General features: G+C 48.0%; 2 protein-coding genes and 2 long non-coding RNA genes across 4 annotated transcripts; 2 read left to right on the forward strand and 2 right to left on the reverse strand.

The window, feature by feature from the left end:
- Positions 1-323: 323 nt before the first annotated feature.
- LOC135915728 (uncharacterized) lies at positions 324-28,338 on the forward strand. The gene is made up of 3 exons (XM_070529521.1): positions 324-1,012; positions 25,200-25,519; positions 28,312-28,338. Exons 1-3 carry the CDS (start codon positions 355-357, stop codon positions 28,336-28,338), a joined length of 1,005 nt encoding a protein of 334 aa, XP_070385622.1. The 5' UTR covers positions 324-354.
- Positions 28,339-53,919: 25,581 nt separating this feature from the next.
- Positions 53,920-59,350, reverse strand: LOC135915762 (uncharacterized). Its single transcript, XR_010568735.2, has 4 exons — positions 59,172-59,350; positions 56,737-56,858; positions 56,558-56,653; positions 53,920-54,111 (listed from the first exon to the last, which is right to left on the reverse strand). It is a non-coding gene; the product is annotated as an uncharacterized lncRNA (long non-coding RNA).
- Positions 59,351-65,397: 6,047 nt separating this feature from the next.
- LOC139052426 (uncharacterized) lies at positions 65,398-67,224 on the forward strand. The gene is made up of 5 exons (XM_070529522.1): positions 65,398-65,681; positions 65,741-65,840; positions 66,198-66,270; positions 66,349-66,405; positions 66,550-67,224. The coding sequence occupies exons 1-5, from the start codon at positions 65,398-65,400 to the stop codon at positions 66,738-66,740; spliced, it is 705 nt and encodes a 234-aa protein (XP_070385623.1). The 3' UTR covers positions 66,741-67,224.
- An 11,574-nt stretch (positions 67,225-78,798) lies between these two features.
- Positions 78,799-79,947, reverse strand: LOC139052356 (uncharacterized). Its single transcript, XR_011509849.1, has 3 exons — positions 79,838-79,947; positions 79,121-79,256; positions 78,799-79,056 (listed from the first exon to the last, which is right to left on the reverse strand). It is a non-coding gene; the product is annotated as an uncharacterized lncRNA (long non-coding RNA).
- Positions 79,948-144,179: the final 64,232 nt, after the last annotated feature.

Consider the following 144,179-nt stretch of genomic DNA (forward strand, 5'->3'; position numbering starts at 1 on the left):
TGACGTCACATAGCGATATATATATATGTACGCCGGCACTGAATAAACTGATTCCATTCCCGGTTTGGCTGCGTGATGACGTTATAACAACTGGCGACGAGGGTCTTGCATACCCACGTAAGCGACGGCCTTGGTCCTGCACGGGTGGACAGGCACGAACGGAAGCAAGCGAGCGGAGTTTTCGTCCAGCTTCAAGGCGCTGCACGTGCTCCCGGAGTACGGCACCGCCCACCGAACACCCCTGCGGAGGAAGTACTCGGCCACAAGGAACGACAACGGGGCTTGGAGCTGGCAGCACGTCCAAGCAAGGAAATGCCAAACTGATGAGTAACGGATATATGTACTGCTGTCGAAATGCCGCCACTGGGAAAGATGTCCGAGTTCGACCCGAAAACGCAAAACTTCGAGTCGTACTTAGAGCGTTTTGAACATTTCTTAACGGCTAATGATATCGCCGACGCAAAGCGCCTTCCCGTCTTTTTGACAGTCATAGGACCAGAGGCTTACGAAGTACTGAGAAGTCTTGTTGTGCCGGCAGCCCCGGGAGAAAAGTCGTACGCAGAAGTTAAACGCCTCCTGAAGGAGCACTACAGCCCCAGGAGTTCCGTAATAGCAGAACGATGCAAGTTCAATCGGCGCGTACAACAGGAGGGCGAAAGCGTGGAGGGGTTCATCGTGGAACTTAAACATTTAGTCAGAAAATGTGACTACGGTGACTTTTTGCAAGACGCCCTCCGAGATAGGCTGGTTGCTGGCATACGGAACGAAGAGACCCAGCGTGCCCTGTTTGCTGAACGAGAGCTGACATTTGATGGCGCTTGCAAAATCGCCCTGGATAGAGAACTAGCGGCGCGAGACACTGAACAACTGCGGTCAAGAGAACGACAGGCACCCGTGCTAGTCGTGAAAAGCCGACCACACCAGCATAAGAGACCAGCTAATCCTAAGCATGTCGAAGCCCGCAAGAACGAAAAATGCGCAAGATGCGGCAGGGGACACTCATCGGAAGAATGTTGGTACAAGAATTTTATTTGTCGCAAGTGTTCAGCTGTAGGTCATTTGAAAAGCATGTGCTCAGTTGCTAGAGCGAAGCCAAAAAACATGCATGCGCTCGAGTGTTCTGACGAGGACTCGGAGCAGGAACTGTACCATGTCATTAACGCCAACCAATCATCTTATGAAGTGAGTGTGGAAATTGAAGGGCATACAGTGAATATGCCAATTGACACGAGAGCAGCTGTCACAATTGTCCCGGAGCAAGTGTACCTGTCCGAATTTCCACACGTAAAATGTGAACCTTGCAAAATGTCTCTTCGCACGTATACTGGGGAGCAAATACAGCTAAAAGGGCAGTGTGACGTGGTGGTTAAGTACAACTATAAATGCATGACTCTACCAGTCATTGTTGTAAAAAACAACGGAAGGAAGTCGCCTGTACTAATGGGGCGAAATTGGTTAGAACGTTTGAAGCTTGACTGGCTAGAAATTGGCCAGATTGCAGTTGAAGACAGAGTCGCGGTGCTAAAACAGAAGTACCCTTCCGTGTTTTCTAAAAAGCTGGGGACAATACAAAACTTTGAAGCAAAGATTGTTATGAAACCGGGTACAGTTCCTGTATTTTGCCGCGCTAGACCAGTTCCGTTTGCGTTGCAGGAAAAAGTTGAGCGGCAGCTGCGAGAACACGTGGAAACGGGCATGCTGCGTCCTGTAAAGGCGCGCTCACACTAGCGGGAAAGCGCGCAACGCAGAACGTTTCCCGCACGCCGCTTCCCGCACAAACCGGTTTTTCTCCCGCAGACAGGCTGCTCTGCCGTCCCGCAGAGCGATGGGTCGGGTACCTATTTTTGCCGTGCCGCTGACGAGAACAGCCAATGGGGGCCGACCGTGAACCGTGACGTCGGTCCCTGTTCAGTGACCCCGTCGGCGGAGGCAGGAGGCTGCGCGCGTGCTGCGGGACACTCGGTTGTTGCTCGGCGCGCTGTCCTGTGTGTTCCTGCCTCGTTAGGGTCCTCCCTCAACGCCTCCTCTCTCTACATCCCAAGAACCGCAGCGAGAAAACGCGCGCAGTGTGATCGTCATTCCGAGCAGCTGCGACGCAGCGGCGTCGTTTACGCTGTGCCGCTGCGGGAAGTCTCCCGCTAGTGTGAGCGCGCCTTAATGCGGAGTGACTGGGCTACCCCACTTGTCACAGTTGTGAAGGAAAACGGCAGTGTCCGGTTATGCGGGGATTACAAGACTACAGTAAACCCTTCTCTCAAAACAGATCATTACCCCCTACCCAGACCGGAGGACTTGTACACTGCCTTAGCAGGAGGAAAGGTGTTCAGTGTACTAGACCTTTCTTCGGCGTACCAGCAGCTGCCACTCACTCCGGAGTCACGACCATTTTTGACAGTAAACACTAGTCTTGGGTTGTTGGAATTTCAGCGCCTTCCTTACGGGGTGGCAAGTGCACCCGCTATCTTTCAGGCAATGATGGACGAGGTACTTCATGGCATACCACATGTAGGCTGTTATATTGACGACGTTATCGTCACAGGGACAGATATCGGCGACTGCCAGGAGACACTAGAACGTGTCTTGCAACGCCTGAGTGGATACAACATCACGCTTAACCTGGATAAATGCAGTTTTTTCCGAAAATCGGTTACATATTTGGGTCACACAGTGACTGAGCAAGGCATTGGGCCCTAAAACCTACAACTACGTTCGCGCCTTCCTCTCTGGCCGCGCTGCCTCCTTGCACATTGATCAGCTCAGCACACCCCCTTATACACTCGGTGAGTTTGGAACCCCTCAAGGCGTGGTCCTTTCCCCCCTTCTATTTAGCATTGCTCTCATCCCCTTAGCCCAGAAGCTCAATCTCATCCCACACCTAAAACATACTCTGTACGCTGATGATATTACCACATGGACCACTCATGGCTCTCACGGGGAAATTGAGGAAACTCTACAATTAGCAGCCGATACCATCTCCGCTCAGGTATCATCTATCGGACTCGAGTTTTCGCCCTCTAAGTCCGCGCTCCTCCTAATTAGACCAAAATCTACCGCTAACTCACTCATCCAAATCACTTTACAAAGATCCCTTATCCCCCTCACTCCCACCCTGCGCATCCTTGGCCTATACCTGCAGGATTCCGGACGCAATGACGATACCCTTAAAACACTCAAGGCCTCCACGCAATTAGTGTTGCAGCTTCTACGCCACGTATCTTCCCTGCACAAGGGTTTAGACGAAACAGACAACATGAAAGTTGTACATGCTTTTACGCTTACCTGCATTCTGTACGCCACTCCATATGTCAAGCTGAACCGCACGAAAACCGAGCACGTGAACGCCATGATCCGGCCTTGCAACTAAGGCAGCCCTAAACCTACCCCGCAGTACTAGCACAGCCAAACTCCTTGCACTAGGCGTGCAAAACACGCTTCCTGAACTAGTTGAGGCGCACCTTCAGACTCAGTACTTAAGACTTGCCGCGAGCGCCACTGGCCGCCATATCCTCGCCTCCCTTCGCATCAATATACCCGCTAATCAGTCAACCCTTATAGCCATTCCTCTACATTCATACACCCCTTGTAGTGAAACCCCTTCCTCGAGACGTCCATCCCTAGTATCACATCTCTCGCCGCATAGCTCGCGCAAATGCCCTCCAAAGTACTACGGACAAGTCGAGAAAGCCATTTGGGTAGACGCCGCATGTACAACGCATGAAGCTGTAGGAGTTGCGTACAACCCAACCCTACCCCGACCCCTAATTCCCCATCTTCCTTCGGGCTCTACATCTGCCATCGCCTTAGCCCTTGCCCTTTCGGATGCTGAATACTTCTTAAGCGATTCAAAGACTGCTTTGTCCAACTTTGCCAGCGGCAGGGTTCACACCCTTGCCTGGAACTTGTTGAACACCCCCACCCAGAATTTACCATGCATGGGAGAGCTCCGGTGGGTGCCTGCTCACTCTGGAAACCCCGAAAACGAGGCTGCCGATAAATTGGCCCGAGGTTTGATTTTCCGGGGTCAGGACAGCCTCGATCTGGGTTTCTCGAGGGAGCGGGCGCACAGCTTTGCGGAGCTCACGCAAGTATCCCGTTTGGACCGTCGGACTTGATTGATTGATTGATTGATTCTTTATTGGTTTATCACATATTGTAACTTACTCTCCTCCCCAGCCCTCCCTGGCCTACTCCCAACAGATCCTCTGGAGATGCCTCCAGACCCGCTCTCTCCCATCCCCTCAGCTGCTATCCCACTACTGTGGCATCTCCTCCTACTTGCTGCCTATGCGGCAACCTTCACGTCACGCTCTCCCAAATCCTTTTTGGCTGCCCTGCTGATCCTTCCCCGCAGGGACAGCCCGCTATCTCAAGCTGGGAGGACTGGGAGGTCCTGCTCTCGTCTACGTACCCGACATCGCAGCTTACTGCGGTGGATCGGGCTGCCGACGTCATGAACAAAAGAGACATGAACGTCTTGACGTAGTGTGGGACCGTGCGGTGGCCCAGGGACCCAGAGGAGTCCAAACTCACTTGCTGCAAATAAAGCTTTTCTGTCTGTCTGTGTCAGGGCCTGTCCTCGGTTTTTCCTTTTTCCATGGCCGAAAGCGATTTCAGGAACCTAAAATGCATCATGAACGCCATATTTTTTCACACCTCCTATTCAACGTTATTATTTTTCAATGTTAATTTCCGGTTGTGGCGTTTAAATCGCAACCCCCATGGCAAAAGAAACAAATCTTCAAGGCCTCACTTTTATATGCTGAAAATGGCCATAATGTCCATGGCGTGCTTTTGGCTTCTACCTCGGAGGAAAGGGGAAAAATCCGAGGACACCTAAGCACTTTTTGTGAGTTGTGAATGCGAAAGCAATAATCTCCAATTGAACGCATCTGAGCGCTCCTTCGAGTTTTGCGCTGCGGGTAATGTTTTCGAGTCTTGCTGCGAGGTATGTTATCGAGTTCTGGGATGAAATTGGTGCTGTTTTGTGTGTGTGTTTATAATGGGTCGAGCTTTACATGCGCGAAGTGCTGCTTGCGAGTCAGTACATATGTGGATAGATGTCATTCCCAGGATTGGGTTGTGCTTTCTTCTCATATACGGTGGCTCGGTAGGTGGCCTATAGGGAGGGATAATAATCGTCATCTGTCCGGCTTAGTTGTGTTCCCTTTTTCGAAATATCCGCGCTCGCTACTTGCCTCTCAAGATAATGATGCTATATGTGACGCTGTTGATAATAACGCGCTAGACATTCGTGAGCTGGAACTACCGGGCTCGCTCCTTAACGCTCGCAGCCTTAAGGAAAGACATGCAAGATAGATGACGATTGTTGTTAGCGGACAAGACAAGCCCCAAAGGGCGCAAACTTACTCTAGTGTTGCAATTTTATGCACTCTATACGATCCTCGCTACCTCAGCCTTGCTTTCGCGACGCTGCATAATATAAAGGCGAGGTGGCCGGCCCAGGGCGCAGCTCTATCGCGCTCGGGGACATTTATTTTTTTCCATAACGCGGCTTTTCCTTATTTGGTCATGCCGTCGACCTCCTGGGCAGAGATCGCTGTCTTACAGTTTCGATTTGCCTCCTGTGGTGCTTCGCATGGAGGAAAGAAAGGAACTGAAGGGGGAGAATTAATAAAGTTACGCTGCCAGCCTTCGCTTTTTCCCTCTCTATAGAAGTCGGCGAACTTAGCGCAGTGTGCTTGGTTAAAGTGCTATCGGTTTTAATTGACGCACACTTGTTGGCTTGCTTTGCCAACCACTCGGCGCACATTTACTGCCGATATGCCTGTGCAACTTGGGGTTGTTTAATCGTTTTCGTTGCAATGTGCGAGTGCAACAGGGCCATGTAGCTGTCACACCCATTGTCTTTTTGGAAGAGCGTGCAGTGAGCGCGGCGGCAGAAGACACTATAAATGCCTATTATAACATGATCACAAAGTTCGGCTAAGTTTAATCCCGTGACGTTTCCTTCTAGTTTTTACCTTCCTCCATACGTACTTGGCAAGTTCGCATTCGCCACCAACCTAACGCTACACCGGTATTTCAATGTCTTTACGATCAATTTCTACTCTTATCCGAGTTGCCGGACGCGTTCATCGACGAACGCCTCCTGCTATCACGCGAGAGGTCTGCAGGGATTCACAAGGTTCATGGAGAGTTGGGCAAATGGCACCGGGGCGTTTCATCCAATCGTCGTCCAATCCAGGTAGCACCGGTGCGATTTGCCGCCATTAGATGGTGTGGTGGAGCGCTCGAGGGCCCTCCTCTTCTCCAGCACGCCCCTGTGGTGGATGGAGGAGAGGAGGACGGCGGGCCACCTTTCACAGGATGCAACCACTTATATTACATGTTACCGCTCCAGATGCGCTGGTTAACGGCTCTGTGTATTCTCTACGGAATCGCACAAGGAGACAGCAAACGCTACCTAAATATACTACTGCAACAAATCTTCGCCTTCAAGCGCGTCAGTCCTTTAAATGGACACTGAGAAGTTACGTCAGCTGTATTAATAAATTACTCTTCTGCAATACCAAAATATCCACGGTCACCATGAGAGGAGGCTTGACAAGCCAGAAAAGATTCGAAACAAAAGACGGGTACGCGGGGACGCCACAGTCACGTTCCCGCACCAGTCACAGCGATGCCACGAATTTTGACGGGGTGTGCTATGGCCTAGTTAAATTGTTATCGGTAAATATACTGGTAAATATTGACTACATTGTATTCTAAAAAAGCCAAAGGCTGAATTACTTAGCAGACTAAGTTCAGCGAAAGACTGAACTTGACAAGTTCTGAGAACATTGACTGGACCACAACGGCCCGAATATAGAAAATATGCTTTGAAATCAATGATGTCACACTGACGTACTGGCGATGAGGTTTCAGCGCGAAATTAAAAAAAAAGAACTTTGACCTTCATTATAACGCAACTAGTGTCCTGAATTGAGTCATTTTACTAATGTAATATTATTAAGTGTCTCTTTTTAGTGTCCTTTCGATAAAACATATAGCGTTCGCCTATTATTTCGCTACCCTATACCACACTTTAGTCTGTCTCTCTGGCCCAGATACGATGACCACGTAAAAAAGCTGAGAAAATCTAACCCCTACGAGGACTGTAATAATAATGATGATGATCATCATCATGATTTATATTGGTATTCCATTGACAAAAAAAAAATAGAAAAAAATCACCGCCCCTTCAAGCTCGTGAAGATGGTCGAACAGCGAAGCTGTGTTACCCCGACTGTTACACCATGCAAGTCAAACTTCACAAGAAGTCTCTATTGTAAATCTTTTGTTTACCCATTCTTTCACCTCATTTTCTCTTCTGCGTGCTTCGCGTGATGAGCATCCTTTAGGAGCGTTGCCGTTGAAACTCGGCATCTCTGGCGCGCAGCTCGGGGTCGGCCCTACGACGACGAGCCCGTTCACGAGCCAACTCTCGCTGACGCTCGCGGCAGGCAGCTTCTTACTCAGTATACGAACTACTCGTGCTCTTCCCATAGTTGTAGCTGGGATGGAATGCGCGGAACCACTAATCCAAAGCTCCGTACATTGGGCGCAATGTTGCTTGCGTTCGATGTCTCTAGTTTGCTCGGTGGCGTGGTTCAAGATTCAAAATTAAATTGCTTCGAAATTAAATCTGTCCGTCACGTGAGACATTCATTGCTCATACCCCCTTAAGCAATGGCGCATACCCCCGTAAACGCGGCCTCCCTATTACGACGACAGAAGAGAAGTCAAATTCTACGCTGGAACGACGAGCGGCAACGGAGCCAGCTGTAGAAGACGGCGAACGCGGGAGCAGTGGCACGAGCGCGTTCACGCGGTAGCGTTGAGGGGCGCCAAGGAGGTTTTATGAAAAATTCTGGAGTGGCGACTCCCGCAGATTCTTATCAGCAGAAGTTAGTATGCTCGCGAGCGGTCCTATCGGCCCTCTGGTTGCCTTCAATTTCAGTGGATCGAAGAACATGGAGAAAGATCGACTCCCGCTTTCAACATCGATTTTGACCCGTTAATCAGAGTGTATCCTTGGTTCGATTACATCAATCGACGCTTAGCATCTAGAGGATCACGGCGACACCAGGATTTCTACGGTGGGTCGACTATTCGCATCTTAAGAGACTTTGACCCGCCACCATCGCCGCCGCGCTAGGCCAGGTGCTGCCTGAGTGTGGCGATTGGAGGCGAGTCAGACATGCAAGTCATGATGGAAGGGGAGGAACTACCTCCCGACGAGTGCACCGAAGAGTACGGATGGCAGGCAGCAGTTTCTAGGCGAATTTCGACCAGATCCGCTGTTAGCGGCAATTCAGCCGGAGCTAGGCCTCATATGGCTACGTCGCCTAGAACATACGAGAACGGCTGTCGAGTCAAGAACAGGGTCGCCAGGGCGTCCCGAATGCCATACTTGCCGAAAGATCACTTTAAAATCATACTCCGACCACGCGGCGGCCTCAATATTAGCAAGATTGGCTCCACCAAAATAGGTAAAACCATAGTAGAAGCAGCTGGTCTAAGCTCGGACCACATTGCATCAGACACCATATGCCCGAACTTCAGCCAAAACATAATTGTGGCGCGCGAGTACGCCTCAACGAGAGAATGCTGAGAAATACGTGAGAATAAGGTCAATTAACCTGGATGGATGCAGCTTCGAGATCAATGCATATGAGGCTGCACCTCACAACACGTGCAATGTAGTGACAGAGTCCTTCCATGTTTGGAGGGACTCTTGGTAGTGATAAGGAACATTGACTTAGCAGATGGCCCGACGGAGCTGGAGAAGAACATAGTAAACTCAAGAAACCCTTTGGCTCTCGCCGTTAAAAGAATAAAGAATACCGGTACGGTGATCATCGCCTTTGATAGACACAAGGTTCAGAATTTCGTCAGATACGGCCCGGTCCTTGTAAGGTGCTCACTATACAGGAAACAAGTCGACGTATGCTACGCTTGCGGTCGGCTCGGTCTCAGAGCTGACGTGTGCCCGTCTCCGCAAGAGAGAATATGCCGAGGCTGTGGTGCAGTGAATCCGTCTGACAAACATCAGTGCCAACCCAGGTGTGAACTGTGTGGTGGCTCACAGCCAACGGCTGACAAAATGTGTAAGCAGCGCTATACAACTCCATACGTGGTCAGAAAACGGAGAAACGAAAGAGCACTAGCAACCAACGTCAACAAGGACAATAACGACCCGCAGCCAAGATCAAGGTCCCGCGGCAGGTCCAGGTCCCACAGTCACTCGCGCTCCAGGGGAAGAAGCGTGTCCAGATCCCGACCCAGATCCAGATCCCAATACAGGGCGCCATCCGGATCAAGAGATCGGAGTCAACAGGCTGCATCGAAACCCGGGGAAGGAAGCAAAGGATCCACGTGGGCCGACAAAGTCAAGGGAACGGCCATAGCGGACAAGACGCCTCCTCACCGGGACACCAATAAAACAAGACTTGTCTGGGCCGACGACGCGCGTACCGATCCGGTAAGTGCCATGCTTTGTGACCCACCCCCAGAGCAAAGCAGAGATCGTGAAATAGAAAGACTCAAGAAAGAGAATGCAGAACTAAAGGAAATGAATCAGAACATGATTAGAGAGATGACGGCAATAAGGAAACTCTTAAGCGAGGCTAAACAAGCAGAAAACAAAGATAGCACTAATACACGCAAGGAAGCCCCAGTCCCCACGCCTGCTGGTGAGGGACCCATGTCAGCCAAGCGTAGGGCTGTTGAAAGTAAGCTCAAGAACACTGAAACACAGATGGAGGAAGTCAAACAAGCGCTGGCGTCTTTCAAAGACAACATGCAGATGCTTATGGACAGTGTCTCACAGTTGACAATGAATGTAGGCCAAATACAAACGGCACTGAATGACCCTAAGGAGGGACTGAAGGCTTTTGGCGAAAGAATCAAAACCCTGGAAATGATGACTATGTCAATGGACGTAAGGGAATAATGCGGGTCGTCAATCCTCAGAGCTGCACTAACTCCCCAGGTGAGGGAGATGAATATGCAATATGGCTCACAATAAGAAGGAATTTCGAATGAGGCAGTGGAATTGCGGGGGGTACAATAACAAACGTAACGTCATCCAGCAATACCTTAGGTCACTTCAGTCTAAACCGGATATTATCGCACTTCAAAAGACAGGATATGGATGTGTCACACTCACTGGATACAGAGCCATAGAGTTTCAAACCTTCGGTAGGGGCCTGTACGTGCTTGTAAATAAGCAGCTTACACACATCTCACATGACTTAGGCATCGTAGACAAAAACCTAGAGTACCTAATGGTTGAGGTTGTAGTACCAACTCCACAGAAAAATCAAAGGAACAATAGCTTATTCGTACTCAACATCTACAACAATCCGAAACACCAGAAACAATACTTCAAGGGATTATTCGAAAAGGCTACTAATCTAGCTGGAAGTAGACCTTTGATTATATTAGGAGACTTCAATGCAGCCCACGAGCTATGGGGCTACGTTACGACGAATGCCAAGGGCAGGAATATGTGGAATCACGCGGATGAGCTAGACCTGGTCTTAATCACGGATAAGGCACATCCTACAAGGGTTGGCAATTCTGCATGCAGAGACACCGCACCTGACCTTACGGTCATTAAGAACACAGATCATGTTTCATGGACTAACACAAACATGAATTTTGGCAGCGATCATTACGGAATAGAAGTCAAACTGGAAGTAGAGAAAGGCCGAACTCGAGAATTCGAGGTCGTAGATTGGGACCTTTTTCATAAGTTAAGAGCCCAAAGCGGAAAAGAAACCACCAAACTCAATCTCAGAGACTGGTGTGAGGGCATCAGAAGGGACATTAAAACAGCGTCCAAAAGAATTGTTACAGACACTAATGTAGAGGCAATGGACTCGAAACTTGCCCACTTAATAGAAGCCAAGGAAGCCATAACCCTAAGGTGGCGGGCCCAAAGACTAAATCGTAGGCTGAGAAAAAAAATCGCAGAACTTAAACAAATCGAAGAATACTGTAACACCCTCTGCCAGCAACAGTGGGACGAGTTTTGTGAGTCAATCGATGGAAAAATAAGGAACGGCAAGGCGTGGAAATTGATCAAGCACCTGCTGGATGAAAAAGGCACTAAATCCTACCAGAGAGACAGCCTTGCCCGAGCTATACACATAGCCCTTAAGGATCAGCCCATCGAAACAGTAACCAAACAACCAAATGACAAATACCTACCAGTTAGAAATGAGCAGGACCAGCCACTTCCATCCGAATACAGGGGAGCCACTCAACCTGAACTCGACCAACCCTTCACCACATCCGAAATCCGGAGGGTGTTAAGTGAACTAAATCGAAAGCCAGCCCCCGGTCCTGATGGAGTAACAAACAGATCACTTAGCAATCTCGATGAGCCGTCAATTGAATCGCTGCCGACTTCATCAATGAAGCATGGATCTCAGGCGAAGTGCCAGAAGAATGGAAAACTTCACAAGTTATACTAATACCTAAACCGGGTAAACCTCCAAGCTTGGACAACTTAAGGCCAATATCACTTACATCATGCGTGGTGAAGGTCGCTGAACACGCAATCCTTTACAGGCTAAAGGACCACTTAGAGGACAATAATATATACACCCACAACATGCTGGGTTTTAGGTCCGCACTTTCTACGCAGGATGCCATGAAGCAAATTAAACGCCACATACTCGACGGATATTCTAGAAATACTAAGGCCATACTGGGATTAGACTTGGAAAAAGCGTTCGACAGCATCAAGCATGAGTACATCCTCAAAACAATAGAAGACATTGGGCCCGGGTTGAGGATGTTTAAATACATCAAATCCTTTCTCGAAGCACGCACGGCGAAGATAAAGGTCGGAGACACATACTCGGAAGTGGTTCAGCTCGGAGATCGAAGAACCCCCTAAGGATCGGTGATCTCTGCTGTCTTTTTCAACCTGTGCATGATTGGTCTGTCCAAAAAACTGAGCAACATTAAGGGCATTGACCATACCATTTATGCTGATGATCTCACTGTGTGGTGTGCTGGTGGCAGTGAAGGGCAGATACAGGACGCATTGACTGAAGCGATCAAGACGGTGGAAGAATACCTGAGACCCACTGGACTCAGGTGCTCCCGACATAAATCGGAGTTGCTACTTTATAGACGTGAAAAAGGGGGCAGGCGTAAGGGCTGGAAACCTCTACCGGAACGCAATATACACCTACATACAGAAAATGGTGCCAATATACCCAGAGTCAACGTGATCAGGGTACTAGGCTTTTTCATTGATGCAAACGGTGGAAACCATACAGAGGTCAAGAAAATCGTCCTTAAAACGGATAACGCGTGCAGGATGATCAGACGCCTGGCAGGAAGACACAAGGGCATGAAAGAAGGTATAACCTCATCAGGTTAATCAACTCTTTCGTGCTCTGTCATATTTCATACGCCGCTGCCATGTACAACTGGACGCAGGTTCAACTCAAGAAACTTGACTCAGCGATGAAGAAAGTTGTTAAAAGCGCATTGGGGCTCCCAATGCGAACCAGCACTGCAAAGTTGCTCAAGTTAGGATTACACAACTCGACCATGGGGATCGTGGAGGCTCAAGAAACTTCACAAATAGTGAGACTATCTACAACCAGCACGGGAAGATCAATCCTGAACAAGATCATGATCAACCCTATTACGAATCCAGCGCAGTACACTAAAGTTAATCAAGAATTCGCAGACAACATAATTGTCGCACCGCTACCCAGTAATATGCAACCAAAACATAACATGAACAGGAGAGTTGCACGAGCCAGGGCGTTAATCAAGAAAATGGATAAAGGGTGCAGAGGAGCCTGCTTTGTTGATTCCGCTACCTACAACGATCGAACTAAGTTCGCGGCGGCAGTAGTGGATCATCAGGGCAATTGCACCAACTGCGCCACGGTCTACACTAGCAAACCAGAAGTCGCTGAACAAGTTGCCATTGCATTGGCACTAACAGACGATAGATTTACAGAAATTTATAGCGACTCGAAAACAGCTATTAGAGCTTTCAATAGGGGAAAATTTGCCCCACAGGCTGCGAAAATAATTAACAAAAGGCAAACAAATGTTACACGTTACATTTATTGGTTCCCGGCGCACCTTGGTTCACTTGATGGTATTCCTGTCAATCCAAATGAATCGGCCAACAGCATCGCCCGCGACCTTACAGACCGGGCCGCTTTTACATATGGTTTTGATTCTGCTGGATTGGAGAACTTACAGAGAGATACGCTCATTACATACAATGAAATTACAAAACATTACTACATGGGAAGTAGGGAGTTTCCACCCCCTCACTATAGACTAAACAGAGCACAAGCAGTTACACTTAGGCAATTACAAACAGAGTCTTATTATTCACCTGCACAAATAAAGGAATGGTATGACATTGCTGACATGAATATTATATGCGAAGCGTGCAAAAAGGAGATATGCACACTTGAACATATGCTCTGGGAGTGTGGGTCGCTCGGCCCTGGCATTTCCCGGAATCGGTTCTTAGGAATGATCAGATCTCCAGATCATATCCCTCAAGTCCTGGCTGTCCAGTACGCCCGTGATAGGGCTAGGAGGCTTGACCTCCCGGTCCCAACGTGGGACTAGCCAGGCAGGTGGCAATGCCTTTTACAGGACAAGAATAAAGTTTTTTTCCTCCTCCTCCTTCTCCTCAATTTCAGTGTGTCCCGGTATCCAGAAAATGTGTCTAATTGGTCTTTCGTGTTGGCCAGCGCGTAGAAAGATTTGGAGCGCCTTTTGGCGAATGAAGACTCCGAGGACTTCGTGATGGTGATCCCGACGTACTCCGAAATACTAAATTATCATAGAGGAACGAGGGTCAAATATTCCCCGCCCCATAACATGCTTAATCAACAAGAGGCAATTTGCTGGCGGAAGCTGCAAAAGGAACCTTCCCAAATCTACACATACTAAGCAAAATGTTTCCAAACCAATACACGGACATATGCCCATGTTGTGGCACAAAACCCGCCCTTTATCCTATCACGTGGGAATGCAGCAAAAACAAAACATTCTACAATATAGAAAGTCCGAGTGCGGAGCAGTGGGAGAGTGTGCTCTCCAGCGGCAACCGATGCCTCCGACGTGGGCTGGTACGCCATGCCCGACGAGCAGCCACGCTCAGTGGTGCCTTGGAATAGGGGCGCCAACCCTGCAGGACGGGAGCAACCATCGACAAGGAGAAGATGGAAGTACTCGGTCTGACCGCTGAATGACTGTAAATTAGAGCAATAAAGTGTAGCCTGTCCTTTCCTATCCTACCAGCAGAGGTGAAGCCAGCGCTTTCCCTTACTTCATCGTTAAAATCGTGCTGAACTAGGCGGAGAATCGTGGCAGTGCAGCTGCTCTTGCTCTGTTATAATAAATTCTGGAGTGACTGAAAAATAAAAGCTTGTTGTTTCGGGCTGGAATGTTGCCACTCGCTTAGTCGTCACATCGCGATCTCCCATAAGAAGTTGTGAAGACGTTCAATTTTCATCCTAAAACGAGTGACACAGGCAGACACATCAAGAATCATCTGCATGGCAAAATTGGCCGTTTCAAAACCGCTGAAAGCGAAAAGAAAACGCTTCCTCTATTCCGCCACATCATAACGTTAATCGATTCCCTTAGTAAGATGGCGGCGGCCGGCTTCAATTTCAGGGCACCATCTCCACACCAGTATTATTTTTTTAAACCCCCTTGAGCGGCGCCAACGAGCCAGCTATTGAAGAAGACGACGCTCGAGCCATATCTGATGATGATAGTTCTAACGAAGTGCGACAACGACGGCATAGGGTCCGCATAAGCAGCTTCGGTGTAAAAAAACACCTGGCCTGTTAGAGCTAATCAGCTACTACATCATTGCATGCAGTGTAGTATTTTGAAGTATTTAGAAAAGGCCCTTAACGTTTTCTCTCTACATCAAAGCATCCGTCTCTATATTGTACCTATGCCTGTAACGAACCCGCCTCTAACAATCGCCACCCTGCGGTTTCTCCACCCATTCTCTAAACGTCTCTTGCTTATCTCGACTGCTGACCAGTTAATGCTTCCATCCGCTTTGAATGCCAGTGCTTCTGGGAGCAGGACGTTCCCCGCGGTCCTTTCTGGGTGAGTTCTCCACATTGCATTACATTACGATGTGCAGAGTCGTCTTCGGACTTTTGCTGCAGCAGGCACATGCCTAATCCTGTTACCAGTATTTGCCTCGCGGTGTGATTTCTCCTCAATCAGCCAGCTCGCCTCAAATATCAAGACACTGCCTTTTGTTTTTATCATACAGATTTACACTACTGATTTCTGTTTTGTCGTATTAGTAAATCTCCATGGACTTGTTTATTAACATCCTCTGAATCCAATTTACCGTCTATGTTCCTCTCACTTTCTTCCGATCACGCCGGCTTGTCTAGATACACTTTCAATTGCAGTTCGCGCTTAAATTTGCAGTTCTCTCTAGTTGGCGACGGCGTCGAGAGCTTTTCGGAGCCAAGTGAGTCTTGAAACTGGATGACGCTGTCGTGTCGTTCAGCCCATCTCGTCCCACAAAGCCATTTAAGTTGGTCGCCAAGTGCGTTTTCCATTAGAATATTTCGTTTCTGCGACGCGGTGAGGGAGGAAATTATCTCCTTCATAATCTCTGCTGCGTTCATGACGGCTTGAACGCGCGGTGACTTAGATAAAGGGCCCAACTCAAGGGCTTCAAGGAGGAAAGTGGTGCCTAAATCGACCGCTGGGAAGACGACTTCATATTCTAATGAAACATGCTCCATAGTTTCCCTAGCTTTACCGCAGCAAGCAGTTACTCTCAAGTAGTTACTCATGACAGGTTTCTTTTCCATTGCCGCCACCCATGACATTATTTCGGCCTCTCTGACTTATCGCTTGACGTTCTTTGTTGCATTGTTGCCCACCCTACAGGCCGCATACTTGCTGGTAAACTTGCTGGTTCTTTTCCTCAACGTGTACCATGAATCAATTTCTTTCCTGTACAAATACCTCCACACTCTCCCAGCCCATTTACTTTCTTCCACATTCCTCAGTCGTTATTCATAATCAATTTTACTGCAAGCTTCCCTCACTTCAAAACTAGTCCAGCCTATATCACCCTGCACAGCTTCATTTGTAGTCTTCCCGTGAGCGCCCAATACGAGGCGTCCCTCTGACCTTTGGTTCCCATCGAATCCTGATTTTACCCCCGTTTTAAAGCAAACAACCGCATTTCCGAAAGTAAGTCCTGGAACCATTACACCTTTACACATACCTCGAAGCACCTCGTACCTATTGTATATTATACCCATAGCGCTCTGTGCTTCATTATGGCTGCATTTCTCTTCCCCTTCACTGTTATTGTTTTTTCCTGTGGTTCGATATATATATTATCTTCGTTTACCCATATACCAAGGTATTTATATTCTGTTACCCGAGGTATTTCTTGGCCCTGTATCGCCACTGTCTGTTCACTGTTTTCATTGAATACCATAACACCTGATTTTCTAACACTAAATTTCAAACCTAAATTGTTGCCTTCCTATCCACAGATATTAGCCAGATGTTGCAAATCACTTTGCTTGTTAGCTAGTAACACAATGTCGTCCGCATAAAATAAACCCGGAGGCTGCTGCTCTACTACTGTACCCTGTACTGTAGTAACTGTAAACTGTACTGTTTGTATGAGAGATTAAACCCGATATTACTTCCTTCTAGCGCCCTTTCCATCCTCACCATGTACATCATAAACAGCAGCGGGGATAAAGAGCACCCCTGCCTCAGTCCCTTGTTGATATGAACTTTCTCCTCGCTCCTCATCCCTTCTCATTCAACGCGAACGGTATTTTCTAGGTAAATGTCTCTCAAAAGCTGTAGACAATCGTCGCCTAGGCCTTCCCCTACCACAATATCCACACATTGTTACGGTCTACGTTGTCATACGCCCCTGTAATGTCTAAAAAAGCTACATATAACGGTCTGCTGTCTACTTTTGATATTTCAATACACTGAGTAAGAACAAATAAGTTACCACGAAAGCGCCTACCTGTTCAGAAGCCATTCTGAAGTTCTCCCAAAATGCCATTATTCTCTGCCTATGCTTGCAGCTTTAATTTGATTGCCTGCATTGCTAGCCTGTATATTATCGATGTAATGGTCAACGGCCTATACGAGTGAATTCTTTCTTCCCCTTACCTGTAAAATTAAATTAATTCTACTTTGTCGCCAACTGTCTGGTATTCGTGCATCTTTTAAAGTTCTTCCACTGCTTTCAGCAGAGCTTCCTTACTTTTTGGTCCTAGTTCATTAGTCAGCCTAACGGGAACCTCGTCTAGCCCTGTGGCTGTGCGCTTAGGAATTTTCTCTTCTGCGGTGGTATGCGGAGGTAGAGTTACTGTATATGCTACCAAAGGTAGCATTTGCTAGCATATACGGTAACTCTATGCGGAGGTAAAGCCCCTTAAACTTTGTAAAGTAGTGACACTCTCCTCCTCCGCTTTCACTCCTCCTCGTTTCTCCTCTCTTTCACGCTCCCTCCTCGACCGTGGCGCCGCCTACACTGCTCGAGCGTAGCAACGGCGCCAACATGCACTTTTTTCATTTCAAATTTCAACCATTTCAAATTTCAACCACCTAGATCTAAGTACCGCAGGTGTTTTCACATTTCGCCCCCATCGAAATGCGGCCGCCTTGGCCGGGATTCGATCCCGTGACCTCGTACTCAGCAGCCCAACATCATAGCCACTGAGCAACCACGGCGGGTGAACGTCGTCATTATAGAAATAACTAAGCCTGAATAATAACTAACAAAATCACGTTTATTTACCTAAGCTAAAGTTTCACTTGAGTGCACTTCTTTCCTAAACCGCTGCGACTCAGGTAAGATTCATTCATGCTATGGGGGGAGTGGGGAGCCAGGGCTCCGTATTGCAAAAAAGTACGCAGAACTGGAGTTGTCAAAGTGTGCGTAAGCCTACCCCCAAATTTAAGTTGCCCACCCCCAAATTTCAACTTGACCCACTACCAAATTTGAGTTGGCCCACGCTCAAGCTTCAAATTGGCCCACCTCCAAATTTCTTCAAATTCCAAGTTGGCCCACCCCCAAAATTTCAAGTTGTACCACCCCCAAATTTTTAGCTGGCCCATCCCAAAACTTAAATTGGCCCATCCCAAAATTTACGTTGGCCCATCCCCAAATTTCAACTTGGCCCACTACCAGATTTAGGTTGGCCCACCCTCACATTTCAAGTTGTACCACCCTAAATTTTTAGCTGGCCCATCCCGAAACTTTAATTGGCCCACCCCAAAATTTATGTTGGCCCACCCCCAAATTTCAACTTGGCCCACTACCAGATTCAAGTTGGCCCACCTCCAAATTTATCCAAATCTCTATGATCCACCCCCAAATTTGAAGTTGACTCATGGCGCATCTCGAAATTTAAATTGGCATACTTCCAAATTTATGCTGGCCTACGCCCAAATTTCAAGTTGGCCCGCCCCTACTATAGGCTTCCCCATGCATTTTCTCTGGACCCTATGTGTCGCTATTGTTATTCTCTCTAATAGTTTTTTTTTCAATTGTTCCTCATCGCTTATAAAGCTACCAACTATCTACATTTACACTATTATAATGATTAAATGTAACGTCGCCTATTACGTATTTTGGGCAGATATAAGGCATTACCCTTTTCGCCACGTGGCGGACAGATCTTGCTGCGGTACTCGCCAAAGAATGCTAACGCATTAAAATGCGCTGGGTGTGCCTATTAACTTGCGGGCATATGTTGGTCATTCCACGTTTCCAATGTGCTAGCGTACCGAGTGCGGTTTGCTAGCAGCAGACGCTACGTTGCAGGCCCCGCCGGTTGCACATCCACCTGGCATGGGCGGCAGTACACAGCCGCTTGCCTATCATCGTGTCTGCTTAGTCTGGCCGCCTACAGATGGCTCTACATTCCCCTTGCTGTCTAGGGTGCCTCGATGCCAGCGCCATAGAGTTAGTAGAACAACTCTAGAGGAAAAGCTGCACTCTACACACTTAGAAAAATTTACACCCTTTGGGGCGTATCTTGTCCCACAACAATAATCGTCATCTGTCTTGCCCGCGTTTCCTTTCTTTAATGCTGCGAGCCCGGTACTTCCCAGTCACGAATGGCATGCGCGTTATCAGTGTGACGCAGCATTCTCGACAGGAAAGTAGCGAGCGCCGAGTTTCAAGAAAGGAAACGCAAGCAAGGCGGATGACGATTATTGTTGTGGGACAAATATACACCCCAAAGGGTGCAACCCTTTTAAGAGTGTAAGAACAGTTTACACCCTTTGGCTTGCCCCTTCTGCCACACAAAAATAATCGTCATCTGCCTTGATGCGTTTCCTTTCTTTATCGCTGCGAGCCCGGAACTTTCCAATAACGAACGGCACGCGCGTTATCAGCATAGAACAGTTTACACCCTTTGGAGTGCCTCTTCTGATAACGCGCGTGCCGTTCGTCACTGGAAAGTTCCGGGCTTGCAGCGATAAAGAAAGGAAACGCATCAAGGCAGATGACGATTATTGTTGTGTGGCAGAAGGGGCAAGCCAAGGGGTGTAAACTGTTCTTACACTCTTAGAAAAATTTACACTCTTTGGGGCGTATCTTGTCCCACAATAATAATCGTCATCCGTGCTGCCCGCGTTTCCTTTCTTTAACGCTGCGAGCCCGGTACTCTCCAGTCACGAACGGCATGCGCCTTATCAGTGTGACGCAGCATTCTCGACAGAAAAGTAGCGAGCGCCGAGTTTTCAGGAAAGGAAACGCAAGCAAGGCAGATGACGATTATTGTTGTGGGACAAATATACACCCCAAAGGGTGCAAAAGAGTGTAGAGTGTGGGCCGGAAAAGTGGGAACCGCTAGGGCGCCGCCCTGTTGCTACTGGTCAATGTGGCCAGTGCAATTACTATTGGAAGGGCTGAAAACAAGTACAGGTCACCTTATGCTTTGTCATCTAAAAACGCATACCTGATGGCTTTATGAAGGTGGTGCTTTAATATTAAGTTAACAGAAAGCGATCGCTAAGTCCGTGACTTATGTAAACCACGATGTACGCATTCATGCAATAAAGGATGACGCGAATTTCGGTTTCGAATCTGTTTTTTGGATGCGTAGTAGTTTCGTACAGTTTAGATTTGACATGCGATCGCGCGTCGACATCGGACGCTATGGTGCACTCGTGCCTTATGTGCCACCGAAGCCCCGAAGTGCTCTGGCATATATACCTTCAAATGTAAGTAAAGGAATGTATCTCCTTGTTGAGAATATCACGCGAGTAGGCAGCTCTTGTGGTGCATCACAATCGTTTGAGAAGCGTCACAGTAGAGCATTTTTCTACATGCGGAGCGGTGTTTTAATTTGCAGGTTTCCCTTCAGTAGGAAATTGCTGGACAGGCGGACCAGCGCACTGGAATTGTACTGGCGAAGCCACAAGCAACTCAAAGAATCTGTTTAATTGTTGCACTTCGAACAATCATGCTTCTACAAGGGCCACAGCAGAAAAACAGCCTGATGCCGAGTATTTCGATCTGTGCCTACAAGTAATCAAGAGGCGAGTGCCTAATGCGGACGAAATCGAGTGCATCGAGACTTAAACGACAGAATGCTTAGCTAGTTGGTAAGGATTCATTATGCAAAATAGAGGTGAGGCATGCAGACAGGACACAAAAGTAGAGAAGTGGGTGGCGCTCGTGTTGTTTGCTTGTATATACTCTACTCTTGTGTCCTGTCTGCACGCCTCACATCCGTTTTGCATAACGAGTGCATCAACCCACATATTAATAGCGTAGGCGTTCTATTAACTGTGGAATATTTTCAACACTTCCTTGCATGCCATTTCATGTGCAATATCTTTTCTGGTCACAAATTTGTGCAGCGAATCTATTTGCATGATCGACTCCGGGCCTGTGGGACCGTTCACTTGCACTTGATGCTGAGTCTTTTAGATGTATCCATAAACTGCAGATATGCACATCAGATCCCTGCGAGCATTTTCAAAATTCAAATATTTTAGGCAACAGGCACATATGCAATACTGACATAATCTCAAATACCGCTAAGCAGCTGGGACACATCTTTGTTGACCATACTCGCAGGTAAAATAGGTAGATCATGTGGACAGCTCCAGCTCATTTTCCTTAAATCAGTGATGATGATGATATGTGGTTTTTAATGGCGCAAGGGCCAGTTATGGCCAAAGAGCGCCATGACAAATGGTAATTTAAAGGATTTATTCTGAATGGCGTGGACAGTGAATTTATTATGGTAGGTGTGACATGGCTGTATAAGGGCCTAAAAACTTTCGCTGTAAATGACGTAAATATATAGCTATTAAAATATTGACACTAATTAGTTATGGACGTGGACGATGGCAGTTGTGTTTCGATAAAAAAAGATACGAAAACGAAACAACAGTTACACTAGATTATCAAGACGGCCCTCGAATACAAGGGCTGGTAATCACGAGTTAAAATTTCCTGGCCAAATTATTTTCAGAACGTCGGTTTCGGCTAAGAAATCTAAGACTATTTGCAGTTTAAAAAGCGGTTCATGACTAAGAAAAAATGCAGGGTGAAGTGGTATATTTTCCCGATATGCAGAAGGGAAATACTTTTTCCTCTCTGTTTCTATTGCAGGGCATTGGCTAAGAACATGGAGCACTGTCAAGCTATCGCCGCACCTCCTACAAATAGGACAATCCCCGCCAGTCAAGAGGTAGGAGTGAGTACTTAAGTGTGTCCTATTCTTAATCGGCAAAGAAGTACTTCTTTGTACCGTGCTGCTTTCTCACTTATCCAATTCCTTAGTTTTGGTTTTATGATGTGTAACTTATTCAGTGTTTGTGTATCCCACTCTGCTTGCCAATGATTCCCCAATTTATGGCGCAGAAAGGGCTTTAGGTCTGTGGAAGGAATGGGGATATTTCGATCTGTGTCGCTAAAACTCACTGACGTAGCGTTTTCGTCAGCAGCTACGTTGCCTTTTATACCTTTATGGCCAGATACCCTGCATAGAATAATCGCTTGGTTGCACATATATGCGGAGCACAAGCTATACAGCTCATTCAAAATGGGATTCTTATGTTTTCGTAAGCTAATTAGGGCTCCCACGACACTTAATGAGTCTGTGAAGGCAATAGCCTTAGCGATATTTGTGAGCCGTATGTGTTGAATGGCCTTAAGAATGGCGTATGGTCCGCTGTAAAGATACTGGTGTGTGGGTTTAGTGGTCCAGATGTTGAAAGTGAGGGTCCCAGAGCTGCGTAAGCAACACCAGTTGGAGACTTCGAAGCATCTGTGTAAAATTCATCACATGAGTACTTTTCCTTGAGTTCCAGAAAATGCGAATATGTGTATGCCTCCGGGGCGCGTTTCGATATTTCTAAGAAAGAGATGTCACATTGGATAGTCTGCCACCCCGAAGGCGGTGGAAGCCGTGTAGGAGCCATTAGGACAATGTGTAGAAGAGGGACCCCTGTTTTTTCTGAGAGTGCTTCCAACCAGAGGGACAGAGGAGGCCTAGTGGTCGGGCGATTACTAAACAGCCTAGCATTGGACAAGTCGCATATAGTGGAATGACAAGGGTGTTTAACATCTGAGTTAACTTTTAGGGCGTAGGAGAAAGTTAAATATGTCCTTTGGTAGTGCAGTGACCATTCGTTTGATTCGACGTAGAGGCTTTGCACAGGGCTAGTCCTAAAGGCGCCTGTAGCACGGCGGATACCTAAGTGGTGAATAGGATCTAGCATTTTCAGAGCACTAGGTCCGGCAGAATTATAGACTATTCCTCCGTAGTCAAGGCCTGTTAATATTAGACTTTTGTACAGCTTTAAAAGGCACCGCCTGTCGCTTCCCCAAGATGTACGTGCCTTGAGCTTCAGCAGGTTTATAGACTTGAGACACTTTGATTTCAGATACTTCAGGTGTGGTAAAAAAGTCAGCTTACTGTCTAAAAGAATTCCTAAAAATTTGTGTTCATGGCTCACAGAGAGCCGTTCTCCATTTAGATCTATTGCGGGGTCCACCAGTATGGCTCTCTTAGAAAACAGGACGCATGTACTTTTTTGTAGGTTTAGCTTGAAACCGTTTGGTCCGCCCACTTAGATAATTTATTTATGCAAAGCTATACTTGTCGCTCGCAGGTACTTAGGTTACATGATTTGAAACCTCTCTGGATGTCATCCACATATACAGAATAAAACATAGTATGTGGTATGGCAGTCTGCATCGAGTTCATTTTGACAATAAAAAGAGTGCAGCTCAGCACACCACCTTGTGGAACACCAGCCTCTTGCGTAAATGGACGAGACAGAACGTTACCAACTCTAACACAGAACGTCCTATTGGAGAGGTAACTCTGAATCACGTTCAGCAAGTTGCCTCGAACTCCCATTTCAGACAGGTAATGGAGGATTCCAAAGCGCCAGGTTGTGTCGTATGCCTTTTCCATATCTAAAAATACTGACAGGAAGAACTGTTTGTGGACAAAGGCATCACGCATATTTGTCTCGATGCGGACAAGGTGATCTGTTGTGGATCTACCCTCCCTAAATCCGCACTGAAAGGGATTGAGTATCTTGTTGCTTTCAAGAAAATGGATGAGGCGACGGTTAATCATCTCAAATAATTCGCATAGACAACTAGTCAGAGCTATAGGCCTATAACTGTTGGGTGAGGAAGGGTCCTTGCCCTTGTTGAGAATAGGGATTACGATTGCTTCTTTCCAGACAGAAGGAATGTAGCCGGCAGAGAACGTGGAATTGAAGAGTGACAGTAGTGTTTTTTGGGTTTCAGGGTGTAAGTGTCTGATCATCTCATACATTATTCTGTCACTTCCTGGAGCGGACTTGTTGCAACAGATCATCTGTGTAAAGAGATGTACTGGAAATGTGCTCGAAATGTGCTCTTAGGCAATCTGCCTGATCCTGAAGGGTGTCTCCTTGTGCATTTAATAAAGGTAAGGGATGAGTTTCGCGGCCTTTTATTTTGTTAACCCTGTTCCAGGCTTTTCGTTCGTCTGTATATCAATTGATGCTGCTTATGCAGTTTTTCCAACTATCCCGTTTAGCGCGGCGGCGCGTTCTTCTCCTTTGGACTCGATCGCCTTGAAATTAATTAGATTCTCTGTGGTTGGTGAGTTACGGAGGAGATTCCAAGCCTTGTTTTGATTTTTCCTGGCTTCCCTACACTCCTCATTCCACCATGGAATACGTCGTTTTGAGGGCGACCCTTTTGTTTGGGTGATACATACTGATGCAGCATCAATAATCAACGCTGTTATGTATGCTACTGCGTCGTCTAGGCTAAGTTCACAGATATCATTCCAGGGCAGCTGCGTTAGTTCACGAAACTTCGTCCAGTCGGCTGAATCAACTTTCCATCAAGGAACATGTGCAGGACACTCACTTTGTTTTTTAAGGTTTAAGACGATGGGGAAGTGATCACTGCCATATGGGTTATTAATGACATCCCACTGGAGATATGACACAATTGTACCAGACGCTATGCTTACGTCTATCGAAGAAAATGTTTTATGTGTAGAGCTGTAAAATGCTGGCTTTTTCTTGTTGAGTAAGCAGGAACTGGAAGTGAATAGGATGTTTTCTATAAGCCGTCCTCTCGCATCACAGCGTGAGTCGCCCCACAGTGTGCTATGCGCGTTTAGATCACCGGTGACTATGTAAGGGTGACGGAGCTCATCAATAAAGCTTTGAAATGTTGTGTTACAGAGTTGATAACTTGGGGAGATGTATACAGACGTGATGGTAACTAGTTTATTGAATAGAATTGCTTCGATAGCAACTACCTGAAGAGGACTTTAGAGTTGCAGTTGCCGACAAGCAACGCCTCTGTCGACTATTATTGCTACCCCGCCGGACGATGCAACAGCATCATCTCGGTCTTTCCGGAAAATAGCGTATTGCCGAAGAAAGTTTGTTTGCGTAGATTTAAGATGTGTCTCCTGAACACACAGCACCTTTGGACTGTATTTGTGTAAGAGTTCTTTGATATCATCGAGGTTGCCGATCAAAACTCTCACGTTCCAGTGCAATATTTGTGTATCCATATTGTTTCTGTTTATGTGCTGTGTGTCAAGAGGAGCCAGTTGGCTTATGGAGCCTTTCCAGGCCCCGTGATCCGGGTTTTGTCTTTCTTGGAGCGGTCACCGATGTGCGCCGCTCCCGAGGCGCTGTATGCGCCGCCTGGTTTGTGGTTGTGTCCATCGACTCCTGGGAGCCGCTGGACTTCCGCTCACTAGAGCGGGGTGTTTTCAGGGTAGGCCTTGCCTCGAAAAGAAGAGCCTTGGGGGCCACCAACCCAGAGGTCGATGGGCCCTCCTTTAGAGACGGTGCAGCAGCGCTCGCTACTGTCGCCTGGGGGGCTGAAGACACTGCCGTGGCCACACTCTTTGTGGGCCGGCCTGATGCCCCAGTCTACTGCGGTGCTGCCCCCCTACGCGCCGCACCAGCATACCCTGCGGTATGGAGAAAAGAAATACGCTTTCGTGCTTCTTGAAAAGAAATGTTCTCCTTGATCTTTAATGTGATGATTTCCTTTTCCTTCTTCCAAGAAGGACATGACCGAGAGTATGCAGGGTGCTCACCCTCGCAGTTTGCGCAGCGGTGTGCCTTGGTACAATTATCGGCAGGGTGTTCGTTTGAAGCGCACTTTGCACATGTGGTACGGCCCCGGCAGCTCTGAGAGCCGTGACCAAATCGCTGGCACTTAAAGCAGCGGCGCGGGTTCGGAATGTAGGGTCTTAGTTTTATTTTCATATAGCCTGTTTCAATATGCTCTGGTAAAGTGCTTGTGCAGAATGTCAAAATTAGGTGTTTAGTGGGGATCTCTTTGTCATCCCGCCTGATCTTTATTCTTTGGACATTTGTCATGTGCTGTTCCTTCCAGCCTTCAAACAGCTCGGTTTCGCTCAAATAAAGGAGATCTTGTTCAGATACGACTCCGCGTGGCTGTTCAAAGAACGATGCGTATCAATTGAGACCGGGGTACTATTAATTCCAACAAGTCCAGATAGATTCTCGTACTGTTTCTTGTCACTAACTTCGAGCAACAGATCACCGCTGGCCATTTTCGTGACCTTGTAGCAGGGACCTAGTTTCTCAGTCAGAGACTTTGCGACAACAAATGGTGATAGGGTTCTTGCTGTTTTATCAGGGTTTCCACAACTTAAGACGTGGTACTTTGGGTAAATTTCTTTGGTCTGGCCAAAACGTTTCAGGGAGTCATCGGTGCGCCCTCTCTTGGAAAGAGGGCGATCAGGGAGTCGGGGGAATGATGAAAGAGCCATCAAAATTAATATCACTTCGGTAGCTATGCCAGCCGCACACCACCGAGCCCAACAAGGGGACGCTACGAAACCCAAAAGCTACGAAGACTGGATAACTACACCAGGTTAACCCTCGCCACCTGGAAGTCTGGAAGTAAGAAGCGAAGAGAAGACAGGAAAGATTGAAAGTGAGAGAGAGCGACGAAGATGGAAGAGAAGGACAGGAAAAGGTGACTGCCGATTTCCTCCAGGTGGGTCAGCCTGGAGGTGCCGTCTATGTGAAGCCGAGGCCGAAGAGGTGTGTTGCCTCCGCCGGGGGGCCTTAAAGGTCCAAACACGCAGCATCGGCTCAACCGCCAGGATCCCTTTTTCCCCAGACAGGGCTAAGCGGCGCACGGCTACACGCGGGAGAGTCCAACCCTCGTGTGCTCAGGTACGTGGTGTCGCAACACACCAAACGCCTGCTGACGCAGATGCCCCTGCGGATCCTTAAATCAGTGTGTACAAGGGGTATGCAAAAATAATTTTTTTCTCGCGCACCGATTATTTTGCTGTATAAGCAAGAGAACCCATCACGTTAGTGTAAGGTATCTTGTGCATCACACTAATATGTGTTTTAATTTACCAAGTGAGATGAGTTACTTTTATGGCTCATTCAGTCATATCACACTGCAAGCTGCATTCATCAACCTTCAATTGGATTTTGCGAATGTTTAATGAAGCATGTTTCCCTTTTATGCAGATTTGCAATGGCAAGCCCTTCCGTGTGTTCCAAGGGTAAAATTTAAGCTCTAAATGAACGAAGACATTTCTAGTCAGAAACAAGCAAAAATGGTGAATGCAGAGTCAGAACCCCAAGGTACAGAAATCATGAGAAGTGTCGAATGATTTTAACGAAAGAGTCGTATTTGAAAATGCAAAACTCTTTAGTGGAGGTCAAGCAAGTCAATATAGGTAGAATACTCTGCAAAATTATGCGAGTCAGGGGATGTCAAACAATGGGTCAGGAAATGCGTTGTTTTTCTGCAAAACAAAAGCTGATTGCCATTACATAAGTCACTTTAGCATCATGAGACTGCTGCTTGATAAATTCAGAAATAAACCAAAAAAACAAGACACCCAAAATAAAAAAAACAATTTAATGATGCTCTCTCCACACTGGGATAAATAAAAACAAACACATCACATCTAATTTGGACATATCAGACGCCTTGTGAAACACTAAAGGAAAAATTCAGTTTCGAGCTATGGCACTTGCCGCATAGATGTGGGGGGCCTTGCACTAATAGTGGTAGTTACCACTGCATTTAGAAATTGAAAGCATTCATGCAGACAAGGATGATTCTTTAGATTTTTGGCTACCACTTCAAATGCCTCCACCAAGTGTTACAATGCTGCACGCAGCCATACTAAGGATCTCGCAGCAACACCTGCAGGGAAAAAGCAGAAGCAGTCAAAGTGCTGGTGTGTACTGGACACTATGTTTAAAAACTTTTAGGCAAGAAGAGTGCAAGAAGCAGACATAACAACTGTATTTATTTCCATAATTGCCCATTTGAATGGCCCTTTCTTTTTGCTTGGACAATGCCTACGCCTAGCCACAGCAGCTCCCTCATACAGACTCCGCAAGCCAAGAGGCCGTGGAGGCAAATGCAGGTAAGAGGCAAGAAGCAATAGGACTGGTATCGACATCCATCTAATTTCTTGCTTTTACTTTCGTTTAGGCAGCCAGCACACCTCGAACAGCCACCTTGACTGCGGGTGTGTCACCCTAGTCGCCAAGGAAACATTTGAAGGAAAGCGACAGGGAATGTGGTCAGCCACTTCTCCATGTAAACAATACTCTTTCTCTCGGATGACTCCTATGCCTCGCCAAGCCAGCACACTTGTGCACAAAGATGCCGCGGAGGCACGTGCAGGTCAGAGGCAAGAAGCAGTGGCACTGGTGTCGACATTCACCCAATTTCTTTTTCTTACACTGATGCAGCCAGCACACCTGGAACAGCCACCTTGACTGCGGGCGTGTCAGTAGATTCCTGTTGTACATATACTCATAATAAACTTCAGTAAACTTGAACTTGATAATAAACTCGAAGGCAAATGGGACATTGATGCATTGCTTTTTTAAGATTTATTGCACACATACAATATATGTTATACTTTGCAGTCATAAAAACAGAGCGTATTTTGAAGCTTCCCCCTATATATTGCACAAATTACGTATGTGCTGTGTGGCCCTCAATGCAGTTCTTGTTGTAGCAGCTGCTTTGTCTGTGTATCGCACATTGGCTTAAGCTCGTGATATCCACATACTTCTCTCACATATACAAAATAAAGTTCTATGTAGTCCTCAGTGTTAGAACAAAAATGAAAGTAAACAATCCGATCGTGGAATTGTGTTTACTACAGTGATTCCTATGACAGTTACTGACAAGTTGACAACTTGAACTGGTCAATCCGTCCATAACCTCCTCTATTTTTCAAAAATAAAGGAGGCTATGATCTGTCATGACAAGGAATTGTATGTATACATAAAAAAGGGGGTATGTGTGTGTGTTTGTAGCGGGGGGTGTAGGATCAAGGCGGTAAGAAAAAATGTACCAATACCGTCCTCTAGACCCGTTCCGTTAAGATACCGTAACAAAGCCCGTATTATGCATAAAGTTCATACAACCAACTGGTATTGCTACACACGCCAGGCGACGCGAGCTACATTTGCCATGACGCATTCGCGACTGCACCGGATGCCCTCCATATTATTATCGTTAATCGTGCTCACTGCACCGAGGCAAAAGAAAGACTATGGGTGCAGGTGCCTTTAGGGTATCTCAACCTTGGGAGGCACTGCTGCGCGTGCCAGGGGAGCTGTCCGTGCGAACACTCCCTGGCACACACCTGCCTCGGCGGCCCCAACCTACGTACCGTTTTGCTTCGAGCTTTGATCCCCCCACTGTCCCTTGGGTGCCCTGGAGTTCCTGCGCCGCCTGCTTTATTATAATCTCAGGTGCTCTCCTGAGACTTCCGTTTGTCGGTCACATGTGCCCTACAGCTGGATCAGTACTTATAATAATAAAAAAAAACTATCTATCGTCTCGACGGTAGATCGCGAAAGCGGCTTTTGCAACATACTGCGCCCGTGTGAAGAGAATTACGGAACGCCAACGAGGAATCTGACCACAGCTTCGAGCTCGTAACCTCGTTGAGTGACACTCCTGCAACAGGCGTGACCGCTGAAAACCGCATACCACCGGAAACTTCAACAGGATCATCCCTCGGTTGCATAACTGCCACCTGTACGGCCAACATGGACCACACCCACACCGTCCCGCAACATAGAATAAAGAACCAACTTATAAAGCCCAAACACACGGCTGCACGCACACATCAGGACACTACAAGCGAGACGCCATGCTACTACGCTGCTACGGTTGCCGGATTACAACTGACTACTGTCACCAAGTCTAGCAAGCGTCTCAGGAGCTAGCAACCTCGGCGCGTAGCAACATGGCGGCGCTCTTGCGGTTCCCGATTTCAATGCATGGGCCCTATGGGTAGCTTGTCCTCTAGATTCAGTATTGGCCTCGAGCTCTACCACTGGAAAAGCTGGCGCCACCGTCGGCGTGACGTGCTAGGAGGGATCACGTGGACATAGCGGCCGCGTCGGCTGCTTCGGGCGCGCCGAAGCGAGCTGAAAACGAGTTTAAATTCCCTCGTACGCTGCGGTCCTCATTTAGTGGCGAAATTTTCCCCCTCCGAGTGTCTCCTTTACAACGCTTGAAAGCACTAAAATAGGTAGTGGCTGCCTTTGAAGACGCGCAACATGGTAGGCTACTGCTCGGTGCCGCAGGGCCGGATGCACGTGACGGAGGCCGGTGTCAGCCTTATTCACACGTAGCCGCAGGACAAGAAGCTGCGTAAAGCTTGGCTCGCGAAACATAAAACCGGTAAACAGTCATCGGCTACAACTCGGGTATGCAGCAAGCACAGACGCGAGGAAGATTTCTGCTACGGCGCCCGGTCTGCGATGTTCTGAAAACGCGCACTGAGACGCTCGCCCGAGTCCGCTGCCCGACTAATGTCATGACGGTTTGGTCTGTGAACTTGTCGATGCTATAGATACTGGCAAGTTCAGTGGAGTGGAAAGGCAGCGGTAAGAAGGACATTTAAAAAAAGCATGGCATATGGCCATGTTTCTGTTATGAATTAATGCACTGGATTACAAAAAAGGAGCAGTGGGAAATGGCACGCTGAGAACACCGATAAACATACAGTGCGACGCAACTCGAGAAATAGTATTGAAAGGTCAAGGAATTTAGAAGAAAAAAAAAGATTGAATCGTCGCGACGTCACATCACAGTCCCCGTAGGCGTCGAAGTCTCTACAATGAAATTACTTTTGAACAGCTCTGATAGCGCCCACGCAACAATGATTGCTTGTATACTGTCAGATGCTCATATTCTGCGGCCTAAAGCTCATGGCACGGTGCGAAAACGCGCGCGCGGAGAAAGCGACACAGTGCGCGGACAAGCATGCAGACGCGCAGGCGGTCGTTGCGAATCTGCGCGATCGATGCATTGAGGCTTCGTTCTATTACACTCCATTTAGTTATACAAACACTATAAGAAAAAATTTCACATAGTCTGCTCCCAGCGTTTACCTACCTTTCACGCAAGAAGCGGTTTGGGGAGACTCCATCGCGGCGACCGAGCGCAGTGGCGTTCACTGTACGTATTCGGTAAAGAGATAGCGTCTGTAAACGATTGTGTGCTTTCAGTTTGCCCAAGAATATTATTTAGACAGTAAGAAACTTCTCTCGTTTCGAAAGTACTTACAGAAATGTCTGGGAGAGCTCGCGCGTGGTGTTTTCAGTCAGCGCTGAGAGCAAAACCTATGAGGAGCGCCCCACGTGATCCCTCATACTACGCCAGCGAGGCGCTTCCGATAGATGGCGACTCCGTAACTCCTCGCTGCCAATAGAAACTCAATGGCCAGCGCGGCCGTTCAGGGTGGAGACAACCTCAACGGCGCCGCCATATTGACACGTGTACTTATCTTTATCGGGCGACCACGTTTGGCCGCCTAACAAATGTTATCGTGCAGCGCAGGACGCGCCTGCATGTAAAATAAGTTTCTGGAATGTTATCGATGGTTCCGTCCACTGTCTTTCACCGCAACTTGTGTAATCTGATTGCATGTATGCGCGACGCGAATAGTGTAGAACTTTGTGGAAGACACGTGGGTCCCATCGGTTAATCTGGAACATTCGACGGCTGATCTATAAGAGCCGACGCGCTTGACCCGCTGATCAGATTTTCGACGATCCCCGACTGTGTTCGCCGCTATCGTTGTGCTTTAAGTGTAGCCTGTTTTGTGGGCACAGGTTCGCCCAATAAAAGCTAGTTTTGTCGTTCACAGTACTGCTACTGTGTTCCTTAACGTCACTACCACGTGACAATATTGAAGCACACGGGATCGGCTGGGCTAGCGTTCGTAACGGCGCCGTTCTTGCTCTAGGCGCGCTTGGAGTGCTTTGATTTGAACAATCTTTTTATCAATATTGGACTGTGCATCTTTTTACTCATAATAGCCATTTTAACATCCGAGGGTGGAAGACGTAATTGTACGAATTAATTTTAGGGCCCCGAGTGGTCGAGGTTGAACAATTAGTGTGCTGTCAGTTGGCTATCATTTTAAAGAGGCTATCATTTTAAAGGTCCGTTGCCCAGGAGGTGCTAACACTCCGTGCGAGTGCAATAACTTGTTTTTTTCTTTTTCTACGTAGTTTTTGGTTTTTCAATTCCTGCGCTTTGATAACAGCCGCGCGTCAGCAGCCGCTCGCGCGCGGCGGTTGGTTTCGCTTCTGTCGCGCGAGCTGTTTCCGTTTGGTTTACTCGCAAAGACAACCTGTCTGCTTTTTAATCTTTCAAAGTGTAACTGCGAGTTCCTCGCCTGTTTATTGTCCACAGAAGTGCAATTACATCTGTTTACAGGCTGGTGCTGGTACATACAAACGATGCCGCGTATACCAACGTTGCCACTGCGCCTGCGTTTTGTTTCACGAGGCCCACGAAAACTGATTGCACCTCATTGGCGGTAGGATAAAGCACTACTGCAAGTTTTCCACTCGTTTCATTTTTCTGACAGGCGCACAACCACCGAGCGTTCTTGCGTGCGCTCGTATGCAGACTTCGCTTGCGCTCTGGACATGCACACCGGTTGTTCTGCTACGATTCCTCCGTTTGTGAAGCGCATTTCTGCATATATTTTTCATTGTATTTATTTTATTCATTCCCATCTGTACTCATTTATAAACCATGCTTGTACAACTACACAAAAAGGGTGAATTTGAGGTCATTAAATAACTGCAGTAACTCTTTTCTAACAGTTTTAAATCCGAAATAAAAGTAACAGACTTTGAAAATTTATGCTTTGTGAAAAAGACTCGACCAGAAAAGGTTTAGTAAAAAGCTGCAGTTTTGAAGATGCCTGCGCATGCAATTACTATCTTGCCTGCAAATCTGGGTGCTGATGGGCTAGGCTGTTGAAAATACCTGCTCCCTAAAGGTTGAGCGTCATTAGTGCTGCAGAAAAATATGTAACCTAGCTTGTCAACCTCACCCCTTACAGACAGCAAAGGCAACAAACCAAAAAAACAGTGCAAATTATTTATTTAATGTAAAGTGCAGTCGACCATGAAAAAATGCAAACTACAATACAAGTAGGCAAGACAGTGGGACAGATAAGTGGGGTATGTACAGTGGAGTATAACCTTAAAAGGAAAGCATAAAAGCAAAGCATGAAAAAAAGATGCAAATCTCCAAATAAGCGAGCAAGACATAGGGGCAAAAAGTTGCTACGTGCACTGTTGTTACCTTCGCAACAAGCATGAAAACAAAGCATGAAGAAAGATGCAAACTACAAAATAAGCCAGCAAGTCAGTGGTAAAAAAGCAGCTATTTACGGAGTGGTGTAAGATTTAAAGCAAGGTACTCTACGGCAAGTTCACGCCAGCCACAGTCTTGCTGCCATAACCGTCGTCTGAATCATCAGGTTCGTTCAGCCAGCGGAGGTAGATACGCAGTCGCATGACAACAAAACGGCACATCAGTTTTCTCATAACGCTTGGGTGGTCAGCGCATTCACTGGGTGGCAGAGAAACTGATCGCTCAATAAGGCTCGTCAATGTATTGATTGGGTGATCCAAATGACAAATATCATTTTCCTGTGAAAATTTCTTAAAGACACGTTCACAGGAAGAAACAAAGCGCAGTACCGTATGGCTTACATACACCAAATTTCAAGAACCTTCATTGTACTCCTTGAGCTGCACAAGAGCATGCTCATCAGAAGCCTCATCAGCAATCAGGGTCTCAGTACAGGTGGAGCATGGTTTTTTAGTAGTTATAAAAGACTTCACTAAATACCCTGCAAAGTGAGCAATGATGTCATTTTCTACAATAGACAATGGCTCGCCCTCTGTGCATTTATCATCGTACGAGGGTTCTTGAAATTGTTTCTGCGCTTTTTGAATCTCTGCATAGAAGAAATCCACTAAGTAGTTGCTGTCATCAGCTTCATAACCAGAGTTCTTAGGTACCTTCAGGATCTGGCTAACTGACACAATTCTGAGCGCATTTTTGACATCATATGCACTGGGCACGAGAGAAATCATCCGGATGACCGAAAACAAGTTCTCCAGGCAATCTTGGGACAATCGTCTTGTCAAGAAGAATGCGTAGCCACATTTCTTTAGCAAAAATTCATGCAGTTGAAGCACTACAGCAGTGGACATTAGCACCCCTGCCTGGCATGGCTTCCGGACCTTTTTGATGCCAATGCCTAAGCTCCCAATGACTTCAACAGCGAGTTTCAGGGTTGCAATAGCCTCTTCATATTTGCTTTCATTTGATAAGCTCAGAGCAACAACAGGGTGCCGTGCAGTCATGATTGTGTACCACTTGAAAATTACTTCACAAAATCAGGCTGTTGTTTCAGCCTCGGGTGGCAGCTTCATGCGCTCTACAAAGTACCTTATAGCTGCAGGTGCTTCCCGGAATAACTGAACAGCTACCCCTACCTTCATCTTTGTGAAGTGGCCGTTGGAAATGTGCACGGTACTCAGGTTAGGTGCCACCTTCAGTTGTTCTGAGTCCATCTTTAGGACTGCTTCTATGTACTGAATCGACACATCACTGCTGCCTAAATTGTACTTTGCCACTATTTCTTCACTATGTTTCATGGGATCTTTTCGCACGAGGTGCCCTCTAATATTTTTTTAGTACATTTGAAGGATCCGGCACGAAAACAATGACATAGAATTGTCACATGGGTGGGGAACAGTTCATCTAGTGGCAGAGTAGCGGGAGCTTGACAGGTTTAAGCTCCGCCACATCGCACGGTTGGAGCTCCCCATGTCACATGTCACGCACAGCACACGCAAAGAAATGTCTGCACAAAGTTTGATTAAATGGAAGACAAAGTCTCTCAGCTTCTCTCCATTGACAAAAGCACCTGTGCAGTTATAAACAAACACCTGCTTCCAGCGGGTGTTTAGGCCCCCAACCATAAAGACGAGTACATGGTTGGCTGCTCGGTCGGTTTCAGGGAGCGTCACCTTGCCAAGGAAGCCGTCACCACTGCGGTCTAGCTCGACACCCTTGCGAATCTCCACTTCATCAAGAAACATGACGCAGTCTTTTTCAATGTTTGACATTGCGGCCACTTTCACTTTCATCATATTTACTATATCAATCAAAACGCCGGGCTTAAATGACAGGGGCTGTAGTCTTCTGCAAAGTGTTCTTCGTGAGGGAAGAGGATTGCCCTGTTCTAAATGTAAGTCGTAGCCTGCAAAGCCACAAGCAAATTTGAGTTGCAGCGCTTTCTTTATGGTTTCTGCACTCCATGCACTACCTTTCCGGCTCTTTCTCTTCACAGCAGCCTTCTGGTTTTCTTTCAAGAAGTCCAGAATTTTGGTCAGCGCTGAGAGATATTTTTCTAACCGCTTTGCTTTCCTGGCAGCAGCCTTCAACTTCTTTTTTGATGTCGACAAGTTTTCATGCAAATCAGTGTTTTTCTTTTTCGCATCTTGCAGAGCCTTTCGTAGCTCACATACAGAGAGCGAGGAAATATCTTCATTGCTCTCATGCTCGACTGCATTTTCTTCGAAAGAAGAGGTACTATCTCGACTCAGTTCTGCGGAGTCTTCTTGGTTAGCGTCTGTAGCAACTGTTGAGGAGGAGTTGGTGCCTTCCTCGCCAGCAGGTCCACATTCGACAGCCCGTCTCATAGGGAGTTTCCTTCGCTTAGGTTGAGCTGAATTAATAATAACAATAAAGAAAGACACGTGTCAATGCTTATTAAAATAACTGCAAATCGCGGAAATAATACGCTCCACTACAATTATTACTCACGTCTAAAGTCGAACAGCGTGGGCAGAACTGTGGACTTTAGCAGGCGGCGTCCATCCTGTCGATTTCTCTCAAACTGGTCCTCTTCAAAGTGGAGCTAAAAAAATAAATAAAACACCAAATGTGATTATTCACATTTGTTTGGACTGATACAAAAATACTTGTAAAAAATAACCATTTATTTAAGGTGCTTAACAGAAAATGTTCATAAAAATGTTGCTGTATTACCGAACCTCGCACGTTTCCAAACAACGCGCAGGCTACGACGGACGCCGAGCCAGAAAGCTCAGAAAAAATTTGACCCATAATGTGCGTTAGCTGCACGTTTACATGAGTACATCCTGCTTAAGTATTTAGCTCCGTCACAGAATAGTAACCACGATAGGGAATGAACATGCAGCGATAAGGTCTGCTTACGAACAGCGTAGTGCAAGTATGCCCGCAATCATAACATCGGCTACGTCGCTTTCGAATAGCTCGATGCAATTATATACCAATAAAAAAAATCCTCTATGCACTTTGACATGAGAGCCGCAATAATCTACTGAGATCTCAAAGAAAACCGCAAGGCTTCGAGTGGCACCAGCACAATAGCCGCACTCTCCAGACAAAGCAGTGTGTGCCTTCAGTAGCAAATAACGAGCACTTAACTTTTGGTTCGTCTATTTTCGCTCAACGTAAAAGTAACTCTGCTGTCTAAATAACAGCGACGCGAAGTTTGCAAAAGAGACGCCAGTGCTTCCTGTGAAAATATAAAACAGGTGTGCGATGTCACGATTTTTTGCTAGTGTTAAATATACCGCGAATAAAAATCGCCCTCGTCCGACTCTATAATCAGGGCACTACTCGCGTCGAAAAGCTAAGTTCAAAACGAAAAATGCGCTCGCGCCCGTGCATATGCGCGTACCTATACGCTGCCTATGCAGCAGCGGCGTACACGCGTTTGCTTTAATTGCAAAATACGGATCGATAAGACTTAACTGTTTTGCAACTCACCTCGCAGATATATGAGCTGTCAGTTGCGTTCCACCGATCCCGCTTTACTTGAGCTCCCCATTTCTTTCTTCGCTCCGAGTCCCGAGGGACGCGAAAACAACGCAGGCCTTTACGTGTTGACCCGGAGCACATTGGCACACAACAACCCGTCATGATGGCTCAGTGGACTTGATAAGCTTGTCAGTCATGCAGTCGAACACTGTCAAACAAGTTGAACCACCAGCGAGTGCCTCGAACAACGCAAGCTCAGCTGTTAGTACCGATCAACTGCGACCACTCTGACCGCCCGCCGTGTTTAAAAATGGCGTCGCAGCGAGAAAGAGGCGGCGTGGGGGTGGTCAAAGGATGGCACCACCCTTAACTTGCTGCCTGTTGCTGGCGTTCTAAGCAGTCTGCGCAGAGCACAGGACACCAGTGATGCCAACCCTAGGGATTTATCCCTAGATCTAGAGATTTTTTCTTTGCTTTAGGGATCTAGCGTCTTTTTCTGAAATCTAGGGATTTTAAGAGTCCGTATAATGGTTACTTTAAGCGGCCTCAAGGCAGACGTATCTGATTATATTGCTTTCTAAACACAAAATACTATGAAAAATGCTATATCATGAGAAGCCAACAATCACTGACACCAAGGACAACATAGTGGAATTACTTGTGCTTAACAAATGTAGTGAAGAAACGATAAATTAATGGAAGTTAAAGTGGATGAAAAAACAACTTGACGCAGGTGGGAACCGAACCCACAACCTTCGCATTTCGCGTGCGATGCTCTACCAATTGAGCTACCGCGGCGCTGTTTCCCCATCCACTTTCTTGGGTATGTATGTGTACTAGTAGAACCCTGGGACTGTTAGCCAGCGCCATCATCACAGACCTTGGCAGCGGACGTGGAACGTCCTTGTTGCCGCAGGCGTCACGAGAACGTGGTCTTTTTGGGTGAAGGCAACTGGTCAATAAACCCACATATGCTACCTGAAGGCATCAATGTTGCCGGATTCGTTGATGCTCTACAACTAGCAACATTAAATTTTGGGGGATGTCAGTTTCTCGTGATGTCATTTCTTAGTCGCTCCAACTACTGTTTGACAATCTTTGATTGAGACTTTGATAAATAAAAAACTGTGCGGTGAGGGACGCCATTTCACCGCTTCTGAGTGTTCTATTTGAGGTGAGAAGGGGACTTTAACGAAGTCCAACATGTTCGTTTTTCTATGCGCATCATAAAAGGACTGTTAATGTTGTCTGAATAAAATACCTTGATGTGATGACGGGGCTTAGCAGACAATGTCCAACTCTTTCAACTTGGGACCATTCTTTTGTTAAAGGGCTGCATGGGTTCTTTGCGCGTGAAGATGAGCCTGCTGAAGGAGCAGCTCGAAAGGCGGTGCGGTGAAACGGGAGTCATCTGCTCGAAGTTCACTTCAGATACAGAGGGAGTCATCTGAGTGTCGTTGCTGACTCCCCCTCTATCTGGTGGTGCCATCTGTCGACCCTCTATGCATAATAACTCTACAAAAAATTAAGAAAAAAGCTACAGATGCGGCTAATACACATTTATTTATCTCTGATAAAATGTATAACAAATGGAACAAAGAGTGAACTGCGCTGAGACTTTGTTAAAGCTGAAATTGCCACATTAACAAGTAAACAAAGAAAATCTAGGGTTTTTTTCTTTAATCTAGGGATTTCTGGGGGTTCATTTTAGGGATAAAACGTTGACCTGAGTTGGCATCACTGCAGGACACGCACTCGAGTGTTCCCTTTCATAAAGGACCACCCTGTACGCAGTGCGGGATTAGATTTATAGCTGGGACGTGTGGTATATATACATAGAATGTTTCATCGAGTATGATGTTATACGTGTCTGGCTCGTGCACCCACTGAACAAGTGCAGCAAGAACCTCGTCTCCACAGCACCTGATCAGTTCATTCTGGGCTGCATTGCTGATGTACACTCGCCCACAAAATATTGCGGGGTGCGCGAGCGCGTGGCCAAGCGACCGTTCTCGCGGTAAACTCTTGGTGTCGAGACCGATGCCTGCGCGCATGCGCGCCCCTCCGTGACTGCAAGGGTGCCTGTTTCCGCGCTTCTTCCTTGCGCGTCGGCGATATCCGAGTGCATTCGCAAGGTGCCCCTCTTGCGATATGCGTCGTGGCGGCTTCGACGGGCAGAACTTCGTTTATACAACGAAAATCAATTGTTCATTTTCGTCTTGCCTGTCTCCTTCTATAGAGCGCGTTTTCTGCCACGCTCTTCTGCGGGAGAACGCCCCGTTAGTAAAAAGAAACAACGAAGATTGGCCACTAAAAGGTGCAGCGCAGAAAAAATAAAATGAGTTGTTGCGCTCGCCACCGGGCCGGCCCTATGCGTCAGCGCTCGTGATTCGACAAAAAGCGGCCGCAGTGGCGCGCGCATGCTCACGCTTCTAAACACGCTTCACATAGTTTCGCCCGTCGAAGCCTAAAGTCCCTTGATAATTTGAAAGTACCGCCACTTCTTGAACTCTGCCGCCGCCGCGCGACCTCCTCGCCTCCTCCTCGCCCTTTGCGTGTCCCCCCCGCGGCAACCAGTTTTGCCCCCGTTTTTCTGCACGACGATTGGTCTCCCTGCCGTTGCCCTTGGAAACGCGCGGATCTTGAGTTTTGCTTGTGTTTTTCTTTTTCGTTCGCGCCATTTTCCTCCTGAGCACGGCTGGCTGGGTGCTTTAGCTCGGCGTAGCGAACGTTGTGCGCAGTGTTTCTGGTCTATGTGCTAGCGCTATGCCGGGCTGTTGCGCATATAACTGCAGCAAGAAGCCTGAAGATGGTTATGCCGTTTTTATGATACCACAACAAAAGCGTAACGGCTTGCGTAGGAAGCAGTGGCTGCATGACATTGGCCGAAGCAACTTTGTTCTGACAAAGAACAGCGTTGTTTGCGAGCTGAGGAGTCTTTCTTATAGCTCGTAGCAAAGCATCCCGTTATGCTGCATTTTTTTATAATTCTTCCGGCCTGCTCACCAGCGTTTTTGTTGCGGTTGTCCTCAGTATGCTTAATATTCTGGGGTGGCTCCATAACTTCGCACGTCGCTAACTGTTGTTATTCAGTCGGAAGCGCAGTATTATTGATTCTGCTTTGCGCCCTGAAAAAATTAGTGGCAATTAAGTATCCCCGTAGTATTGTAGATGATGAGCGTTCACTAGTAAAAATTGAGCTTTTTTTTAAGTTTTAAGGCGAAAGCCTTTAGATCTTTGTTTCAAGGTCGCGGTCTAAACTGGAAGTATCACGTGACCCAAGGAAAGCCAGAGGGGACCCAAAGCATGTCCACCCCTGTATGAGAGAATGATTACCCAAGTTAATTAATGAATCATTAGTGGCTGACATAAGGTGGATTAGGGAGGATTAAGGTTGATTAGAGTGTATTAAAGAAGATTAAGGTGGATTAGAGTGCATTACGAAGGATTAAGATGCATGAATAAAGATTTAGGTGCTTGGAGGAGAATTAAGGCGGATTATGGTGGATTAAGGTGAAGTGTTGATGAAAGGGTATTAAGACCGATTGGGGTGGATTAGGGTGCATGAACAACAATCCAATCACTAATCAATCATTACTTTGGTAATAATTAATCATCTCTTATACGCGGCTGCACATGCTTTGCTTCGCTTCCAGCCTTTCTTCGGTCACGTGATATTTTCTGTAGCTCACAACGGGACCTTGAAACAGAGGTCTAAGGCTTTCGCTTAATAAGCCACGCACAAAGGGATGTGTCACAAGCAATACTAGGCCAGACGCACGAAGTAAAGCATCTGATCATGTGGCAGAAAAATTGTCTGGAGTATAGAACTCGCCTCAAAGCTCCCTTTAAATCAGTATACCCCGTTCATACGGCTTTAAGAAAAAACCAGCCTCCTCATAAACGTTGCCTCCAGCATTATCGATGCTGTTATTAGCATTTCTCAAAATTTTCAACCCCACTGGGGCGCGCAACTGGCCCAAAATAACACGCCTCCATAGAATCCTGCGGCCCGTCCGCGGGAGCCCAGGAGGAATAGCGTGCCGTGCGCAGCCGGCGGGCGAGGAGAATCGAGGAGGAAAGCGCCGTGAGGAGGAGAGTGTCGCTACTTTCAAATTATCAAGGGGTTTTATCGAAGGTAGTGACTACAGTGACGGGGCCCGGCACTTTAACATTTGTACTACAGTGACGGGGCCCGGTACTTTAACATATGCACTACAGTGACGGGGCCCGGCACTCTAACATATACACTACAGTGACGGGGCCCGGTACTTTAACATATACACTACAGTGACGGGGCCCGGCGCTTTAACCTCAGCCCTGCAGTCAACACTGTAGCGACGTCAATGGCCGCACTTCTTTCAAACATTCTATGCAAACAACTTCGAGCACTTCATGGCAGGCAGTGAACTTTATTAAGGTCCTGAGGAGCGACTCCGAAACCCCCTGAGGGGGCCGCCGCGAGCCGTTCCGACGTTGGGACGGGCAGGCCGTGCCTGACCGCCTCCTCCCACTCTTCTTCCGTGGTGAGATGACCGTGGTCCCGTAACGAGGGACACCGCCAGAGCATGTGTTCTAAAGTTCAGAATGGATCTCCGCAATCCGGACACCTGCCTCGCACGGACGCGGCGTTAGGTTGCCCCTGTGATCCACCATGGCCGCCGCGAACCGGTCGGACGAACCGTATTGGGCGACGTCAACGAACGCGACCGATCGTGGATCGTCGGCGACGGATCCGAGAAGTGCGGCCGCTCGGGCCCGGCGTGTGCCTACATTGCGTTGCGGGTGCACGTTGCGCGGGAACGGCGAGACCGTGACGGCCTCCCGCGACCACGCGTCGAGCACGCACCGCCTTTCCCTGACGGGTTAAAGTCCAGCGCCTCCAGGATCCGCCATCCCGCAGGCGAGGAAGCGAGCCTGACAACCTGGACTAACTTCTGTGACCCAACTTCATCGAAGGTGTTGTGGACCCCCAGCTGCATGAGCTTCTCGGTGCTGGCGCCTATGGGGATGCCGAGCACTTCACGGACCGCGGTATTTTATTCCAGTACTGTCCACAACACCACGTGAATTTCACGATGTCAGCAACTTCCGTGCAGTAATGGAATACATTGATTGCACACATACGGATCGAACGACTGCAATGGGTACTTGTCCACGAATGTACAATCTTTTGCGTATGCACTGTAACACCTATGATGATTATAATAAAGAAAGAAAGTTCACTCTAATGGAAGGGGAACGGTAAACACGTTAAAAAAGGCGCGGCACATGTTCCTGCTTGTGTAGCACCAGATAATGAATATTCTACTGAATTAAGAAAAAGAAGCAGCGGGTAATTGCTCGCTTAGAAGACCGATAAACATGCAGTTCGATGAAATTTGAGAAATAATGATATTGAAGCTTCCAAGACTTTAGAAGAAAAGAAAATTAAGACTGAATCATCGCGACGGAACATATCACAAGTCGCTATAGGCGTCGAAGACCCTAGCTATAACGAAATTATTTTTGAAGAGCTCCGATAGTGTCCATGCAACAATGGTTGCTTGCGTACTGTCAAATGCTCATATGCTACGGCATAAAGCTCACGGCACGGTGCGAAAACGTGCTCGGAGCGAAAGCGAAACATTGCGCGAGGACATGCATGCAGACGCGAAGTCGGTCACCGCGAACCCGTGCGATCGCTGCATTGCAGCTTCATTCTGTTATGCTACATTTAGTTACACAGACAGCTATCCCACTATAAGAACATATTTCACATAGTTTTCTCAGCGATTGCTTACGTTTCACGCAAACCGGTTCGGTGGAATCGATTGCGGCGACCGCTCGCAGTGTCCCAGCTTACTGTATGTAGTAGGCAAAGAGATAGCGTTTGTAAACCATGGTTACAGTTATGCATGGTAGGGACGCGCCTGCCACTTATAATGAACTTCTTAAACACTTCTATCTCTCGTGGCGACAATACCCTCCTCCTCACCCCAAGCTCACTAGGCCTCAGGCACTGACATTCAGACTGTTGCAGACAGAAACCTATCCCAACCTGTTCACGTTACATGCGATATATCCGGAGATTTACACTGATGACGCGTGCCCTGCTTGCGGGGATAGATCAACACTTTCGCACATGCTCTGGGGATGTATCTCTATAGCAAGCCCTGACCGCAGCTCAGCTAGGAGGGAGGCGGCCCTCCGCAACCCACTCCTGGCTGAGCAACGTTGGGCTGTCCAGCAGGCCCACGATGCGGCTCGCAGGCTAGGCCTGTCGGTCCCGACGTGGGAGCGGCCCGCGACGTGCTAATACGCGTTCTGCAGGACTGTAAAATAAAAGTTACTCAATCAATCAATCAATGTAAACCATTCTGTGCTTTCTGTTTGTCCAACATGATTATGTTAAAGGTAAAATACTGCCATTTCGAGAGTACTTGCAAAATTGTTCAGGAGGGCTGCCGCGTAGTATGTTTATTTAACCTTTATTTAACGCCGACGCATGTGAGGCGCTTCCGACAGATGGCGACTCCGTAAGTCGTCCTCGCCCCCAATACCGACATCTTTATAGTGACGGCCCCGTAGGTGTAGTGTTGTTAAAGCGACGGGCCCCGTCACCGTAGTGTGGATGTTAAAGTACCGGGCCCCGTCACTGTAGTGCAGATGTTAAAGTACCGGGCCCCGTCACTGTAGTGCAGATGTTAAAGTGCCGGGCCCCGTCACTGTAGTCACTACCTTTATCGAAGCCTTCACAAGAGGGGCACCTCGCGGCTACATTCGGATATCGCCGGCGCGCAAGGAGGAAGCGCGGAAACATGCACGCCTGCAGTCTCGGAGGGACGCGCATGCGTGCAGCCGTCGGTCTCGACACCAGGGGTGCCCCGCTAGAAGGGGAGGAGGGCCGTTTCGCCACGCGCTCGCGCACCCCGCAATATTTTGTGGGCGAGTGTACGTCGATCGGGATGATGTACTCACAAGGTGCTTCTTGAGCTCAGTGTCTCCGCTTACACTAGAAAGCGCAGAATCTCACGGACATTGCCCTGATTTGAAGACAATGACGCCTCATTTGACTGCTCAAGAAGTGTTCCTCCGTCTTGGTGTCCAGGAAATGGTATATCTTCGCCCCCTAGAAAAATTATTGGAAACAGGCGCAGTTTCGGTCGTCGTTCAATTGATGTAGGCGCTGAATACAGATTTGGTCGGCCACATCTGTTTAACACAGACACATGCGAGGAACTACTTCCCGGCATGCATTTTTTTGTGTTACTTAATTGTTTGCTTCATATAGGCACGTGTACTTGTTTATCTTTTTTGGGTGAGCGCTCTTCCCCGTCGAACAAATATATCGCTCAGCGCGGGACGCGCCTGCATGTATCAGAAGTTTCTGGAATGTTATCGACGGTTCTATCCGCTGTCTGTTGTCACCGAACCTTGAGTAATCTGATTGCATGTATGCGCGACGTGAATGGTGTAGAACTTTCTGGAATACACGCGGGCACCAGCGATCCCTCTGGAACGTTCGATGACTCGTGTATAAAAGCCGACGCACTTGACTGAGATTTCGATGATCGCCGACCGTGTTCGCCGCTATCGCTGTGCTTCGAGTGTAACTTGCTTTTGTGGGCGCAAGTTCGCCCAATAAAAGTAAGTTTCGTCATTCACAGTATTACTACTGTGTTCTTTATCGTCACTACTACGTGGCATCTGGTGGAGGTGCTTTGTGTTCATGTACCGGACGACCCTACAAAGCCGTGACCCAAGCCCGAACGCGGAAGACAACACCAATGTCGCCGAGAACTAGCGAGGTAGCCGCAGGCTGAGAGATCTGCCCCCGGAGCACGCACTTTTGCCTGAGACTACCAGAAAGATCGTCGCCAAGTCGACGCCAATGGCAGCCCTAGCGTCCCCCACCCTGCTGCAACATCCCGACAGCCCAAGGAGCTACCGATCTTCCGTGGATTATCGACTGAAGATCCAGAAAACTGGCTGGAGACTTACGAATGAATCGCCACATTCAACACCGGGAACCCCGACAACAAAGGGAAATATTTAGCGCGCACATTTGACAAGGACAAGTGAAGGGGGACATACGAGCGCTCGTGTGGTCCCCTTCACTGTGACCTTGTCAATTGTGAGCGCTAAATATTTCACTATGAATTCGTACCAACTCGCCCAACTATCAGTCCTGCTCCGACAACAAGCTGCGGCAGTGTATACTTCGCCTTATAAGACGCCACCAGAACGTGGTTTTAGAACCGAGAATCGACGCTAACAACATGGGACCTGTTCCGCAATGGCTTCTTGCGGACCTTTACGAGTGTCGTGCGCAAGGAAAAGGCCGAAACTTAGCTAGAAGCCTGAGTGCAACTGTCTAATGAGACCATCGCGATCTTCACGGAGCAGATGAGCCGTCTATTCCACCACGTCTACCCGGAAATGTCCGAGGAGAAGAAAGTCCGCCTACTCATGCGTAGTGTGAAGGAGGAACTTTTCTCCGGAATGATACAAAGCGCACCGAAGACCGTCGACGAGTTTCTTCGCGAGGCCACCAGCATCGAGAAGACGCTGGAAATGCGGAACCGGCAATTCAACCGCCGCACGAACTCAACAAACTACGCCGGAGTTCAATCACTGGCCACCGACGACCTGCGCGATACCAGAGCGGTCGTGCGGGAGGAGCTTCAGAAGCTGTTCCCTTCACCACAGCCTCAAGAGGCTTCGATTGCTTACGTCGTACGCGAGGATCTCCAACAATCACTCGTAGTCAGGCACGTACCCAGGATTTTTTTTCGGGGGGGGCCCACCACCTTCATCATCATCATCATCATCATCATCATCATGTTTTATGTCCATTGCAGGACGAAGGCCTCTCTCTGCGATCTCCATTTACCACTGTCCTGCGCCAACCGATTCCAACTAGCGCCCGCGAATTTCCTAATTTCATCGCTCCACTTAGTGTTTTGTCGTCCTCGATTGCGTTTTCCTTCTCTTGGTACCCATTCTGTAACCCTAATGGTCCAACGGTTATCTAACCGGCGCATTACATGACCTGCCCAGCTGCATTTTGTCCTCTTGATGTCAATTAGAATATCGCCTATACCCGTTCGCTCTCTGATCCAAACCGCTCTCTTTCTCTCTCTTAACGTTATGCCTAGCAATCTTCGTTCGATCGCTCTTTGCGCGGTCCTTAACTCATTCTCAAGTCTCTGCCCCATATGTCAGCACTGGCAAAATGCACTGATTGCACACCTTACTTTTCAATAATAATGGTAAGCTTCCAGTCAGGAGCTGGCAATGTTTGCCATATGCGATCCAACCTATTTTTATTCTTCTGTGAATTTCCTTCTCATGATCAGGGTTCCCTGTGATTAATTGACCTAGGTAAACGTACTCCTTCACAGTCTCTAGTGGCCGACTGGCGATCCTGATCTCTTGTTCCTTTGCCCGGCTATTTATCATTATCGTCATCTTCTGCATATTAATATTCAACCCCACTCTTACACTCTCTCTGTTGAGGTCTCCAATCATTTGTTGTAACTCGTCTGCATTGTTGTTGAATAGAACAATGTCATCGGCAAACCGAAGGTTGCTGAGATATTTGCCGTCGATCTTTACTCCTAAGCCTTCCCAGTTTAATAGCTTGAATTCTTCTAAGCACGCAGTGAATAGCTTTGGAGAAATTGTGTCTCCCTGTCTGACCCATTTCCCTATAGGTATCTCCCTGCTTTTCTTGTGTAGAATTAAGGTAGCTGTAGAACCTCTGTATATATTCTTACGCGAAGGACGAGCCAGTAAGACGAGAAACTATTCACAGATTATATTTACAACAACGGTTGCAGCGCTGACCAGTTAGATTCACAGCGCGAGCCCAGTTCGTTCTTCCTCCTCTTTTCTGGAGTGATGGCGCCCACGCACCTCGTTCAAACAAACAAATACCACACGCATGTAGCAATATTTTTCAAGCTTTTTACGTAAGCGTTCTGTAGTCCTTGATTACGTAGTGCCTCTATGGCTGCTGGTATCTCTACTGAGTCAAATGCATTTTCGTGATCTATATAAGCACATAGAGAGGCTTATTTTACTCTGCAGATTTCGCGATAACCTGATTGATGACATGGATGTGATACATTGTAAGGTATCTCTTCCTGAAGCCAGCCTGTTCCCTTGGTTGACAAAATCCAGAGTTGCTCTTATTCTATTGGAGATTATTTTGGTAAATATCTTATATAATACTGGGAGCAAGCTAATGGTCCTATAATTTCTCAATTCTTTAACGTCTCCTTTTTTGTGGATTAGTATAATGTCTGCATTCTTCCAGTTTTCTGGGACCCTTGCAGTCGATATACACTTCGTATAAAGAGCCGCCAGTTTTCCAAGCATTATGCCTCCTCCATCTTTGATTAAATGGACTGTTATTCCACCCGCTCTCCATCGTTCCATGTCTTGCAGCGCCCTTCTGACCTCATCGCTAGTTATAGGAGAGTTTCTGTATCCTGTTCATTACTGTTTCTAAGTGAGGTATCGTGACTCCTCTCGGTGCTGTATACAGGTCAGCTTAGAATTTTTCCGCTGCTTTTACTGTATCTTCGAGATTGCTTATGATATTATCCCTCTTATCTTTTAGTGCATACATCATGGTTTGTCCTATGCCAGGTTTCTTTTTTACTGATTTCAGGCTGCGTTCATTTCTTTACGGCTTCTTCAGTCTTTCACATGTTATAGTTTCGAATATCAGTTATTTTCGCCTTGTGGATCAGTTTTGACAGTTCCGCGAATTGCGTAACGCTGTGCGGCCGCCAGTCCCATACAACCGCGTAGAGCGCAGGACTCTGCGATTCTAAACGTACTGCGCTCACCGAGAAAGGTTAGAAAAACACCCACATAAGCACAGCAGAGAAGTGGCTACGTGAGGCGGTTTGACCGATAACTGTAGAAGCGTCATTCAAAGCAAGTAATTATTCTCCACTTCCGGCGGCGTTTTCTCTACTTCCTTTTTAAATAAAAACATGTTGATCCATAAATATTTTCATAAACAACGGTTAACATTTTTATTATTCGCTTGTGCTTGCAGTTTGGTTGTTGCGTTGGCTCTCTCCCTTTGTAGATCGCTTAATTTCTCAACTCCTTGCGATTTTTGTTTCCGGTTTCCAATTTTGCACAAAAAGTGCTATAGAATCAGGGAAAACAGACGAGGTGACTGGCGACAGCCATCTTGCTTATGGGTTTAAGGGTTATTGCAGGGTTTCATGATGGACGCTCTTTCACATCATATTATTTCCCACCTTATCTAACCCATATCACGTGTATATGGTTCCGGGCATCTGCCAGTGTCGCGGCGAGCCGTAACTCAAGGAAATAAGGAAGCAAAGAGAAAAGTTAAACGCAATTGGTGTTTTCTCCGGCCGCAACTCGTTCTATGAGAGTACAGACCAGCTGAGTAACAGCCGCATCCCTCTCCTGGTCCCAGGATCAGCCTAAACAAAGAAGGTTGAACTAACAAAAGCAACAGCTATGCGCGTGACGGTTGAATAGATGGTGACAATCGAGCGCATCTCGAGTTAATCGCGCGGGTGCGGAATCTATGAGAAAACTGTCCTTCACATTACAAGAGATGCCGATAACTACCGCCATCTAAAAGGAGTGAAAAAGGCAGCATAAGGCTGACCGATGAACAGCTGCCAAGTCTCAACATTAATCTGGCGGCGCTTTAGGAATGTGTGAGGTGGCGTAGGTGGGGAGGGGGGGGGGTATGCCACTTGATTTCGGGGGGGGGGGGGCGGGCCCCCCTGGGCCCCCCCCCCCCCCTGGGTACGTGCCTGCTCGGAGTACCTCAATCGCCGCAGCCTCAGCCGCAAGCGATAACGTACGCCGCCGTGTCCTGTCGCCAGATTCCCCCTCCGCGCCCGCGCCAGGGCGCCATGACGCCGCGATTCCGTCGCCAGACGCCGCCGCCTCGCCCGCCTGTCGGCCAGCGAAACCCCCCGAGGAAGACAGACATTTGACGCATCGCCGACCACCGTCCGCTCTGCTATCACTGCGGAGAAGCCGGCCACATCTACCGCTGCGGTCGTTACCGCGAGATGGGACTGCGAAGGTTCGCCGTGAACGCACCGCGCCCTCAGATAGGTTAACGCCCTCGTGATATCGCCGACTATCTCGCTGCCACACAGTGAAGCCCTAGACGACGGTCCCGTTCGCCGTCACCTGGCCGCTACCTGTAGCCGCAACGCCTTTCATACACTGATCCAGCCCGGGGCCGGTTCATCATCCCATATCCGGAAAACTAAATGCAGCAACCGATGGAGGTGCGATTGCTGTTCGTCGAACTGACGAAGATCCTCCGCCGCCGAAGACACTATCTCGACGACATAACAACGACACGCCGCCATCCCGACGAAACCTGGAAGCAAAGAATACGCCGACGAAAGATGACCTGACGACGCCACGTACCAGCCACAGGTCAACGCGATGCAGCCGTGATCGGACGCCAAGACGTAACTGCAACGCAAGACAAAGAACCACTGACCTCGACGTGCTTCTCGGCGGCACGCAGTCACCGCTTTAGTGGACACAGGAGCCGACTAGTCCGTCATCAGTGGATTGTTCGCCGCCAAGCTGAAGAAAGTCAAGACTGCATGGGAAGGCCCTCAAATTCGGACTGCTGGAGGACACCTAATAACGCCGACTGGAATGTGCACGGAAATAATTACCGTTCATAACCAGACCTACCCTGCCACCTTTGTTATCCTCCGACGGTGTTCACGAGACGCCATTCTCGGCATGAACTTCCTGAACCAACACGGCGCAATCATCGACCTGAAGTCAAAGTCGATAACGCTGAGTAATACTTGTTGGGGGGCTAGTTGGTGCATGTTTCCAGAAGAGGGTTATAGCGCCATTTTCTTGCAGGAACTCTCTTGATGTTGTGAAATTTTTGAATGACAATAAGTCTTCAGGTTCTATGTTTTCCATTGACGTTGTTGACCTGTTCTATTCTATCCCACAGACTGAGTTGTTAGCCGCTGCACAGTCGTGCATTGAAAAGAATGGGGCGATTTCCTTCCAGAACTCTGCCGGTGTTTCTGTTGCGAATTTCTTAGCATTGTTAGAGTATCACTTGTCTTGCACGGTGGTATTATTTGAAGAACAGCTGTTTGTTCAGAAAAAAGGAATTTGCATTGGTTCATGCGTCGCTCCAATGCTATGTAACAACTTTCTCGCGCAGTTGGACAGGTCACTGGCGGATACTTTCGACGAAGCCAAAGTGCTGAAAACATTTAGGTATGTTGACGATTTTTTAATTATATTAAAGAAACAGGTTTCCTCATCTTACCCACAAATAGTAGAAGAAGTTTTATCTGGTTTTAAACTACTTGGAAAAGGTTTAGACTTCACCCATGAGCTTGCCCAAGGCAACAGATTGCAGTTTTTAGACATTGACATCACCCTTAATGACCAAAGCTTTTGCTGGATGTATCGCCCTCGCGCACAAAAAGAACTAATGCCCTATGATTCATCCCATTCAAAGACAGTAAAGCACGCCATTGCTCAGATGTTGCCTGGAAGTGTCGCTGAAGAAATTTTGTTGCCATAAGGCAGAGGAAAGCTTCAACACCCAGATTCAGAAGTTGGAAAAAGCAGGCTTTCCAATCTCGATCTTAACCGGAGTAGCGGAAGCCTTGCTGCGAAAATTGAAAAAAGAAAGTACAAAGAAGGGCGACCAAGATGACGTCCCCAAAAGCAAAAGTAGACCGGTTGTCATCCCGTACACCCATAAGGTAGCGCACAATTTGAAGCATGTAGCGACAAAATATAAGGTTCCTGTGGTTTTTTCCGCCCCAAAGAAACTGGCTGGCTTGTGCGTTAAAATTGATCCCAAGGTAAACAAAACTGACTGTAGAAAGAGACATGCAGCCCCGCTTGTGAAATGTGCCGTGTGTGTCGTATATCAGATACCTCTCACATGTGGAAAGAAGTACATCGGACAAACCGGCCGTTGTATTAATGACCGATTAGCGGAACATAATCGCGGTTTAAAAAATGGCACTGGTTCTCATCTGCCGCATCATCGTAAAGCCTGCGGAGAAGAAAGGAAGATTAAGTGTGTGGCAAGGCTGAAAGAAGCAAAGGTTTTAAACAGAAGTAAGGACCAGACAGCCCGTGAACTGTTGGAGGCTATATACTATATTGAAAGAAACTGTAGCGATTGCGTTAGCGCCCCATCTATCGCCATTTATAAGAATGAAACCGCTTTTTTAGATACACGGGCATGAGATACGTGTGTACCTGACCTATCTTTTTCCGCTTTTTGTAAAAACCTCGTGCGCATGTGTGGTTCTTGCTACCCATCTTTGTTTGTCCTTATATTCATTCGCATACGCGGTGAATAAACAGTTGGAAGTTGCGCCTGTCCCGTCTCGCTTGCTGTGTGTTGTGTTTTTTCGGCGCTATAACCCTTTTCGATAACGCTGCCGGAAGATCGAGCAATCTTGCAGGAGAGCTCTCGTAGTTACCACGCCTTAAGTGTGTTCGAAGATTAAGTCTGGATCCAGCCCCGCTCCAGCATTGTCATTTTCGTCGGTGCCAAAACACCTGCAGACGAAGAAGGCGTCATCGAGGGTAACTAACGTCTACTACTCGATCATGAAATTTGCACCGCAAGAGGGATCGCTCGACTGCACGGACTGAAAGCGAAAGTGACGCTGACAAACTTCCTCCATGAGTTCAAGCACATCAACAAGGGCACGACGATCGCATACATCGAGGAAATTCTAGAAACCAGCAGTGCGTTTGTCCTCTCGGATTCTGCCGCCTCTACCCCGACGACCGTAGTTCCCGAACCAGACTTAGACATAAATCGAAGTCTCCCCCTGAGTAAACAGCACATGTCCAGGAACTCTGGACATTCTCCTTCGGAACTTCACAGCAATGCACAAGTGTAACTGAATGGGAAATTTTTTTTTTCAAAATGATATTTCAGAATATCGGCCGCGCGTCAAAAAGTTTCAACTGACTGCAACAAGAGGGTAGTCCCTTCCAACTACGTGTGCATTCTAGCACTTAGTCGGAACATTGGTGGTGCCTTAAAGCAGTTAAAGCAGGACGGAGAGGGGCGGTGAAGTCCCACGACAGGAGGAAATCGTTGTGCACCCTTCCGGTAGAGGGCGCATTGACTTGAAGAAGCGCCAAATTTAAACCATAAAGCGATTTATCACAGTTGGCATTGAGATGGTAATGGTAGTAGGAGTGTTGTGAAGTCTGTTAGCACGCGCAGTTTTTTGACAGGCAGCCGAGATTGTAGAGTGGTTATGCGTGTGCATGTCTTTAGCGTGCCTGGGTATGGTTGTATGCGCGTGTGCGCTCTGTGCATGTGAGTGCGTGCGTGCGCCTCCGTATTTGCGTTTGCATGCGCGCGAGTTCGTGTGTAAGCGTTCGCGGCGTATGTGCGTGCCTGCGTGCGCAAGTGCGCTTGCTTGCGCTGCGTGCGTGAGCGCGTGTGAATGTGTACGCATGCCAACGTGTGTTTTCGAGTTTCAGCATGCAATATTGCGAACAAATGTGTGTGTGCTTGTGTGCGCATGGATGTCTGCGCGTGTGTATTGTGTGTGGGTGCGCTCGCGCGTACGACGGATAAAGTACGTGCGCATGAGGGAGAGTGTGTTTGTGTGCAAGGGAGAAAGAGTGTGCGTGTGCGAGGGAAAGAGAGAGAGCGTGTATGTTTGTGCGTGCGAGAGAGAGTGTCTGTGTGCTAGTGCCTTCAATTTGCATATGCATGCACGCGAGTGCATGTATGCGTGTGTGAGCGTTCGCAGCGTGTCTGCATGCCTGCATCTGCGCGTGCGTGAGCGTGTGCACGCGTGTTAGTGAATGTGTGTGTTCGCTTGTGTGCCTGCGGTGCATACATGGCGGCGTGCGAATGTGCACGTGGTCGACCGTGCGTGTTCGTGTTTCAGCATGCATGCCTGCGGACAAAAGTGTGTATGTTTGTGTGTGCATGGATACATGTGCGTGCGATGGAAAGAGTGTGTGCGTGCGTGTGAGGAAGAGAGTGTGTACCAGGCGAGGGAAAGAGAGTACGTGTGTGGGTGCGTGCGAGGGTGTTTGTGTGTTCGCGAGTGTGAGCGAACGTTTTCCTGCATAGACCTACTCTTGGAAACAAACGCGATGTGGAGACCATTGAAACCCATATTTAAATCCACGAGAAAAGAACGAATGACTCTGTATTTCTAGCATTATCTCTTTCTGAATGCGAAACCGATCAAAAAAATGGCTGTGGCTTAGCTAAGGTTAAGCCCAGGATGCGAAGCATACTGGCCTTTATTTTAGTTGTTTAACCACTGTTTAGCCTGGTTAACTGCTGTTGCTTGGCTATATTTGGTTCGGCTAGACGAAGAAACAACTCATGCAGGCGAGCGCACGAGCTGAGACCCGGCTATGTAGCTACGCGGCCGCAAGCGAGCGCATGAGTTGAGCCTCCGAATGGGAGCGCGGGGAGGCGTTCCAGACAACCGGACTGGCCCCTGCGAGAGACGCGCGCCCATCATTGCGCCGGGGAGGCGTTCCTGACAACACGCCACGCTTCTGCTGGAGACGCGCGCCCATTGGCGTGCCGAGGAGGCGTTTTGCAGCTGTTATGACGTCATATGGTAGCTACGCGGCCGTCGGCGGCGCAGCAAGGAAGAGCGCGGTTGTGCGGCTAGTATGCTTCGCATAAAAAGAAAGCGCCTGTGACATCAGTATTGCCATCCTTGGCTGGCACGGCCCCGTAAGAACCTGCCATGCGGTTCACCTTCATTATCTTGCTTCCGTCGGCGACAGCGCAATGTCTTGAGGGCAATGACGCGCTAAATCTGCCTATCATTCAATCGTGTATCGTTTCTCTGACCAAGCAAGCTTTTGGCAGCGCACGTTCATTGCTACATTGACATCTCAACTTTAAAAAGCTTGCCTTCAGAGAAACAATGTGAATAAAAATCGACAGTCGTCTGGCCGCAAAGAACATGCTCATGGAGCCGTATCATTCATGACGATATCTCAAAAGGCTGGAAGCGATCTTACACGATCTTTTTCCGCATCAGTTACGCTTAATTGGAAAATATTTGTTCTTAGCTCCTACATGAACATGTGTTATAAACATATTTCGCTAAACTACACAATCTTGAAGACAGACTCCAAACTACTCATTTGATTTAGCCACCTCAGTCAGTCAAGAACTTTATTGAAGTCCTGAGGAGTTTCAAGCCGTTGGAGATTCCACGGGGGGAACTCCTCCGGCAGAAACCGTAGGCGACGCCCAAGTAGGGACGGGAACGTGGTGACGCTCCCCCAGTTCTTGGAGCCTCTGGACGGCCTTGAGTTGGAGTTTGAGATCCGGGCTTTTGAGGGCTTCTTCCCATTCTGGCCACCTAAGATATTTATTTCAAAACATGACATACATTCGTGAATTACCCACACAACTGCTCAACTTGCTCCGTACCCGGAGGTTACCCTCTGAACACTCGATTAAAAACAATAATGTCAGGAAGATTCACATTCACATATTATTCAAAATTTGGTGCCATTAAGAAAGACCACCTGCATATTCACAGTGCAGTAGGCTTCTGATAAAGCAGGTTCGAATCCTTGGACAGGTTTTCTTGACGCAATTCAAGTTCATGAACTTGCAACGCATGTGCCCAACCGTGCACCTCTTTCTTTACAGTGCATTTTCCTACATTGTACAAGAAACGTCTCAGCACCAAGGTACATCACAAAAGGTGTGTGGGAGAATTATTTGCTCTCCCTAATAAAGTTCTGAGCCTTCGTGGCACCGAGCTTCGTTTCTTGGTGTCATCAGGAAGGAAATGAGCACATACCTAGTGACCCAAGTAGGCAGACTACTTCCGCCACTGGGTCGGCATAAGATGACAGACATACAGACGGACGGACGGACGGACGGATGGACAGACAGACAGACAGACAGACAGACAGACAGACAGACAGACAGACAGACAGACAGACAGACAGACAGACAGACGGACGGACGGACGGACGGACAGACAGACAGACAGACAGACAGACAGACAGACAGACAGACAGACAGACGGACGGACGGACGGACGGACGGACGGACGGACGGACGGACGGACGGACGGACGGACAGACGGACGGACGGACGGACGGACGGACGGACGGACGGACGGACGGACAGACAGACAGACAGACAGACAGACAGACAGACAGACAGACAGACAGACAGACAGACAGACAGACAGACAGACAGACAGACAGACAGACGGACGGACGGACGGACGGACGGACGGAAGGACAGGAAATGGCTGAAGTATAGGCAAATAATGCTATGTATTTACCCTAAGAACAACTGTCTAGGGGAAAACATTGGATAATTTTTTTTCGTAATTCGTAACAGATGGGACAGTGCGGACCCGGTCAGATCTGGGTTGGGACGGAAAATACGAAATTTTTGGATGTGCGCTTTGAGGCAAATAGATCGATTGTCTAAGGTGAATTATAATAAATCCTTCGGTTGTACGAGCAAAAACCATGATATAATTATGAGGCACGTCGTAGTCGCGGGCTCCCGATTAATTTTGACCACCTGGGCGTTGTTTAAACTTTCACACAATGCACGGTACGCTAGCGTTCTTGCATTTAGTCGCCGTGGAAATGCGGCCACCACGGCTGGCATTTCAACCCACACCCTCTGGCTTAGCAGCGCAACGCCAAAGTCACTGCTTTAGGGTGGCTAGAACTGGGAGGCGTGAAAACTGCCCTCTCCAAGCTTGTCGGGATGCGCGATCCCGTCAAAGTGGCACTGTCGTTGGGGCCGGGTGGGGGGGGGGGGGGGCTGTTCGACTCGAAAACAGTGAATTAGTGTCTGACTTATCTTGCATGAGTAATTGACAAATCGCGCAACAGAAGGTCCCCGGAGTTATGCGTGATGACGACATCCTGCCACTAGCGGGGAATGCATGTGATTTAGACACTTGCGAATATTTGTGCCAATGTCGCGACAAACCCAGGCTTTGAGTTTAGCACACAGAAATCAGGAATTATGATCTTTAATGAAAATAGGAATAAATACAACGGCAAACAACACTGCCTTCGTTCTGTCTAGGTACGTTGCATTTCATTGTTTTAATGCTTGGCACAAGTTACGTGGGACACCTTGTATATACGCATGGGTATTTACATTGTTTGACTATGGGTATAACTTGATGTTCAATTGACACCATGCAATTATCCGTTTTTTTATTAAAGATCATAATTCCCGCTTTATCTGCGTTGCCACAAACATACACAGAGTCCACGTGAGAAAGAGGGTGATTACGGAGATGAAGAGGCGCTATTTTCTGCAGCCATAAAGGAATGAATAAATGAATGAATTCATATATGAAGGAAATGGAGTACCGAGTACCGGGAGAAGCACGTCTTAGCACATTGCGAAAGGGGCGAAGGACATCAAGTGAAAAAATGAGAAGCGTCCTGGTGGCAGGCGAAGTCCCAAATAAAGGTCTAAGAATACAAGAAGGCGTTGGTGAAACCAGTTGAATTCCAGCAAACGATTGCAGTCATCACTTGTCCTAAGTACTAATAGATGCTCAAGGTCACAAAGACCAAGTGTGCTTCTCGAAAACGACTGCAGACTGTACACGAACGCTTGCGACTGTTAGCGGTCATTGCTCTTGGAGTTCGCCCACTCTGGCTATGCCTTCACTATTTATTTTTGGCCTATATCTTTCCCTAGTTTTTCCTTGAGTCGGTATCAGCATGCAAAGCAGTAACTCAAAGGAATCGTTTTGAAGTGGGCCGACTTTTAAATATGCTAAGGATATTTTTTGTTGAATTTACCTTTTCTGCCGTCCGGTGAAACCTGAATAGTAAGCAATAAAATCTTCTTTTCTCTTGAGACATCCTGCTAATATCCAAGTTCCTCTATCTTGCAATCTGTTAGAGGAAAAATTAGGCTGTGATTGATAAAATATTGTGTTAGAAGAGGCAAGCGGAGCAAAAGTCTATAGTGTATTTACCCGTATTCACTCAATGAAAATGTAGCATGTCTTTACTGTCACAAAGGAGTGAGAGTGAAGAACAAAGACAGTTCCAAAATTGTGAGTCGCGAATCTAACTCCATATTTCGTGCACTTGTCCTCTGAAAAAGAAGTAACGCTCAAAGCACAACGATAGCGACGCGCACTGTTTCGCTTTTACAGCGAAGCTGCATATGGCTGGAGTTTCGTGCATTTTTGTTCTCCGCAAACAAAAACTAACATCAAATGGCTCATACATCCGTAAGCACTCCCGTACCCACTCCCGCACCGGCGAGGGAGCGAACGGCGACCGACAGCGTTCGCGTCAAAGACAGCGTAACGTCAAGCAGCAAGTCATCAGGAACAGTAAAATGCCACTACTCCCACGAAGTGATTTCAAGGTCGTGATACGACCAAGAGGAGGCCTCGACGTTGCCGCCACCGGAACCGTGCTCCTCGCATCGGCCATTTACCGGGCGGCCAACGTACCGGGACAAGAACCAGGGGAGGACACGGTGTGCACCAACAACCGCCAAAACATCATAGTCCTGAGTACACCTCACGCTACTTACGCCGCTAAGTTCAGACAATTAGAAGCCATCACCATCGGTGATCGCCGCCACGAGGTCAGTGCCTATGAGACGGCCCCCGACTACATGGTGAAGGGAATCATCAGGGGAATCCCGTTGGAGGAGGACGCCAAGTCCGTTCACACCAACATCGTCCACGCCCGCAACCCCGACGCCCTGGCAGCCAAACGGCTCAGTAATACCAAGACGGTCATAGTGGCCTTTCAAGGACCGCGAGTGCCCTCCTACGTCAGGTACGGCGGCGCCCTCCTTCGCTGCGCCCTGTATCGCAAGCAAATCGACATGTGTCACGGCTGCGGGAGACTCGGTCATCGCATGGACGTGTGCCCCAATCCTCAGGACAAAGTGTGCCGTGGTTGTGACGCCCTCAACCCAGGCCCCGACCACCAGTGCTCCCCACGTTGCAAGCTGTGTGGGGGAACACACATGACGGCGGATCGCAACTGCCGCGCAAGGTACAAGACCCCCTACGTCGTGATAAAGAGGCAATCGGAACGACACAGGGCCGCCGAGGAAGCGGAGGCGGCCGCCAAAGCCACCAGCCCCGCCGGCAAGCCGCGCTCGAGATCCAGGACCCGCAGCCGAGGCCGCTCCCGGTCCCGGAGCCGCACCCCAAACCCACGGCAGCAGCAGCAACGCCAGTCTCGCAGCCGCACCCCCAGAAGGACCTCAACAAGAGACACCGAAACCACCGAGAAGGTGAGCTGGGCAGATGTGGTCACGGGAAAACGAGCACCAACCGCAAAGGCTGGCGACAAAGCACCCGCTAAAACAGAGAGGGAGGTAACTAAATTAACACAGGCGATACAAGCGCTGCAGAAGCAAATAGAACGCATGTAGAAACAGATTCGCGCAAAAGACGACCTCATACAACAACTCCAGCATGCAGTGAAGAGCGGTACCGATACAGAGGCCATGCATGAAACTCAAGAACAACCCATAGACGACGACGAAGTCGTATACCCCGACACTAAACGCAGACCCACTCCCTCACAGACCACTCAGGCCATGCAGGGAACAGAAGAGGAACCCATAGAGGACAACGAGGTCGAGTTCCCCGATACCAAAACGAAGACCCACTCCCACCCTTACAGAGGCAACACGACCCAAGCGCACGCGCGCAGCGACACGCGACGCGCGAATAGATGCACTCGAGGCTCGCTTCAGCAATCTCGAGGAAACTATCATCGCGTCCATCACGCGTACCATCCAGCGGAGCCTGGAGAGTGTTCACCTCAGACTGTCGAGATTAGAAGCCGCAAACAGCACGATCGTACCGTCGCACAGGGAAGCGGCGCAACACATGTAACAAGATATAAACATGGCCCGACACTCATCGAAACAAAAACACACGATATGGCAGTGGAACTGCAGAAGTTACGAAAACAAACGAGCGCACTTACAACAATACCTGAAAACGATCTCCGAACGCCCAGACGTCATCATACTCCAGGAAACGAATGGTCCCGCCAAACTCGCGGGCTACCAGTCTATAACAGGCAAGGCGGAGAAACCAAACGTCACCACACTGGTCAAGCGAGCGCACCCAGCTATCGAACACGACACCAAAATCAGAGACATCGAAAACGTTCTCGTAGAATTAATTCCACCACGCAAGACCCGCAACAGCATCTTCGTGCTCAACGTCTACAGCAGTCCCAGATGCCGCCAGCACCGCTTCCATGTCCTCTTCAAACGGGCAATCGACATCGCCAAGGCGCAACAGCTGTTCATTGGGGGGACTTTAACGTGGCGCACATGGCGTGGGGTTACCAGCACGATCACCCCAAAGGCACCCATCTATGGGCAACGGCGCAATACGCCGGACTCGAGCTAGTCACCTACCCCGCGGCACCAACAAGGCAGGGCAACAGCGTAAGCACTGACACGACGCCGGACCTTACTTTCACGTGCAACACACGCAAAGTCACTTGGACAAACACCATGCAAGACTTAGGGAGCGATCACTACATTATTTCCATAGAAGCAGAAGATGGTCCGCAGGAACACAATACCGGTCGTCAAATGAAGATCACCAACTGGAATCGGCTACGCAAATATCGTGATGAGAAACAGATGGAAGACATCAAAGATATAGAACAATGGACCGACCAACTGCGGTGGGATATCGAGCGCATGACGCAAACGATCCCGTCGACAGCTGGGCTCGAGACAATAGACTCCCGGTTGCTGCACATGTGGGAAGCCAAAACTCACCTGCAGCACCGATGGAAACAACAGAGACACAATAGGAGACTGCGTAAACGGATAGCACAGCTCAACAAAGAAATAGAAAAGCACGCGCTTAACCTGCAACATCAACAATGGGAAGAGAAATGCGCAGAGATGGATGGTCAACTCACCACGCGTTGCACGTAGCAGATACTGCGGTACCTGATCGATCCCGCCAACACCAAGACCACACACATGCAAGGCATATACAAAAGCATACACGCTTACGGGGGAACGGAAGAACAATTCCTACGGGATGCGGAACGCCTTTACATATCCCAAACGCCACCGTAAATATATCCAGACTACTCAGGAGAAAGCAACGCCACCCTAGACGAGGAATTCTCCGCTGCCGAAATCCAGGCGGCCCTCGTAAAGCTGAACACCAAGTCGGCCCCTGGACCCGATCGAATACCCAATAGGGCACTACGCAATCTCGATTACGGGTCGATCGAGAAACTAACAAAATACGTTAACGAGTGTTGGGCGCACGGCAAGCTACCCCGGCAATGGAAAGAAGCAAATATCACACTGATACCGAAACCCGGCAAGAAATTACAGCTGGAGAACCTGCGCCCCATCTCCCTCACGTCCTGCGTGGGCAAGTTAATGGAGCACGCGTTTCTCAATAGACTCACGGATTACCTCGAGGACAACGACTTATTTCCACACACCATGATTGGGTTCACAAGACATCTCTCCACGCAAGACGCCCTTCTGCAACTAAAACACCAAATCATAGACAATCCGGGGCGTTCGATGAGAGCCATCCTCGGGCTGGACCTGAAGAGGGCCTTCGATAACGTTCGCCACGATGCCATATTGCGACAAATAGACAAGCTAAATCTCGGCCTGCGCACGTACAACTACGTCCGAGACTTCCTCACGGGAAGAACCGCTCGCATGCGAGTGGGGCAACTACATTCAGAGCAAATCAACATCGGCAGCTCGGGCACCCCGCAGGGCTCGGTGATTTCGCCAATGCTCTTCAACCTCGTCCTGCTGGGGTTGCCCGACCGATTGTTTCAAATCGAAGGACTGCATCACACGCTATACGCGGATGATATTACGATCTGGACGACAACGGGCAGCGACGGAGCGATCGAGCAACGTTTACAACAGGCCACCAAATGCGTAGAAAACTACTTCGTGGGCACGGGACTCGCCTGCTCGGCCGAAAAATCCGAACTGCTGCTATATAGACCAGTCAGAAAGGGGCGCCCACCTAAATGCTACATCCCCCTGGAAAAGCAAAAGATCCAATTAACGGCATCAAATGGCCTACCCATCCCGATAGTAGAGAAAATCCGGGTACTAGGAATGATGATAGAGCATAAGGGTGGCAATGGCGAAACACTTCGCAAGATAACGGCGGAGGCCACCAGCACGATGCAGCTCATTCGACGCATCGCCAACAAACACGCGGGCATGCGCGAAGGCAGCGTCATCCGACTCATCCAAGCCTTCGTCATTTCCCAGATAAGGTACACGGCAGCGTTTCACAACTGGACGGTTGCGGAAAAAAACAAGCTCAACGCGCTCATACGCAAGGCATACAAATGTGCTTTGGGACTTGCGCCTGGAGTTAGCACCACCAAGCTCTTAGAACTAGGCCTACACAATACGCTCGAAGAACTCGTGGAGGCGCAACAAGTGTCCCAACTTGAACGCCTATCCAAGACCCGCCCGGGCAGACACGTACTTGAAAATCTCGGCATCACATACCACTCGCAACACGGCGTCAAAGTAGACATTCCAAGACCCATACGCGAGCAACTATACGTACCCCCATTGCCTCTCAACATGCACCCCCAACACCACATGGGGAGGCCTAAAGCCAGGGCACAACAATGAACAAAAGTTACTCGTACAGCCTCCCGTACTACCACTGTACGAAGCACGAAATGCAACAAGCGGACGCAATCCTGAGGAAAGCCCTCAAGACGGCGCTCCACCTACCGCAGTCAACATCGACCGACAAACTCCTGGCCCTGGGGCTACATAACAGTCTCGAGGAGCTCCAAGAAGCGCAGATAATCGCGCAAATGCAAAGACTAAAGCTATCGGCCATAGGCAGAAGACTCCTGAGCAGATACGGCGGTGAAGCTACGATAAAGGAGACACAAAGCACGGAGACGATGCCGGACGAATAGAGAAACGCCATCAAAGTAGCACCGATACCCAGCAATATGGACCCGAACCTACACATGGCACGAAGACAAGCAAGAGCAGAGTATGTACAAAGAACACTGGCAACTAGACACGACACAGTGTACGTAGACGCCGCTACCTACACTCAGGACAGGAACCACAAGAAAAGCAAATTCGCAACGGTGATCAACTCGGACCTAAAAGAAATCACCACCGCATCAATTCGGAACTGTATGGTAGTTGAGGTCGAAGAGGCAGCCGTGGCTCTAGCGGCAGCGGAGGGCTACCGATCCAACAGGTCCTTAACCATACTCACAGATTCACAAGCAGCATGCCGCAACTACCTAAACGGCAGAATCAGCCACAGCGCGCTCCGCATCCTCCGCTCAAGTGGCAAAACCGTCAACAACCAGGCCAAACACACGATAGTTTGGGTGCCGGGACATACCGACATTACGGGAAATCAGGAGGCCGATAGGATAGCTCGAGGTTCCCCGCTGAGGAACCCGAGCCGGTAGCCCAAAGCTATTCAGAGATACTAAACTACTACAAAGGCATCAGACGAAAATACCCGCCCCCTCACAAAGAACTAAACAGGGAAGACGCGGTAGCATGGCGACAGCTACAAACGGGAATATTCCCGTGCCTAAACATGCTAAGCAAGATCTACCCCACGCAGTACAAGAGCAAGTGCCCATGGTGTGGAGACAAACCAGCCCTATACCATACCACTTGGGCTTGCCAGAAAACAGAAGGGCTAGCCATAATAAAAAACCCGAGTGCGGAACAGTGGGAGAGGATGCTATCCAGCGACATCCTGAAAGTCCAACAAGGACTAGTAAGGCGTGCACGCAGGGCAGCTACCCTCAGCGGAGCCCTGGACTAGGGGAACCGACCCTGGAGAGAAGATGGAAGACTCCATCTGATGCCGCAAAAATCACTGCAAAATAGAGCAAATACACGTTTTCATCATCATCATCATCAATAAAGTTTCCAGTTGGCAGTACAGCGCTCGTCCTGTTGTGCGTGTTTTAGATTGTTGTCTTCGTCTTCAAATTTTTCTCAAGTCAGTGCTGTGTCAGCCTTGCTTTCGTGCCCCGTCAGCGCGCGCCGTTTCGCTCTAGATGACCGCATAGCAACAATTAGCCCAGCAGTAAACTGTCTTAAACATACAGGTCGTTTGAATATGTAATTGAAAGAGAAATTTCACTAACCTCTTGCACAAACTACCGCCTGCCCAACTCACCCTTCTCTCCGCGTAGCATGGAACCGTGAAAGAAACGACCCGGTTGATGCCTTCACAGGCACGACTCGAACCACGGCAACAACGAGCAACAGCCGCCGTTGTACGGCAAGCCCTATAGGGCGGGGATCGTGCGGCATGGACACAAATAATAAGGAACGAAGTGGAGATCATGCGGGGCAAAGCACCTTGTTCTCTTTGCATGGCGCTTAGCGCTGCATGCTTGACCGACGTATAGTCTTACATTTGCTTATGAAATTTGCAACAAGATTAGAGAAACCACGTTTCGCAGGTTCTGGGACACTGAAGTGAAACGCTTAAATTTATACTGGAACAAGTATTTCTCTATCTTCATTAATGATTACTGGAGCAGAAAAGTAAGGCCCCATGTTCTGACTTTCGCGCGGAAACTGCAGCGCCGGTAAGTCAGCGTGACGTTTTTATGTTTTTTTTTCGTTCATATTTCGGCCACTGTGGCACAGTAAAAGTGCGATGTCGCATCGCCGACGACGGCGTCGTAAATGTTCTCGAAACTAGCCAAGTTCAGCCAATTTTTAGAGACAATTACGTAGGTCAATTTCACATGTCGCAATCTGAGAAGTGAAGCTTTAAACAACTGTCATGAATCTGATTACGTTCTGCACAGCGTTTCGCCCCACAGCGATTACCCGCACACTAGTGAAGACGGCAAGATGTGGATGCCCCCACCACGTGACCGCGCAGTATATTGTCTCCGGGATTGGCCCCCTTTGCTACGACACTGTATCCAGGATCGGCGCGCCGACAAGAACGGGCCGATCCTTTATATAGTGCAACAGTAAAGTGCACTTCACTCGCCGAAAGACTGACCAAGCCCAAACGCGAGGAAGGAAAGTATATTAAAGGACTTGTGCTCTTGTAACAATGAGGATATCTAGTTTGTTTATTAATACTGGCCAGCATCAGAGACAGTCTACGCAGCCAGCTAAGGAGACAGCACCGAACCGAAGTAATGGAACGCATCTCGAAGCGTCTCGAACCGCCTGGAAGACGTCACTGCGACGCGGCGCCACCTCGCGCACACATCAAAAAGCTAAAAAAAATACACGTATTTTCTCTGTTCGGTAACTCTGCGCGCGCGAACGTACGAGAAACATAACGTAGCTTGCGTTAAGGAAAGCGTGACTACGTTTTCTTCTGCGCAGACGACTCTCCCTTCGAGATTCCGAGCGTCCTGCTCGGCTATGCACGCAACCTGCATGGTTTCCGACTTGGATGCTGTCTTTGCGGAGCTGTCTTCGTCCGAATTGGAACGAGACTTAAAAGGGCCGCTGTCTACTCTGCCCTCTAGGGCGAGTATTAAAGCACGGCGTCGGGTATCAGGCCCTAGAAGGCCTGATGCCTTTTATCAAGGCCCTATAGAAAACAAGGGTGGCAGCAGCCTGTAAAGGTACGTATAGAGATGCTAGCGCTATCTTGCGTGCAAGCTATATATACTCGCCGAGAGGCACCTAGCAACCACGGTTAGGAAGTCCGGGATGGTTCGCAAAGAAGGCTAATCGCTTTAGCATTAACGAGGCCGAATGCCGGCACTGTCAAAATCCGTGATGTCACGGCGGCTGGAGCGGCAACTTCAAGGCGACCACTGCCTCTTTCCCGGCTTCCTGCTCTCGCGGTGAGAGTAGCTGGTTTCTTTTTTTTTGCTTTCTTTAGTGTTTTGTAGAGGCGTAATTCGCACAAATAGCTGAAATTATTGTTCTCTTTAGTGTCTCTTCTAGCTCGTGTTTGTCGGAAAATTGCGCATTGAAGCCCGTTTGCATCAACCGCGCTCTGAATATGACGTAATATAAGAAAATCAGGAGCCAAGGGTGATGTTTATTACAGTATTGGCCTTGAGCTCCACCACTGAAAAAGCTGGCGCCACCGTCGGCGCGACGTGCTATTGCCGCAGAGAGCTCTCCAGATGCCAGTTACGAGCACTCTCGTGAGGTACCTTTCCAAGCGTCTCATCGCTGAAACCCATTACTCGTCGCATCGCCATTAGCGGCGCGATCTTGTACGCGTTCCAAAATAGAACGGACCGCCTCCGTTTGAAACGTCACGAAATAGGCGGTTCGCAGTGTTCGCGAGAACGAGAGGAAGCAAACAGCCAATGAGCGAAGTGGAAGCCTGCGTCACGCTTTTGACGTCTGCTTGGGGACCGTATAATATATTGAGAAGCGTTTGCAACATGTTGAGAAATATTTTGCTATTATGAGTGAGTAGCAAAATGTGTTGGTGTTGCTTTTCAAAGTTTCAATTTGGAATGCAAAACGACTGAAACAAAATATTGCGGTTAATGCCTTCAAATGGCGCTAGGTGGTGTCGCAGTTTTGCGAAACGTTTAGTGATGGCGCTAGCTACCACCCCGTTTCAAGCACACGGCGCGAATTTTGAAGCGGTTGGTTCAGTCGTTCAGTTGAAGCCATGGCGCTTAACGTTGAAGCACCGGCGAAGGGGCTGCGCGTGTCGGAGGCTCAGAAGGAGACAGTGGTCGCCTTCATGCAAGAGCATCCCCAGCTGGCCATAAGATCCAGCGAGCTGGGGCCACGCTTCACTGCTGGCGACCGCCGACGGCTGTGGCAGGAGCTAGCCGACCAGCTCAACGCGCATGGCCCCGTCGTTAAAACCACGGAGCAGTGGCAAGAGTGGTGGCGGAAGCAGGTCTTCGAGGCCCGCCGCAACGCTGCCGCACTTGCCCAAGAACAAAGGTGAGTGACCGTCCAATGGCCTGGGCGATTTGTCCTTCGACATTGGCGTGTATTTTCAGAAGCACTGGAGGGGGGCGGCTACACGGCTTCTATGGCAGGATACTGCAGCTGACAGGGACGGTCCGCCTCCACGGCGTGACCGACCTCCCCTACCAAGAGGTAAGCACACTGCCGCCGTAATATCATGGGTTCCTGAATGGTGCCGATTTAGAGTTTGTCATTATCTGTAAGTGCTACCGTTAGCAGAACGCGACACCGTTGGTGAACAGGAAAATAGCGTAGGAGAGAATGGAAAAGCAGGTAGGTTAATGAACTAGAATCCCAGTTGGCTGCGTTTTCGGGAAAAGGGGGGTTAAGTGATTAACACAGAATTAAAATGACTTCACGGAAGTGCACGAGGACGGTAACACATGGGATCATTAAGCACTCAATAATTGCACAATATTTTCGCAAATTAGTACGAAAACTTGTAACATAGGCATTGTAACGAATAGCCACGCTTATGACATTTTCCAGCAGGCTGACGTCCCCGCCTACTCCATGGAAGTCGTCCTCGAAGACGAGGCTGCGGGCGTGAGCCCAGTGACACGTAAGCATCAGAGTAACGAGTGTTTTAATTATCGCCGTGTCTGTGCAGTTCGTAAACATTAATGTATTTACTCTACAGCGGCAGAGGATCCACCGCGCGGCGCGGCGCCTGCCGAAAGGGTGGCCGCTGCACCTGGTAAGTTATTGATCCTCAAGTTGTTAAATAAAATGAGCTCTTGTATTTTATTGAACTAGCCCAATAAGCCATAACGTGGCCATAGCCACTTTTATTCGTACCATAAAATGCAGTGCAACTGTAGAAAATGCTGTATGCTTTCAGTGTTGCAGCACCCTGTTCGGCCACCACGTCGACAGCGACCGCGACGGGTGGACACCTTGATTACGATGTCGTCGCAGTGCGCCCGCAGCCTGGAACAGGGCGACGAGGTGCTGCAGGTTCGTAGGCCCTTTGGTGTCATTTTACATGAAGGACATAAATATTCTTTATGCTTTGTTATAAGTAAATCATGAATCTGAAAAACAAATCAGCTTGGGATGTAAACAAGAAATATGCGTTGTATAGAGGGCTCGGTAACGTGTCTTGCCACCGATCAACCGCCGGACAAAAGGTTGGTTAGCCCTGAAAAGGGCTGTTTGGTGGTGAGAGATGCATTAGAGTAGATGACGGAAGAGTAGGTCCAGCAGGTCTTTGTCTGTCCAAACGAAGAGGGCATAGCTTGTACGCGATGCTTGACACTGCCAAAGGATGCCATCAGGCCAGTGGCTCTTCAGCAGAGAGGGAATCGTTGTGCACGTTGCAATTCTTCACAACAGCAGCTTGCAGCCGTGAGCTGGTTGCGAGTAATTAGCAACTGATGCGAACAGTTCCACCATGATTATTCATTCCAGGTGCTGCGCAGAATTGAGGCCTCCACAACCCGCCGCGCTGTCGCGGCAGAGCGGACGGCAGCAGCCCAGGAGGGGATCCTGCAGGAGGTGCGCGCCATAGCGCAGAACATCGCTGAGCACCTGCAGCAACCGAGAAATTAATTTATTTTATCTTTTTTATATTTATTTATATATTTTTATCATTTTATTCATTTGTTTCACCAGTTCCGTTTGTTTTATTTATTGTTTGAGTTTCCTTTGAGCAATAGAGGAGGATTTTTTGGTTGAGAGGTGCAATGCGCGCACCCATTTTTGTTCTGTTGTTTGAGTTTCCTATGAGTAATAGGAGGATGTTTTGGTTGAGAGGTGCAATGTGCGCACCCATTTTTGTTCTGTTGTTTGAGTTTCCTATGAGTAATAGGAGGATTTTTTGGTTGAGAGGTGCAATGCGCGCACCCATTTTTGTTCTGTTGTTTGAGTTTCCTATGAGTAATAGGAGGATTTTTTGGTTGAGAGGTGCAATGCGCGCACCCATTTTTGTTCTGTTGTTTGAGTTTCCTATGAGTAATAGGAGGATTTTTTGGTTGAGAGGTGCAATGCGCGCACCCATTTTTGTTCTGTTGTTTGAGTTTCCTATGAGTAATAGGAGGATTTTTTGGTTGAGAGGTGCAATGCGCGCACCCATTTTTGTTCTGTTGTTTGAGTTTCCTATGAGTAATAGGAGGATTTTTTTGGTTGAGAGGTGCAATGCGCGCACCCATTTTTGTTCTGTTGTTTGAGTTTCCTATGAGTAATAGGAGGATTTTTTGGTTGAGAGGTGCAATGCGCGCACCCATTTTTGTTCTGTTGTTTGAGTTTCCTATGAGTAATAGGAGGATTTTTTGGTTGAGAGGTGCAATGCGCGCACCCATTTTTGTTCTGTTGTTTGAGTTTCCTATGAGTAATAGGAGGATTTTTTGGTTGAGAGGTGCAATGCGCGCACCCATTTTTGTTCTGTTGTTTGAGTTTCGTATGAGTAATAGGAGGATTTTTTGGTTGAGAGGTGCACTGCGCGCACCCATTTTTGTTCTGTTGTTTGAGTTTCCTATGAGTAATAGGAGGATTTTTTGGTTGAGAGGTGCAATGCGCGCACCCATTTTTGTTCTGTTGTTTGAGTTTCCTATGAGTAATAGGAGGATTTTTTGGTTGAGAGGTGCAATGCGCGCACCCATTTTTGTTCTGTTGTTTGAGTTTCCTATGAGTAATAGGAGGATTTTTTGGTTGAGAGGTGCAATGCGCGCACCCATTTTTGTTCTGTTGTTTGAGTTTCCTATGAGTAATAGGAGGATTTTTTTGGTTCAGAGGTGCAATGTGCGCACCCATTTTTGTTCTGTTGTTTGAGTTTCCTATGAGTAATAGGACGATTTTTTGGTTGAGAGGTGCAATGCGCGCACCCATTTTTGTTCTGTTGTTTGAGTTTCCTATGAGTAATAGGAGGATTTTTTGGTTGAGAGGTGCAATGCGCGCACCCATTTTTGTTCTGTTGTTTGAGTTTCCTATGAGTAATAGGAGGATTTTTTGGTTGAGAGGTGCAATGCGCGCACCCATTTTTGTTCTGTTGTTTGAGTTTCCTTTGAGTACTAGAGGAGGATTTTTTGGTTGAGAGGTGCAATGCGCGCACCCATTTTTGTTCTGTTGTTTGAGTTTCCTATGAGTAATAGGAGGATTTTTTGGTTGAGAGGTGCAATGTGCGCACCCATTTTTGTTCTGTTGTTTGAGTTTCCTATGAGTAATAGGAGGATTTTTTGGTTGAGAGGTGCAATGCGCGCACCCATTTTTGTTCTGTTGTTTGAGTTTCCTATGAGTAATAGGAGGATTTTTTGGTTGAGAGGTGCAATGCGCGCACCCATTTTTGTTCTGTTGTTTGAGTTTCCTATGAGTAATAGGAGGATTTTTTGGTTGAGAGGTGCAATGCGCGCACCCATTTTTGTTCTGTTGTTTGAGTTTCCTATGAGTAATAGGAGGATTTTTTGGTTGAGAGCTGCAATGTGCGCACCCATTTTTGTTCTGTTGTTTGAGTTTCCTATGAGTAATAGGAGGATTTTTTGGTTGAGAGGTGCAATGCGCGCACCCATTTTTGTTCTGTTGTTAGAGTTTCCTATGAATAATAGGAGGATTTTTTGGTTGAGAGGTGCAATGCGCGCACCCATTTTTGTTCTGTTGTTTGAGTTTCCTATGAGTAATAGGAGGATTTTTTGGTTGAGAGGTGCAATGCGCGCACCCATTTTTGTTCTGTTGTTTGAGTTTCCTATGAGTAATAGGAGGATTTTTTGGTTGAGAGGTGCAATGCGCGCACCCATTTTTGTTCTGTTGTTTGAGTTTCCTATGAGTAATAGGAGGATTTTTTGGTTGAGAGGTGCAATGCGCGCACCCATTTTTGTTCTGTTGTTTGAGTTTCCTATGAGTAATAGGAGGATTTTTTGGTTGAGAGGTGCAATGCGCGCACCCATTTTTGTTCTGTTGTTTGAGTTTCCTATGAGTAATAGGAGGATTTTTTGGTTGAGAGGTGCAATGCGCGCACCCATTTTTGTTCTGTTGTTTGAGTTTCCTATGAGTAATAGGAGGATTTTTTGGTTGAGAGGTGCAATGCGCGCACCCATTTTTGTTCTGTTGTTTGAGTTTCCTATGAGTAATAGGAGGATTTTTTTGGTTGAGAGGTGCAATGTGCGCACCCATTTTTGTTCTGTTGTTTGAGTTTTCTATGAGTAATAGGAGGATTTTTTGGTTGAGAGGTGCAATGCGCGCACCCATTTTTGTTCTGTTGTTTGAGTTTCCTATGAGTAATAGGAGGATTTTTTGGTTGAGAGGTGCAATGCGCGCACCCATTTTTGTTCTGTTGTTTGAGTTTCCTATGAGTAATAGGAGGATTTTTTGGTTGAGAGGTGCAATGCGCGCACCCATTTTTGTTCTGTTGTTTGAGTTTCCTTTGAGTACTAGAGGAGGATTTTTTGGTTAAGAGGTGCAATGCGCGCACCCATTTTTGTTCTGTTGTTTGAGTTTCCTATGAGTAATAGGAGGATTTTTTGGTTGAGAGGTGCAATGTGCGCACCCATTTTTGTTCTGTTGTTTGAGTTTCCTATGAGTAATAGGAGGATTTTTTGGTTGAGAGGTGCAATGCGCGCACCCATTTTTGTTCTGTTGTTTGAGTTTCCTATGAGTAATAGGAGGATTTTTTGGTTGAGAGGTGCAATGCGCGCACCCATTTTTGTTCTGTTGTTTGAGTTTCCTATGAGTAATAGGAGGATTTTTTGGTTGAGAGGTGCAATGCGCGCACCCATTTTTGTTCTGTTGTTTGAGTTTCCTTTGAGTACTAGAGGAGGATTTTTTGGTTGAGAGGTGCAATGCGTGCACCCATTTTTGTTCTGTTGTTTGAGTTTCCTTTGAGTAATAGGAGGATTTTTTGGTTGAGAGGTGCAATGCGCGCACCCATTTTTGTTCTGTTGTTTGAGTTTCCTATGAGTAATAGGAGGATTTTTTGGTTGAGAGGTGCAATGCGCGCACCCATTTTTGTTCTGTTGTTTGAGTTTCCTATGAGTAATAGGAGGATTTTTTGGTTGAGAGGTGCAATGCGCGCACCCATTTTTGTTCTGTTGTTTGAGTTTCCTTTGAGTACTAGAGGAGGATTTTTTGGTTGAGAGGTGCAATGCGTGCACCCATTTTTGTTCTGTTGTTTGAGTTTCCTTTGAGTAATAGGAGGATTTTTTGGTTGAGAGGTGCAATGCGCGCACCCATTTTTGTTCTGTTGTTTGAGTTTCCTATGAGTAATAGGAGGATTTTTTGGTTGAGAGGTGCAATGCGCGCACCCATTTTTGTTCTGTTGTTTGAGTTTCCTATGAGTAATAGGAGGATTTTTTGGTTGAGAGGTGCAATGCGCGCACCCATTTTTGTTCTGTTGTTTGAGTTTCCTATGAGTAATAGGAGGATTTTTTGGTTGAGAGGTGCAATGCGCGCACCCATTTTTGTTCTGTTGTTTGAGTTTCCTATGAGTAATAGGAGGATTTTTTTGGTTGAGAGGTGCAATGTGCGCACCCATTTTTGTTCTGTTGTTTGAGTTTTCTATGAGTAATAGGAGGATTTTTTGGTTGAGAGGTGCAATGCGCGCACCCATTTTTGTTCTGTTGTTTGAGTTTCCTATGAGTAATAGGAGGATTTTTTGGTTGAGAGGTGCAATGCGCGCACCCATTTTTGTTCTGTTGTTTGAGTTTCCTATGAGTAATAGGAGGATTTTTTGGTTGAGAGGTGCAATGCGCGCACCCATTTTTGTTCTGTTGTTTGAGTTTCCTTTGAGTACTAGAGGAGGATTTTTTGGTTAAGAGGTGCAATGCGCGCACCCATTTTTGTTCTGTTGTTTGAGTTTCCTATGAGTAATAGGAGGATTTTTTGGTTGAGAGGTGCAATGTGCGCACCCATTTTTGTTCTGTTGTTTGAGTTTCCTATGAGTAATAGGAGGATTTTTTGGTTGAGAGGTGCAATGCGCGCACCCATTTTTGTTCTGTTGTTTGAGTTTCCTATGAGTAATAGGAGGATTTTTTGGTTGAGAGGTGCAATGCGCGCACCCATTTTTGTTCTGTTGTTTGAGTTTCCTATGAGTAATAGGAGGATTTTTTGGTTGAGAGGTGCAATGCGCGCACCCATTTTTGTTCTGTTGTTTGAGTTTCCTATGAGTAATAGGAGGATTTTTTGGTTGAGAGCTGCAATGTGCGCACCCATTTTTGTTCTGTTGTTTGAGTTTCCTATGAGTAATAGGAGGATTTTTTGGTTGAGAGGTGCAATGCGCGCACCCATTTTTGTTCTGTTGTTAGAGTTTCCTATGAGTAATAGGAGGATTTTTTGGTTGAGAGGTGCAATGCGCGCACCCATTTTTGTTCTGTTGTTTGAGTTTCCTATGAGTAATAGGAGGATTTTTTGGTTGAGAGGTGCAATGCGCGCACCCATTTTTGTTCTGTTGTTTGAGTTTCCTATGAGTAATAGGAGGATTTTTTGGTTGAGAGGTGCAATGCGCGCACCCATTTTTGTTCTGTTGTTTGAGTTTCCTATGAGTAATAGGAGGATTTTTTGGTTGAGAGGTGCAATGTGCGCACCCATTTTTGTTCTGTTGTTTGAGTTTCCGATGAGTAATAGGAGGATTTTTTGGTTGAGAGGTGCAATGCGCGCACCCATTTTTGTTCTGTTGTTTGAGTTTCCTATGAGTAATAGGAGGATTTTTTGGTTGAGAGGTGCAATGCGCGCACCCATTCTTGTTCTGTTGTTTGAGTTTCCTATGAGTAATAGGAGGATTTTTTGGTTGAGAGCTGCAATGTGCGCACCCATTTTTGTTCTGTTGTTTGAGTTTCCTATGAGTAATAGGAGGATTTTTTGGTTGAGAGGTGCAATGCGCGCACCCATTTTTGTTCTGTTGTTAGAGTTTCCTATGAGTAATAGGAGGATTTTTTGGTTGAGAGGTGCAATGCGCGCACCCATTTTTGTTCTGTTGTTAGAGTTTCCTATGAGTAATAGGAGGATTTTTTGGTTGAGAGGTGCAATGCGCGCACCCATTTTTGTTCTGTTGTTTGAGTTTCCTATGAGTAATAGGAGGATTTTTTGGTTGAGAGGTGCAATGTGCGCACCCATTTTTGTTCTGTTGTTTGAGTTTCCTATGAGTAATAGGAGGATTTTTTGGTTGAGAGGTGCAATGCGCGCACCCATTTTTGTTCTGTTGTTTGAGTTTCCTATGAGTAATAGGAGGATTTTTTGGTTGAGAGGTGCAATGCGCGCACCCATTTTTGTTCTGTTGTTTGAGTTTCCTATGAGTAATAGGAGGATTTTTTGGTTGAGAGGTGCAATGCGCGCACCCATTTTTGTTCTGTTGTTTGAGTTTCCTATGAGTAATAGGAGGATTTTTTGGTTGAGAGGTGCAATGCGCGCACCCATTTTTGTTCTGTTGTTTGAGTTTCCTATGAGTAATAGGAGGATTTTTTGGTTGAGAGGTGCAATGTGCGCACCCATTTTTGTTCTGTTGTTAGAGTTTCCTATGAGTAATAGGAGGATTTCTTGGTTGAGAGGTGCAATGCGCGCACCCATTTTTGTTCTGTTGTTTGAGTTTCCTATGAGTAATAGGAGGATTTTTTGGTTGAGAGGTGCAATGCGCGCACCCATTTTTGTTCTGTTGTTTGAGTTTCCTATGAGTAATAGGAGGATTTTTTGGTTGAGAGGTGCAATGCGCGCACCCATTTTTGTTCTGTTGTTTGAGTTTCCTTTGAGTACTAGAGGAGGATTTTTTGGTTTAGAGGTGCAATGCGTGCACCCATTTTTGTTCTGTTGTTTGAGTTTCCTTTGAGTAATAGGAGGATTTTTTGGTTGAGAGGTGCAATGCGCGCACCCATTTTTGTTCTGTTGTTTGAGTTTCCTATGAGTAATAGGAGGATTTTTTGGTTGAGAGGTGCAATGCGCGCACCCATTTTTGTTCTGTTGTTTGAGTTTCCTATGAGTAATAGGAGGATTTTTTGGTTGAGAGGTGCAATGCGCGCACCCATTTTTGTTCTGTTGTTTGAGTTTCCTATGAGTAATAGGAGGATTTTTTGGTTGAGAGGTGCAATGCGCGCACCCATTTTTGTTCTGTTGTTTGAGTTTCCTTTGAGTACTAGAGGAGGATTTTTTGGTTGAGAGGTGCAATGCGTGCACCCATTTTTGTTCTGTTGTTTGAGTTTCCTTTGAGTAATAGGAGGATTTTTTGGTTGAGAGGTGCAATGCGCGCACCCATTTTTGTTCTGTTGTTTGAGTTTCCTTTGAGTACTAGAGGAGGATTTTTTGGTTGAGAGGTGCAATGCGCGCACCCATTTTTGTTCTGTTGTTTGAGTTTCCTATGAGTAATAGGAGGATTTTTTTGTTGAGAGGTGCAATGCGCGCACCCATTTTTGCTCTGTTGTTTGAGTTTCCTATGAGTAATAGGAGGATTTTTTGGTTGAGAGGTGCAATGCGCGCACCCATTTTTGTTCTGTTGTTTGAGTTTCCTATGAGTAATAGGAGGATTTTTTGGTTGAGCGGTGCAATGCGCGCACCCATTTTTGTTCTGTTGTTTGAGTTTCCTATGAGTAATAGGAGGATTTTTTGGTTGAGAGGTGCAATGCGCGCACCCATTTTTGTTCTGTTGTTTGAGTTTCCTATGAGTAATAGGAGGATTTTTTGGTTGAGAGGTGCAATGCGCGCACCCATTTTTGTTCTGTTGTTTGAGTTTCCTTTGAGTACTAGAGGAGGATTTTTTGGTTGAGAGGTGCAATGCGTGCACCCATTTTTGTTCTGTTGTTTGAGTTTCCTTTGAGTAATAGGAGGATTTTTTGGTTGAGAGGTGCAATGCGCGCACCCATTTTTGTTCTGTTGTTTGAGTTTCCTATGAGTAATAGGAGGATTTTTTGGTTGAGAGGTGCAATGCGCGCACCCATTTTTGTTCTGTTGTTTGAGTTTCCTATGAGTAATAGGAGGATTTTTTGGTTGAGAGGTGCAATGCGCGCACCCATTTTTGTTCTGTTGTTTGAGTTTCCTTTGAGTACTAGAGGAGGATTTTTTGGTTGAGAGGTGCAATGCGCGCACCCATTTTTGTTCTGTTGTTTGAGTTTCCTTTGAGTACTAGAGGAGGATTTTTTGGTTGAGAGGTGCACTGCGCGCACCCATTTTTGTTCTGTTGTTTGAGTTTCCTATGAGTAATAGGAGGATTTTTTGGTTGAGAGGTGCAATGCGCGCACCCATTTTTGTTCTGTTGTTTGAGTTTCCTATGAGTAATAGGAGGATTTTTTGGTTGAGAGGTGCAATGCGCGCACCCATTTTTGTTCTGTTGTTTGAGTTTCCTTTGAGTACTAGAGGAGGATTTTTTGGTTGAGAGGTGCAATGCGTGCACCCATTTTTGTTCTGTTGTTTGAGTTTCCTTTGAGTAATAGGAGGATTTTTTGGTTGAGAGGTGCAATGCGCGCACCCATTTTTGTTCTGTTGTTTGAGTTTCCTATGAGTAATAGGAGGATTTTTTGGTTGAGAGGTGCAATGCGCGCACCCATTTTTGTTCTGTTGTTTGAGTTTCCTTTGAGTACTAGAGGAGGATTTTTTGGTTGAGAGGTGCAATGCGTGCACCCATTTTTGTTCTGTTGTTTGAGTTTCCTTTGAGTAATAGGAGGATTTTTTGGTTGAGAGGTGCAATGCGCGCACCCATTTTTGTTCTGTTGTTTGAGTTTCCTTTGAGTAATAGGAGGATTTTTTGGTTGAGAGGTGCAATGCGCGCACCCATTTTTGTTCTGTTGTTTGAGTTTCCTATGAGTAATAGGAGGATTTTTTGGTTGAGAGGTGCAATGCGCGCACCCATTTTTGTTCTGTTGTTTGAGTTTCCTTTGAGTACTAGAGGAGGATTTTTTGGTTGAGAGGTGCAATGCGTGCACCCATTTTTGTTCTGTTGTTTGAGTTTCCTTTGAGTACTAGAGGAGGATTTTTTGGTTGAGAGGTGCAATGCGTGCACCCATTTTTGTTCTGTTGTTTGAGTTTCCTTTGAGTAATAGGAGGATTTTTTGGTTGAGAGGTGCAATGCGCGCACCCATTTTTGTTCTGTTGTATTTGCCTCTTTCTATTTATGCTTATCCAGCTGCAATGCCAGCGTGCTTTTTTTATTTACACATTTCGAAGGCGCCTAGTCATTCACACTGGAATCGTTACAAATAGTTGTCGATTTCTGTGTATGGGTTTTGTACTGCGATATTTATATTGCATCACTGTGTTGTAGCTTACTGCACTCATTATGAAGCGTTACCGCATAGTGTTTGCACTGTGATATTTTCATTTCGGCACAGTGAGGCTAAGGTGCAACGACTACAATGTCGTCTTTTTTTCAGAGCACCAAACTAGTCACTCTTTAAGTTGCATAGTTTCACAAATGAAAATGACCATCATCATTGCACCACACCAGTGATTGGTTTCCTCTAGTCTTGGTTCCAAGGGAGTCATTGCAAGAATAACGTTCACGCGTGACACTTTCTGGGTGCTGTGAGATTGTAGAGCCAATTATTCATGTTTTATGTAACATGTCTCATCAGAGCTGGCAAGTGCACTCACCTTTTTACAATTATGATTCACCTGTTGTTTAGCATTGCACTACAATTGCTGCCGAGAAATGAATGCTTCTAGTCAGTGACTCATAACACTGACAAGGGAATGGACATACCTGGGATAGTCATACTTTCTTGCAAAGTCACGTAAATGTAACTGCAAGTTTTACATGCCGTGGTGAAAACGAATTGTGTGATGCTGATGTTGCAATGTTGTCACATGCTTTGCTGCCTGAAGCATGTTGTACTACAAGGTTTGTGATGTACTTGTCATCATAGTGTGATAAAGTTGACCTATCTATGTTTTGCGCTTTTACGTTAATTTACATCTACCCATTTGGACATGAGGTGACGAGTGTAATGCTGTCACTACACTCGGCGTTACATTTTGTTTGTGTTTGAATCCTCATGCATAACGCGTTACTTGCTTGCCTCGCCTGCGTATTCATGCTTGCACAGAAGTTTTGATACACCTAGCACAAGAGATGGCTAGCAAGCATATTTCCTCACTCCTACCAGCGTACATGTACCTGAGCGTCAAAATGCACAGGATGCGGCGGTTGCGTTCATTCTGATATGTTTTATGAACATTTTTCGCACCTTTTGCTGATGGTGACCATGAGTACAGAGTGCCAATCATATGTATTGCTTCCATCAAGTCTGTCATGACTATGATGGGTCAAGGGATGTTTTTATTTCATATTTCATGTGATATTTAAAGAAAAGGCTGCACTTTCACGTTGCTACCGTGTTTCATGTTCCACTAGGAAAAAAGTACTTTGTGATGTGCATATTGCATAAGAGAATGCTAGCTTGGGAGCAGCAGCGAATGCAGTTCTTCACAGATGAAGGGGCATGAAGCATTGCCTTACGACTGCTTCGCGAGTACTACTGTTAATAAGTGGCAGCCTTGGAGACTTGCATAGTGACGAGGGTACAATTGTTTCCACGGCTGTGGCATTCTATTTAAAGGATTCTTTGTATAAGTGTACTTCATCATCATCCTGCTTACACCCACTGCAGGGCAAAGGCCTGTCCCATACTTCTCCAACTACCCCGGTCATGTAGTCCCTGCAAACTTCTTAATCTCATCCGCCCACTTAACTTTCTGCCACCCTCTGCTTTGCTTCCCTTCCCTTGGAATCCATTCCGTAACTCTTAATGACCATCGGTTATATTCCCTCCTCATTACGTGTCCTGCCCATTTGTTTTTCTTGATTTCAACTAAGATATCATTAACTCGTGATTGTTCCCTCACCCAATTAGCTCTTTTCTTATCCCTTAACGTTACACCCATCATTCTTCTTTCCATAGCTCGTTGCGTCGTCCTCAATTTAAGTAGAACCCTTTTCGTAAGCCTCCAGGTTTCTGCCCCGTACGTGAGTACTGGTAAGACACAGCTGTTATAAACTTTTGTCTTAAGGGATAATGGCAACCTGCTGTTCATGATCTGAGAATGCCTGCCAAACGCGCCCCAGCCCATTCTAATTCTTCTGATTATTTCAGTCTCGTGACCTGGATCCGCAGTCACTACCTGTCCTAAGTAGATGTATTGCCTTACCACTTCCAGTGCCTCACTACCAATCGTAAACTGCTGTTCTCTTCCGAAACTGTTAAACATTACTTTAGTTTTCTGCAGATTAATTTTTAGATCCACCTTTCTGCTTTGCCTCTCCAGGTCAGTGAGCATGCGTTGCAGCTGCTCCCCTGAGTTACTAAGCAAGGCAATATCATCATCGAATCGCAAGTTACTAAGGTATTCTCCATTAACTCTTATCCCCAATGCTTCCCAATCCAGGTCTCTGAATACCTCCTGTAAACACGCTGTGAATAGCATTGGAGATATCGTATCTCCCTGCCTGACACCTTTCTTTATTGGGATTTTGTTGCTTGCTTTATGGAGGACTACGGTGGCTGTGGAGCCGCTATAGATATCTTTCAGTATTTTTACATATGGCTCGTCTACACCCTGATTCCGCAATGCCTCCATGACTGCTGAGGTTTCGACTGAATCAAACGCTTTCTCATAAGCAATGAAACCCATATATAAAGGTTGGTTATATTCCGCACATTTTTCTATCACCTGATTGATAGTGTGAATATGGTCTATTGTTGAGTAGCCTTTGCGGAATCCTGCTTGGTCCTTTGGTTGACGGAAGTTTAAAATGTTCCTGATTCTATTTGCAATTACCTTAGTAAATACTTTGTAGGCAACGGACAGTAAGTTGATCGGTCTATAATTTTTCACGTCTTTGGCGAAACGAAGTGTACTTCGTTTGTGTTTAAATTATCATAATCTGTCGGATGTGTAGATTGGGAACATTGACCATCCGTATGGAGGTGCACTTGTTGTGTATACAAATTTTTTAATGTATTTTCCGCTGTACAAACACAGCCCTGTGATAGCCTAAGGGCACTGCACTTTGTATAAATAAATTATATTATGAAAACTCACCATTCCTGTGTCCTTCAGAAAAGGTTGACAACGGCGCTGCGCTGCTCCCTTCCTCTGAGGAACACGTCGCGTGGTGCCAGCACCTGGATGTCTCCTGGCTCCTCTGGCTTCTCAGGTGGTGGCACTTCCCCACCATAATCGTCCAATGTCCAGTCGCCCGCGTCCAAGGCAATGTTATGGAGAGCAACGCATGCATAAATGATTCGCGCTGCTCTATCGGGGCTGTATAGCAGTGTCCGAAAGCGCTGCAAGCAGCGGAACTTGCTTTTCAACACCCCGATACATCTCTCCACAACATTGCGCATGGATGCGTGCTCCTGGTTGTAGTGGCCTTCAGAGGTGGTGCCGGCATGGCTGCCAGGTACTGGAACAAGCAGCCATGGCTCGAGAGGATATCCTGAGTCTCCTGTTACAGAAAGGGACAGTTGAGTGCTCTGCCCTAGTTAGGGGTACGCATTACGAATACTAACCAAGCAGATACTCGCCAGGCTGCAGTTGTGCGGCTAGGCGTGCACGCAGTGGATTATGCTGCCACACCCAAGAGTCATGGCATGAACCAGGGAACCGGGGGTCCACAACAAGGATGCGAAGTTCCGCGTTGCAAACCTGCAATGGGGAGCAATACAAAATACCGCTGCAGATATGCTCGAAATCCGTTTTGTCGTTGATATGCACAAAAGAATACACGTACGCTGGTACAAGTAGCAGACTGTTTCAGCCATAGGCATGCACAGGGTCTTGCCATTGGGGGGGGGGGGGGGGGCAATGCGCCCTCCCTTGTGTGGACGCCTATGGTTCGCACTAATTATAGCTAAATGAAAACTCGAGGCCCGATATTGCGCAAGAACCCCCATACGAGCCAAAGACAGCCCATGCAATGGTTGTAAGTACTTGCGTGTTCAAAATGCTTCCATCGTGTCTTCCCTACAGTGTATCCATTTCTGCTACGACTGCTGCCAAACTAAAACAATTTTGGAACGGCAGACTGATTATGCACAACACATGGCACTCACCATTAATCCCGACATGTGGGATTTCAACGAGCTCGTAAACAGTTCCCCGCATGTCCTCTTTTAATCGTTACATTACTTGTTATGCCAGCTTGGGCATTGAACTGAACAAGTGCAACTATGGGCGAGTAAAAACGGCGACAACAGTTTGAAGTAAAACATTCCAACGGTACTTACGACCATGACGTTTAGGGCGTAATAACCCTTTCTCGACATGAAGCTCGCCGTGTCGGCCGGGCTGAGTCCCTCTGGCTTCATGATGGCGATCAACGTGCCGTCGACGCACGCCTGGGATGGCGCCGCGTCGCGCGAACGCCGCCTTAGCCTCATCCTTGGCAGGCGGTGCGAAGGGAAAGTCCACCAACTTTCTCCGGGCAGACACGGAAATGATGGCCTCCGTCACCTCGTGAATGGTGCTGCTCACTGCCGACTGTGCCATGCCTACGTGTTCCTCGCGACCAACGCTCCTCCGGAAGCTTCCGGTGGCGAAGAATCGCAGCGCGCACAACACCTTCCTTTCTGTGGAAAGGCCACTCGCTCGCTGGCATCCAATGATGGGATCAAGCTCGTCGCACAAGCTACGCGCTGTTCGTTTGGACAGACGAAAATACTGCCGGAACTCTTCTTCCGTCAACTCTTCAAATGCATCGTCTACCTCGGGTCGTCGTTTCTGCGCGACTGCAGCAGCCGCACAGGCGACACGAAAAGGCACGCCAGAGAAAAACGCCATGTTCTCCAACTGTTGGGAGCGCGGAATCGGATTGAACCGGATACAAAAGATGCTAACTGTCCCAAGAGTTTACGTTTTAATCCGATCCAAGCCGTTTGGTAGCCGTTTTAATCCGTTCTATCGCTCCGGACGGACTCTCCGTCCGTTCCGTGGCGTTCGTCCGTTAGCAGACGACACGGAATAATTATGAGCAGCAAAACGTCACGGCTCACGTGACAATTGACGTCATGGCATTCGTCGCGGTTCAAATTGACCAATCGTGTGCGGCTCGATGGAACGGACCGCCTCCGTTCTGTTTTGGAACGCGTACAAGATCGCACCATAGAAGAGCGCCAGCAACGTCTCGCGCATGGCGATACAGCGCGCGTCTCCCGTGCACGCGCTCACGGCAGCGCCCGAGTCTGCCGTCCAATGAGAAGCCACGGCGTGGCTCTTGGCCTTCGGGGCGCGTGAAAAGTGCGTTCGGCGAAGACACGCGGTCGACTGTGGAATAGGCTGCTGTTAACTCTTCTTTTAAAGTGTGTGAATGTTTAATATTGACTTTCCGGGCACAAGTTCGTCCACAATAAACCAGTGTGTTTAGTGTGCTTCATTGAAGAGTGCTACACTATTAGGGATCACGTGGACACAGCGGCCGCGGCGGCTGCTTCGGGAGCGCCAAAGCGAGCTGAAAATGAGAGTTTAAATTCCCTCGTACGCTGCGGTCCTCATTTAGTAGCGAGATTTTCCCGCTTCGAGTGTCTCCTTTACACGGCTTGAAAGCACTACAATAGGTAGTGGCTGCCTTTTAAGGCGCGCAACATGGTAGGCTACTGCTCGGTGCCGCAGTGTCGGACGTACGCAACGGAGCCCGGTGTCAGCCTTATTCACACGTAGCCGCAGGACAAGCAGCTGCGTGAAGCTTGGCTCGCGAAACATAAAACCGGCAAACAGTCATTGGCTACAACTCGGGTATGCAGCAAGCATGCGCGCAGACGCGAGGAAGATTTCAGCTACGGCGCCGGGTATGCGATGTTCAGAAAACGCGCACTGAGACGCTCGCCCGAGTCCGCTGCCCGACTAATGTCATGACGGTTTGGTCTATGAACTTGACGATGCCATATTTATTGGCACGTTCACTGGAATGGAAAGGGAGCGCTAAGAAGCACATTATAAAAAAGAAGCATGGCATATGGTCATGTTTGTGTTATGAATTAATGCACTGGATTACAAAAAAAGAAGCAGCGGGAAATCGCACGCTGAGAACACCGATAAACATACAGAGCGGCGCAACTCGAGAAATAATATTGAAACGTACAAGACTTTAGAAGAAAAAAAAAAGATTGAATCGTCGCGACGGCACATCACAGTCCCCGTAGGCGTCGAAGCCTCTACAATGAAATTGTTTTTGAACAGCTCTGATCACGCCCACGCAACAATGGTTGCTTGTATACTGTCAAATGCTCATATTCTGCGGCCTAAAGCTCATGGCACGGTGCGAAAACGCACACGCGGCGAAAGCGAAAGAATGCGCGGACAAGCATGCAGACGCGTAGTCGGTCGCTGCGAATCTGTGCGGTCGCTGCATTGAGGCTTCATTATATTACGCTCCATTTAGTTATACAAACACTATAAGAACATATTTCACATAGTTTGCTCTTAGCGCTTACCTACCTTTCACGCAAGAAGACGGCTCGGGAGACTCCATCGCGGCGACCGCACGCAGTAGCGTTCACTGTACGTCTTCGGTAAAGAGCTAGCGTCTGTAAACGATTCTGTGCTTTCACTCTGCCCAAGATTATTATTTAGACAGTAAAAGAAAAACTTCTCTCATTTCGAAAGTACTTACAGAAATGCCCGGGAGAGCTCGCGCGTGGTGTTGTCAGTGAGCGCTGACAGCAAAACCTATGAGGGGCGCGCCGCGTGATCCCTCATCCTACGCCAGCGAGGCGCTTCCGAAAGATGGCGACTCCGTAACTCCTCGCCGCCAATAATGCTAAGCCGCACGATGTCTTCGGTTTCATCATGTCGTCATAGTTATGCAAATCACTCGGCACCCAGCACTCTTGTCTTTTTCTAGTACGAATATATTTTTTTTTAAGAATCGCTCAAGCAATTTGGCTTAATCGTGTGAAGCGCCAGAAGTGACGAGTATTTGTACGAGAAATAGCAATGTTCAGGTAGCTGATTAAAAAATGTTCAGCAATTAACTTTTTAATTGCTCACTAGATTTAGGGCGCATTTGTGATGAAACATCTTTGTTAGAAATTGCATAAAAAAGAAAGAAAAAGAAAATGAGAAAATAATTTTACGCATTACGTAGGGATGTGGGTAGAAACGGTCAAGCTAAGTGCAAGTCATTAGACGCAATAAAAATGATCTAGGCGTTGAACAGACACAAAAAAGACTGATTTTATACAATATCTTGTAGTGTTACAAGCGCAAGTAAACTCAAAACACGACGGAGACGATCAGTTCCCCGTCAGAACATAAGTTTAACAATGTAATCGGATGAAATAGGTAAACAACCTACAAAAATACATAGATGAAACAGAAGAAATATTATACAATACTAAGCAGATCAAAACACTGTTAAGCATTCAGACGTATGTAGGTTACACAATCAAGGGTTCGACGAAAGTTCGCCTGGCAGACCAGATGAACTTTCCCATGGAATGTCCAAGTCTGATAAATTATCCGACGTTTCGGAACCGCGTACGGGTTCCTTGTTCACCGAGTTGGACAGGAAATCGTCACTTAGGTAGCCAGTACGGGACGTAGCGAGCGTACGTAAATGGCAGGTATAGCCCCTGCTGTCTGCTTATGGTGCGTATACGCTTATGGTGGCAGCCTTTATCAGCAAACGCATGGAACGGCGATGGCAGCGTCACTATCGGTTACCACGGCCGATCTAGTAATGGAAACCTTGAAAGAAAAGGTGCTGGCCACATTCAATCCGGCATTTAGTTTTATTTTTTTTTATCGCTACGTCGATGACCGCTTTTGTGTTTTGAAGAAGCAGGCCATCCCACGTTTCCTGGACTGCCTGAACGCACGGAGTGCACACATATGTACAGTTCACCGTTGAACACGAGAGGGCCAGCTTGCTACTTTCCCGGATGTACTGGTTCGGCGAGATGCGGGCGCTCTCACTTTCTCGGTTTACAGAAAGCCTACGCACACGGGTAGTTAGCTCAGGTTTAGTTCTTGCCATCCTGTCGGCCACAAGACGCCCGTAGTGTCGTCCTTGATAACACGCGCTGTACGCGTCTGCTCAGGTGGCGATGCATCGAAAAAGAAAGGAATTACGAACAGTCCACCAGGAGGTAAACCGCAACGGCTACCCTAGCCGTTTCATATATGCAGGACCGAGAAGCGGATATTACAGCTGTTGCGGCTAGGGTGACGTTCAGGGAATGGAATCCACCAAGCCCATCGACTACGACGTCAAGTTGTAGAACATGAAGGAAAAAGGGTTTATTTCGCTCAGTTACACGGCTCCAGTTACGGAAGCTCATTTCATGCAGGAGCAAGTTAAAGGTCCAAGTTCACATCAAGACCCTCTGTCCTCACTCTCGAAAAGCCCCTGCTTTTAATACCGTCGTCTTGCCTAGGCAAGTCGACTAGGCAATCTGAAGACTGTCCAGCAGCAAATCACACTCCTCGACTCAGTTACGATACCACGCCCATGCACTCAACAACTCGCATTAACTCCGCCCCCGAAGAGACTGGGTTGGAATAGGTGGCAAGAAAGCAACCTGTGAATCTCAGGTCGTCGACGTTGTTCCCCTCCTTCTCATCCTTCGCTCAGGCTGCCAGGTAAAGGGTGGGGCGAGGGCTGTTTGTGGGACCCGTCAAGAGTTGTTGTCCGTGCTGAGTTGACCTCTGAAGAGGCGCTGGTGGACGGGTGGTCGTTTGACTCGTGGTAAACGTCTAATGAGCTGATTCCCAAATCGTCGCCGTTGTTTCGCTCCTTTTCATCCTTCCCTAAGGCTGCCAGGTAAAGGGTGGGGTGAGGGACTTTTGTGGCACCCGTCAAAAGTTATTGTCCACGCTGCGTTAACCTCTGGATAGGCGCTGATGGACGGGTGGTGGTTTGACTCGTGGTAAACGTCTCATTATTATAATCGTCATCAGCCTGGTCACACCCACTGCAGGGCAAAGGCCTCTCCCATACTTCTCCACTACCCCGGTAATGTACTAATTGCGGCCATGTTGTCCCTGCAAACTTCTTAATCTCATCCGCCCACCTCCCTTTCTGCCGCCGCCTACTACGCTTCCCTTCCCTTGGAATCCAGTCCGTAACCTTTAATGATCGTCGGTTATCTTCCCTCCTCATTACATGTCCTGCTCATGCCCATTTCTTTTTCTTGATTTGAACTAAGATGTCATTAGCTTGCGTTTTTGCCTCACCCAATCTGCTCTTTTCTTATCCCTTAACGTTACACCTATCTTTCTTCTTTCTATAGCTCGTTGCGTCGTCCTCAATTTAAGTAAAAACCTTTTCGTAAGCCTCCAGGTTTTCCCCCATACGTGAGTACTGGTAAGACACAGCTGTTAGAAACTTTTCTCTTGCAACCTGCTGTTCATGATCTGAGAATGCCTGCCAAACGCACCCCAGCCCATTCTTAGTCTTCTGATTATTTCAGTCTCATGATCCGGATCCGTGGTCACTACCTGCCCTAAGTAGATGTATTCCCTTACCACTTCCAGTGCCTCGCTACCTATCGTAAACTGCTGTTCTCTTCCGAGACTGTTAAACATTACTTTAGTTTTGTGCAGATTAATTTTTAGACCCACCCTTCCGCTTTGCCTCTCCAGGTCAGTGAGCATGCATTGAAATTGGTCCCCTGAGTTACTAAGCAAGGCAATATCGCCAGCGAATCGCAAATTACTAAGGTATTCTCCATTAACGCTTATCCTCAATTCTTCCCAATCCAGGTCTCGGAATACCTCCTGTAAACACGCTGTGGATAGCATTGAAGAGATCGTATCTCCCTGCCTGACGCCTTTCTTTATTGAGATTTTGTTGCTTTCTTTATGGAGGACTACGGTGGTTGTGGAGCCGCTATAGATATCTTTCAGTATCTTTACATACGGCTCGTCTACACCCTGATTCCGTAATGCCTCCATGACTGCTGATGTTTCGACTGAATCAAACACTTTCTTGTAATCTAATTAACTGACTCCCAAATCGTCGTCGTTGTTCCCCTCCTTCTCATCCTTCGCTCAGGCTGCCAGGTAAAGGATGGGGTGAGGGCCGTTTGTGGGACCCGTCAAGAATTCTTGTCCATGCTGCGTTAACTTCTGAATAGGCGCTGATGAACGGGTGGTGGTTTGACTTGTAGTAAACGTCTAATTAACTGACTCCCAAATCGTCGTCGTTGTTGCCCTCCTTCACATCCTTCGCTCAGCCTGCCAGGTAAAGGGTGGGGTGGGGGCCATTTGTGGGACCCGTCAAGAGTTGTTCACGCCGCGTTAATCTCTGGATAATCGCTGGTGGACGGGTGGTGGTTTGATTCGTGGTAAACGTTCAATTAACGCCTTTGTGGTGTTGAGACGTAACACAGCCAAGCTCACAGGGCAACAGGACAATCTGCACGCGCAGCCATCCCTTGCGTCCAAGGTATCAGCAAGGCATTGTCGTGCGTGTTTTCGAAATACGACTTGCGCTTTGCCCATATCCCGACCAGCAAGCTCCATAACCAGCTAATGAATCAGACAGGACCACAGATGTGTCACCGCAAGGGTGTAATCACAAGATTGACTCGGGCACTGCCACTGATGTCACCGAAGAAATGAAGGTGCCATCCCGGCGACTGCTAGAATCGCTAATCAATCAATCAACGCCAGTTACGATGAACCGGACAGCATGGACTATACCTGCCATTTACGCCCGCTCTTTACGTCACGCACAGGCTACGTAAGTGACGACGATTTCCTGTCCAACTCGGTGATCAAGGAACCCGCACGCGGTTCTGAAACGTCGTATAACTCATCAGACTTGGACAGCGACCGTGATTCTCTTCCTATGTAGGTTATAACACGTTGTACACTCTACATAAGGAGGTTAGCAGTGCTGCGCGAAATTATTATACTGAACGGGAAACAGTCCTTGAAGGTAGAGGAGGCAAATTTTGATAAGCGTTAGTCCTGGCAAATATAGATTTTACTCTATGAGCGTGGTCTGCGCGGGTCAAGATGTGGGGAGCGGGCAGAGCTCGAGAGCGAGGAACATTGCTATGGTAAAAACTATGGAAGAACGACAACCATGTTAATTTCCAACGCATGTCAAGAGATGGGAGATTGAGCAATTTCTTTAAAAGGGCCCCTTGCCAGGTCTGGCCGTTTTGAGCTGACAAGCGCAGAGCATACAATGCGCGATAACGATCGTATCTGCAAAGTATTACATCGCTACGCGCCGCGGAAAAACTTAAATTTCACACCGAACGCCGTTTTTCCTTCTCCTAGCGGCAGCTGCGCTCCAAGCAGGAGGATGACGTACTCGTGTGCCTGCGCCTACGTACTGGTGTCCGCAGTGTGACGTCGCTCGTGGTGAAACGTGACTTCAATAGTTATTCAAGACATCTGTTATCTGTGCGATCTGTTGCTTGAATTGACGTTTAGAGAAATAATAAAACGCATAAACGGAATGTCTGCGTGTTTTTTTTACTTCGCACCGAATCAAGAGGGATGTACTTCCGCTTCGTCTGCTTGTTACCACGGTCGTGTGGTCACGCGCGCAGGTACCGAAACTACGCCATTTTCTACCGTGTTCCAGCGCGTGATCATACTCTGCGGTCCGCTTGTTCTGCATCAGTATTCGTGTAGCACTGAATTATACCGCTAGTCATGTTTCCTCGTGCACAACGCGCAAAATCGTGCGCTGGGCGAACGAGACAACAGCTCGCGCGCGACGCCGCAGCGGAAGTGCGTAGCGCCGAAAAAAAAGCGAGGAGAAAAAAAAATGAAAGCGAGGCCTGTGACGTATGCGTCACGCGATCCTCGAGGTCCGGCATGGAAGAACGCAGGGAAGGAATTACGCTTGCGAAGGCTAGACGGAGCGAGTGGAGAGAGAGCGTCTTGCTTGGCAGTGGAGCCCGCCTGCTGAAATCATGGGTTCGCGGCAGTGAAATATTTATATATCGGCTATTAATGAGCCGATTTGAAATATTTTTGCAGCAGAACGCTCGCTAGAGGACACGTAACAACTTCCAGCATATGACCGAAATCTGCTATGGGGCCTGGTAAGGAGCCCTTTAATGCTGACGCATTTTGATAGAGTATATGAAGATACGATGAACCGCACGGTCATATTTTGGACTGATCCGAGTAGATTCGAAAGATTAGAGTGACGGGGGTGCCAAATTATGGACGGATATTATAAAGAGGGCCTGATAAGAGACCTGTATGTGTGAAGTCTGGTATCTGTGTTCCCAAGATGTAAGCGCCGTTTGAGATAACCAAGTTTTAAATGCGAAGCATTTCATGGCGAACATTTGCCAATTTCTATCTATCTATCTATCTATCTATCTATCTATCTATCTATCTATCTATCTATCTATCTATCTATCTATCTATCTATCTATCTATCTATCTATCTATCTATCTATCTATCTATCTATCTATCTATCTATCTATCTATCTATCTATCTATCTATCTATCTATCTATCTATCTATCTATCTATCTATCTATCTATCTATCTATCTATCTATCTAGCCGCCTGCGTCTTGTGCTCTCGTGGTCGTGTCGTTAACTTGGTATGTATTAAAATTGGCATAGTATGACAAATATAAATGACAAATATAAATTATCGGCCATGACATGAATACTACGACATGTGCGTCATGCCTGTGGCATGTCATATCATGTGACATATGAAATGTGTGCCAGAGTAGCCTACAGACGCAACACTAATTTTAAGGATATTCTTGTACATGCCAATCTAAGGACAAAGACGAAGTTGGGAACCGGTCCCTGCGGCCGCACCAGGTGCTTTAGATGCAAACATATCAATCTACTACTACAGTAAAATATACAGCGTTGAATTACTCTCAGAAGGTAACTTCGAGTTTAACCTGCACACCAAGTAACGTAGTCTACTATCTAGAATGCGCCGCTTGTAACAAACAATACATAGTGGAGACTGGACAACAAATCCGTACAAGACTGAACGTTCACCACGCAGATACAAAACACAATTTACCTAAAGCAGTAGCCAGCCACTTCAATGAACACGGTCATACATTCGACAAAGCAAGGTTTTATATACTACAAACGAATTTCCGTTCACCTCGCGAAAGGAAATATACGGAATCATACGTCATACACAAGTTTAAATGCGTACACACGACGGGAATTAATTTGGCACGCGGCAACTTGTAATCTTTAAACTCAGTAACTTAAATCTGAAATTCTCATACCATCAACCAAGGTACAAAACACATTGTGCCACCAGCTAACCTTAATTCTCCGTTAAGCTCACGTATCCCCCCATTTCCAATTTTTTCCTGCCTACTACTCAATTTAATACACTATTTCATGCTTTTACGTTTATATCAACTGCACGGCCCCTTTTCTCATGTACTCTTGCCCCCGCCCGCTTCTACTCATGTCACCCTCCTATTTGTTATTCCGGTTTCGGTCCTGCCCCCCCACCCCTTTTCGTCTGTTTTTTATTATATATCTTTTGAAACACCCTCACTAACGCATTCCAAAGCCCTAGACGCCAGAATATTCTTTTTTGGCGCCTCAGCCACACAGGGTATCGCCATTTCTGTATACCACTGTAACGACACCTACGTTGAGCTACTGGGGCTAACGTTCCTTGAAAGACCAAGCCCCTGCCTTCCAGCTACCCCACGCATTGTACCCCCGACTCCTTGTCGCCATCTTAACTAAATGTGGGCATTGTAGCTTAAATTGGAGATAAACAGAACACCCAAGTAGCTGACTGAAGATACTGAGTCGATAGCAATACCATATATTTGATACTGGTCAAAGGCAAGTCGAGTAATAGAAAGGTATTCGAGTAATAGAAACGAATTTTAAGTGTCCAGTTCTGGCTATGTTAATTTCCGTCTGCCATGTGGGGCACCATTCAATTAATTTTGCTAATTAAGATAACAGCACAGTGACGACGGCAGGATAACTTATTTCGTTATACAAGGCAGAGTCAGCCGCAAAGAGACGTATTTGAGAAGTAACATTAGTTGCGATGCCATTGATGTAAATGAAAAATCTTAGTGGACTGAGCACGGACGCTTGAACTCCTAAGTGACGCGAGTGCGGTTAGAAAAGCAGTTGTCCAAATGCTTGTAGTTAGATGCCGTTAATGTTATTAAACAATGGATGTTTTATGAAAGAGTTCATAAAGCTCGCTTTCAACATGAGCCATTTCTTGCAGACCTCGTCGTAGGTGAGCCGAGAAGAAGCATGGTGGCTTTTCGATTTTCGGAGTTCTGGCAGCCCGCCGGTTCCGATCCTGATAGGAAATCGCATGGGCAAGAATAAAAAACAACAACCAGAAGCTTCCCGAAGCTGCAAAATAGAACGCCGGGACAGGCGGCCGCGGAATAGACGTAAACACGCTACCGGCATCGTTGACCGGCACGACAGCGGGCGCGCGCGCTCGGCGCAGTCGGCCTATTTATGCATTGCCAGCTTAGAAGTAAACGTTTGCCGAATTGCTGAAGCGGAATTCTCAAGCGATCGCCATCGGTTATACGATCACTTTCGCCAGATTTAGAGCGACCCGGCACAAGACGCGCACAGGGCCAACCTCACTCTTTGCACAGCGCAGCAAGCAACCTCCGATGCGCCCGATTCCAAGACGCGAAATCACGCGTAAGTGATCGTATCCCTGAAAGTGATCGCTCGAGGTGACACCTGCTTGAAGCGATCACGTTGCCCACCGGCGTCGATGACTTGGCGTTAAGGCTGTTTCACATGCTGCGACTGCAACGACGAAAATCGGTGCTGTCGCACGCGTCGCAATGCGGTTTTTAGAGGGCTCAGTTCACATGATTGCGATTTCAACAATGCGACTGGTGCGACGTCCAGGGTTGCTTACTGCCAGGTTTCGTGGCACACGCTGCATAATTATTTTATTGTAGTGAATAAAACGTTTACACTATAATATTATTGACTTATCTTGATTAGAAGCAAATAATATGTATACTTGTACTAATTTAAAAACGTTAGTTAGGAGTTGTCTTGGAGTGCGCGACGGCGTTTTCTGTAGTTCAGTGTGACATCGCGCACGTAAACAGCTGTTCGCAGGTGGTTCAGCGATTCTTTCTTCTATGGTTCAGCGCTGTGTGTTGTCTTATCTACCTTCTAGGACCGTTTCGTTCTGCCTGCGCTACAACAATCTACAGGATGACCTATCGACAAGTTCATATAGCTACCCTCACCGCATATGAAGTATTCGGAATTCGGCTGCCACGAAGTTGTCGTGTCAGCCAATGCCTCCTCGGCATTGTGTCAGCCCAACAAGATCCTCGCGCTACCCGTGCTCGGCGTCAGCTTCTGGAGAAATGATGCGTGTGGTGCGAAATGATGCGCATATGTGGTGCCTGCTCCTAGCCATATTCTTACGCCAAACGCAACAAGAAGCACCAACCCAAACGCCCGCATGTGCCCCTGAACGAAGCCTCAAACGATGTGCGTGATTACGACGTGGAATGAAAATTGTGTTGTGAAATTCAACCTTAGCGCTAGCCTGGTTCGTACATCGCCGTGCTTGCGCTGCGAATATATATGTGGGAGCCCTCTCTAAATATTTCTAAAGGTGCGAAAGCCGACGCATCAAATGTTTCGAGCAGTTACCGTCACTTTTGTAGAAGCCTGTACGTTGTAACATAGCATTCTAAAAGACACGCTTCTCGTCCACTTTGTTGTCCCGTGTCTCGCGCTGGTAGTATTGGCCTCGAGCTCCACCACTGGAAAAGCTGGCGCCACCGTCGGCGTGACGTGCTAGGAGGGATCACGTGGACATAGCGGCCGCGTCGGCTGCTTCGGGCGCGCCGAAGCGAGCTGAAAACGAGTTTAAATTCCCTCGTACGCTGCGGTCCTCATTTAGTGGCGAAATTTTCCCGCTTCGAGTGTCTCCTTTACAACGCTTGAAAGCACTAAAATAGGTAGTGGCTGCCTTTGAAGGCGCGCAACATGGTAGGCCACTGCTCGGTGCCGCAGGGCCGGACGCACGTAACGGAGGCCGGTGTCAGCCTTATTCACACGTAGCCGCAGGACAAGAAGCTGCGTGAAGCTTGGCTCGCGAAACGTAAAACCGGCAAACAGTCATCGGCTAGATACAGCTCGATACAACTCGGGTATGCAACTCGGGTATAGATACAACTCGGGTATGCAGCAAGCACAGACGCGAGGAAGATTTCTGCTACGGCGCCCGGTCTGCGATGTTCTGAAAACGCGCACTGAGACGCTCGCCCGAGTCCGCTGCCCGACTAATGTCATGACGGTTTGGTCTATGAACTTGTCGATGCTATAGATACTGGCAAGTTCAGTGGAGTGGAAAGGCAGCGGTAATAAGCACGCTTAAAAAAAAGCATGGCATATGGTCATGTTTGTGTTATGAATTAATGCACTGGATTACAAAAAAGGAGCAGCGGGAAATTGCACGCTGAGAACACCGATAAACATACAGTGCGACGCAACTCGAGAAATAATATTGAACGATCAAAGAATTTAGAAAAAAAAGATTGAATCGTCGCGACGGCATATCACAGCCTACGGCGCCTACGGGGAGTAGGCGTCGAAGTCTCTACAATGAAATTATTTTTGAACAGCTCTGATAGCGCCCATGCAACAATGATTGTTTGTATACTGTCAAATGCTCATATTCTGCGGCCTAAAGCTCATGACACGGTGCGAAAACGCGCGCGCGGAGAAAGCGGCACAGTGCGCGGACAAGCATGCAGACGCGCAGTCGGTCGCTGCGAATCTGCGCGATCGCTGCATTGAGGCTTCGTTCTATTACACTCCATTTAGTTATACAAACACTATAAGAACATATTTCACATAGTTTGCTCCCAGCGTTTACCTACCTTTCACGAAAGAAGCGGGTTGGGGAGACTCCATCGCTGCGACCGCGCGCAGTGGCGTTCACTGTACGTATTCGGTAAATTTCTATAAACGATTGTGTGCTTTCAGTTTGCCCAAGATTATTATTTAGACAGTGCGAAACTTCTCTCGTTTCGAAAGTACTTACAAAAATGTCTGGGAGAGCTCGCGCGTGGTGTTTTCAGTGAGCGCTGACAGCAAAACCCATAAGGAGCGCGCCACGTGATCCCTCATACTACGCCAGCGAGGCGCTTCCGATAGATGGCGACTCCGTAACTCCTCGCCGCCAATACTCGGAACTTCTAACAAGAAGACCATATCAATACGCGCTATTCATAATGCAGGATCGTAGGCCCACGGCAGGCGCACTTGCCGTAGAATTTTTGTTTTCTGCTCAGCCTCGCACGCCTCTCACGGTTAGCCTGTTTTGTGGAAATAAATATTATTACTCTAATAATAATGCTATTAGATATTATGGTTTCTTCCCTGTAATTTATAGCAATCATTCAGGTTTCTTAAGCTAGTCATGCATTTAACCTGTATTAGATCAACATTGTTACGACATGCTTATGGGAGTCATTTCAAACTAGATTGCCCAGCAAGAGAAAGTACAAATGCAAGCCTCAAGATTTATTCCAATTTGGTATTCCTAAACAGATTATATTGGCACAATTTTATGCCTGCTTGCATTTCCTGCAATTCAATGTTCAGAGCTGGAAAAACTTACTCCTTTTCTTGCTGTCGAAAGGCTGCTTCAATGCCGATAGCAAGCTATAATTATTCATTTCGAAAGTGTTAAGCAATGACTATATGTCTAAGCTTATCAATGCGTTTTTGTTCCACGAACACAATTAGGTTTTCTCTCTCCCTCTCATTGACAGCCATGGAATGAAACCGTTCACTTTCATAAGTATCAGGATGCAAACATTCTGGAGTTTGTCCTGAGCATTTGTCTGCATCCTATAGTGTGCATGTTTGTATCAAGTTCTGGTGTTACAATCGCAGTGATCTACACATATTGTTATGTTGCAACAAACAAATTTATTTCACTTTGTTTTCAAATCTACAATGTGGCCATGCAGTAACGACTGCATTAATAAGCAAAAAAGAAAACTGCAGATTCAGTGTACGTTTTGGAATCTGCGAAGTGAAGTTCTTGTGAAGAGGTCAATTAAATGCTGTTAAAGTAACTGCGATATATACAATTTGTCTTATTTTCAACAATCCAACATGTCATCTTTTGCAAGGTTTGCTTATGCACCGCATAGGTCACAACCTTAATGACATGTAATCTTTATGCATTACACTGTTCACAAACCATACCGAAATGCAAACGGCAGTTAATGTAGATGCACGCTGCGAGACGTCAACGCAGTGACGTTTTTTGAGCAAGGAATGGTGCAAGGTGTATGCAGATGAATGAAGGATGTGCTTATGTACTTATTTATTTATATACCTCGCAGGCTGCAAGGTTGGAGTATTATGCAAGCGGGAATAAAAAAGTTGTTACAAAAGGAAGAAGGGCACAACAATAAGAAAAAAACCAGCAAAAAAAGCAATACCAATACATTGCACCAACTAGCCCAACGTGTTTTACTGGCACAACATTATACAATACTTAACAAACAATAACAGAAAAAGTTACTGCCCATGCACCCTGTACAGACGGTAAACCAACGAAGCTGAAATGCGTAGCCCCGGTGTTTATCACTGGGTTAATTCCAATGGTTTATTCAAGTCTTTCTATATTATTGGTTATATCTGTGTTTCTTAATGAGGTTATGCACATGTTTGGCTTGGGTTTATCACATTGTTTATTTGGAATGCCACACATTGCACTTTGCAAGATCACCATCATGGAAAGTGCAATGAGTGGTTCATTGTGTTAATCCAGAGGGTCCATCAAAGTCTTTCTGAATTATGTTACGCACTTGTGTTTTGTAATGCATTAATCATAATGTTTATGACTGAGTTATGCATTGTAGTTACGAAGTGACACACCGCGGCTGCACATTTCATTTAATTAAATGCAGGGACACATTTTCGAACCTATTGGGAAGTCGGAGAGAGACTGCTGCACGCGCGCTCTGCTGCTAGAGAGAAACGACGTCACTATCGGTCTAGCCAATGGCCCACCACACCTTTGTGACAATGACAATGATAATGATAATAATGACATCGTGATCTTGTCTTAACCCCATCCCCCTCTGTGTTCCTTCCCTGCAAAAATACGCAGATAAATGTATGTTTGAAATGCATAAGCATTTCTATGTCTACCCAACAAGAAATGTCTCCGCCTATAATGCAAGACGAATGCAATGGCTCACACCCCCTTAAACAATGGCTCATACCCCTACACTAGGGTTCTCGGGATCGGACCATGAGTGTTTCGCCTAGGCATATACAGTTTCACTGTAAAAAGAATGAACACCTTTCTGCTAGAGACCAAGACAATCATGAGGTATATTAACAAATGAAAGTTTATTGAACATGCCGAGTAAATGCTGGTCGACAAGCAATTAATCGAATTTACACAAAAAGCAGAAGCAAGGTCTGATGCGTGTCCATACAGATCCCAACAGGAAACGCATCCATCTCTGAAAGTGTAACAGCGGCCATGCTGACACAAGATTCTCCCAGTGTATTTGCATCTACATCATCCATAATTTCTCTAGGCAGCCGATCTCCACAGAATGCTAGCTTCTTCCTCTACAATGCACTCTCCACATCTGAGCGTGCATTGCAGAGGAAGAAGCTAGCATTCTGTGCAGATGGGCTGCCTAGAGAAATTACGGAAGCTGTGCCCCTAAAAATGCTGGGTTAATCTTGTCACCACGGCCTCCGTTAGGAATGGATGCATTTCCTGTCAGGAAACGCACATTAATTTTTGCTTCTCCTATTTGTGTATGTTCAGTCTATTGCTTGTCAACGAGCATTTACTCGGTGTGTACATTAAACTTTTGGTTGTTAGATCTCGGTTTTCTTGTTTGTTCTATGTGTTCTCTGGTGCCATTTGTAGCCAAGCTATTCGTTTTCTTTAGACTGCAACAAGTCACTTTAATGGCCCTCATGATACCTTAGAAAATCTTTTATTTGGCCAATGTAGCAAGAATGCACAGTGTGAAGCAGTAAGAACAGGGTGCGCTAACTTCTAATTAAAAGGTTTATTGTGAAAATGCAGTTTTCTATAAAGGTTACCACACAGTAGTACAGCAATAAAACCTGATAAAGACTAGTGCTTGATGAAACGAAACATAAAAGCAGGAAAGGGAGAAAATATATATATATATATATATATATATATATATATATATATATATATATATATATATATATATATATATATATATATATATAAATATATATATATATATATATATACAAATCCAGGGAAGAAAAAGCATTGCGATCACCAAGTGTGCATGTGGCTACCTTCCAGGAAACTCATTTTTCCCCAATGGCATGGAACTGGAAGAATGTGCTTGTATAAGCAAGCTGTCAGTCTGTCTATTGGAATAACAACAATGTTTCTTGAAAGGTGCTGGCATTCAGGATGGGCAATTGTAATGATTTTTTCCTCACTTGGAATTTTTCTCTATTTTCTTTCTGTAGCATTTTTATTTATGTTTGGCCGTATTTTCTTTCTGTAGCATTTGTATTTATGTTTGGCTGCATCAAGCACCAATTTTTAACTATCCTTCAAAGATGTCTTTCTTTTTCTGGGGAAAACTCGGGGAAGGCAGGAGATGGAAATTCAAGACGGTGCGCAACATGAGAACAAGGTGAAAGTAGGAGCCAACGTTTCCACAAGTGGACCTTGAAGAAGACAAGTCCACTTGTCGAAACATTGGCTCCTGATTTCACGTTGTTCTCGTTTTGCTCATCGTCCTTTTTTTTTCTGGTAATTTATATAGCTCGCCACATTTTTACAAATGAACCTCAGTTGAAAGTTAGTCCTCATGCATATCTGATGTCATCCTGTTGATACTGCTTCATGCTATGCACTCTTGCAACATTTGTGTGTGGGTGTGTGCACACGCGTGGATTTGGATGTGAGATCAGGCCCTTGGGCAGAGGCATCATTCTTCTCCTGTGCAGCCTTATGAATTCATTAACTATAGTGCAACAGAAATGCGATGGACAGGAACGAAGTGAACACAAAGAGCGCTTCGTTCTTGTCTGTTGTCTATCTGTTGCACTTTAGTTAATAATGAATACACACAAACTCATCTAGTTTTCAGTTATTATGTTGGGCTTATAAGCCCGCTTGTGTCCTGGAATATCTGCATGGCTATGTATCCTGTAATTTAATTTCTGGCCATGTGCTTGCAAGTCGCGTGTCAATCTCCTGATTTTCCTGACAATCTTGTGTGATGGGCAGGCCCGGACAGTTTCTGGTGAATCCATGCAGGGTGTTGTGCAGGGCGTAATCTGCACTACAAGTGATGCTTTGATTGCTTTCAGTTCAGCTTTTCTAGGTGTAGGATGACCTGGAATGGTACTCACTTATATGGGGTTTAGTTTTATGTAGTGTCATACTACTGTTACACTGCTATTGCCATGCCATATGTGCCTTAGGTTTGCTTGCATCTTCATGATTAGCAACCTCCTCTGTGTGTTTGGCAGTTGCATGTAGTCTCCTGGCCTAATTGTTTTCCCCCATATTCCACGATATGGGCCTGTTGTGTTTCAAGTTCAGGTACTCCCGAGGTTGTGTTTTTGAAGGGAGGGGTAGTCGTCTTTGCATCTCATATGCTAGCTGGCATAGTAACTTGGGACGAGGTTCTGAGCTCTTGAGACAAAGAATTTGTGCTGCAGGCTGCAACTCTACTCTGTCTAGGTGCTTGTTCGTTAGCTCTTTCTCATAGAGGTCTTCAAGCATGGTAAAGTTGGAAAGACCTGTTATTACTACCCGGTGCCTGTATTCGATGAGTTGTCTTTTTTGTGTGCTGCTGGTAATTCATACCGTACCATACCTTGGACACAAGCACAGCATGTGCGATTTTCTATAGTATCCACTTGTCCACCCCCATGATTTCGAGATTATTCTTTTCACCAGGTGTGGAAGTTGCGTCCAGGCATTGCATAATTGTTTCACCCACGTGCTGGCTCTGCCGTCATGGGCTTACACTAGCTGAGGATTTGTGGACGTTGACTTGCGGGCATATTTGTCCAGCTATGTGGATCACAGTGTGCAATCTGTGGTAGTTCTTGATTCTAGTCTTTCTTTTTTTTCCGACGTCGATATCAGCTGACTTATCAGAAAGGGAGAGGCCAGACTGGCCAAGAAAGTCTGCAGTGTTGTTGAGGGCTTGTTGCATCATTCTTGATTTCTGTATAAGATAGCTTTCCCATAGACTGTAATACGCCATAGGCTGTAGTGTTTCTTATAGTATGCCCGTGTTGTTGGTGTGTGTGGGCCAAATGTACCTCCATCTCTCACCTGTAATTTTCCGTCTTTCAGAAAGTTACTGTTTAAGTGCTCTATCAGAAATGTTTTTGCTCATCGTTCCTCTTATTAGAGCAGCATGAGGTACTGCTGTTAAAAGCCTCTTCACTCTCTTCATTCTTTCATAAGCGATATTACACAATGTCCTGCAATAAAGTTTCTGCTGCTTATGGCCCACTCATATCTTCCAGAAGGGACAACTTTTGAAAAAGGTTTTCTTTGTGCTATGTGTGCGACGTAGTATGAGCATTCATGCCTTGAGATTTATACATCTGTAGAACCAGCTTCCTGACAGAGTACTTGCTATACCTGATCATGCTTATTTGTGCAGTGCTGTTGAACAATACATATTGATGCAATGAATATTTACACACTCGAATTATCACGAAAGATAGTTGTTTTAGAATTCTGCCCTTTGCTTTCTATTGGTGTTAGATTTTGCATACGCATACCCCCCTATGCAATAGTATTTTGAAGTGTAAGGGTTCAATAAAAGGTGATGAAATAAATCGAAGTGCAAGAGCTTTTTTATCACCTATGACTCCCATCGAAATGCGACTTCCATGGCTGGCAAATCAACCCCTCACCTTGTGTTAGCAGCAGAATGCTATAGCCACAGTGGCAGGTGAACAACTTGAAGAACAATATTCCTGTCTATAATTTTTTTCTTGCCTGTATGTAAGTAAAGTTTGCAATAAGCTTGTCATTGCAATAAAAGCCCAGTTTGTGGTCTTTTATTGAAAAACCACACATTGTGTATAGTTGAAATGCAGAAATTTGTTCTAAAATCCTCGGGTGACATATGTTCTTGCAAGTAGCATGGCATTTCATTACTTATAAAGATAGTAATCACAGCGGATATCGTTATATTGGATTACACACTAATATGTGTGATCACAAGCTTATTAGAAACTTACTAGAAACATGTAAGGCATGAATGTTTCTGCACACTTGATCAGCTGTGAACGTGCAAGAACTGCTTGTACTGGCTGACTTCACTGCACAGTTTTGATTTACTTTTCTTCGGCGTGTCGTTTTATACTGTTTTATCCCCACAAGAACAGGCCGTTTGCCTGCTTTGCGCATTGTTGCACGAGTTCTACATAATTGTGCAGGAGGGTACGTTCTCACTGTGCCACTATAGCAAGCAATTTACTTAATCTACTAGCTGCAGAGTTAATAACTTTCAAAGCAAGTGTTAATACAGATGCAGTAAGGATACAAAGTCTCCAACATAGTCAATGTTTATTGGTTTCGGTGCAAGAAAAAAAAATTATCCAGAGAAGAGATGCAACTTAACGTGCATGTAATGTTTTATTCAAGCCACTGATTTAATTCTATCGTAGCAAATTCATTACGATAGCCTACACTTTCGCTCTGTCAAATTTAATAAGAGGCAAGATAAGCTTTCAAGATGCATCCGGGAATTGATGCTTGAAAACCGACAAGAAAATGCAACTGAACGGTACCGCGTTCAGCGCAACGTTGAAACTTCGGGTACTTTGCTGTCTTGTCATTTGCCCTTGCCGAGGTTGAAATAATTCAAGCTGCTCCGTAAGCGCAATTTTTGCATGCTACTCAACAAAAGAAAATTGTGACGACCTCGTCGTCTGCTGGGGATCGAACACCTCTCAGCACTGACAACTCGCAAAGGCGTACGAAGCAAACGTGAAAATGCACTTCATTTGCTGTGTAGCGTATCAACAAACGCATAGAAATCGGAGAATGCAATCTGCGGTACAAGTTTTTTATTCTCCCTTCGCGTACGTACCGAATTCGACGATCCACGTTTCCGCACATTGCACTTGTCGTGCAAGACGCCATTTTCCAAAACAAATCGGCGAAATAGCTCCGTTGACAGCTCTCCGCGCAATTTCGACGGAAAATCGCAGCGATCGGTGCGACGGTGCTGGGGGGTCGGCACTGCGACTGCGATATTCATCGCAAACGACGGAAATCGCACTTCCGGTGCGAGGAAAATCGCATCATGTGAAACAGGCTTTAGTCATCATATTCGACAAGACACGGGAAAGAAGCATATCGGTATACGTCTTAGGCATAAAATTCCGTGCCGACCCGCTTGGGTTTCGATTTCTGAACGTTGTTACTGCTGGTGGTGCTTCTCTTCTGTCTCTGGGCTGAGGGAGCTGGGACGCATGAAAGTGCACGTCGCTTGTGACCAGCGAACAGTATTCGTCGATCGTGAGAGGAATAAGCGAGTGTACATACGTGCGGTTATATAAACCGGCTGGCCATTACTCAACCAGTTGCATGTCATTAACATCAACACCATAGTTAGAACACATCGGCGACATCGGTTTCGACGGCACCCAAACATACGACGGAGCGAACGTTCGCTACCGGCGACCACCTTCGCTAACTGTAGAAAAAGGATATATAACGGCATATAAGCGAGAGATGTGAAAGCGGATACCATCAGGAAAAAATGAACACAAAAGGCACCGCAACGTGTGGGGATGAGCATCTGCAAACTGCGCGGTACACGAAGTAGGTAGCATGCACGCATGACAGCGCGGTGCGCTGCACAGCTGCAGGACGCAAAAGTTTCGCTCGGAAGGCGAAGCATTGCTTGCGATAGCAAATTACTTACGAAGTGGGGTTACTATCAGCTGCAAGCTGATGTAAACATTCGCTTACTAACTGAATTAACAAGCACGTTGACACGCGCGCACAGGCAAACACGAACACATTTCGCTGCGTGACCACGTACACTCGCTGTCAGAACGCTGGCGTGATGAAGAGCGGCTGCAGCGGCGAGCGAATTCCCCTTCGTGCTGCCTCGAAGGGGAATTCGAAGGGAACAAAGCGCACACGAAGCCACCAGCCATCTCGCGTCGAGCAGCCTTCGAACCCAACGCAGATTACCTTCAACATAGAATGCGCGGGGCCACGCTATGCGCAGCCGGGGCCAGAGGGTCCCCTTAAGGACGTATCTGGCCAGCCCTCCAAATTTTCGCGTTGCATTGTCGACATTGACGATGACCAAGACTGCACCCTAGCAGGCCTAGAAGTCAAACCTCTCGTCATGCCTACTGGTTCTGGGGCAGCTCCAATCACTCTTAACACCCAGCCTAATCATGGCGGGAACCCCTAATGTTAGGCGCTCTCCGCCTCCAAATCGGCCTCCCCCATCACCATAACCCAGTGAAACTGTCGGGGCGTCCGCTCTCGCACGAAGAGAGCGGACCTCCGACTTTTCTTCTGAACCTTTGAGCATCTGCCCGCGGTGGTTGCCCTCCGAGAGCCAGGGAAGGGCGCCACCTTTACAAATTATTCGACGCTCCAACAGGACCGATCGTCTTGTCTCTGCGTCCATCAAAATTACACTGCTAACCACGTCGATCTTGACCTCCAAACCGACTATTCCTACGTGATGGTGACTCTCGTCCCGCTCCGCATACAGGCCCCACCCATTCACATCTTTAACGTATACTGTTCCCCCAAACTCTAAAACGTCTCATTCGCGGACCTCTTCAGTCGTGCACCGAGAGTTGTGGACCAGGACCCACTCATGATTGTGGGCGACTTCAACGCCCCCAGTTGGGTTTGGGGGTACCGCCGATAAGAGAAGCGTGGCTGCAAGGTGGCGGAGCTTACGTACACGCTAGGCCTCACTCTTCCCACTGACCCTGTCCACCCAATTCGGATTGGCAAATCCGTGACCAGGTACACCTGTTCGGATTTGACCATTACACGCAACATTCGACTGGGTCAGTATGGAAGAAACCCTCGGCAGCGACCATTACCTCATCAACACAACCATGCGTTCGCACACACCACATGACACGACCCATCAAACAAGCCCGCATCCCAGATTGGACAATATTCAAGCAAAATTGGCAGGACACTGTTCCCATACACATGCAAGACTACGAGGCCCGGTCCCATCAAATGGCTGCTAGCTTGCGTTCTACGGAAACACAGATCAAGCTCTCAGAGGCGGTCTCTAATGTTGATAACCACCTCCGTCACCTTTGGGAAGCCCGGCACAGCCTCGTCCGCCGCTGGCACCATCAGAAACACAATAGGAAGGTAAAATCTCGCATAGCACAGCTTACCCAGAAGGCGGCAGAGTATGCGGCCTAGCTCGCCGACTCTAATTGGCTTAGCCGCTGCAATACGGCTGCGCGACAAATGTCCAGCCGAGACACATGACGTCTCTTTCGCGCTCTCATTGACTCAACAAAAACCCGCACTAAAACGCAAAACCACTTGCAGCGCTCCATCCGCGCAGGCTCTGACAATGCCAAGCTGGATCAACATTTCAAGCTCCACGACTTGAAGGCAGCCCTGGCCAAAATAAAGCGTGGCACTGCACCTGGACGGGACAAAATTACCGTCAAGCTCCTGACAAACCTGCCGGACTCGACTTACAATTCACTATTGGCATACTTCAATTCTATCTGGCTGGGAGAAGTGCCCCTCTCTATCGATTTGAAGACAGCACTTGTCACCTTTATTCCTAAAACCGGGCAAAGCCGTGAATACGGACAACCTCTGCCCCATCTCTCTCAGCTCTTGTGCGGGCAATGGAGACGATGGTGCGAGACCGGTAGCCTACTTTCATGGAAGACCACAACACATTTGCCGACACCATGTTCCGGTTTCGCCCACACAAATCCGCACAGGATGTCCTCCTCCAACTTAATCCGGAAGTCCTAGACCCCATTGAATGTCCCCATAACGACAAGGTGATCCTGGACTTGCACCTTAAGGGAGCATTCGACAACGTCACTCACGAAATCATCTTAACTCATCTCTCTCAAACAAACTGCGGGCATAACGCTTTTTAGTACATCTTACAATTTCTAAGACAGAGACACGCATACTTGCGCATCTAGGACACCGAACACGGCCCATACACTCTAGGCTCCAGAGGTACGCCGCAGGGTGCTGTCTCTCCCCCCTATTGTTCAATCTGGCCATGAAGAACTTGCCTGGCCAGCTACAGGCCGTCCCCGGGGTGCAACACGTGCTCTACGCGGACGACATCACCATGTGGGCCACGCAAGGCTCTTTGGGAGACATGCAGCCCAACCTGCAGCAAGCGGCGACCATAGTGGACCAATAAGCTCACGCTTGCGGCCCCCGATGCTCCTCCCAAAAGTCTGAATTCGTGCACCTCTGCCCCTCACCCAAATGCACGTGCAAAATTGCTCTCTCTCTCTCTCTTGAGTATGGTCCAATCCCCGAACAACCTGGCATTAGTCCTCGGACTTTTCATCAACCAACACCGCCGGTCCGACAACACTATTCAAGCTGCGCAAGAGGGGGGGGGGGCGGTGGGCCGCAGGGTCCGCCGGGTTTCAAGCAAGCGCGGGTTTGTCAGATGTAAAGATGTCTTGCAGTTAGCCCATGCGTTTGTGACAAGTCGAATTTTGTATTCGGCTCCATACCTCCATCTCGGCAAGCATGAGGAGGACGCCCTTGAGTTCATCCTCTGAAACATAGTTAAGCGGACCCTTGATCTCCCGGTCAGCACCTCTAACCAGCGCTTTCTGGGCCTGAGGATGGTGAATACTTATCGGGAGCTCAAGGAAGCACATCCTACCAACCAAATCCCACGTCTTCCTCAGACACTGTCGGGTCGCCGCCTCCTTGCCCGACTACACCTCCAACCTCTCAGACAGAAGAGCGCGTACGTACGCCACAAGAACGGCGCTATGCCCTGCACGTGCGCCCTCTTCCACAGAACATGACACGCACATACCATGATGGCAGACGCCTGGCTCGGGCGGAGGCCCTGACACGCGATTATGACTCCAAACGCGTGGACGCCTCCGGACCACACCTTGTGGGATGGTTTACGGCCGCGGTGGTCAACGAAGGCAAAACAGTTGAAGACCTTAGCTTTCGCGCTAAAGGGGACATAACATATGCCGAGGAAGTCGCCATCGCGTTGGCTGCATCCGATTCTCGCTCTCAAACTACTGTTACGGGGACGTTGGGAGTATAGAAAGACTTCATTTACAATATATATACAAGATGAGTCAGAGTAGTTAAGATGGCTGACCACCAACAACACGCAGAAGCCAGCGTCTAGCGATCTTCCTCTCTCTTCTTTCATCCTTCCGTAACAGGACCCCGGGTGGTGAAGCGCCGTCTCGGCGTATGGTAGGCGAAGAATTTCGAGCGAAATATGGCTTCAGCCGCGAAACGTGACGTCATCAGGCGTCGGACTGGAGCATGCATAAAACTGTAGCGGCGAAATCTCATGATTTACGTCATTAACTTTACGTAGGACTTCATGAGGCCCTGTGCAGCGAGAGAGAAGCTTCTGGGAGAGGCCGACCCGACGACATGGTGACCAAAGGAGCACCCAAGCATCTGGCGCGAACTTAGCATCGCAGTGGCACCGGTCATAACACTCTTTTTGTATGTGCTGCAAGGCTAATAAACGAGATCGGGCGACTTTACGTGCCATGTCAGCGCGATAGATGACTTCACGAGCGTACTCAGATGCAACACGTGGAACAGAAGGGAGGATGGTGTCAAACGGCAATGTGGGGTCGCGACCATACAAAAGACAAAAGAGGGAATATCCTGCGGTGTCGTGTCGTGAGGAGTTATACGCGAACATCACATAGGCCAGCGTGGCGTCCCAGTCGCGGTGATCGTTGGAGACGTACATCGACAGCATCTGTGATTGCTTGGTTGAGACGTTCCATAAGACCGTTCGTTTGTGGGTGGTAGGTGGTGAACAGCTTGTACTCAGTGGCACAAGAGCGGAGGACGTTGTCGACAACTCGAGACAAGAACGAGCGGCCGAAGTCTGTAAGTAATTGTCGAGGTGCACCGTGATGAAGAATGACGTTGTGGATGAGAAAATCGGCGGTGTCTGTTGCGCAACTAGCCGGCAATGCCTTTGTTATCACGTAATCAGTAGCGACGGCGATCGATTTATTCCCTCTAGTCGTTGGAAAAGGGCCAAGCAGGCCAAGGCCTATGCGAAAGAACGGTTAAGAGGGAACTTTAATTGGATGGAGTCGTCCGACAGGTGGCAGGGGAGGTTTCTTCCGGCGCTAACACAATTCCCAAGTTGCGACATAACGATGCACAGAGTGGAAGAGATCAGGCCAGAAGCACCGGCGTCGTACGCGGTCGTTTGAACACGAAACTCCAAGGTTTTCCGCAGTCGGTGCATCGTGAAGTTGTTCGAGAGCGACGGATCGCAAATGACGAGGAAGGGCAAGGAGCAACTCAGGGCCATCAGGGTTGATACTGCGGCGGTAGAGGATGCCGTCGTGGAGCACGAACATGCGGCACGTGCCGTGAGTGCTGCCAGACCGTATTCCGGCGATGATGGACTGTAACAATTCGTCGCGTTGTTGTTCAGCGCTCATGTCGGTCATGTCATTAAAAGCCATCACGCAGGTCACCAAATTATGCGCAGCAGGATCAGGGGGATCCACGGGGTGACGAGAGAGGCAGCCAGCGTCCTTGTGGAGGCATCAAGTCTTATAACTGACTATAAATGAAAATTTCTGGAGCCGCAAAGACCAGCGACCAAGCCATCCTGTGGGATCCCGGAAGGAAGACAGCCAGAAGAGTGCATGGAGGTCTGTAAAGACCGAAAACATGCGGCCGTACAAAAATGGCCGGAACTTGGCAACAGCCCAAACTGAAGCCAAGCACTCCCGCTCGGTGATGGAGTAATTTCTCTCGACAGGTGACAGCAGGCTGGCGTAAGCTATCACGCACTCGGTACCATTCTGGTGTTGGGCGAGAACAGCGCGGATGCCATGGCCGCTTGCGCGAGTATGGACTTCGGTCGGTGCAGTTGGATCATAGTGGGCAGGTATGGGAGGGGTGGTCAGAAACCCGATCAGAGCGGCAAACGCGTGAGCATGGTCCGGGCCCCATGAGAATGGCGGGTTCTTCTTTAGAATATCTGTCAAAGGCCGAGCAACGTCGGCGAAGTTTTTGACGAAACGGCGAAAGTAAGAACACGTGCCAAAACACAGCGCACGTCAGAAGCAGAACGTGGCACTGGGAAACTGCGTACGACGCCAACTTTTTCCGGATCTACTTGAACATCAGATGCGTCAACGACGTGTCCCAATACGGTAATCTGACGGCGCCCGAATTGACACTTCGTGGAGTTCCGTTGGAGGCCGGCGCTTTTCAGAAGACCGCAAGAATGGCAGCGAGCACGCTGCCGAATGTGGGAGAAAAAACAATAACGTCGTCAAGGTAATAAAGACAGGTGGTCCATTTGTAGCCTCGCAGAAGAGAGTCCACCATACGTTCAAATGTCGCAGGAGCATTGCGTAGGCCAAAGGGCATGACTATGAACTGAGATAAGCCATCCGGCGTGATGGAGGCCGTCTTCTCGCGGTCCATTTCATCAACTGAAATCTGCCAGTAGCTGGATCGCAGATTGATGGACGAGAAGTATTTAGCCCCGTGCAAGCAGTCCAATGCGTTATCGATGCGTGGTAGTGGGTAGACGTCTTTTCGAGTGATCTTGTTTAAGTGGCGATAATCGACGCAAAAACGCCAGGTACCATCTTTCTTTTTCACAAGGACCACAGGCGAAGCCCAAGGGCTGGCTGATGGCTCGATGACCCCTTTGCGGAGCATTTGGACCACTTCCGATTGGATGACTCGACGTTCAGCATGCGATATACACGATAGGGACCCCGACGAATAGGATTCGTGTCTCCAGTATTTATACGGTGGTGAGCAAGCGTTTAGCCTAAAGGCTTGTCGCCTAAATCAAAGGTGTCAATGTACGATTCAAGTAGGAGACGTATATCTGTGTCCTGTGCAGAGGTGAGGTCAGGTGCAATAATTTTCGCGAAGTCCTCCGTTAAGGAACCAGAGCTGTGAGCTGCAATTGATGCTAATAAACCACTGTCGGCATTCAGACTCTCCATGTCAAATTCGGAACCACTCGAAACATTGACCAAGAACATGCCGGCCGGAATCGCTTGAGAGCACAGGCTGAAATTCAGAAGTTGTAGAACGACGTCCTTATTAGTAACCGTGACCAGCGTATGCGGAACAGCAACGTTCCGGTTCAAAAGCACGTCGATGATGAGGCGAAGCACATATTCACCGTCAGGAACCTGTGGCTGGGTGGTCAAAGAGACGTAAGTGACTGCCTCGTTTGACAGACGCACATCGTGAAGCGACCACAAGTGCGGTGGGGCGGTGCACGGAGCATCGGCGAGTTGAGGCAGTTCTAACTGAAGAACGCCGGTCGCGCTGTCGATGAGAGCAGAATGAGTGGATTAAAAGTCCAATCCTAGAATAACGCCGTGAGGGCAGTTGTCGACCACAGCAAAGTGAAGTAGGGCGGCCGGCTATACTTAAACGCGCAGTACACATTCCAAGAACAACCAGGAGTTGTGACGACGACGAAGTTTCCCTGGTAAGTTGGCTGCTCACCTCTCCTGTGAAAAAGCTCGCCTTCCGCGTAAATACGTTCCATACATCAAGAGATTGGACCCCAAGATATCTGAGGACGTTCCGGACGCTTATGTGCAGTCTGGTTTTTTGACATTCAGCGAATGTCACTCCATCGGCCCTGCAGCTGAATTGTACAGCGGGACTAGGCCTAGTGCCTCCGGAGGTGACGCGCTGGCGGCGGTGGATTCGCCGGCGCCGCTCGTCACGGCGGCATTACCGGCCGCACAGTTGACACCTGAGCCTGGATCCCAGCTCCTGGTTCCTGCTCCAAGTCCTTCGGCTACCAGCCCACCCATCGCCTTCCCAAAACGCACATCAGACCGTGAGTGATCTGCCCTCAGGGCGGAGCCCGGCGATAGCTTCCCAGACACCGATCGGGAATGGGGCTCCAGTTGTTGTGCATGACTAAACGAGTACCCCTATGGACTTGTCTTCTGCGCTACCATCTGTGCCGTCGGCCCCCCGTGGTTCTCAGAAGCGTCCTTTGGAGCAATCTGCACCAGATTCGTGTTCGGCCAACAGCGGCTCCCTAGGCAAGCGTTCCTGTCTAACGACTGACCACCCAGGTGTGTCGACACCGGGCTCGGTTTGCTGTAAAGCAACCATTAAAGCTCTGGCCCCCACAAGCCTCACGGAGATTCCCTACATGATTATTCAGGCGAACCTAGACGCTTGTCTTGGCACCACAGGCTTCCGCGGCTTCACGGCCAGGAAGAAGTCAAATACCATCGCTGTGTGGCTCCCGATATTGGCTGCTGTCGAGCGTTTGCAAACGCTTCAACGTCTCTGGATAACAAGCGAAGTCACCGTGCCGATCCAGGTGTGCCTGGTAGAGGGCTCGGATTTACAGCGCTGTGTCGTTTACAACGTTGACATTAACGAGGACCAGACTGCTCTCCAGCGTGAGCTCTACTGTCCTACTCACCCTGTCATTCAAGCGCGTTACATGGGAAAGGGGCGCTTTTGCATCGTCACCTTGCAGGGCCCACCAACTCCCCCAGCCCGCCTGTACTACTATGGCTGCATTCTACGACCTCGGCCATATAAACCCAGTGTCTATTGTTACAACTGTTTCCGACCGGGCCACATGCGCCGATCCTGTCCATTTACAGCGCCAGATGAAGCTGTACTAGCTGGCGCAGTGTCTTACTGATGTGGACTCTGCAAGACCGACGACCACGAGATCACTTCTCCAACTTGTCCCACAAAGCAAAAGGCCACTCAGAAGGTTCGTCGCGGGATTCATAAGCAATGGCCTCAGCATGCTGCAATACAACCAGTGCCGACATCTAACAGGTTTGCGGCGCTCCAGTGGGATGACGACAACTGGCCAGAGCTTTCCGAGCCCGACCCGCCTGCACCCCATTCCCAACAGACTTCCAGTGACAAAGTTCGCAAAGACCGCCGTCGCCCGCTGGTTACACAGAAGTAGAGCGGGCCGGAACATTCGCGTGATGATATGGCAGCAGTTGACAATCAAATTGCCCGCCTTTTAGCGGAGGTATCCCAGCTCCGACAGCACCGTGAACTACTTGCGCGTCGGCGACGTGCAGTGGAATCTCACACCACTACAACTATCGATTCCGCTGCATCATCGTCTCTGTCACGCCCTGCTGTCTACCAGGTATTCAGCTCCGCCCAACTCTACAACATCCCTATTGCGGTTCATGGTCAGCCAGTTATCCAACCTGACATCAGTGATTTTACAACGCCTGGACTCTTAATCAAAATGGCGGGCACAGGTGTTTGTGGCGTGCTTCAGTGAAACTGTAGAGGGCTCTCCACGAAAGTGAGGGAGCCTAAATCCCGTCAACGTATGAACAAGCTGCAGGTGTGGGCCCTGTTACTACAGGAGACCAACGCCTTGCCTGCCATTCCGGGCTTCAGTGGATACGTGTCTCCTTCGATGAGTGACCGTCGCGTGCACACAGATGCCCCTCCAGGAAAGGCGGCAGTGTATGCTGATACGCGCTATCCTCAGGTCTGCCTTTCTCTTGAAAACTGGTGTAACTCATATCAGGAGGTAGTGGCAGTAGCTGTGAAGTTATCCAATGCAACTGTTGTGGTAGTGTCATACTACATAAGACCAGCCAGTGGCTCTTCAAGAATTAATCTGGGCTGGTTAGTTGATGTCCGTCGCCGATACCCAGCGTGTCCTATTTTAATTGGTGGTGATTTCAACGCCCCTCACCCAGATTGGGGGTACCCTACTTCTAGCCATCGAGGTAGGCGTGTGCGGGACGCCTTCGTGGATGCGTTGTTTGTACTTCTGAACCATCCCGATTCAGCAACGCGGGCTGTGCCTCAAGCTCGACGTACAACACACGCACCGGTTCTTACGTGGTAGTCGGGTCCCGGCACTCCCACTTGGCACCTGGGGCCCGACTGCTGGGGTAGTGACCACCACCCTATCATCATCGGCCTTCATCCGTCGCAGGCCCGCCGATTGCGCTGCAAGTGTTCTGTGATCAACTCGAACACCTTTCGCTCCGTTCTCGATGATACCTTTGTGGACTCGTCACCACTACCTGTTGACCGCAAACAAAGCGCGCTCAATGAAGCTACAACCATCAGCTGGGTAGACGTCGACCGACCGGCACCGGATATCGGCCTGCTCAACTTGTGGGCTGCTCGCAGACAAGCTGAGCTGGCAGCATCCCGAGACCCCACTTCTGCTCAAGCACGTACAAGACTGAATTTCCTTACTGCTAAGGCCCGCAGATATGAACGCGACCTCTCGCGGAGGTACTGGCATACGTGGTGGGAGCGTTTTTCATCCAAGACATCGAATGCTTCTCTCTGGCGAACGTTCCGTGCTATGGAACACGGTTGCCGCCGTCCAGACGCGGCAGCCACAGCCTGCTTCTCTGCTGGCTTGTCGCCGGATGATTTCGCCAGCCTGGAAGTTTTTCCCGCAGTACGACGTGTTGCCTCAAACAGTGAATGGTGCTTCCTTGGCAGGCATTCCGACGCATATCGACAGGTTACCATCTACAGCTCACTCCGACGGGATTGCAAGCTCTTTCACCATGCCTGCGTTGCTTGCAGCGATAGATGGTACCAGTCGCAAGACAGCACCCGGTCCACACTCTATTACTTATGAGGCCTACAAGAACCTGAGTTCCGCTGTGCTGCCTCAACTCCTCGACACCATTAACAAGGTATGGCTAGATGGCGTTGTCCCTCCAGGCTGGAAATCAGCTATTGTGATCCCGATTCCGAAACCAAGCAAGCCGCCGACTGACCTTGGTAACTTCCGACCCATTTCCCTAACGTCAACTTTGTGCAAGCTTGCTGAGAAAATGCTAGCCACAAGACTGTCGTGATGCCTAGAGCACCACGGTTTCTACCTCCCTGCTCAAATTGGCTTCCGTCTATCCATGGGCTAGCTGTCTTGGTATCCTCGGTTTCATCGTCAACTCGTAGCCACAGTGTCCGTACTGTCCTCGCTATGGACGTCGAAAAGGCATATGATAACATCAGTCATGCTGCCATCTTGGGTTCAATTGACATGCTGCATTTTTTCCCTAGAGTACAAAATTTTGTCAAATCTTTCCTTGAAGACCGCCATTTTGCAATTCGCCTCAGTGGTGACGCCGTCGGCTCATTTGTCCCTCTTCGTGGCGTACCCCAGGGATCTGTATTGTCACCCACATTACTCAATATTGCTTTCATCCCGCTTGCATGGCGCTTACACGATGTACCCGACATAAAGTTCTTGTTGTACGCTGATGACAGCACAGTATGGAGTACTCATCACGACCTGCAGACTCAAGCCACTGCCCTTCAATCAGCTTTAGATATCACGGCGACTTACGCTTCTTCGGTCGGCCTTAGGCTTTCCGTCAGCAAATCTGCTTACATGTCAGTCGCCAATCGCTGGGGCCGGCGTAAACTCTCTTGCAACACCCATTCGTCTTCATCTATCCGGAACCCCTCTTCAACAATATTCAACTATAAAAATTCTGGCTCTGATGGTACACGAGTAGGGAACCGGAACTGCTTGGCTCTCCAGCGCTAAAAAGCAGGCAATTCAGATGTTGGGTCTGATTAGGTGCATTGCTCCTAAAACGGGCGGCGCGAGCTCATATGTTGCGCGACAATTGGTGAAGGCGGTAGTGCAACCACGCCTTGTTTATCAAGCCCAATTACAGCATTTGACGAGGGCACGAAGGGATCGCCTTGAGGCTGTTAGTCGCGAGGCAATGAGGGTCATCACTTGCCTTCCCCGCATCACGCTGATCGTGGCTCTCCAAGAAAATGCACAGCTCAACACACTAGATGAGCTGGTGCAGCAGCGACTTGATGCTCGCAGGCTTAAGGCCAGCCTTTCACACGCAACGTGTGCTCTCAGGGCTTACGCTTTCTCGAACTCGCTTCTACCACCACCATCGCCAGTTGTTCCTCCTTGGAGTTTTGTACAGCTGAGCGATAACAAGCCAACTGATATACATCGCCCGACATCACCTCACGCGGCGGCGTCGCTTCGTGACCGAATTATAGCTCAAGATGCCCACCTGCCGCTTGGTGCCATCGTCCTTTACGTTGATGCAAGCATTCAGGACTGTGAAACAACCTCTGCAATTTATTTCCCATGCGCACCTGCCCTTAATAAGACGACCGGGTTTCAAATCCAAGAACCTCCTTCCTCCTTTTGTGCTGAGCTCCTTGCTGTCCGAGAAGCGTTGTGCTCTGTGGCCGCCTTTCTCATGGTCCCCACGGCCCGCATCGTCATCTGCACTGATGCCCTCCAGGCGACGCGGCTTCTGCGACGCGTCAATCGCAGCCCAGACATATGCCAACAGGTCCATCTTCTGGCGGCGCGCATCCCGCAGACAATATCTGTCGAGTGAGTCCCACGCGACCTTCTAAGCTTCCAAAGCCGTGCGGATTCTGCGACCCGTCTAGCGACCTCTCCATCGTCACTGCCTCAACTCTTTCACCTAGATGATGCCACCCTCCTTTTAAGAAGAAAGGATCACCTCCAGCGCCGCACACGTGCTCTCATACCTCCGTGTGCGGTAAACCTCCCCCGCGGTCTCACCCGTGCACAGGAGGTTGCGCTTCGGAGGATCAGGGTCGGGGTTGCATTCACTCCTGCCGTGACTAGGACCAGGAAGTGGCCGCACTTTCGCCCGTTATATCCTCGTCCTGAGTGTCCACTCTGCAAGTCGCGAGATGCTGAAGCCGACATCCACCACCTGCTGAGGGTTTGCCTTGCACTGGAACCGACGAGGCTCCGGTACCTCGCAGCAGCGGCACTCTCGCCGCATAATCCGAGCGATTACACTGCTTGGACGCAGGGACCGCGTTATCGATCCCTCTCGGGCTTCATTAGATCAGCAAATCTTTTTTCATTCATTTAATCATCCTTGTTCACCCCCATCCCATACCCCTGTATGCCCTGAGGCATTTACCCTCGCATTAAAAAAAAGAACAACCAGCACACCACCGTCGACCACATAAAGCACTCGGGCAGCAGCTGGGGGTGAGGACATTCTTTAAACGTCTACGTAGGCTAGCACTCATCACGGATACGTGGGCTCCCGTGTCGACGATGCTTGGACAGGTACGCCGTCCATTTTAACGTCAATTACACTTCTCCTTGAGGGCACAGATGGAGGATATGCTGCAGTAGTAGGCAATGCAGCACCACCTCCGAGGGCTGCATTTCTTAGTTTTCCGAAAGGGTGCGGCCAAAAGCCTCAGGGGAAGAAAGGCGATGTGGCTACGGCGAACGGGAAGATATACGACGCGTTTGCGGTGAACGAGACTGGTGCCCGCGCGGCGATGGTGGGCGACTGTACCACGTGTTCCGAGCAGAGTTGTCGGCGCTGTTAGACTCGGCGGTGGACGAAACATTGCGGGCATTTCCATCAATACGGCTCAGGTTGGTCAGCGTGCGAGGTGTTGAGGGCCACGAGTTGCGACAGTGTCGGGCGACGTGACCATTGCGGCGACAGGTGAAACATACCGGTTGGTCGTCTGCAGTTCTCCACTCAGTCGGGTTGCGATAACGCGGAGAGAAGCGTAGGGGTGGTGCAAAAATTGTAGAAGGGCGTTCGTTGGCTCTGGCGTTGGTGACAGCACAGACAGAATGTAGACCAATGTTTTCAAGTTCCTGGCGAACTATGGCTTGTACGAGGGAAACTGAAAAAGTGGTAGCATCAGGGCGCAAACAGAAAGCTGCGGGCGCCATCGCATCCAGTTCAGGTCGAACAATTCGCACCACGTCCTCTGATGGCGACGCATGCTGCTGTTCGGGTTGATCTTCACACACGTCGACGTTGCGGCAGTACTGGGAAGTCTGGCGAATGGTTGCAAGATGCGTCGGCTTTTGGCCTGCTCGAATTGTCGGCACTATTTAATGATAGCATCAACTGTACAGCAGCTTTTGCACGTGAGCAGATTGAAGGCGTCGTCAGCAATGCCCTTAAGCACGTGCCCGACCCTTCTCAGCTTCTGTCATGTCGCAATCGACTTTACGACGAAGTGCTAGCACGTCCTGGATGTACGAGACATAGGACTCCGTGAGGGATTGGGCACGGGAGGTCAGTTCCGGCTTTGCGGCAATATTACGGCCAGCTGGTTTGCCAAACAACTCTTTCAACTTCTCTTTGCACAGGTTCCAGTTGGTTAGCTCCTCTTCGTAGTTTTCGTGCCAAACCTCTGCCTCTCATCCTATACACAACATCTCAGTGTTCAGTTTCACAGCTTTAAAGCGTTTATTTTGGTTTGGGTGAGGGGCACCTGCATCTCGGCGTCAGCCAACACTTTGTTTTTTTGAGCTCAAGCTCCTTCAAAGAGGCGGCGGCACGCTTCCTTTCTTGTTAATTCCTCAGTGCGTCGGTCCTTTCTGTTCCCATCCTTCTTCCGCCATGCATTCACCCCATGGACCATTTGAAGCATCCTCTTGGTCAGTTGTACAGTCAACGTCCGATGTTTTGGACTCCCTAGGGGCCGCAAGAACATCCGGAAAATCGGGCAGTCCGAAAAAAATGAATGCATGTATTTTACTGCCCTTAAGGGCTAAAATTACCACAGGCACGTCCGAAAAAGCTCTTAAGGCATGCCAGTACACTTATTATGTATATCGGTGTTCGTACTGTGACATGAGACGGGGGTGCACGGGCGTATAATTAAGGAATACATACTGTGTCCCGTGACAATTGCCCCTTCCCACGCTTGTTATGCTTCACCACGTAATACTGCTGTATTAAGGCGAAGCTAACTTTCGGAGACTGGCATTACGCAACGTGCTGTGCTTTGCGAGCTTCGAAGCCAAACGCGAGGATTACAAAGGCGGAGTCGGCGCCATCGCTGATAGCGGCGAATTCTTTCAATGAAAAACACGGCACCTTAACAGCGAACGCAGCTTAACAGCGAACGTAGAAGCAGATAAGCCTAACGTTGCCGCGGTTGTGGCTACGGCTGACAGCGGATCGGCGTGCGAGAGTGCCGGTTCGAGGCATCGATAATAAAAATGGCGGCAGTGGTGGCTTTGATTAATGCCATTTCAGACCTGCAGTCAGGGCAATATACACTGACTATATGGAGTACGTGGTGGTGCCGCGAAGTCGAGCGAATTATCGGGCATGTCCGCAAAATTGGGCGTCTGGAAAATCGGTCGTTAACTACTCTGGCAGTACCTTGTGCCGATGACAAGGCGTCAATGACGATTCTTTGCGATTCTTCTGTTACTGGAGCCTGCATTGACACGACTTTTATTCCCTTTCAATAAAATTACACCTAATTTTCCCTGATAGAAAATCAAATTACCTGAGTTTTCCCTGAGTATTTCCAGACTATTAAAGTTCCCTGAGAATTCCCGGTTTTCCCGGTTGGTACAGACACCCTGCAACGGTAATTACAAAACATTATTTGAAAATATTTCCGTTAAAGGTAAGACAAGCAAGGACGACACCATATAAACGTGGCACTATCAAAAACAACAAAAGTACAGTTCTTTATAAGCACGCTAAATATCACAAGAACAAACAAGACCCGAACAACGAAGATTAGCATATATTGAATTACACTGCTCAGAGTTTCATTGACAACGGGGAGGCTGGGAGGTGACACAAAGAACTTATTGGAACTATTCATGTATAGCGCAAACAGTCCTCTTTTAAAATCGCATCTTTCGCGCCTTCGCGATGGCGAAGTCAGATCTAGTCTGTTCGAAGGATAGATCTCGGAGGAGGTCGCTTTCAATGGACATTATAGCAAGCGAGTTCACCTTGTCGTCAAGGAGGCTCGAAAGAAGGCGATTTCTTATCAACGACAACTTGGAAAACGATCGTTCGGTCTCACAGTTTGCCACGGGTATGCTTAAGTACATTCGCAAAGCAATAGAAAGGTTCGGAAACACATCAATCAGCTTTCTTTCATGCAGCAACTTCATTATTCCCAGCGGACTCGTGTCCAGGCACACAGAGTTGTACAGAAAGTTCGCAAACTGAACAATTTCAGCGGAAAATGCTGGCTCCAAATCATTTTTGTAGGTTTTCGCCAACTACTCAGCCTGCTGTGCCAGAGAGGCCTCGCTCCCAACCTCTGTCAGGAATTTTAAGAATCCGAACCTTTCGCAGAGTTCAGTGTAGGCAGCTTTTCGCACTCGCGCAGCAGAGCCTAGACTGTCAAGTAGAACATTGTAGGTCTCTACGATGAACGTTTTTCTACTTTGTAGCACACTATTGCTTTTTCCGTCCGGGTACTATACTCAAAACGATGCGTTTGCCCTCATCCTGATAACATTGATTGGTACTTCGCGTGCGTGCTCTCTCTTCGAAGGTATCAAAGAGAGGTCGCAAAGAATTAAGAAAGCCTTCTAGAGAGCTCAGCAGGTCTACAGCAGTTAAAATACCTAGGCCTGGTTTCTGAAGTGGTACGCTCGTTTTATCAAAGCGCTCCAAGATTTCCCTCCAGAAAATCGCCGTGAATGCAGTCTCTAGTTTTGTCATTTTCTTGAAGAGAGAGAGTGCGCTTCGTTCCTAGTGTCACTGTTTTCTTCCTCGTTCTTTGATATAGCTTCAAGGCAACACAAGACTGCATTGAAATTTTTCAGGATGGCCTTACATGATTCAGCCTGTCTTGACCACCTGGTCTCAGAGAGACTTTTCAAAACAAGCTGCTGGCCAGTTCCGCCCATGCTGTCCAAAAGATACCCCCATCGCTTAGGTGAGGCAGCACAGAGCACATACAGTCTCTCGATTAAAGTGAAAAATTTGACTGCCCCAAGGCAACTGTCAACGCTACACGCGATAAGTTCAGTGAATGACCAGCACATGCGACGTAGACTGCCAATTCGTTCATGTGTTTGAGCTTGCAGCGCTTTATATTTTCCTGACATATTACTTGCCTTATCCTAATCTTGGCCCCTACAACCATCAATTGAGATGCCGTATCGAAAAGATACAAGTCGGTATGCGATTCAATTGGAACAAATCCAAGAAAGCGTTCGTACACTTTCCCATTTACACTGCTGCTTTTACTGCTGGTTTGGAGAATCTTATTTTTCCGTATATGACTGCATCATACCATTTGTTTCTGATGCGCATATTGCGAGTGTTTTCTCTTTGATCACTGCATGTCACTTTTTACAGATACTGCTATTGTATTGTTCTTTGCTCTACATTTACCGATATATTGTATATTTTTTGTTTTATTTCTATCCACTGCTGTACTGGTCCATCCTTGGACTGACAGTATAAATAAACAAACAAACAAACAAACAAATAGTATCGTAAAACAACTGACAGCTGATCAATGTGAGTAAGGTCTGGAGCCCAATCAACAATTAAAGAGATGTATTTCCCGCGTTTCACTTCGTCAACGAGACGTTCCTTGATAGCCTTTGCCATATCCTCGAAAAATTCATCACAAATGGTTTTTGACAGATAAGATGGGTGACCTTCTCCTTTGTTTCCGTAGCGTTTGATGTGCTCCTCTAGAAAGGGATCAAACTTGGCAGCGGCCTCAAGCACTCCCATATAATTGCCATTTCTCGGTCAACCAAAAATCTCCTCAGTGCCCTTAGACGCTAAGTTGCGCTCTGCTAGAAGCTTAACTGACCCGACTGCGCGCTTAAACACCTCTGTCCAGTAAGCGGTCTCAGTGACAAGATGCTTAACCAGCTCCTTGTCAATTGTGCTGCTCGAATTAAAGCGGGCGAGCCATGTTGCCACGTAGTTCCGGTGCTCGGCGCTATTTTCATGTGCGCCATTTTTTTCTTCTGCTCTTTTCCAATCAGAAAAGCTGTGCGTGGTGAAAGCACTGGGGCTGCTTGAAATCGAAAGTAGTTTGCACATGAAACAGTAAATGGAACCTTTGGACTCCGAGTACATTAACTAGTGTCGCTCGTACGCCTCCCCATTTACAGCCTTTCGCACGAAAAGATGAGGTAACATATAGCGTTTCTGAGTTTTGTATTGCCTTTCGGAAGAAGAAAAATTTTCTGCCCGATTTTCAAAATACAATGGCCCTTTCTCAATACATACACTCCGAAAGCTGTCAGTAATAACATCTGGCCACTTAGCAGGGCCACTTCGGAGAATCTCGCAACGTACCTCTTGCTGCGGGGCTGTCTGTACTTCTCTGTTGCCGCAACGAGAAGACGTCTCATTCGTCCTCTCGAGGCACACTTTGTGGGTGGGAACATGATTATTTAAAGCCAAACTAACAGGAAAGAAGTTAGTCGGTTCTTGGAGTATTGTTTCCTGGCGCTCGTCAGTAGAAGGAGGGTCATCGGGGAGGTTTGACACCTGTTGATCAGCAGTAGCAGAAATCGGTCGTGGCGGACTGGACACCTGGAGCTCTGTGGCAGGGGCCCGGCCGAGTAGCATAGGCGTTGCTGACTCAGGAACAATACAGGGCTCGGTTAGCGTCGGTTGCTCAGAAATATGGACGACACAGGTTGACACCGTTTTTACAGGATCCAGACAACCAAGATGAGTCAAACCTTGCTTGCCAGGAAACCGTGGTGATGGAGTTGGCAAGTCCTCCGCAGAAGCACAGTCGGTACTACTGAGAGTTTGGCACGGACTCTGGGTAGAGCGATCATACTGCTCCGCGGAAGCTGCATTTAGTAGGTACTTTAATTTGTCATCTTTGGTAGCTCCTTTTCAAGCTCTTCTCTTTCCAACCTCGCCTTTCGTTTAGACGCACCACTTTGATGCGTCCGACCGAGCATTTTCGCATGAATGGATGCTAGTTGTTCACCGGGCACTTCGTCAGTCCGACGCGACCGTAGGTGTCCAACGGTGGCCATCCCGATGACTGGCGCACGCTGCCTGGATGGTCCGTGGCTGGCCGAGAGTGGTGCGTCCCCCGGGAGCTCCTCAGCGGGCAGGCTTATGCAAGCTTAACCGGCGGCTCGGGGCTGAATCGCAGCCCGCGAATAACTTCCTTTTATAGACGTGCGCCGCGTCTGTTTGTTACTAGTGCCACAGCAGGCGTTCCCATAAGCATAGAGTTCCTTGTACAAGTTCCCTCCTCCGTACAAACTCACCCCTTCTCCCGTTTCGGTCTCATCTTCCTATTGGCTAGGAGAAATCGTCTGTTCTGCGAGGTTCACGATTTTTCGGTAGCCCCGCCGATGCAGAGCACGAGAACGAAGGGGAGAGGGCGACTCCTAGCGCGGGCGAAGTTACGCGCTCTCCGTCGCCTCTGAGGCATCTTTTTCTACTTCTTTCTGGAAAGTTCGGCGGCCTGTCTGACATATCTTTTCCGTCGAGCGCGCGCGAGTGTGCGCAGCCACTACGCAAGGATTGGCCCTGGAGACAAGCCTTTGTGTCCAGGTCTCCAACTTCCACCTTCACTCTTCCACAACCCTAGCCCAAACAGTGAACATTCCATGCCCCATGGCACGCAGACAAAAGCCCGTGTGACGTCTTCTTTCCCTTCCTGCCTAGACTCTGCCATGAGACTCATCGTCAACTGCCATCGGACTCATCCTCCCCTGCACAAATTATCATCACGGTAAAGAAAAGTCGAATGGGAGGCACTGTTGGGTACTGCAGCACATCCTTTCTATGAGAAGGACAGCGGCGGAACTATTTGAGAGGCAGAGGGTGGCGTGTTGTTGACGAGGGGCAAGGGAGATTTAGGTCCTCATCCCACATTACATGTTTTAAGTGTTTCCCCTTGCCCCTCCTCTCCAGACAGCACTGGACAGATGGATTGACAGGAAACCACGAAAACTCTTCCAAGCAAACGCACCTCGCTTCGTAAGAAAGAAGACCACGCCGAGGTGGCGGGGGATTCCTGGTTTTTGCATCTCGACAAGCGCTCCCCAAATGATCAGGCTAAACGCATGCTGTTACATTAGGCGGGGGCCCCCGTCTGCTCGTTATGGTTTTTCTCGCTCCATACATGTCGCTTGAAGTTCCGTTGCCCATCGTTCCATATACTAAGCAGGTTAGAATAAATGGGCCCCCCTTCTTCTGTCCGAGGTAAGGCCCTGGGCTGCAGCCCCCCTTAGCCCCCCCCCCCTGCGGGGGGGAGGGGCGCAGCGGTATGTTCGTAGCAAAAAGGCACTACTTGTGGAGTAAACTTATTTGTTTATTTATACATAAATAAGTAAAATACACACATGAAAAAAATTACAAACAGCAAATAAATGCGTGGCTTGGAGAGATACGTACATCGGAGTATATTAACGAACAAACAATTAAAATTAATAGAGAAATGCAAAAAGATACTATCACTGCTCGGATAAGAGCGCTCAGTCTTGCTGCATGCGGGCTCTCGACTCACCCGAATTGATGACCAGCACATAACAAATATTATTACGATATTATCGCGAGATGCTCAAGAGACGAACCGCCGTGAGAACGACGAAGTGGGTCTGTGCCCTTGGCGCGAGCGAATGTCGGCCTGGTGCTCTGGCTCCAGTGTAAATAGCCTGTAAATAGTCTCTTCCGTCTGTGTCTTTCTACACGTAACATTCTGGGGGAGGTTAGCGATCCCTGTCCTCGCCACGGAACTCAGAAGTGGTCGGCACACCGAACTTTTCACCCATGCCTCCCGGTGACGAGCCTGCCTCTGCAGCGGCTTCGGCTTGTCCGACTGCTCCAATCGTCATGGTTGCCCCACATCGTGACCCAGGTGTGTTCTCTGGCCTGGAGGGACAGGATGTTGACGAATGGATTAAGCTCTATGAACACGCCAGTGCTAATAACAGGTGGGACCCAACGATTACGCTCGCCGATGTCATCTTTTATCTCGGCGGCACTCCACGTGTGTGGCACCAGACGCATGATGACGAGATAACCAGTTGGTACAGTTTCAAAGAAAAGCTACGGGAGCTGTTCGGCGACTCCATTGGACGCAAGGTTGTCGCGAAAAAGGCTCTTGCGTCTCGTGTTCAGACATCTACAGAGCCGTACCTTTCATACATCCTCGACGTCTTAGCTCTGTGCCTCAAAGCTGGCGATGCTATCTCCAAATCAGATAAAGTGGAACCTGTGCTAAATAGCATCGCCGACGACGCTTTCAATTTACTTGTTTTCGGCAACGTTTCGACTATCGACGCCATCATCAAAGATTGTCGTCGCCTTGAACAAGCGAAGAGCCGCCGTATCTCACACCACATCGCGCGGCTACCGAACACTGCTGCTACGTCGACATGTGAGGCTCGACCGAGTCAGACTAACACCTGTGACGACGTAACCCGTATTGTTCGCCGCGAACTCGAGGCCGCCTGTTCGCCAGAGCGACGCCTCCCTGTCCACCAGCAATCACGATTGCGCTGATTCAGGGCGTTGTCAGACAGGAATTAGCGAACATGGGTCTGAACTCTGTGTGTTCGACTTCTCAACCCAGTGTTCCCCAGTTCCCTAGCGGCCCTCTTCGTCCCGGCAATTCTTTTCTGCCGCATCTCACCGCAACCCGTCCGAATGGCGTACCCCTGATGACAGGCCGATCTGCTTCCGCCGCTGTCGCATCGGCCACGTCGCTCGTCACTGTCGCACCTTCGGGCCTTCTGTTCCCCTACACTACCCGCCATGAACCAGCTGCCGCTGATGCTCCTGCTCCGAACATTCGCAACAGCCGCTCGCCCTCACCTCGACGCCATCAGTCTGGTTCGCCCCAATCCCCGTCGCTTCTCTTCGCCGCCTATCGCCTCCCGGATCCAGCCGGAAAACCAGGCACTGCAGCTTCTGGAGGTAAAGCTGCGTTGTCGACCCTGCACTCAAATCCTCTGCTCACGTTACCTACGAACCAAAACCTTCTTGACGTTGACGTTGACGGCTGTCCTGTCACGGCACTCATTGATACAGGAGCACATCTTTCTATTATGAGTGCTGCCTTCCGACGACGACTGAACAAGCTCCTCGCCCCAGCGTCGGCACGCGTCGTCCGCGTTGCGGATGGCGATACTGTGCCTATCATCGGCATGTGTACGGCACGTGTCAGCATCACCGGCCGCCACACTCCTGTGCTCTTCACCGTGATTACTCATTGCCCCCCACGACCTAATTCTCGGCCTCGATTTTCTCTCCGCGCATTCTACTGCTCTTCGCCTTGAGTTACCAATTCTGGCAGAACCCTCTGACGCACCACAGTGCCGCTTATGCCCCACCGGCTTTCTTCGCCTGCAGCCAAAGTCACTAGCCTATATTGAACTGTTGTCTTCCCCACCAATTCCTGATGGCGAGTACCTCGTCACTCCTCTGCCCGACATTCCACTGCAGTTTGACGTTACCATGCCTCACAGTATACTTACTATTACTGCGAACCGCCCTCGCATGCCTATCTTTAACTTTGGATTGGCAAAGCAAATTCTACCGCAAGGTATTTGCCTTGCCAACGTTGATTGTCTCGGCGGCCATCCCGTGGCAGCGTTATCGACCGATGGTTCTTGCGAGCTCAGCAGGCCCCCCCCCACGCCAGCTTCGGGCGCCGATCCCAACATAAAGAAAATGGTTGCCACGGACTTGTCCTCAGCGCAGACTGAAGACCTTTGCCAAGTATTATCGTCCTACCGAGATATTTTCGACTTCGACGATCACCCTTCAGGCCAGACGCTCGCGGACAAGCATCGGATTCTTACTGGCGATGCTACGCCTATTCACCATGCAAAATAGAAGTAAGGCGTGCAGACAGGACACAAGAGTAGAGAAGTGGACAACACGAACGCCGGAACATGGAAAAGGGTTCAGAGTACTAGAAATGAAGCTTAGAACGACAGAAAGCTGAGCTAGTTGGTAAGGATTTATTATGCAAAATAGAAGTGAGACGTGCAGACAGGACACAAGAGTAGAGAAGTGGACAACACGAACGCCGCGGAGCAACACGGCGTTCGTGTTGTCCACTTCTCTACTCTTGTGTCCTGTCTGCACGCCTCACTTCTATTTTGCATAGTGAATCCTTACCAACTAGCTCAGCTTTCTGTAGTTGTAAGCCTATTCACCGACGACCGTATCGAGTTTCTGCGTCGGATCACCGAGTAATTCAAAGTGAAGTGAACAAAATGCTCGATAAAAACATCATTGAGCCTTCTTCGAGTCCCTGGGCGTCACCTGTGGTGTTGGTTCAGAAGAAGGACGGCACGTGGCGCTTCTGTGTAGACTACCGTCATTTGAACATTACTAAGAAAGACGTCTACCCGCTCCTACGTATAGACGAGGCCCTTGACTGCTTGCTTGGTTCCAGCTATTTCTCTTCTATAGATCTTCGTTCTGGATACTGGTAGATTGCTGTTGACGATATGGACAGAGAAAAAAAGCCGCGTTCATCATACCTGATGGCCTATACCAATTTAAAGTAATGCCGTTTGGATTATGCAACGCCCCTGCCACCTTCGAGCGTATGATGGACTCCTTGCTCCAAGGTTTCAAATGGTCCACATGCCTCTGCTACCTCGACGACGTCATCGTCTTCTCGCCAACATTCGACATTCACATTGAGCGTCTAACTATACTTGATGTATTTCGAAAGGCTAAGCTGCAACGTAACTCGTGCAAATGTTGTTTTGGCCACCGCCAAATTACTCTTCTGGGTCATGTCGTTGACGCTTCTGGAGTACAGCCTAATCCCGACAAAACACGCGCTGTCCGAGACTTTCCGTTTCCAAAAACAGCCGCAGACGTTCGAAGTTTTGTAGGGCTATGCTCTTACTTTCGTCGTTTTGTTCAAGATTTTGCGGCAATTGCTAGACCCCTCACTAATCTTTTGAAAAAAGGCGTAAAATTCTCCTGGGGTCTTTCGGAGGCCGCCGCCTTCTCTCGTCTCGTCACTCTTCTAACCTCACCACCTATTCTCGCACACTTCGACCCTGATGCCCCTACAGAATTGCGTACAGATGCCAGCGGTCATGGCATAGCTGCTCTTAGCCCAGCGTCAGCGTGGCCAAGATCGCGTTATTGCTTATGCGAGCTGCCTCCTAGCACCATCTGAACGCATCTATTCCATTACGGAACGAGAATGCTTTGGTGTTGTCTGGGCGGTTGCGAAGTTCCGTCCTCACCTTTACGGTCGCCCTTTTCCTATAGTCACTGACCATCATGCTCTTTGCTGGCTCTCATCGTTAAAAGGTCCTACAGGCCAGCTTGGTCGATGGGCTTTGAGGCTACAAGAATTTTCATATTCCATGGCGTACAAGTCTGGCTGCCTGCACCAAGACGCTGACAGCTTGTCGCGTTACCCTGTTGACGACTCTGACTCCTCCAATATTACCAGTCATCATCATCAGCAGCATCATCATCATCATCAGCCTGGTTACGCCCACTGCAGGGCAAAGGCCTCTCCCATACTTCTCCAACAACCCCGGTCATGTACTAATTGTGGCCATGCTGTCCCTGCAAACTTCTTAATCTCATCCGCCCACCTAACTTTCTGCCGTCCCCTGCTACGCTTCCCTTCCCTTGGAATCCAGTCCGTAACCCTTAATGACCATCGGTTATCTTCCCTCCTCATTACATGTCCTGCCCATGCCCATTTCTTTTTCTTGATTTCAGCTAAGATGTCATTAACTCGCGTTTGTTCCCTCACCCACTCTGCCCTTTTCTTATCCCTTAACGTTACACCTATCATTCTTCTTTCCATAGCTCGTTGCGTCGTCCTCAATTTGAGTACAACCCTTTTCGTAAGCCTCCAGGTTTCTGCCCCGTAGGTGAGTACTGGAAAGACGCAGCTATTATACACTTTCCTCTTGAGGGATAATGGCAACCTGCTGTTCATGATCTGAGAATGCCTGCCAAACGCACCCCAGCCCATTCTTATTCTTCTGATTATTTCTGTCTCATGATCCGGATCTGCTGTCACTACCTGCCCTAAGTAGGTGTATTCCCTTACTACTTCCACTGCCTCGCTGCCTATTGTAAATTGCCGTTCTCTTCCGAGACTGTTAAACATTACTTTAGTTTTCTGCAGATTAATTTTTAAACCCACTCTTCTGCTTTGCCTCTCCAGGTCAGTGAGCATGCATTGCAATTGGTCCCCTGAGTTTACTAAGCAAGGCAATATCATCAGCGAATCGCAAGTTACTAAGGTATTCTCCATTAACTTTTATCCCCAATTCTTCCCAATCCAGGTCTCTGAATACCTCCTGTAAACATGCTGTGAATAGCATTGGAGAGATCGTATCTCCCTGTCTGACGCCTACCATTACCAGTGCTTAATATTACCAGTGCTGCTTGCGTATTCTCTTTATCACAGCTGCTTCATTTCGCCGACGAGCAACGTCGTGACGGTTACATCAGACTACTCATCGACCATTTTGAACACTCTCCGGCCAATGCTACTCTACGCCTCTTCGTCCTCCGCGACTGTACTCTGTACCGTCGTAACCTCCATCCGGACGGCTCTGAGTTCCTACTTGTAATGCCTAAGCACCTCCACTCCACCGTTCTAGGAGAGCTTCACGACGCACCAACGGCAGGCCACCTCGGCATATCTCGAACCTATGACCGTGTACGTCGCTGTTTTTTCTGGCCGGGCCTTGCCCATTCCGTACGACGTTACGTCGCCGCTTGTGAACTTTGCCAATGACGTAAGAAGCTTTCCTAGCTCCCCGCTGGTTACCTGCAGCCGCTCGACATCCCTGCCGAGCCCTTCCATCGTGTCGGCTTGGACCTTCTCGGCCCATTTCCGGAATCTACATCAGGAAACAAGTGGGTTGCAGTCGCGGCGGACTACGCGACTCGCTACGCCGTAACCTGCGCTCTTCCAACCAGCTGCGCAGTTGATGTTGCGGACTTCTACATGATATCATTTTGATGCATGGTGCTCCGCGTCAATTGCTAACAGACCGTGGCCGTACGTTTTGGGCCAAAGTCATTGACGTGTCCATGCATGCCTGCTCAATACAGCATAAATTTACCACCTCCTACCACCCTCAAACGAACGGCCTCAGTGAGCGTTTGAACCGCACCCTAACAAACATGCTATCCAAATACATTTCAGACGACCACCGTGACTGGGACTTGGCTCTACCTTACATTGCCTTTGCGTACAACTCTTCCCGTCTCGAAACTGCTGGCTTTGCCCCGTTTAATCTCTTGTATGGCTGAGAACCGACGCTACCACTGGACACTGTGCTTCCGTCCACCACATCTTCAACTAGCGATTATGCCCGTGATGCAATCGCCCATGCTGACCATGCTCGCCAACTTGCGCGCGCTCGTCTGCAAGTGTCTCAAGACAAACAGAAGCAACGCTACGACCTCCGTCACCGTGATTTCCATTTTGCGCCCGGCATCCTTGTGCTGCTTTGGTCACCATCGCGTAAAGTTTGTCTTTGTGAAAAACCGCTTTCCTGTTACACATGCCCATATCGCGTGCTCCGCCAAGTGACCGATGTCACCTATGAAATCGTTCTAGTCACGCCCACTACGTCCTCCGCTGTGACAACCAGTGACATTGCCCAGGTCGCCCGACTGAAGCCCTACACCTCTCCACGCGCCTTGGATATTTAACAGCACCATGACGGCACTTTTGCCGCCGGGGGGGGGGGGGGGGTAATAGTATTACGATATTATCGCGAGATACTCAAGAAACGAGCCGCTGTGAGAACGACGAAGTGGGTCTGTGCCCTTGGCGCGAGCGAATGTTGGCCTGGCGCCCTGGCTCCAGTGTAAATAGCCTGTAAATAGTCTCTTCCGTCTGTGTCTTTCTACACGTAACAATATGTTCACGAACACGCAACTACAGTCACTCAGTCAGTCTTCCTTGAACAGCAACTGCAGACGCCTCGGATTTTTCTGGGCGAATTGCATGATGACATGAGTGGTAAAGTCATTTCTGTGCTTCATTACACGCTCTCAGTGTACACTCATCATACAAAGGCCGTCCAGCCTGTTGTTTCTCATCGTTGAGCGTCGCCAGGTTTTCACTCTCCTCATTGTACTGAAGCAGCGTTCAACCGTACAGGTAGTAACTGGCAAAGCCAGAGCAGAGCCACCTCAATGGCTTTTGCAACGCCAGGGAAGAATGTCTTGGCCTGATGTAGAAGCTCGCAGTAAGTTATTTCTGATGTGTCCCTAGTTTTATTGCACCACATTTCGTACCAAGAGATGGCCTCTTCCTTGAAGTTGTCGATGCCGTAAAAGCATTAGAGTTCTTCGGGGAGGGCAGCGAACTCAACACGGCTCAAGTGCTTCATTTTTGATGGATGCAGCTGGAGAAGTTTGAAGCTCCTCTCATTGCTTTCAGAAAAGCGGCGAGCTAAAGAAGCAGTGAGAGAGTCCAAGTACGGCGCATATATTGCCACATGGTAGTATTCCTCCGGCGACTGAATCCCGTAGTTGTCTCGGTGGGCCTCACGAGAGACTTGTCTTGGTACAGATATCACCACATTTAAGTGATTGGTTGCCTCCCTTGCTGCATTCATGATGTCAGAGAACTCCTCTACAGCGTTTGTCCGGTGGCCGCGAAAAATACGTTGCAGCTCAGTGATGTGGCCATGCACAGAATGGAAGTTCATGGATACACCTTGCAGAATGTTCGTAACTGGTTCGAGCCGAGCGCTGTACTTCGCTACAATGTGCAAGCAGACGATGAAAGATGAGCTTGTTGTTGCGCAGTAGAGGATGTGAGCTCGTTGTCTAGTTGCAACGTTCGAGCATGATTCCGTTGACGTGAGCTCCTCAAGTGCTTCGACTATGGCCACGTAATGCTGAGAGAAGATCCTAATAGACTTGTATTTTGCAGACCATCTTGTCTCACACAGCATCGGAATGTTGGGGACCAGTTTTCTCCGGAGCACGCTCTCGCGGAAGAAGTTTATGGTTTGTTTGATTGTCCCGATTGTGTTTCGAATTTCAGAGACGTCGTTTAAATCGTTGATGACGAGATTTAGTTTGTGATTTGCGCAGTGGAAAAACAGTGCCTTCGGGAACTGTTTCTGTATTATTTTGTTCACTCCAGCTTCTTTTCCATCCAATTGTAGAGCATCCATAGTACCCCTGTCCAACGAGGTTCGATAGAATCATCCTGGCATTCGTCAAAAGCTTCAAGATTGCAGCGGCGATGCAAGCGGAGTTTAATTGCTCCAGCTCTACAAATCCCAAATCTGCTCCCGAATGCACACTTCGGCTCCCGCCTTGTCAATAAAGCGAACGCCTATAGACATCTGCTCTTTTCCTGAAATATCTGCCGTTTCGTCAGCAAGAACGGAAAATGCAAACGCTGTGTTAGCTTCGACAACTATCTGCTTTCTCAGGATGTCGCCACAGATTGTGATGATCTCGTTCTGGACGCGGACAGAAGCGTACTTAGCATTGCCAGCAGATGAAACGAAGTGCTCCTGAAGTCGAGTATCTCCAGCTTATAGCCGAAAGTCAAGGAGATCATTGAAGACTCCACTATCGGACTGCTTCCCGCGAATTGGCAAGTCATGCGTAGCGCAAAAGACAATGGTGGAAACTATTGAAAATAGTTTCTCACGATTCCTTTCAACTTGCTCGTGCAGTGCTCTGTTCAGCTGCTGTACAACGGGTAGCTGTTTGCCTTTCATCACATCCATAAAGTTCTGTGAGGCCGTCATTGCCTCCTGGTGTCACTGGGATTTTACGTGATCCCTGCACGCCTCGTGCATTTTTCTGTAGTTACTGAAAGCGCTTACGATAATACTACCTTGAGTACTCCGGTGAACACGCGGAGGAAAAATGACGCAAAAACGACAAAAGGCGTCTTTCGCTGCCGCTGAGTATGCAAGCCAAGGGGCGTAATCTCCCAGACATTAGTGGCGAAAAGGCCTCTTTCCAGGTGTTACATCCTCCTTAAAGTCGTATGTAACATTTGGCGACCATGGCTTAGTAAGAAGACGAAACTTCAAAAAGTCCGGGATGCCAGTGAGTTTAACTTTGCCTAGAAACTTTCCGAAGTCATATTCTTGAGGCAACTTAGTTGTTTTCGTGCTGTTGTCTCCGGAATTCAATCCCAAGCAAGGAGAAAGGGAATCGTCTCGGCTTACTGCGTGACTGGAGCTCGCTGTTGGTGGAGTTCCTTCCATGGAATCGACGGCACCGGCTACTGTACGGTGATGAAAGCTTGCATCGCTCTGGCCAAATCCGGACTTCAATCCTAAGAAAGGAGAACGGGAATCATCTCGGCCTGCTGCGTCACCGGAGCTCACCGTTGGCAGTGTCCCTTCCATGGAGTCGACGACATCAGCTACTGTCCGGTGATGAAAGCTTGCATCCCTCTGGTCAAATGCTACACCGTTGGCACATGTCACACCAGAATCTCAAGGGGCGCAGTTGGATAACGCTTCGTCAGACAACCGCTGACGCTTGAAGAAGCGTCGGATGTCCATCATTCGAGACCGCGCGAGACAAAGCTGGCTATGGAGTTCCTCGTGGTTGATAGTGTTAGACAATATATACACATTGATTGGAAAAACAGTTGAACGCGTACGTTGAAAACCAAAAATGTCTATATATATACAACAAAAACTTATTTACAGGATAAATGCATGCTCACAGCTTCATACAACTCGCTCGATCTTGCTCGCGCATCCGCACAGTCGAGCAACCGCATTGTCCAAATTTCCAGGGGGGTGCAGCCCTGGATTGCCCCCCATCCGGACGCGCATGTCTTCCTGTGTCATTTGAAATCGTTTGTCCAATAACATCTTTAGAATACCAGGCATGCACATTTGTGAACCATACGAAATTTAAGACTTTCTTGCGCTCAGCCGTTTCGAAACTTGCCAATGCCAATGATAAGGAAATGGCTTCAACCATTTGTTCAATTCTATAGGATTCCAGGAAGCAAGCTGAATTTGTCATCCCTCCGGCTAAGGGCACCGCTTGCCGGTGGTGGAATAATGAGTGTACGCGGGACTATAAAAAAAGAAAAGCCGCTTGGAAAATGCTTCTGCATAATCAGTGCCTGACAAATTGGAAAAATTATCACTTTCACGCTGGTGTATTTAGGCGTATTGTTAATCGAGCCAAAGGCGAATACAATATTAGGCATTACGATTGTCTATCAATTTCAAAAAATAAGCTAGGAAGGTGCCAGCACCCTTAGCATTAAAGGGACCCTGAAATGATTTTAACGATTTTCTACAAACGTACTGAGTCGTTAGAGTAGGTCCTTCTGATCATTATTTGACGCATCTAAGTGTCCCGCGTAAAGCGTGTAATTTATTATATGGTTTTGAAAATGCACATCGCTGCCGATCGCAGCCCACTGCTCGGAGGAATTTTAAGCCGCCCCTACCCCATACCCAGGAATTCTGGGGCGCGATCGGAGATATTTTGTTCGATACGCGTTCTGTTCAGTTGCTGCAACGTCACAAAGTTGCAGTATGCAAAATTTGTGACAGCGTGCGGAGAGAGCAGCCAATCAGGAAGCGGTGACCTCCACGGAAGTTCACTTCCGTCGTTTGTCGTCTGCTTGCAAACAGTATACTACAAAACCAAATGTTTCTCGTCTTCCAAATGAATTAAATCTTTATCTAAAAAAATGTATTTTTTCTTCTCAAGCCCAAACACGTTTTCAAATAGTAGTACGTGTGACTACTGCAATTTATAACTATTAGGTTCTTTGCGTCGTCCCTAGGTGGTGTCGCGCACAGCCAGAAGAAAAAAGAAAAAAAAACGACAGGAAGAGTGGCGCACTTTTCAAGAGGCAGCGACCACATCCCAGTGGCTCGTTGGCACCGATGATGGGGTCGATTTCTCTGTACAACCAACGAATTATTTGTTTCGAGAAACAAAAACGACGCCGGAATTCACTTCCTGCCATTTCTTCAAACGCGTTTCGCACCACGACCCGCTCTCCTCCTTCCTCCTTCCTCTAGAAACACCAGCGCAACAACCTAAGTTCCCAACGGAAGCGCCATTTTCTCGAATTAAACTAGGCCGGCGCTGGGTGCACGCGCGTGGCAGCAGTCGACCCCAAGTGGAGTCCGCTGCTGCCACGCATGATGACGTCACAAAAAGAAAACTTAGTAAAAAATACATGAAATGCTAACGTTATCGTTTTGTTGTTAAATACACTACGCCTAAATAAATAAAGCATTTATTTTGTGCTGCGTTTTAAAACCGGAAATGACTGTCGGCGGCTACACACGCGTGCACGCAGTGGGAGGACCGTTGCGATTCCTTGTGGCTGTGTGGTGTGTACTGTAGTATTGAATCACTGTGTAATATCGGCGAGTACGAATAACGTTGCCGTTACGAAGCTACAGAAGCTTCGAACGAACTGTGCTGCATCCACGAAACAGCACGACATGTCGCATCATTTGGACTGTCGGTTTCGAAGAGTCGTGGTAGCACAGCGCCGACTGCATATTGGGTCACTGTGTAATATCGGCGAGTACGAATAACGTTGCCGTTACGAAGCTACAGAAGCTTCGAACGAACTGTGCTGCATCCACGAAACAGCACGACATGTCGCATCATTTGGACTGTCGGTTTCGAAGAGTCGTGGTAGCACAGCGCCGACTGCATATTGGGTCACTGTGTAATATCGGCGAGTACGAATAACGCTGCCGTTACGAAGCTACAGAAGCTTCGAACGAACTGTGCTGCATCCACGAAACAGCACGACATGTCGCATCATTTGGACTGTCGGTTTCGAAGAGTCGTGGTAGCACAGCGCCGACTGCATATTGGGTCACTGTGTAATATCGGCGAGTACGAATAACGTTGCCGTTACGAAGCTACAGAAGCTTCGAACGAACTGTGCTGCATCCACGAAACAGCACGACATGTCGCCTCATTTGGACTGTCGGTTTCGAAGAGTCGTGGTAGCACAGCGCCGACTGCATATTGGGTCACTGTGTAATATCGGCGAGTACGAATAACGTTGCCGTTACGAAGCTACAGAAGCTTCGAACGAACTGTGCTGCATCCACGAAACAGCACGACATGTCGCATCATTTGGACTGTCGGTTTCGAAGAGTCGTGGTAGCACAGCGCCGACTGCATATTGGGTCACTGTGTAATATCAGCGAGTACGAATAACGTTGCCGTTACGAAGCTACAGAAGCTTCGAACGAACTGTGCTGCATCCACGAAACAGCACGACATGTCGCATCATTTGGACTGTCGGTTTCGAAGAGTCGTGGTAGCACAGCGCCGACTGCATATTGGGTCACTGTGTAATATCAGCGAGTACGAATAACGTTGCCGTTACGAAGCTACAGAAGCTTCGAACGAACTGTGCTGCATCCACGAAACAGCACGACATGTCGCATCATTTGGACTGTCGGTTTCGAAGAGTCGTGGTAGCACAGCGCCGACTGCATATTGGGTCACTGTGTAATATCGGCGAGTACGAATAACGTTGCCGTTACGAAGCTACAGAAGCTTCGAACGAACTGTGCTGCATCCACGAAACAGCACGACATGTCGCATCATTTGGACTGTCGGTTTCGAAGAGTCGTGGTAGCACAGCGCCGACTGCATATTGGGTCACTGTGTAATATCAGCGAGTACGAAAAACGTTGCCGTTACGAAGCTACAGAAGCTTCGAACGAACTGTGCTGCATCCACGAAACAGCACGACATGTCGCCTCATTTGGACTGTCGGTTTCGAAGAGTCGTGGTAGCACAGCGCCGACTGCATATTGGGTCACTGTGTAATATCAGCGAGTACTAATAACGTTGCCGTTACGAAGCTACAGAAGCTTCGAACGAACTGTGCTGCATCCACGAAACAGCACGACATGTCGCATCATTTGGACTGTCGGTTTCGAAGAGTCGTGGTAGCACAGCGCCGACTGCATATTGGGTCACTGTGTAATATCGGCGAGTACGAATAACGTTGCCGTTACGAAGCTACAGAAGCTTCGAACGAACTGTGCTGCATCCACGAAACAGCACGACATGTCGCCTCATTTGGACTGTCGGTTTCGAAGAGTCGTGGTAGCACAGCGCCGACTGCATATTGGGTCACTGTGTAATATCAGCGAGTACGAATAACGTTGCCGTTACGAAGCTACAGAAGCTTCGAACGAACTGTGCTGCATCCACGAAACAGCACGACATGTCGCCTCATTTGGACTGTCGGTTTCGAAGAGTCGTGGTAGCACAGCGCCGACTGCATATTGGGTCACTGTGTAATATCGGCGAGTACGAATAACGTTGCCGTTACGAAGCTACAGAAGCTTCGAACGAACTGTGCTGCATCCACGAAACAGCACGACATGTCGCCTCATTTGGACTGTCGGTTTCGAAGAGTCGTGGTAGCACAGCGCCGACTGCATATTGGGTCACTGTGTAATATCAGCGAGTACGAATAACGTTGCCGTTACGAAGCTACAGAAGCTTCGAACGAACTGTGCTGCATCCACGAAACAGCACGACATGTCGCCTCATTTGGACTGTCGGTTTCGAAGAGTCGTGGTAGCACAGCGCCGACTGCATATGGTGCCGACACGTATCATGCATATTGCAGGGTGTGTAGTATGTAGCGATTCTTTAAGTTGTGTGTACGCCTTCTGGCAAAGTCGGATGCCTGTTTGGCCTTGGACACCACGTCGACACACTGCTCTCGAGCTCGAAAACGCAGAAGTGGTGCGCGTCGGCATTGACGTCGATGTAGGGTGCATACACATTTCCAAATCGCTGTGCAAAGTATAAGGGCGCCTTTTGTCGATGAGCAAAGTGCATTCAAACATTTCGCGTCGCCTTACGCACGCAGAAGCCTAGTAACGAAAGCCTGGACGTGAAACGTGAATCTAACAGAAAGGCCTGTTCCCGCCTGAAGGCAATGTCAGCAAGTGGGCAGAACTCTGCCCAAGACCACACTACCAACCATAAACGCGCTCCAATGCATAAAGAAACGAGCTGCTCCAGCGTTGCGCCCAAGTGTGGCTCGAGATCGCAAGCTCGAACATCATCCGGTTCTTCCAGCGCAACTAACTAGAACAACATTCTATCACACAACACAGTAAGAAACCGTAAAATTGTGTTTTAGCTAAGCTGAAAATCTGAAGCAGCTCCAACAGCGCGCGCAAAACTATATACCGGAACACGCCATACTTGTTTAAACAACGTCATCATAACTGTGACGTCACTTCCGTGCGTGGCAGCAGCGTTTTAGTATGGCATTTCGCTTCTACCACGCGCGTGTCACCAGTTAGGGCCATTAAACTATGCATTGGGTTCAAACGTGCCATTCCGCAGCCGAAAAGGCCGCCTGTTGGATCCAATCCAATCCACCAGACGCGCCATGCGAAGCCGTATGATCGCTCCAAACTTCCCAGCTACCGTCGGGTTCGGCGCCTAGCAGACGAAATGCTCGGTGGGAGGATGATTGACAAGAGCGTGTCGTCATTTTGACGTCACCAAAAACGTGGCCGCGCCCCGCAGCTGGCGACGTCGAAACGGAGGTAGGCCAATCGCGCGCGCCGGTAACCGAACGAACGCGCCGAACAGCCATCTCCGATCGCACCCTGGACATTCGTTTAGTTTCTTTTTTCGCCACCACATGGCGTGTCAACCTTAAAGATTTGAAATTCGCGCCGTGACGTATGCCATGACGCACAACTAAAGAAAACACAATAAGAAGAAGCACACCCTGAGACTGTTGCTTCCCCTTGGCACTTGGAAACGAGCGCGCTTATGTATCAGCGTTATCTTTAAGACGACCTGCTACTTGCTCGGCTTGCAATGAATCCACGATTTTGCTAGACACTTTGGCAGACAGCTCGTCGGCATTCCGGGTTAGATTGTCTGGCCGAGATAACAGCTCCCACAAAGCTTGCGTTGGGTTCCCTTTCTTCGCTGTTTTTTCTGTTTACTTGTGCACAACTGCGGCCGCGGGCTTCGGCATAGTCAGCGTTATTTTTCTTGTGTTTTCGAAGAACCAGTGTGATTCAATAAGAGGAAGCTTTAGCTCGGGCCCTTCTTCGATGCCGGCTGCTCAAATACATGCAAAATGCCTAAATGATTTTTTGAGAAAATCGCTCAACCGATATGAATGAGAATTGTTGCATTCAAGAGAGAACGTTAGATCACAGTGATCACTGCAATAATAATTTTGATCTAGGCCATGGCATTACTGACAAGAATTATCGGAAATCGGCAAACTTGAAAAAGAAGTACGAAGTTTACAAATCTGTTAGTTCGGATGAAAACTGATATCGCATCCCTCTAAACTGCATCCCTTGGAGCATCTCAATCGGCCAAATTCGATGTATGAATTTATAACTTATGTGAAGTTACAATTCCTGTTAAGATTTTGCGAATACCATATTCAGAAGTTAGTGGTGTATTTCAGGGTGGCATATGATATATCATTTTTGTCTGCATTAAATGAAATATTAGGTGCAGCTTAGAGAATTCCGATATCGTTTTTAGTTGCTGAGGTACAGAGTCGTATACTTTGAGTATTGTTTCTTGAGATTTCGCATTTCTTTAGTATTTAGAAAACTGGATGCTAAATAAAAATTGGCTTTCTGAAATCTAATTTTAACTGTTTCTTTTAAGTTCAACACAACTCATGAATTGCGGTGCAGTGGTTGTAAGAAGAAAGGATTGATGATTTCCCAGGTAGGAGCTAAAGCTTCCCGTTCAGTTAGGTTTAGACTAATACTTTTGCTGAGAGAAGAAGCAAGACGAGTAGCGCATATACATTATGGCGGCTGCAGTTCGGTGGGGGCGATATGCGAAGACACACGTATACTTAGATTCAGGTGTACGTTAAAGATGCCCAGGTGGTCGAAATTTTCCAGATTCCCCAACTACGCCAGGCCTCATAATCAGATCGTGGTCTTGTCACGTAAAACCCCATATTTTTTTTATTTACACAATGTACAGTAATTTACACTAATTGACAAAGCCAAGCCTACATCAGGCTAGTCATTAAAGCGTTCAATTCTACAGACCTAAGCTCGTGCTCATCTTCCTCAGCTTTGTGTAGAGCTGCGCAACATATCTCCACTTCGCGTGGAAGCGCCGTCCCGTTGCTTTTTAGGCAAAAAAGGTCTGGTAGCGTTTTATGCGGCTGACCTGAACGACGTCATGGGAAGTCTGGATGGAGCGAGTAGTAGGTGTGACCGGAGACATGTCGCAGGGTTACGTAGGTTACCTGACGGAGGAGCCGCTAAGCGCCGGAGTAGCGGGACATCAGTTTTTCCGAGAAGCCGAAACAGCGGGTGCGAGATCGAAGAGAGACAAGATCCCCGAGAATATAATCGGCGTCCCGGTAACTACTGTCACAAATGCTTTTACTCTTGTTCTGAGAAGCACAAAGGTGACGGTGAGCAACTTGGCGTGTTTCTTGGGCTCGAGCAATGACATCGCTTGTATACTGAGACACGGACTCTTGAGGGGTAGGCAGTATTGTATTAAAAAAGCAATACTGAATCTCGGCCGCACAACAAATAAAATGGCGAGTAACGTGCAGTGTCGTGGCGTGATGAATTGTACGCTAATATGACAAACGGGCGAGCAGTATCACAGTCACGATGGTCATCAGAAATATATATGAAGAGCATGTCTGTTAATATTCGATGAAGCCGCTCCGTCAGACCATTGGTCTGCGGATGACATGCATTAGTAAATTTGTGCTTGGTAGAATAAGGACGGAGGAAGTCGCCCACATCTGGATGGATGGATGGATGTTATGAGCATCCCCTTTGGAACGAGGTGGTGGGTTGCACCACCAAGCTCTTGCTATTATACTGCCTAATGTCCTACCTAGACCCGCTGTGGTTGCTCAGTGGCTGTGGTGTTGGGCTGCTGAACACGAGGTCGCGGGATCGAATCCCGGCCACGGCGGCCTCATTTCGATGGGGGCGAAATGCGAAAACACCCGTGTACTTAGATTTAGGTGCACGTTAAAGAACCACAGGTGGTCGAAATTTCCGGAGTCCTCCACTACGGCGTGCCTCATAATCAGAAAGTGGTTTTGGCATGTAAAACCCCAAAATTTAATTTTTTTAGTGTCCTACCTAGGTTAAACAATAAAAAAAACGCTACGGACTACCACACCCAAATTTTCTGATCCCCTATTGCGAACTGCGCTTTTGTACGTCTCCGTCTTTTGTCGTGTCCCTACTTTTCTTCCACCAATCCTCCAGTCGCCTCTTACTAATGCCTATTCCGGACATGTTTACTTTTTCACTGCTCCCGCTTAACCCAAGGGCTTCAAGCAGGTCAGTGATGCTTAAATCGACTGCTGGGTAGACGTCTTCACATTCTAATAAACCATGCTCCATAGTTTCCCTAGCTTTACCGCAGCAACCACATGCTTCTTCTTCCTTCTTATATCAGGCTTTATAGTAACGTGTTCTAAGGCATCCCGATCTCGCTTCGAAAAGTAATGAGCTTTCGTTTTAGTTACCATAAATGGTTTCTTTCCTGATTTCGTTTTTTTTTTCCTTTTAAATAGTTACTCATGGCAGGTTTCTTTTCCATTGCCGCCACCCATGAGATTATTTCAGCCTCTCTGATTTTCAGCTTGACGTTCTTTGTTGCTGTGTTGCCCACCCTACAGGCCGCATACTTGCTGGTAAGTTTCCTGGTTCTTTTCCTCCACTGCAAATCAATGTTTTTCCTGTACAGATATCTCAACACTCTCCCAGCCCATTTACTTTCTTCCATATTCATCAGCCGTTCTTCATACTCAATTTTACTGCGAGCTTCCCTCACTTCAAAACTAGTCCAGCCCATATCACCCTGCACAGCTTCATTTGTAGTCTCCCCGTGAGCGCCCAATGCGAGGCGACCCACTGACCTTTGGTTCCCATCGAGTGCTATTGTACCCCTGATTTAGAGCAAACAACCACCTTTCCAAAAGTAAGTCCTGGAACCATTACATCTTTCCACATACCTCGAAGGACCTAGTCCTCCTAGGTAAAGAGAAAGGAGCGACCGCTGTCGGCAAGAAGTTGACGAGGGGCGCCGGGGCGAACAATGACGTTGGGCATTACAACAGTAAGTAGGCTACGCCAGTTGGAAGTTCACCCGCGTGGTTGCTCAGTGGCTATGGTGTTGGGCTGTTGAGCACGAGGTAGCGGGAACGAATCCCAGCCACGGCGGCCGTATTTCGATGGGGGCGAAATGCGAAAACACCCGTGTACTTAGATTTAGGTGCACGCCAAAGATCCCCAGGTGGTCGAAATTTCCGGAGTGCTCCACTACGGCGTGCCTCATAATCAAAAAGTGGTTTTGACACGTTAAACCCCATAAATAAATTACGTCAGTGGAAAGGGCTCTGGTGAACGTGAACCAAGTTGTATAATGTGTTGCGACGGCAATACACTTGTTGCATCAGTCAGATCTGGGGAAAGGTACCAAGGGATCTACACCAACGCGATAGAAGGGTTCGGTAGGAACACCAAGAGGTAGGAGTAAACCAAAAGTGAGCCCAGATGGCTTCTTCTGGCGTTGACATAACTCACAAGAAGCGACGTAGCGGCGGCCAGATCGGTGCATACCAGGCCAAAAGAATCGTCGCCAGACACGGTCGTACATACTGATTCCCCGAGGTGACCAAAAGGTGGTAGATCGTGCAGCTTGGACAGAATAGCAGTGCGAACATGCCGCGTAATAACCAGTACCATCTAATCCTCTGGGGTACATGCTACGCCGATTTAAAATGTCGTCCTTGAGTAGGAACATACCAAGAGAAAGGTCACGTGACCTAGATTTGAACTTTTCCATGATAACACGTATGCTTGGATCTCGGCGCTGTTCGGTAGCCAGGTCAGCTAAGCAGATAGAGAAAATACAGAGCAGAAGCATAGGTCACAGGAACATCGTCTGGGTGGTGGTACAAGCAGTCGGCATCTTGGTATAAACGATCGGACTTGTAAGCAACTGTGTACGAGTATTGCTGTAGGCGTAGCGCCCAGTGACCTAGGCGATCGGTAGGGTCTTTGAGGGACGAAAGCCAACAGAGCGCATGGTGGTCTGAGGTGAATGTAAAGGGCCGACCACATAGGTAAGGGCGCCATTTCGCTACTGCCTAGAGAACTGCAAGGCACTCACGTTCAGTAATGAAATAATTCCGCTCAGCTGGAGGAAGCAGACGGCTGGCGTAGGCAATGACGCGGTCGTGGCGTCGTTGACGTTGGCAAAAAATGGCACCGATTCCATGATCACTGGCATCAATGCTGACTTCTCTTGAAGCAGTCTGGTCGAAATGCACAAGAAGAAATGGAGATATAAGGAGAGAGATAAGCTTCGAGGAGGCAGTTGCTCGTTCAGGTCCCCAAGAAAATGAAGCCTCTGCCTTCAGAAGAGCAGAGGACGAGTGACCTCCGAAAAATTGTGCATGAAGCGGCGGAAGTACGAGAACAGGCCACGAAGCTCCGGACATATTTAGCACATGTTGGCACGGGAAACTTCTGTACGGCACGAGCTTTTCCCGGGTCTGGGCGCACACCATATGAATGAACAATATGACCGTGGATAGTAATTTAGCGCCATCCGAAGTGACATTTAGACGAATTAAGTTGAAGGCCAGCATTGGGAAAAGCAAAACGAACGAGCGAGAGGCACTCCGGGTGCGTGGCAAATGTAGAAACAAAAACGACGGCGTCATCTAAGTAACAAATACAGAGGAACCACTTGAGGTTATGAAGGAGTGTGTCCATCATGCATTCAAAAGTAGCTGGAGCATTACATAAGCCGAATGATATAAATTTGAACTTGTATGGGCCATCTGGTGTTATAAAGGCGGTTTTCTGTCGGTCCATGTCGTCGACGCAGTCTGCCAGTAAGCGGAACCAAGGTCGATGGAAGAAAAGTACTTCGCACCATGGAGGCAGTCGAGGGCGTGATCAACCCGTGATAGCGGATAAACGTCTTTATTGGTGATCTTGTTGAGGTGCCGGTAATCCACGTAGAAACATCAGCTGGCGTCCTTTTTATCTAGAACAACAGGGGACGCCCAAGGACTGGATGATGGTTCAATGATTCGTAGAGAGAGGATCTTCTCGACCTTCGTTTAAATGACTTGTCGTTCGTGCAAGGACCGACGGTATGATCGCCTGTGAATAGGGTGTGCGTCACCCATGTCAGTATGGTGTGTCGTGAGAGAGGTCTGGCCGAAAGGGCGACCCGGGTCAGAAATGTCTCTGAACGCGGCGAGCAGCTAGTTGGTGTGGTGAGGCGGAAGTTCAGGAGCAATAACGTTTGTGAGCTGAGGAAGAACAGCCGGCAAAGAAGAGGAGTCAACGGGAGATGACGTAATATAAGCAGCCGAGGCTGAAAATAGGCAAACTTGGGAGGAAGACAGCGTACCTAAGGCTATGCGTTGTGGTAGGACGTAGTCACCGATTCCTAAGTTGACGAGCTGAAGGCTGGTAGAGTTGGTGATACTGACGACGGTTTGCTGAAGAGCAACGTGATGAACAAGGAGGACTTCCGCGAGAGGAGACACAACACAGTCACCATAAGGCACAGGTGCAGATGTATAAAGCAGGACTCTGGTCATGGCTTGTGGGGCGACTCGATAGTGCTCAGCGAAGCAGAGCCTGCTGGGAACTTCCTCAGGAGGGTCAGGACAGGTAGGTAGGCGGAGCTAAACTATTCTAAGCCAAGTGAAAAATGGCGACTTCCTACACTAACTGCACTCTTATAGTCAGTATAGATAAAAACATAGCCCTATTGACTTCATGAAGCACGAAATTTAAGTCGTAAGGTGATTGGAACTGTAATTGCAGTGCAAGTGTGATTCACTCTGCGCGCAGTAGCGTCTTGAGAGGCAGCAGGGAGAGAGTGGGAGTGTGTATGCGTGTGCACGTCCCGAGTGTACACGCGCGTGTACTTGAGCTTGCGTGTTCGCCCGTGCTTGTGTCTCCGTATTTGAATCTGCCTGCGAACGAGCGCGTTTATGCGTCTGCGTGCATACGCGCATTTGTGTATGCGTGCATTTCAGTGTACGTGCGTGCGCACGCACATTTTTTTGTGTGTGTACATGCGTGGACGCGTGTAAATGTGCGTGGAGGTGAAGATGCCAGTTATCATTACGTATGTGTGCTTGAGAGAGAGAGTGTGTGTGGTGAAATTATGTTTCTGTGTATAGGTGTGTGTGTACATGTGAGAAGCTAGCATTTCCTTACTTGTACCTATTCTCGCATGCAAATGAAATATCGACGTTAAAATTATGGGCTTTTTACGTTCCAAGCTCACAATCTGATTATGAGGCTCATCGTAATGGGAGACTCCGGAATAATTTCGACCCTTTAAGTTGCACCTAAATCTAAGTACACGGCTGTTTTCGCATTCCGTCCCCATCGAAATGCTGCCGCCGTGTCCGGGATTTGATCCCGCGACCTCGTGCTTAGCAGCCCAACACCACAGACACTGAGCAAGCACGGCGCGGATATAGAGTTTACTTGAATCTTATTTATATCCACAGAGACAAGATTGAATGGCACTGCCTTTACACCATCATCACTTTCTGAAAGCGAAACCGACGCAAAAAGAAAAAAATATATTAGGGGCCATTCCACTCTGTGAAGATGGATGACCAGTTAAGCTGTAGCACATCAAACAGGATTAGAAGGGGTCATGTATTTATTTTCACCATTTGGTAATGGTAGTGACGATAGCCTTGTGATTACTGTGATATATACGCGTTGGCCCGGTTACAACCTTAGACCGAATCTTCGCCAAAGTAGAATCTATGCACGACCGTTGTTACTTAATTGAGTTACTTCGATTGGTCTAGCACTTCAAACCAAATTCTTCGTGCACAAGCTCAGTGAACCATTTCTTTTCTGGTTTTGAAATGCCCACACTGAAGCCTCCAATGGTGATGACAAGGGTAGTGTCATCGCGGCTAACCAATGCAAAGTGCGTGGTCATGAACTTCTTAATACCACAGTTGGGTGTGCCTGAATATATATAGACAGTGGATATCATAATTCCGTCTTTTGTTTGTACAGCACACACAACCCCACAGTTGGTGCCCCTCTTCTCTTACGAGTTAAGGTTGCATGGTAGTATACATACATTTCCTCCTCTGCATATATGGCAATGCTATCTGCGCGTGAGGCCATGTGCGATTCCAGCATACCCATCGACGGGAAACAACGCATCTTCACTATTATTATTATTATTATTATTATTATTATTATTATTATTATTATTATTATTATTATTATTATTATTATTATTATTATTATTATTATTATTATTATTATTATTGGCGGAGCACTCGAAGCCTGCTTCACCTCCGCCACATGACAGTCCGATACTCCGCAACCTCCGGGATCGGCCGGCATTTTTGCTCCCTGATACGACAAATGCATTTCGGGCCAGAGGTACACAGCGTCGCTGTGAAAGCACCTGTGCAGTCATTATCTCCGCCCTGTATTTTGTCTCGACGGCACCATCACAATCGGCATGGTCCGGCGAGGAGCTTCTAGCGGTTCGCGTTCGTTATCTCCGTTGCCTCTTGACGGCGATGACGTGCTAAATCTGCACCATCATTGCGTCGTGAATCCCTCCTTCGACCAAGCAAGTTTTCGGCGGCGCACGTTCGCTTTTGTATTCACATTGAAGCTTTAAACTGCTTGATTTCGAAAAAATGAATGTACATCGAAAGCGAACTGGCCGCAAGGAATTTACAGTACTCACGGAGCGATGCCATTGATCACATTATCACAAAAGACTGGGCTCGGTCAGGTCGCCCTTATAGACGTTCTTTTTCAGCATCAGTTATGCTTTCAAAGAAGTTACTTGAAAAACATTTGTGCAGTACAGAAGCATGTTTATTAATAATTCGCTCAGCTAGATAATCACGAGGACTGGCTCCAAGCTAATCATGTCCGTTAGTTGCCTAAGATCAATTACTGACAATTTAATTATCGTAGCTTCGTTTATTACGCAAACAACTAATCTACTTACTCCGTATCTCAACACTTACTTACTTACTCCGTATTTCAACACTCGAATGATAACAATAATGTCAGCAAGATTTATATTGCTCTATTAAAGTTTGGCGCTGTTAAAACATAACTGCCTGGATATTCATGGTGCAGTAGGCTTCTTAAAAAGCAGGTGCGATTGCTTCGACGGGTTTTCTTGGCGCAATTCAAGTTCATAAATTTAAGCACATGTGCCCAACAGTTCACTTCTGCTTTTACGACGGACTCTCCTACGCTATACAAGAAACACTTCAGCGCTACGGTATATCACACAAGGTGTGCGAGAACATTGTGCGCGCTCCCGATTACATATATGAGCGTTGGTGGCATTAGGCTCGGTTTCCTGGCGTCATTAAGAATAAGAATAGCTGCCGGGTGGAAAGCAATGGATAATTTTTTAGTACATTGCATCAAATAGAGCAGCGCGCACGTGTGCGTTAGAACAAAAAGTACTGAAGTATTGGGATGAGTGCTCTGCGGAATATGTTTTAACTGTCTATTGTTAACACACACACGAAAAAATACCGGATTGTTTTTAGAATTATTGTTGTTATACGTATGCAGTCAAGGGAAACATGAGTTCCAACCTAGTCCGCGAGGTGGAAGCAGCCCCAAACCGCACGGCTACAGTGGCACACGGTTTATTAAGGCGAAGGGTTCAAGTGGCTCGTAGCAATGTCTAAAACTCCCCCCCCCCCCCCCTCAATGAGCGGTGAGACAAGTAGTTCAGTGAGAGTTCAGTGAGTAGTTCAGTGAGACAAAGTAGAAGAGTTATACAAGAAAAGTAGAGGTATGGTAGAGTGGGTTTACATTGGCACACGGTTTATTAAGGCGAAGGGCTCAAGTGGCTCGTAGCAATGTCTCATACCCCCCCCCCCCCCCCCCCAATGAGCGGTGTCTAGTCCAGTGACACAAAGCAGAAGAGTTACACAAGAAAAGTAGAGGAATGGTAGAGTGGGTCCGGTAGCGGCATAGCGAACGGCCGTCTGAACTTTGCTTGCTTCATCTTGCAGATCTCTGCTTGCGTAGGCCGCCACTATATGGAGGACTATGCTCTTTCCGTTTGTCGACTGCGTGGCATTCCGGCACGTCTGAACTTGGATTCCACCTTCAACAGCACGTGTGATTTCGTATCACATGAGAACCTGATTATCGACGACGACGATCTTCATCGGTGCTGGTCAAATTGGGGATGGCCGATTACTGCTGGAACGCTCACGTGGTCACAGGACGATATAAAGCCAGACTCGCGGCTTCTGCTCTTCAGTGGGTCCGGTAGCGGCATGGCGAACGGCTGTCTGAACTTGCAGGTAAGCAAGAGACACCGTGTACATTGCTTCAGAAGTGACGATCGTTGTTTGCTGCTGCTGCCGGACCCAGAGTGCCTCTTGTGTACCTTTTTTTGTTTGTTAGATTCCTTGCGAATCTCGCTAATTATGTTGGGTGATATAGAATCAAACCCTGGCCCAGACACAAGAACTGAACGCATGCTCACGGAACTGCCAGAGGGGCAAACCCGAATAAGTAAAGACTTAGAAGTCTGTCCGCTAAAA

This window comes from Dermacentor albipictus, unplaced genomic scaffold (genome assembly GCF_038994185.2).
Source record: "Dermacentor albipictus isolate Rhodes 1998 colony unplaced genomic scaffold, USDA_Dalb.pri_finalv2 scaffold_22, whole genome shotgun sequence".
Lineage (NCBI taxonomy): Eukaryota > Metazoa > Arthropoda > Arachnida > Ixodida > Ixodidae > Dermacentor > Dermacentor albipictus.

Coding starts and splice junctions, on each gene's coding strand:
- LOC135915728 (XM_070529521.1), top strand. CDS start 355: ATGCCGCCACTGGGAAAGATGTCCGAGTTCGACCCGAAAACGCAAAAC. Junction 1,013..25,199: donor GGGACACTCATCGGAAGAAT/GTTGGTACAAGA, acceptor TCTTTCTTGGAG/CGGTCACCGATGTGCGCCGC. Junction 25,520..28,311: donor CCGCACCAGCATACCCTGCG/GTATGGAGAAAA, acceptor ACACTGATGCAG/CCAGCACACCTGGAACAGCC.
- LOC139052426 (XM_070529522.1), top strand. CDS start 65,398: ATGGCGCTTAACGTTGAAGCACCGGCGAAGGGGCTGCGCGTGTCGGAG. Junction 65,682..65,740: donor GCACTTGCCCAAGAACAAAG/GTGAGTGACCGT, acceptor GTGTATTTTCAG/AAGCACTGGAGGGGGGCGGC. Junction 66,406..66,549: donor AAGGGTGGCCGCTGCACCTG/GTAAGTTATTGA, acceptor GTATGCTTTCAG/TGTTGCAGCACCCTGTTCGG.